A 122,674-nucleotide genomic window follows, 5' to 3' on the forward strand; every position below is an offset into this window, starting at 1 on the left:
TCCTCACAGTCAAGCAGTTGTTTTATTTAATCGCCAAACGCTTAGTCTCTAAAAGGCTAATTGATTTTCGTTACATAATTAAGTTTAGTTATTATACAAAATGTCAAAGTAATTTTCAAAGTATTTTTTAATGCTGACGGTTTTTAAGTTACGAGTTTCTGTGACCACAGACGAATAAAAAACGAAAGACTCCGCGCCATGATAATAAGAAGTGAAGCAACATTACGCTGTGTGTGTGCAGTTACGGGGGATACCAGATAACACAAATTCTTTCCCGTTATTAGTTATAGTATTATATATCCACGTTACTTGTAACTCCGATTTTTAATAGGTATCTTATGGTCAGATTGTTTTCTAATATAAAAATAATTATCGTCATATTATGAGTAAATAAATAAATAACAGTTACACCTTGAAAGTAAGGATTGCGGGTTTGATTCCTGGGCCCGTGTCTTGTTTGCAGTATCTTTGTTTTAATTGATATAAAAATGACGTACTAACGTTTCTTATTTTTAAGAATACCTACACAAAATTCATTCTTAAATTAGTTATTTTTCCCACTGACGTGGTATCAAATAACTAGGTTTTTAGAGAACATACAACTACTTGTTCTTTATAGTGATTTGGTTGCTAAGTAATTACACATCATATAGTAACACTTACATAAAGGGTAAAGGGTCTTAAGTTCTCTGTACAGCGTCATCTTCCTAAAAAGACAAAATTACAATTCATACTTTTATGTCCGTGACAAATGCGGTCTGCCCTCAGTCAGTCATTTTGTGTCTTCTAAGACACGTCTCTCCACAACGCCAAGTAATGGAAATTTTCACAGAGTAATTTCGCTAGCTACGGCGCCTTTCAGACCGAAACATAGTAATGTTTATACATTACTGCATCACGGCAGAAATAGGCGCCGCTGTGGTACCCATAATCTAGCCGGCTTCCTGTGCAAAGGAGCCTCCCACTGGTTCGTCATCATCATCATCAGCCGGAAGGCGTCCACTGCTGGAAAAAGGCCTCCCCCAAAGATTTCCACGACGATCGGTCCTGCGCTGTCCTGGTTAATAGACAAAAAATAAAAACACCATAAGCTTTGTATATTTTTTAATAAATTAACATAAACAAAAATCTATGACATAAAACTAAAAAACATTTCTAAAACATCACAAAAATAAGCAAATAAAAATGTGGGCATCAAAAACACTCATTGAAAATCACAAAAAACTTCATAAAATAAAGAAAGTAAAAATAAAAATTAAAACAGCACTCATTTGTTTTCGCATTTTAGACAAAAAATTAAAATTGATAAAACTCAAAGTTAGTACAAACATTGAGAAGTGTCACCCAATGGGCTCGAACATATTTTTGTGTCTTCTTGATTAACATGTACCTAATATGTAAGTACCTAACTAATATCATACTCAAAATCCAAATGGAGTTTATTTGTTCGCATTTAACTCCTTATCTAATAATTTTGTAATAAAAATACATTGGGTTCTAACTAACTATAGGTTAGCTATTTAACTACCATAAGATGCAGGGTGTTTCGGAGAATATATAGTTTATTATAATTTAATGTTGGTGATAACTTATCCGGAACCAAATTTTTTACTTAGAAATACATACCTATATATCCACAATACAAACATATCACAATTCATACAATGAGCGGGCGCGGGTTAATTAAATTATAAGTATGGCAATACAACGTTTATCGTGTCAGCCCTGGTATATATTATAATAACTAAAGCGTCATCGGCTGAGTAAACGAAAATCCGTTCGGTAATTAAATTATTGTAAGCGCAGCTTATTATCTAGTTTATTAATTATACTAGAATCTGATACATCATCTGAAAACACAAAAGGAATTTTAGGTGTAATTTTGAAATATTAAGACATTCTTCTTCATGAGACTTCATTAAATTTTAATGTCCTTGAAATGTTCAATTAATGTCACAAATTATACCTTACCTGGTAAATTTGTAAAATAATAAGATCTTTCTTATGTTTTCAAATACGATACTCGTAGTCGTATATATGGTTTATAGCTGAGACATACATAGAAACAGGTTAATATTTACAAACTAACTAGGAGGTTTTAATTAACACAAGATAATTAAAGAAGTTTTTATGATAACATATGTTTCTGAAAATGCCTAACAAAAGATGGTTTATGAGTAAATTATAGCGGACAAATGTCGCATGTATATGGTTTATCACCGGTATGTATTCTTCTATGTCTCTTCAAATGACCAGATTCACTGAAACTCTTACCACACTCATTGCACGGGTAAGGTTTATCACCGGTATGTACTCTACTATGTCTCTTCAAATGAAAGGATGAGCTGAAACTCTTACCACACAAATTGCACGGGTAAGGCTTGTCACCGGTATGTATTCTACTATGTCTCTTCAAACGACAAGATTTATTGAAACTCTTATCACACACATCGCATGTGTAAGGTTTATCACCGGTATGTATTCTACTATGTGTCTTCAAATTACCTGATTCACTGAAACTCTTACCACACACATTGCACGGGTAAGGTTTATCACCGGTATGTATTCTACTATGTCTCTTCAAATCACAAGAATGAATGAAACTCTTACCACATACATTGCACGGGTAAGATTTATCACCGGTATGTATTCTACTATGTGTTTTCAAATTACCAGAATCACTGAAACTCTTACCACACACATTGCACGGGTAAGGTTTATCACCGGTATGTACTCTACTATGTCTCTTCAAATGAAAGGATGACCTGAAACTCTTACCACACACATTGCACGGGTAAGGTTTATCACCGGTATGTATTCTACTATGTGTCTTCAAAACAACATATTGACTGAAACTCTTACCACACACATCGCATGCGTAAGGTTTGTCACCGGTATGTATTCTACTATGTCTCTTCAAACGACAAGATTTATTGAAACTCTTATCACACACATCGCATGTGTAAGGTTTATCACCGGTATGTATTCTACTATGTGTCTTCAAATTACCAGATTCACTGAAACTCTTACCACACACATTGCACGGGTAAGGTTTATCACCGGTATGTATTCTACTATGTCTCTTCAAATCACAAGAATGAATGAAACTCTTACCACATACATTGCACGGGTAAGATTTATCACCGGTATGTATTCTACTATGTGTTTTCAAATTACCAGAATCACTGAAACTCTTACCACACACATTGCACGGGTAAGGTTTATCACCGGTATGTATTCGACTATGTCTCTTCAAATCACTAGATTGAATGAAACTCTTGCCACATACATTGCACGGGTAAGACTTATCACCGGTATGTATTTTACTATGTGTTTTCAAATGACTAGATTGATTGAAACTCTTACCACATACATTACATGGATATGGTTTATCGCAGGGTTGTATTCTTTTGTGGTTCGTCAGATGACCAGATTCAGTGGTACTCTTACCACATTCATCATGAGAGTATGGTTTTTCACCAGTGTGTTGACCTGTACCTTGCTTTAAATAACTGCATTGATTTGACATTGTTCCGCCAACATTACTGGATTCAGTCATTTCACACGTATTATGTACCTTTGAAGCATCAGTTTCGTTGGGCGTTGTTTTGGTAATATTATCCGATTGAGACTTTTTATCTCTATATATTGAGTTATGTTCTTTCAATTCAACAGATTGATAGGTTTTTTCATTTACGATACTGACAGTAGACTTTGTATCTGAATGTATTTTATTAGTTCTCTTCGAAGCAATAGTTTGCTTGTACGTTGGCCTTTTAACATTGCTTGAATTCGACTTTTTAACTGGAATAATTTTCTTTTTTTTCGTAAATATAACAGATTGCTTCAACGAAGTTCCACTCTTATTACTTGGATTGGTCAATTCTGCGTACATTTTATCATAGTGTTCATAAGTAGCTGCTAGTCGTTTAACTGTAAAGTACAAAATTATATTGAATATATCTCGTCTATTGACACATATGGTACATATATTACTTTGAATGGGCTATTTAGTGAGTCATTTGCAAATTATAGTAGGATTAGGATCCAAGATATATTAAATAACTAATGTACGACGAGACAGATAATCATGATTCACATAAAGTACGTGGACGTACCAGTTCACTCGATAATAATTTTAAGTCAAGAAATTACTGTCGCCTTTATTATCTTGCTTCTTAGTTCAGTGGAATGCAAGTTATATTTCTTTTAAGAATGTGTAAATTCTATATTGAAGGTAACCATGTTGTGAAATACAGCGCTATCACTTTACAATGCAAACACAATGTGAAGTCTCCACACATTCATTCGCTTCACGACGATTCGGGCAGGGAATATGTGTTATAAATAGTAAAGGGGACTGACCATTTTTGGGCCCAGCTGTTACAGAAATAAAATTTAGCGTACACAATTCTTTATTTTATAATGAGCCAAAATCACTTAAAATATAAAATTCACAGTTGCTAAATAAAAAAAAAATTGAATTTTTGTGTATTTTGTTTGAATCGAGAGATTTATAACATAAAATGGCTGAAGAGGCAATTAGTCTATGGTAAGACTTTAATTCATGTCATTACATGCAATGTGGGCTTTTTTTTCATTTTTGTGTACCAAAGTTAATTCAAATTCTGTGAAATGGCGTGTGTACCTAAAGTCAATATTAATTGATAAAAAAAGAATTACTGACAGCTAATTGATAATAATTATGGGTTTTCTTGTAATCTTAGTTAAGTGAAAGTAGTATAAGTTCTCATAAAAAGCAAACTGATTATTGCTAAATATCATTAATATTTGTCTCAGCTTGAGTATCTTAATGTTATACTGAGTTACAATATATAATTCCTTTAGTTTTAATATTTTTTTTTTCTACTGAGTTACGTTTTGGCAATGCGACTCTCATATCTTTTACATTAAAATGTCATCACGCAAACGCAGTATAGAAATAGAACTAAAAATCAATGCAATGAGATCAGATTAATACTTGCTTTAAAAAAAAGTACAGTGCTCTCTAAGAACACATAACAATTTTATATAATTTTCTGAATGCCACTTGTCGTGAGACACCCGTTAAAATTAGGTATTTCCAATTAAACTATTTAAAACTGTTATTTAAATATATGTAACAGTTATTAAAGCAGTAAAACAATAAGCCGATTTCATGTTTATTCAAACAATCAAATAATTTCACGTAAACACGTGCAAAATAAAATAATTATAGGCGTTAAACAGCCATAGGACAGGACAAAAACTCAAGGTACAAAAAAATTAAAAGACGCCCATGTAAAGTGCAGTTTGCGGATCTTTATTTCGGTTTTTTCATCCAATACAGGCAAAAGGTTCGAGCCCTTACAGCGAGTTGGCGGTTCAATTTGTGATTCACTCTGGTTTTCTAGTTTATATTCAGGTGAATGTTTACTGTTGCGTATTTCGTATTTTCGGTGATTTTTTGTATGACTTGGATTGCATCACGGAAACCGACGATTCATGCTTTCACTTTTATTTATTTATAATTATTTTAAGGGTATATTATTTTCAATATTAAATATAAGTAGGTTGGTACCGAATAGTGACGTAGTCTTAACTTGGCTATGCTATGCTATGCATTCGCAATGAGTAACTAGCAGATCATGCATGGTTGTGGATTTATTGTTATTATTATTGGTCGTTAGGTCTTGTATAAATTGATAAATGCAAAATATCAGATCAAATAACACACACTCATTAACATAACCTAACTTTCGTTTAGTTTAGTGCCCATAGCTTTATTATGCACCTGTCAATAAGACTAACATTAATACAGCTTTAAACTGATATTTTTATCTAACTAGTGACATTAATTTGGAGAGTGGAAACATTCATCAAAATTTGAGCATAATGATGTATGTCAGAGATGGTCAGTCTACCTTTGGAGGATGCGTGGTTCAAAACTGCACCTCTGGTGATTTTGTCTTGCAACTTGAAAATGCCCTTAACTCAACGGCTGTTGATGCTTAGCTAATCTTCTGATAACGCACGTCGTATAAATCCTGATATATTTATTCAAGTCTTCTGTTTTGGTTTTGTATTTATTGAAAGCTGGTTATCCATTTGCAATCTCTCGGAAAGCAGAATACTTAATATTTTGTAATAACTATCGGACATTTACCGAGCAGGTGCCACAAAGAGAAGAGACTAATAGATCATCAATATCATCATCATATCAGCCGGCAGTCATCAAATTCTGGATAAAGGCCTTCCTCAAAGATCTTCACGACGATCGGTCCATCGCTACCCTCATCCAATGTATCACCTCATCCCTTGGAGTTAGGGACTAATAGATAATATCAAAGGAATATATTAAAAGTAATAGGTATTTACATATTATAGGAATAAGTATCTCATATATATATGTTTATAAATTTTTCATAAATGTATAATATTATAATACGTTTTCAAACATAGGGTAGTTTGATGAAGTAAAACCGAAAGTGCGCATATAATTGATTTAATTACCAAATTCGTCTACAGGTGAGTTATATCGACCGATATCGACGTGCAGGCGATGTGCGAACTCACTCCCATAGTACACCATCAGCTCCGTATTGCGAGGAATAGTTCTAATTGTGCTGAAATATTTAACAAACTTTAACAAACTCAGACGGCGAAAAGTCGAACAGCAAAAGCTATTTCGCCACCAAAGAGATAATTTATGAAATATTCATCTTTTAGGTCTTAACTCTTAGATTTGGAATTATTTTCTTATAAAAATTTAGGCTGGCAATTTTAATAATTAACATATTATGCCTTTTTACTCGTTTAAATTAAATGGCCACTTATTTTTCCAAAACAACATGTCAAAGAAAATACTATGCCGTACCAAAATACCCACTCTTTCTTTTCGCTGTATATACATCTCAGTAAGATAAACATAGCCCTTCAAAATATCCAATCATTGTATTGTAATTCTTTACAAAGTGGTTAAACAAAATAATATTATTGTGTCGGGAAAATATTAAGTTAAAAATCACTGACAATTATGTTAAGATAACAAAAATTTAAACGCAAAAACCAACCGACTTCAAAAACACCATTCCATTGTGTTTTATTGATTTTTAGTGATTTTCAAGTATACTTATTAACAATTTGTCTAAATATTTGTAGATATACTAAATTTTTCATTACAGACAGTTAGAAATTCTGCCACCGCACCCTTACTGTAATTCGTTAAGGAGTCGTTATTTATTGATCATCATATTTGACTACGACAATTACTTCACCATAACTATGTTATGGTAGATGACTTAAATAATCCGGATAGCATCAAAAAGATTCGGCCGAGTATCGTTAATTTGCTCCTATGAATTGAAGAGTTCCGATACTTTGTCATGGATACCGTAATCAGAACCTAACCAAACTCTCACCAAATTATATTTGAAATAGATCCTTTCAAATAAAAAAAGAATAAGCGTAAATTTATCATCCACATACGAACGGCAAAAATTCAGACTTTTATGGTTTTCTCATGAATACCACTGCCAGATCTGGACCAAATTACAATGGGATCAGGAGTGGTGCATCTCCTTTCGCTTTCAAATAAAAATAATTATCAAAATGGGTTCACCCAGTCGAAAGTTTTGAGGTAACAAACATACAAAAAGAAAACATTCAGACGACTTGAGAACCTCCTCCTTTTTTGAAGTCCGTTAATAATCGGTTGCATCAACCTATTTTGCCTATATTTCACTTGAAATTAATAAATAATTTATAAAAAATAAATAAAAATTAAAAAAATCATATCCATTTTAATTATTACTTGTCAATGGTTATAATGAAAATTTGACAGTTTTGATATGTTTGGGACATCGCGCGGCACCTCCTCCATATATTTCCATGTTCCTCTGTTTTTGCATAGATTCATCCAGTCGGTCCTAGCAATATCTGCTATATGGTCAGTCCACCGACTTTCTGTTCTGCAAACTTTTCTTTTCCTCTCTAATCCTTTTCTTCCACTATTCTTAGAGTCCACCAATCATCTGTTAGTCCAGCTATATGAAAGCCCATGATCACTTTTATTGCTTTTAAACCGCTCCGAATTTTCTGTATTTTACCGACACTTAAAATACTTCTTTCTTGTGCTCTTGATTCGAGTTTAACTTTTTTATACTATTTACCATATTTGTATTTTTTTCATAATATTTTATGAGTAACAGTCTATTCCATGTGGCGACAGGACTTATATTATCGAAGGCTTTGCTTTTATCGATAAAAGCTATGTACAAAGAATTGTTGAACTTAAACCTTAAACCTACCTGCGCTAACTGTTTGAATACAGTTGCCGTTAGACTTATCGCTCTGAATGTTTCTCACTGCAGATTTTAGTGTTTGGACTCAATTTTGAAATTTAAGACGACGTGTGATATTATAATATAAGCAAAATCTAAAAATGTTACCAGTAATACAATTCTCCCTTGTACTGGAACGCGACGAGGTTCTGTTCACTCCAATGTCTAGAGCAGTTAATAAACCGCATCCAATTGGAGTTGTTCCCGTCTGCGGCGTCCACCATGTGCGAGGGTTTGTGGTCTTTGTCGTAGATCTGAGTATATCACCGACAGTATAAAACACAATATAACATCAAAGTCTTAAATAATAAAATAGACGTGACATGATGAAAAAATTTTTTCAGCATTTTTCACTATAGAAGTTTTATAAACAGCTTCCATATAAAAAGTTATTGATATAATATTCCTTTTAATCACACTCGCCATATGGCATGTATGTTATGTTGGTAGTCGGTTTTGTTTAATTTTTTTTATCATTCAGTTTGTTGCTTGAACATAAAAACAAGAGTCCACTACGGTGGACTCACATTTATATTGGGTAAGTATAAGTTTACGTAATAATATAATAATAATACATAAAAATATAAAAAATAGAAGCATAATTTGTGGCGTGTCATAATATAATTCTGGATATTGGTTGCAGAAAGCAGTAAATACAATAAGGAGTAGTGTAACGTCAGCCAGCGTACCATTATCGTAGCGTGAAAATTAAGGTATCCCAAAAGGTAATTATTAACTTGTATTAGTAGACTTACCTGCCAGCAGTAGTTTGAAGCAGCGTCCTTACTACGTACTCCTCTGTACGGTCCAAACCGCACATTACGTGGTAGGGTTCTCGTAGCAAATACTCCCAAACCGGCGCCTTTTATTCCATGGTAATTAAAATTGGATCGTTTAAGGTAAACAACCAAAGAAATACAATAAAAAGTATCTTTATATATATATTTAAAAGAGATTTACACCTATGTAGTATATATTATACTTAATGAATTAAGTCATCACGCTATTTCCTGAACCATAAAGCGCACAGACTTTCAATTTGGTAGAAAAATTCCTTTCGTGGAGTGCGCATAAGAACGACCAATGCAATGCGTTTTAACGACTAGTGAAGTTATCTGTACATCAATGATTCAGATATATAATGTTTCTACTTCTTTTTCTTTACAATCTTCTTATTGAAAAGCGATGAACTTAACAAACTTACCTCTAATAGTGGATACATTTAAATGCAGAAATACTCTTGGTAAGGTCAGGGCTGCCCTCGGTACTATCGGGGGGAGGTTTGTTACGGCAGGGACCTGAACGTAATAAAGTTATCTTAATAAAGTTTTGTAATAACGATAACGATGTTTATGGAATAGGACAATTGAAAGTGATCACCGCCTTTAGGCTGTTGCAACATTAAAGCGATTGCCAGTCCATGCGTAGTGCTCAGTTTAGGGTGAGTCAACAACCCTGACAATTGCGTGTCTTCTACCGCATTTATCACGGGGAGTGTTCCGAAGAGCTGTTCAACCTGATTTCTGCCGCCGAATTTCACCTTCGCACGACACGCCACAAGTTACGATATCATCCCTACCATCTGGATGTGTGGCGGTCCTCCACAGTGCGGTTTTCAAGGAGCTTTCTTCCTCGTACCACGAAGCTGTGGAATGAGCTTCCTTGTGCGGTGTTTCCGGGACGATACGACATGGGTACCTTCAAGAAAAGCGCGTACAGCTTCCTTAAAGGCCGGCAACGCTCTTGTGATTCCTCTAGTGTTGCAGGAGAGTGTGGGCGGCGGTGATCACTTAACACCAGGTGGCTTGTCGTGCGAAGGTGGATTTCGGCGTCAGGAATTAGGTAAAATAGCTCTTCGGAACACTCCCCGTGATAAATGCGGTAGAAGACACACAATGAAGCGACGTCTCTACGCAACGCCAAGTGATCCAGCCGTTCACAGAGTACTCGGTCCCCGACAATTCGAGCTGCTCTGCGTTGCACTCGGTCAAATGGATCGAGCTGATACTGGGGTGCGCCAGACCAGAGATGACAGCAATACCCCATGTGTGGCCGGACCTGCGCTTTGTACAGCGCTAGAATGTGGGCCGGCTTAAAGTATTGCCGTGCTCTATTAATGACGCCCAGTTTCTTTGAAGCTAATTTGGCTTTGCCCTCCAGATGGCCACGGAATTGGCAATCGCTCGAGATTTCGAGACCCAGTATTCCGATACTAGGCGAGGCATTTAGGGAAGTGTTGTCGAAGAGCGGTGATGCGACAAATGGGGTTTTTTTAGTGGTAAACGCGCAAACTTGAGTCTTCTGGGGGTTAAATTGGACAAGGTTCAATTTTCCCCATTCCGCGACCTTCTCAAGAGAGGACTCGATAGAAGACACAAGTTTCTCCCGGCACTGGTTGACGATTTCCCGAGAGAGACGTGCATGGCCCGTGTATACGGCATCACCAGTGCTGTCATCTGCATAGCAATGAATGTTGGAGGTGTCCAACATATCATTAATATGCAGAAGAAACAGCGTAGGAGATAGCACACAGCCTTGGGGCACTCCAGCATTCACGGGCTTCGGGTTCGAGCAATGTCCGTCGACGACCACCTGTATGCTGCGCCCAGTGAGGAAGCTGGGGTCCACTTGCACAAGCTCTCGGGAAGCCCAAATGATGGAAGTTTAGAGAGGAGCGCCTTATGCCATACACGATCAAAGGCCTTCGCTATATCCAGGCCAGGCCTTCCCCCTTGCTTTATTTAGCCGCACCCCATCTATGTGTTAGGTATACCATAAGATCACCTGGCGACCGACCATGGCGAAACCCGTATTGTCGGTCGTTGAACAACTGGTGACCCTCTAGGTATACCAAGAGCTGACGGCTAATTATGCTCTCCATGATTTTGGAGAGCAGGGAGGTAATAGCAATAGGCCTGTAGTTTGCCGGATCCGAACTGTCTCCTTTTTTTTGGATCGGATGGACAAGGGCTCACTTCCATGAGTCAGGGACTACGCCTTTGGAATAAGAATGCCGGAATAAACGCGTTAGCACCGGCGTCAACTCAGGGGCACACGTTCTAAGCACGATCCAACGAAAACAGAGCTCGCCGAACAGTTTTCTGTCTGAACTGTACTTCAGGCATAGAGCTCTGACACCGCGGGATGGTCGGCGGTGTTTTTCCGTTGTCGTCAAGAGTCGAGTTGGAGGCGAAAAGAGCGCACAGGAGCTTGGCTTTCTCTTTTGCCGTATGGGCCAGGGTGTCATTCCTCATGTGCAACGGCGGCATGGACGGCTGGTTGAAGTTACCAAGAGCAGCTTTCGACAACGACCAGAACTTGCGTGTTCCGGTCGGGTAACTGGAAAGCTGCTCGCCGATTTTGACGACGTGTTTTGACTATGCACGGGTGATTTGCCGCTTAAAAAATCTGGAAGCACGGTTGTATTTCCTCTTAAGAACTATGCAGTTCGGATCCTTTGTGCCCAGCGCCGCAACCAAAGTTCGATACGCCTGTTTTTTGCAGTCAAATGCTGCTTTAACCGACGCATCGAACCAGGGCTGTGATCTGCCACCGATCGGTACTACAGAGCTTGGTATAAAAATATCCATGCCCTGTAGTATCACACATCCGGGAGCCGCGTTGGCGACTCAACCAATTGGGACAGATCGTACGCCAATGCAAAATTATGCACAGGTCGGCCTGCGTAGTCTGTGGTACGTGAACCAAGCCATTCGGCATTGTGCCCGTTGAAATCACCCAAGACTACGATTTCAGCGGAGGGGATCTGTGCAAGCACGTCGTCAATTGCCGCTTGAACGCAGCCCATGAGATGATCGGTTTCTGCGTTACCACTATGGGACCTGTAGACACACGCATAGATGCGGACGCGGTCCTCTAAATCTACGCGGAGCCAGAGAGTGGATAGGTCCCTACCCTCAAAATTGCCGAGACGGCGACAGCAGATATCCTCCCTAACGTACACACATACCCCGGCTTGAGGCATAAAATTGTGCTCAATTTTGAACCCGGGGTACGTTAAATATGACGTATCGCTAGGTCGAGATATCTGCGTCTCCGTAAGGAAACACAAGGCCGGCTGCGCCGTCTCAAGGTGGTGGTGGACGGCGTTTAAGTTGGAGTGAATTCCCCTGATTTTGCAAAAGTCCACGTTGAGTGTGGAGCGGGGTGCCGTGGTGTTACTGCCTCGTTTGTCCTTGGTCATGCGCGGTACTGTGCCCTCCCCAGAATACGAAGGGCAGCCCGAGCTAGAGTGCTCGGGGAGGGTTTCTCCGACTCTGGTAGAGCCAGTACCCTCTTGGGGTACTATCTCTTTAGGGACCGCTTTCATAATCTTTGTTGGGGAAGGGGGGGGGGGATTGGGAATGGCCTTCGGTCCTTGACACTAACCTGTGCGAAACATAGCGGCACTAGGCCGCTACATCACGCCGGTATTCTGTGCGAGTGCGGTAATTAACTCGGACGAGTCTGGCCCGATTGTGCTGACGTCAAAAGACGGCTGCGTGACTCTCCCACTTCTAAAAAGCCCTTAGTCACCTCTTACGACACCCATTGGCCTGGGACTCCCCTATTCTTTTTATGCCCCGGGGAAAGTACCGGACAGAATTTGGACATTAAAGAACCAAAATGGTGTCTAGTCAGCATTTACTTCTCAACACTGGTATTCTCTAGACACCGTAGAAGCAAGACTTTGAGAATTTAATTAATTAAAAGAGATATACAATCCCCAAGTTTACTGCTACCATAAGCATTGGCAATGAAAATTATAATACACAAATAAAATTTGAAAAACAACAAACTTTTATTAATGATGCGGGACTCGAACATACGACCTCCGGCGGATAGTAATAATGACATATAAAAGATTGACAATAAATTTCTCGCGACTTTTCATTCAAGCTCAACTTTTCCGAAGTGATGGTAAATGGTGAAACGCATAACTTTGATAATATCATAAGGTCATCTATTTTATCAAAATTTACAGACATGTTGCAACAAATGGGGCTTTTAGAGAGAAGAAACAAAGCAAGACACGTTCCCAGTTGATATGGTGTCAGTACGCCGCACATAGAGATAGTAACTGCAGTTACGTTATGAGTAGGTATAATAGCTTCCACTTACCTTATCATCCGGTATGATCAGTAACGGGCCATGTAGAGCGCAGTATTCGTACACATAATCTCGACACGAAGGACAAACTGTACACAATATTATATTGTATTATTGAGTCGTAATTCCAAAATACGTACTATTTTTACGAATTGACAAGCTTCAAACATATTAGTCTACCCCGTTATTTTAGTAGAATTATACCTGAACATACATAAATACATATAAGAGTATGAAATTGCCGTTTTATTGTAATTGCTACTTCAAATTGACATAGAACCTTCATGGTTTGAGATTTTTGAGTAAAACTTTTTCAGATGGTACCTATGTAGTTTTTCTTTTAAATAACATTTGACTATCAACATTAAGTTCATTTTTTTGTTCAGCTTAGACACTAAAGATGGATACTTCGAAAATTCGAGTGATTTTTGAATACGAGCCCCGACGCGTCACTATTGCGGCAGAAAAAGATCCCAATATCAGCGTTGTGTTTGGAGAGGGGACTGCTAATGAACGCACCATGCGATTTTGGTTTAATCGCTTTCGTGATGGAAACTTTTATTAAAAGAACGAACCACGTGGAAGACCGCCCACACAGCTGAATAACCAAGAATTGAAAGAGATGGTGGAAGGCGATCTGAGGCAAACTACCCAGGAATTAGCGGCATGTTTTAACGGTTCTTTACCAACAATATTGTCTCATTTGCGTCGAATCATTAAAATAAATACATATGAATAATGGGAGCCTCATGCTTGGACTGATCTGCAGAAAGAAACGCGAGTTGAAACTTGTGTTGCCTTGTTGAATCGATACAGAAATCAAGGAATATTGGATCGATATTTACAAAAACCATGAGCGAAAAATGCAATGGCTGACCCAAGGTCAAAGCCACAACAGTGTCCTAAAGCAAAGCATACTAATAAAAACTGTAACTGTTTGGCAGTCTGAGCATGGTGTTATTCACCATAGCTTTTTTCGACCTAGTCAAACAATAACGACAGATGTCTATTGTGCGGAACTCCGAACAATTATAGCAATACTAGCGATACAGCCCCGACTCATGATTCGATCTTCACCATTATTGCTTCATGATAACGCGAGCCCTGACACAGCACGAGAAATCGTTTTAACTCTACAGGAACTGCAATTACAAACCATTCGTCACCCTCCGTATTCGCCAGACCTTCCTCCAACGGTCTTCCATTTTCTTCGTGATTTGGATAGTTTTCTACGTAATAAAAAGTTTTCTTCTCCTGAGAAGAAACTGCCTCCTGAGGCAGTACAAAATTCTTTCCCACAGTTTGTTGAATCTAGATCACCATAGTTCTATCGTAAAGGCATATATTACCTTCCTATTACATGGTAGCAATGTATAGATAATAATGGTAATAATTTTGATTAAACATTTTTAAATATTGAATAAATATTGCAATTTTTTAGTAAAAATCGTCAATTTCATACTTTAACTCCTAATACTACGTAATCAGAGGCGGGGACTGCCTAAGTAAAAATTGAAATTAGATTTAGCAGTGTTGGTAGGCCCCCACAAGATGGACCTACAATCTGGTCAAGATGGCCGGAATACGTTGGATAAGGGCATCACAGGACCGATCGTCGTTGAAATCTTTGAGGGAGGTGTTTGTCCAGCAGTGGCCGTCTTCTTCCGGCTGATGATGATGATGGCGATCGTCGACGAAATATAATCCGTCTTAGTTTGAAAGCGAACAGTTGCTTAAGCGTAGTGGATTTCGGCTACCTCCGTTTTGTACACGATTATAGCCTTCTTCTCTCAATCCATCATTGACTGCAGGTTTCATTAAATCGAGTGAATCGCATTTTTCTTAGAGTTTCGCTAGGCTGTTCACTAACCCCCTGGGCTATTGAGTTGTCAAATTATGTAAGTACTAGTTACCCTGTCTTGTTCCTTTCATCAATGTACTCTGGCCTGCTGCCTGGGTTTGTGTCAGTACATCCTCGACCTGACCGTGCAATATTCCACTACTTTACACACATTCTCAACACTTTACACTTTCATCCATCAATCTTTACATGACCAAGCCAAGTGTCGTGTTTATTTTGAGAAAATATGACGAGACAAGCAAGACGTTAAAATAATAGCAGGCCCGTCTCACTCTCCGTGTTGGTATCGATAACATAAGAATACACGGTGGCTATGCCAGCGTGACTAACCAGTAGGGACTCACGAGTGTTCACGAGCGAGCTGTGACGCACGCTCGAGCTTTGTTCTTCACCTACTTCAACGAAAGGACCGATATTTCAAAATTGGAGAATATTTAATATAAAAAAAATATACTGTGCAGTGTTTATCGGTACGCAGGTTGCGAACTTTCATTAAGCTTCGTTAAGATGCTGAAAGATGAGGTCTACTTTAAAGTGGTTATTATTATTGTGCAATTATTATTCATCATATGTATCTATTATACTAAGTATGTAATGGTTAAAAACGAAACATCGTTATTCGGTTTTGGACCAAGAGCAGACTCTAAAAAAAAGTTATTGTAAATAATTATAATACCTACGATTGCTAATAGTAAGTGCTACTCCCTGCCCATTACAATGAAGTAACGCTCAGGATTCTTGAAAAACACAAAATTCCAATTGCACTCGTCACCTGGCGACATTATATATTAAGTATCATTAACGCAGTGATTTCACTAACTACGACGCCCTTCAAACGGAAACTAAATTATACTTGTACATTAATTAGATACTGCAACGGCCAACTAGCCTGCATGATGTGCTCAGAAACCTCCCACTGGTTGAAATAATAATAATAATTAATACTTACGAAATGTTTTCCAACGCGGCAACACATACTACTCCTAGATAATTTATATATCTAGCTAGAGCTTCTTGCTGCTAGACAACCGATGAAAACAGGCCGGGTTGTTACTTTATTGTGCGTGCATTAATCAAAATAGAGGTAAACTGTCAACCTTAATTTTTTTCGACGTTTTCACAGCTGTCACGGACTATCTAGACGTATAAATGATCTAAGATACTACATCTTCTAAGATGATGCATCAGTCGGATGTGGTGGCTGATGGGTGACCATATAGTGAGTCCCACGCTCGTCATTTGATGGCTGACATAGAAACTAAACAATCTTCAATGCGGTTTATAAAATATGTTCAGTGACTTACAAACATAGTCGTCGAAGGGCGGCTCGTCCGGTTCGTAGTAACTAATTCTTTGTTTCTTACGCAAGTTAAATCTGTTCATCTGAAAAATGCATGATAATAAGCGAAGTCAATTAGTGAATTTATGTATCAGTTGTTGTAGTAATATATATTAACTGTTGGTAAACATATTGCCATTTGCCGCCATTAGGTGTTGTAAGGCGAAAAGCTACACTCAATGACAGAGTAAGTAAGTGGAGCTGAGGACATTATGTGTCTATCATAATATTATAGTTATCATTTATTATGAACACAAAGAGAAGAGTCCGTATTAATTTGATACATCAAAGTACTTTTGGTCAAATACCATAATTATATAGGGATGTCGTTTCTTTCTTAATAAACTGTATGCTAATATTAAGTTTCATTAAAATATTATTACTTTACTATTAGCTCCATAATTATTGTAATAAGTAACTGAATACATACCTTGAAATTCTCCCTTGTTCTTCAAATTCAGACTTGTCAGAAGACTGAGAGTTGAGACTAGAATAATTAGAAATAACGCGGGAAAATAGCTTATGGTTTTTAATTTCCAAAGGAAAAATATAGATGCTAAGGCTTTGTTCTTAAACAGCCACAAAAAGGGCGCGAAAAAATTGTTAGGTTCTCAACATTCCCGTCAAAACATTTTTTTTTTTCATTCAAGAGCAACGGTGTATGTGCAACAGCCAACGTGTTACGAAAATTATAATATTTCTTCCAATAATGTGCAAATAATTTATTCTGCGCCAATAATATCATGACAAAGGATTTTTCCTAAAGATCTACTGAATAATAAAAATAAAAAAAGCCTTTTAAATAATAAAAAGTATATTTTTAATAGATACTCTTCTTTTTCGTAAGCCGAAATAACTTTTGTGATAATTAATTAAGTTTAGTTAGTATGAAAAAATTCAAATTAATTTTCAAAGTATTTTTAAAGCTATGATGATATATGAAGGTTTCATGTTATGATTTTCTTTGACATCAAGTTTCCATATAAAACAGTCGCTAGATAAGATTATTGTTGATTAGGTTCAATAACTTGCTAAAAACCTTTTGCCGGAGAAGTGATCTCCCCATTCCGTGAGCCTATTGTCCGATTGCTTATACAAAAAAAAAAATTTGAGTCGTGCGCTTTTTTTGTTAAGTTTGTTTTTTAGTTAAGTCGCACTGGTAAAAAACTTATTAATTGCTTTAAATTATAAATATCGAATAAAATATTTTTACCCACCATAAACATGAATTTTTTCCCAATGCCGTTTAGCACATACTAGGTCGTGGGCAAAGGTCGGTTAAGCTTCACATATTGTGGGTAAAAGTTAAGGTGATTCTGGTTATGTATACATTACCTAGGCAACTATATATAATACCTGAGTCGTCCAGGCACTGTATCAAATATTATGAAGATCATTGTCGATTACATAGCTTTAAAAAATATATCGTCATTGGAAAGCTTAAGCGCCAAAATACTTAAAATGCGTTTTTTATATCACTGAATTCGTTTTTTTCCCTCTTTACCTTGGTCTCATGGCAGTCTGAGCATTGTTTAAGAAGCTATTGGCGCATCAGCAGTGCTTTTAATTACGTAAAGAAAATTACATGTTTTTTTTTTATATTGTCTGTTAGTATTTTTAGCTAACTGCTGTGCCCATCGAACTATGATTTTCAACCTAAAGTTGGTCATTCAGTTAAGTGTTGTCGTATAAGTATAGTCTTAGTAGCCCAAATTATTGCGAAACTGAAGTGGCATTGGGCAGGGCACATAGCTCGGCGGACAGATGGCCATTGGGGCAGTAAGGTCCTCAAATGGCGACCACGTACCGGAAGGCGTGTTGGTAGGCCCCCCACAAGATGGACCGACGATGGGGTCAAGATCGCCGGAGTAGGTTGGATGAGGGCAGCGCAGGACCGATCGTCGCAGGAGATCTTTGGGGGAGGCCTTTGTCCAGCAGTGGACGTCTTCGAGCTGAAATCATGATGATGATGAAGTATAATCTACTTTCTGCAAATTCTAACGAAAAGGTCGCTTAGTAAATTTGCATAACGAAAACATTGATGGACGTAAACGCTAAGTACTTTTTTAGTAAAGGAGACGGATACCCTTTATTTTATACATTATTGGGCCAAGATGTAAAAGGATGAAATTAGTGTCAATAAATAGCTTATAAAATAAAAAAGCATCACTGAGAATTTGAGGATTTTTGGCAATCTGAAAGCTGAGTTATAGGAGGTTTTGTAAAATTGAGTTTATGCATTATATGGGCAACAATCTTTATTAAAATAGCTGATTTTGAAATGCGATTGTTCTTTTGTTGTACGATAACTATCGTACAAGTTTAGCAATATCATAAGTCAAATAAAAAGAAGAAAAATATCAATAAAACAACGAGAAATGACAAATCGCATAGGTACGCACAAACAATACTTTGAAACGAGTGATTGACAATTGACATTCTAGACAATTCTGTGTCTGTCACTGTCAGCACAGATTAAAAATACAGAACCAGATTCAGAATCGACTTTTTCTTCGATCGATTTCTATATAATAAAATGGTTATATTATTTTTCTTTAACTAATGACATTAGGTTTTGTTAATTACAATGTATTTTTTTTGGTACTTTTATTGAATCAATCATCTGTTGCAAGTGGTTTTAGGTTGAATTGTATAAACTCATTCACATTAATCGATATCTCATTTTAATCGTGAATTTTAAGATATGAAAACATAATTTTAAGATTTCTCGTTTTCTAGATTGTGAATTACTTAGGGTAATTTTCTATATTTTGAAATAGAAAAATATGACATTTTTTTAAAACCATATCTCAACTTATTACATTTTGGCCCAGAAATCCCCGTCTCCTTTGCTATAGAGATCTATTTTTTTATTTGAGCCTTAAGCGTATTTTAAGTTCTTTTTATTTTATAAAAAAAATTTAAGTGATAAATATTTTACTCCACAAAACTGTGGTGGTACTTTAAGTATTGATTATATAAGAATTGTGATAAATTGACAGCTAAATCTATTGTACAAAATTGAACATAATTTTTTGTCTCGGCAATTTTGGGGTTAACTCTCTGGCTGCGTGTAGATGTTGTGGTCCACGTCCACATGTTTGAGTCTACAGATCTCATAGTGGTTACGCAGAGACGGATCATCTCATGGGCTGCGTTCAAACGGCAATTGGCGACGTGCTTGCACAGATGGCGTATGGTCTATCCCAATTGGTTAAGTCGCCAACGCGGCTCCCAGACTTCGATAGCCACATACCGTCCTTATTGGATCTTCTGCTGACTACTTATCCAGATAGTTGCTAGGTCTCTGTCGACGCACCTCTTGGAGCGGTCGGACCATTGCCTGATGAGGAGTGTTGTGCCTATCCAACGGCCACGTCGTAGAACACCAGCGAACCGCCACGTTTAGCACTACAAGTCAGCCGAATGAGATAGGATGCGTTCTTTTTTTGAATCTAACATCTGGGACAAGGTTTGTTTCCCTTCGGATGATCCTTGTGCCTGTGCCGTTGCAGTGGCCGATGTGATATGATAGAGCATGGATATTTTCATACCAAGCTCTGTAGTCCCAATCGATGGCAGATTATAGCCCTGGTTCCATGCGTCAGTTACAGCAGCTGCTAACTGGGATCCAAACTGCAATGTTCTAAAGAGCAAATAGAACCGTGTGTCATGATTCGCGGCAAATTGCCTGTGCGCAATCTAAGAACGTCGCTAAAATCGGCGAGCAGCTTTCAAGTTACCCAAATAGAACACGCTATTTCTGGGCGTTGTAGGAAGCTGCTCTTGGTAACTTTAACCACCCGTCCCTGCTGCCACTACACATGAGTAATGACACTCTGGCCCATAGGACAAAAGAGAAAACCGATCTTCTTTGCACTCTTTCTCCCTCCAACTCGGCTTTGACGATGACGAAAAAAAACCGCCGATCATCCCGCGGGGTCCAGACCTCAGAGATGCCTGAAATATAATTAATCTGTTTTTGTTAGATGTAAAGAAGTTGACCGGGCAGGATGGCATTTCTCGAATCATGCTTAGAACGTGTGCTTCGACCGCCTATGCTTACACTTTTATTCTTTCACTCATATTCAAAAAGCGAAGTCCCGGACTGATGGAAGTCAGCCCTTGTCCATCCGATCCAATACAAAAGTAGACAGTTCGGATCCGGCAAACTATAGCCTATAGCTATTACCTTCCTGCTCTCCAAAATCAGGGAGCACATGGAGTTTATCAGCGACCGACAGTACCGCTTTCGCCACGGTGAGCAGGCGCTCTTCTCAAATACATAACACACAGATGGGCAGCGGCTATGAAAGTAAGGGAGAAGGCCTTGCAGTTGCTTTGACAAGGCGCTTCTCTCAAAACTTCCATCATTTCAGCTTCCGAAGAATTTATGTAAATGGAACACCAACTACCTGGACGCAGCATACAGGTCGTTATCGACGGTTATTGCTTGAACCCGTGAACGCTTGAATTATCCCAGGGTGTGTGCTACCCTGATTCTTCTGCATATCAATAAAATGTTGGACGCCTCCAACTTGGACTGCTGTGTAGACTACATTACTGGTGATGTCATGTGCCATACACGGACCATGCAGGTCTCCATCGAGAAATCTTCAATCACTGCCGGAAGAAACTTATGTATTTCATCGAGTCCTATCTTGAGGAGGTCCCGGAATAAACCTTGCCCAATTTAACCCGCAGAAGTCTCAAGTTTGCGCGTTTACCGCTAATACCCCACTTGTCATATCACCGCTCCTCGAGAACACTTCCCTTTAAACCTCCTCTAGTATTGGCATACTGAGTCTCGATATCAATAAATATCGAGCGATTGCCAATCTAACCGAGTCATCTGGGAGTGCTAGCGATCCTAGAGAATTATATGATAATGATAATAACAGTGTTAGCGATCCTAAAGAATTAAATGATAATGATAATAACAGTGCTAGCGATCCTAGAGAATTATATGATAATGATAATAACAGTGCTACCGATCCTAGAGAATTATATGATAATGATAATAACAGTGCTAGCGATCCTAGAGAATTATATGATAATGATAATAACAGTGCTAGCGATCCTAGAGAATTAAATGATAATGATAATAACAGTGCTAGCGATCCTAGAGAATTAAATGATAATGATAATAACAGTGCTAGCGATCCTAGATAATTATATGATAATAACAGTGTTAGCGATCCTAAAGAATTATATGATAATGATAATAACAGTGTTAGCGATCCTAAAGAATTAAATGATAATGATAATAACAGTGCTAGCGATCCTAGAGAATTATATGATAATGATAATAACAGTGCTACCGATCCTAGAGAATTATATGATAATGATAATAACAGTGCTACCGATCCTAGAGAATTAAATGATAATGATAATAACAGTGCTAGCGATCCTAGATAATTATATGATAATAACAGTGTTAGCGATCCTAAAGAATTATATGATAATGATAATAACAGTGTTAGCGATCCTAGAGAATTATATGATAATGATAATAACAGTGCTAGCGATCCTAGAGAATTAAATGATAATGATAATAACAGTGCTACCGATCCTAGAGAATTAAATGATAATGATAATAACAGTGCTAGCGATCCTAGATAATTATATGATAATAACAGTGTTAGCGATCCTAAAGAATTATATGATAATGATAATAACAGTGTTAGCGATCCTAGAGAATTAAATGATAATGATAATAACAGTGCTAGCGATCCTAGATAATTATATGATAATAACAGTGTTAGCGATCCTAAAGAATTATATGATAATGATAATAACAGTGCTAGCGATCCTAGAGAATTATATGATAATAACAGTGTTAGCGATCCTAAAGAATTAAATGATAATGATAATAACAGTGCTAGCGATCCTAGAGAATTATATGATAATGATAATAACAGTGCTACCGATCCTAGAGAATTATATGATAATGATAATAACAGTGCTAGCGATCCTAGATAATTATATGATAATAACAGTGTTAGCGATCCTAAAGAATTATATGATAATGATAATAACAGTGTTAGCGATCCTAGAGAATTAAATGATAATTATAATAACAGTGCTAGCGATCCTAGATAATTATATGATAATAACAGTGTTAGCGATCCTAAAGAATTATATGATAATGATAATAACAGTGCTAGCGATCCTAGAGAATTATATGATAATAACAGTGTTAGCGATCCTAAAGAATTAAATGATAATGATAATAACAGTGCTAGCGATCCTAGAGAATTATATGATAATGATAATAACAGTGCTACCGATCCTAGAGAATTATATGATAATGATAATAACAGTGCTAGCGATCCTAGAGAATTAAATGATAATGATAATAACAGTGCTAGCGATCCTAGAGAATTATATGATAATAACAGTGTTAGCGATCCTAAAGAATTAAATGATAATGATAATAACAGTGTTAGCGATCCTAAAGAATTATATGATAATGATAATAACAGTGTTAGCGATCCTGAAGAATTAAATGATAATGATAATAACAGTGCTACCGATCCTAGAGAAATATATGATAATGATAATAACAGTGCTAGCGATCCTAGAGAATTATATGATAATAACAGTGTTAGCGATCCTAAAGAATTAAATGATAATGATAATAACAGTGCTAGCGATCCTAGAGAATTATATGATAATAACAGTGTTAGCGATCCTAAAGAATTATATGATAATGATAATAACAGTGCTAGCGATCCTAGAGAATTATATGATAATAACAGTGTTAGCGATCCTAAAGAATTAAATGATAATGATAATAACAGTGCTACCGATCCTAGAGAATTATATGATAATGATAATAACAGTGCTAGCGATCCTAGAGAATTATATGATAATAACAGTGTTAGCGATCCTAAAGAATTAAATGATAATGAAAATAACAGTGCTAGCGATCCTAGAGAATTATATGATAATAACAGTGTTAGCGATCCTAAAGAATTATATGATAATGATAATAACAGTGCTAGCGATCCTAGAGAATTATATGATAATAACAGTGTTAGCGATCCTAAAGAATTAAATGATAATGATAATAACAGTGCTAGCGATCCTAGAGAATTATATGATAATAACAGTGTTAGCGATCCTAAAGAATTATATGATTATGATAATAACAGTGCTACCGATCCTAGAGAATTATATGATAATGATAATAACAGTGCTACCGATCCTAGAGAATTATATGATAATGATAATAACAGTGCTAGCGATCCTAGATAATTATATGATAATAACAGTGTTAGCGATCCTAAAGAATTATATGATAATGATAATAACAGTGTTAGCGATCCTAGAGAATTAAATGATAATTATAATAACAGTGCTAGCGATCCTAGATAATTATATGATAATAACAGTGTTAGCGATCCTAAAGAATTATATGATAATGATAATAACAGTGCTAGCGATCCTAGAGAATTATATGATAATAACAGTGTTAGCGATCCTAAAGAATTAAATGATAATGATAATAACAGTGCTAGCGATCCTAGAGAATTATATGATAATGATAATAACAGTGCTACCGATCCTAGAGAATTATATGATAATAACAGTGTTAGCGATCCTAAAGAATTAAATGATAATGATAATAACAGTGCTAGCGATCCTAGAGAATTATATGATAATAACAGTGTTAGCGATCCTAAAGAATTATATGATTATGATAATAACAGTGTTAGCGATCCTAAAGAATTATATGATAATGATAATAACAGTGCTAGCGATCCTAGAGAATTATATGATAGTAACAATGTTAGCGATCCTAAAGAATTATATGATAATGATAATAACAGTGCTACCGATCCTAGAGAATTATATGATAATGATAATAACAGTGCTAGCGATCCTAGAGAATTATATGATAATAACAGTGTTAGCGATCCTAAAGAATTATATGATAATGATAATAACAGTGCTAGCGATCCTAGAGAATTATATGATAGTAACAGTGTTAGCGATCCTAAAGAATTATATGATAATGATAATAACAGTGCTACCGATCCTAGAGAATTATATGATAATGATAATAACAGTGCTAGCGATCCTAGAGAATTATATGATAATAACAGTGTTAGCGATCCTAAAGAATTAAATGATAATGATAATAACAGTGCTAGCGATCCTAGAGAATTATATGATAGTAACAGTGTTAGCGATCCTAAAGAATTATATGATAATGATAATAACAGTGCTAGCGATCCTAGAGAATTATATGATAGTAACAATGTTAGCGATCCTAAAGAATTATATGATAATGATAATAACAGTGCTACCGATCCTAGAGAATTATATGATAATGATAATAACAGTGCTAGCGATCCTAGAGAATTATATGATAATAACAGTGTTAGCGATCCTAAAGAATTAAATGATAATGAAAATAACAGTGCTAGCGATCCTAGAGAATTATATGATAATAACAGTGTTAGCGATCCTAAAGAATTATATGATAATGATAATAACAGTGCTAGCGATCCTAGAGAATTATATGATAATAACAGTGTTAGCGATCCTAAAGAATTAAATGATAATGATAATAACAGTGCTAGCGATCCTAGAGAATTATATGATAATAAAAGTGTTAGCGATCCTAAAGAATTATATGATAATGATAATAACAGTGCTAGCGATCCTAGAGAATTATATGATAATAACAGTGCTAGCGATCCTAGAGAATTATATGATAATAACAGTGCTAGCGATCCTAGAGAATTATATGATAATAACAGTGTTAGCGATCCTAAAGAATTATATGATAATGATAATAACAGTGCTAGCGATCCTAGAGAATTATATGATAATAACAGTGTTAGCGATCCTAAAGAATTAAATGATAATGATAATAACAGTGCTAGCGATCCTAGAGAATTATATGATAATAACAGTGTTAGCGATCCTAAAGAATTATATGATAATGATAATAACAGTGCTAGCGATCCTAGAGAATTATATGATAATAACAGTGTTAGCGATCCTAGAAAATTGTATGATATAAACGAGGATGTATTTGTAATATTCCTAAAATAGATGAAGTTCAGACACAACATTTACTGTCGATGATCTAATGTATGTTATCATAATACATTGAATAGGCCAAATATTGACATCACCGCAATAGAATAAATAATAACAAAAATTTAATTATTCTATTATATAAACGAAGAGGATGCTTATTTCATTTTGAATTTTAGAGGATAAGAAGTGTCTGACGTATAGACGAATATAATATTATAATGGGCCCCGGATTGTAAGTATAATTAATTACTATTATTTTTTAATATAGATTTATTTAAACAATCAATTTTCTTTTTGTTTGGCTTGGTATTTGTTATTGGTTTTAATATTTTTTGTGATTTTATTTGATTTATTCGAAAATCGGTCACTTATAGTAAATAAATATTTTTATTGTTAAAAGAATGCTTATCATATAATTTCTCTCATATTCTCATTTTCTCACTTTCCTTTCGGTCACTTATAAGTAAATAAATATTTTTATTGTTAAAAGAGTGCCTATCATATGATTTCTCTAATTTTTTCATTTAAATTAATTAATCATTATTCGATATTAGTTCTTTCTTAATTATTATTAGGTGACCATTTGTAGACCAAGCAAAAATACCACATAACTTTTCAGTTTTAAACCAGTCTGGCTGGAGGCTTCACAAGCGAATGTGTCTTGCAAATTAATTTTGGATTTGTAAATACTTTAAAGCCTTCATAAAATAATTAATAAAATTTTGTTTGATCAATATTTGCGGTATGTCACAGTGATTCTTGTTTTAAAAAGTTTCATTATAACAATAACAAAAAAGAGTGTGTGTACTTATGTACACGCGTTAGAAGTTATACTTCTTTGGCGTATGGAAAAATAAATCAAATTTTAACAAATAGTTAAGTTATTAGTAAATACTATCACCGTCGTTTATGAAATTGATTTAATAAAAACACCAAAATAATATTTATTTCTTCACACTGTTTAATTGTACTGCTACGAAACATGTGTTCTAATTATAAAAATACTAGAATATACAACTTGAACATAGTTATCGATTTTCATGCCACCTAGAACTAACGTCGTGGTGTAGAATTCAGGTGTGGGTGTGCGCGCGCATCGTAAAAATTCACTCTCATAATTTTTCTCCATCGCGCCAAAAGAAGTATAACTTCAAAAATATAGTAAACCTTCTTAAAATTCTTTTAATAAATCACTACATTAGGTACCTGTAAAAGTACGGTGCACACTAATGAATGCAACCTCTACCGCCAGCCAGATAGCCCTCATAACCTCCGGGAGAGTGACAGAGAGAGATAGCATATCTAAAAACTAGCCTACCTTTCTTGTTTTGCCGACGTTGCTCTTAAACTATAATAACAACAATAATTGACATTTGCCTCTTTAATAAAGTACTACTTTCGCAAATAAAACTGAAAACACAATTTTTATGAACGATGCGGGATGGCTTCATCTACAGAAGCCATAACCTGACAGTTGAACGAAGCATACAAGATTTTATAAACGATAAGTCACTCGAACGGTTGTTTCATTTTAATAGAGCGCTCGCACGGAACGAGAGAGCTCGCGGATTCAATTCCCGCATAGTTAAAAAAAATTGTTTTCAGTTTTATTTATGTAATTAATCCCAGAAGTGAGGATTACCTTAAAAACATAACAAATTGTACTGCTTTCGTGTTAATTAAAATATGTTTAATATGACCTGAGTACACTTAAAGTTTTGCACCTCTAGCTAATCGGAAATATTTGAATTTCGAATGTTATACGTTTTGAAACGTTGCAACCTTCTTAGTAATAAAAAGAACAATTGGCGGGAAATCAGTTGTAAATTGTTTTTTTATCAACAACGTTTTTTATCAACATGAAAGTTCAAGTACGCAACGAAATTGGAATTAAGTCGAAAAGATTTTAGAGCGATGAATTTTTATGATTTCAAAAGATCTCTCTCTCCGCAAGACTGTGCCGCTCGTCTTCAAAATGCTTTTGGAGAGAAACACCTTGCTTGAGCACCGTGAGACGATAGTTTGCTGAATTTGAGGGAGATCGGATTTCTTTGCATGGCGAATTTCGTGAAGGGCCTTAAACTGCCGACAACGACAATAATGTGGCTACTGTTAAGCGGCTAACTTAAGAAATCCCGCGGATTACCTATGAGACAATTCGAGGACTATTATGGATTGGTATGAGCTAAATTAAGAAAATTTTACACGAAGACTTGAAAGTTCGGAAGCTTTGTTCCGTCGTTGATCCCTCATGAACTGACAGCGGAGCAGAAGCGGGCTCGCGTGGAATGGTGCTCACAGATGCTAATGAAGCAAAAAGCTGCGTTCTCCTACATCATGACAACGCTTCTTCACACCCGGCCAACAAAATTAAGTCATTTTTACCTTCCGAAAAATTACAACTCGTCACCCATCCTGCACATAGTCCCGACCTTAGCACCCTGTGATTTCTGTATTTTCCCCAAAATCAAAGATTTGATGAGAAGTTTCACTTTTAGCAATTCAGCAATGGCAGTGATAGCGTTCAATCAGCAACCTTAAATATTTTTGGTATTTTTGACTTGGCACTTTATCATATCCGACAATATACGAGAAAATTGTTAAAATTTCTGTTTGTATTCGGTTAGTTTTTACTAAAACAGTACAATATATTTGGTTTTGCAGAGCGATTACACTAGTATTTTTAGTGTTTACTACATTTTGGACTGCAAAGTTTGTAACAGATATAATTGAACGGACACAGCCCACAACTATTTCACCGAGCACAACAAGTGTCACTACATCAGATCCTATCAGAATCAATTATATTCATTATGTGGGATAGAATTTCTATACACACACCATAGTTCTCAAAGTAAGTTCTCAGCCATAAAAAAGAGAACTTCAGTTTTGTAAGTGACGTGTGTACCATGAGTTGAATATACATTACAATATTGTTAAAGATGTAAGCTCAAAATAATATCAACTTTTCCCAATATCAATTAATTGCCTTTTAACTTTTGTTGCCATTTTACCTTTTATGTTGTAATAACATGTTTGTAGAACTGATTCTATATCTATCAAAAGTACGATAAATAATCCTCCTACTTCTTCTTTCTCCTTTACTTGGCCCATGGCACAGAGTATGTACAAAGTACTATCTACTCGCCTCAATAGGGCTACTGGAAACCCAAGCAAGGCATCTATTTTAGTGGATCAGTAGCCTTGCTGTATTCTTAGTACACTTCCCTGTAGTGATGGTTTAATTTTATGTAATCATTTTATTGTAAATATAGTTATGAACATTGTTTTCTTTATCCTAAAACAGAGTACACATTTCAGAAAGTTTTGATGTTCACACGTCTACTATGGTAGGTGCGGCAAACTAAAGCAAAACGGGTGTAACTAACTGTAACTAACTATAGTATATGCACTGTAGTATAGTGTAGTAGTATATTTGGGTAGTACAACAATGTGTGTTAGCCACACCCACTACATCCATTTCTTATTTATTTATTATGAACGATCAATAGAATTACAAATGATACGTTAACATAAAACATACTACAGACAAGTCGAACAAAAAGTTAAAATAAATATAATAAATTAAAGGCTAATAAATAAACTAAATGTATGTGTTAAATTTATACGATGAATGGTATATGAAATGAAAAATTAAAATTATCTTTAATCTTAACATCTAACTGACATCTACATCTGCAGAATCGAGTGCTTTAATTAATTTATCTCGATATTTTGTTATTTTGTCGCTGTACAGATCAATAGACTTATCCCTAACGTTAAATTCATTGTTAAGTCTACTTAACCGGGGTTTTAGGGAATGAAGACCGAGATTAGTCCTATGGGTTGGGTGAGTAAGGAGTGAAATAGGATACCGCGGAGTATGGCAGGGAAAATTGATCGATATTTGACCCAAAAGATTCGTGTCATTAGTAATACCGTTTAGTTGTAATTCGTTTTATTTTCCGTCGTGAGTATATCTTGAACAATTGTAGCCCTATGCTATATGGTAGTTGTTTGTCTTTCTGCGGTAAAATACATCACTTAATAACTGTTGTAATCCAGTTTGGACACGAGTGTGATTGGAATATTATGTAACATTCCGTCGGGCCCATGTGATGTATGCGGGTTCGTATGGCAAGACATGGCTTGACCATAATAGGTATTTATAATACTTTTGTTACATACCCGACAAGGGACTGTTGCTCGTTATGTCATTATTCCTTTAAAAAAGTATCTATGAACTTATGTTCGCACGTTAGAAGTAATTCCTCTTTTGCGTGGCAAAGTTGCAGAATCGATCGACTTACACCACCTTAACGCAACATAAGTAATATAATTGAATAAGCGATATTGACTCTACCTTAAAGATTATTTATGCTTGAATTCGATCGTACTGAGCAACTAATAACTGCCAGGTATGCTATTCATTCCTAAAGGTTCATCTGTTTCATTGAGATTTATTTGTTGTTTTTATTCGTTTTGTCGCAGCGCTGATACGCGTGTCCTTAATCTCGTTGGGAATCGGTATTTTAGGTACCTGCTGTTTCTATATTAAGAAAAAATTCTACAAAAGAAAAGTATGTCATTGTTTCTTGATAATACAACTATTTTGTAGCGTTTTGTTATGTCATACAATTTTTACAACAATCATCCGCGATTGATGTTCTCAAAAAGAATGCTGCATTTTATTTATTTTTTATTTTAATATCTTTTAGAAACTTACAGCTAGCGACTTACTAAGATCTTATGGTACTGAAAGCATTTTATAAGCTACCGCTCTTATACAATCGAATAAGATATTTCATTTGCTAGTTTAAATAAAAATGTATTACAGGTACTTATGAGTTATCATAGTTATTATTCGAAAAATTTCTACTTTTTCTTTCATTCAGAATTGCTTACGTGGTTGATTAGATATCTCTTCATGAATCCATCCCCCATTCAAAGTTTAATACTACTTCAGACAAGTGCGACAAGCGTGGACTCTTTTTATACGCTTTATATTAGCTTCACCTGTATCTTTGTATGTTTGTAACCGACTTCTTTGGGCGCGATTTTGACCCACTTTAAACGGCTAGATTTTGTTTAAACTTTGTAGATTTATCAAGGACCGATGACATTACACTAATTTGATAAAATTATTCAATTTTTCAATTTGCAAAATATGATTTTTGTTTATTTATATAATTTTCATCTATAGTCGATAAGGCAGGAATTGATGTTTAAGTACTTAATAGTTTTAAAAATACGCTTTTATAGAAAATTCTAAAAAATGAAAAATAAATAATAGTTAAAAAAAAACTAAAAAGCACGCTTTATATAAAATTCAACTAAAAAATAGAAAATAAATTTAAATTGAAAATAGTGTAAAAAAAATATATTTTATTGTAAAAAAAGCGTGGGTTGCTTTTAAGATATTATTAAAATAATAATTCTTCTACACCCCACGCTATTTTTACAATAAAATATATTTTTTTTACACTATTTTCAATTAATATTTATTTTATATTTTTTAGTTGAATTTTATATAAAGCGTGCTTTTTAGTTTTTTTTTAACTATTATTTTTTAAATCCAGTTTTAGTGAGCCTTTTTTATTCTTAAGTGAGCCAAGTGTAATGTAATCCATTTAATCTATATATTATTATGTACGCTTTGTATATTAATTATGTTCAATGTATAATATTAATTGATTTCAGATTCCTTCTTTTGGGAACTATGCTTTTTGGATTATATTTAGCGATATACAAAGTGAAAGATAAACTTAATTTATTATCAGACGAAGACCACGAGCGATATGGGAAACTGATGGATCACAATGCGACAATGTTCAAATGATTTTATTATAAAAAATATTTTAATTATAATTTTTTTATTTTAATAGTAGGTACTATAATATAATATTTACATTTTAAGCAGTTTCTTATTTTTATATGATACCACTCACTTCTGGGTTACCCAAGTCAATTTGTATTAAAATTTATGAACGATGCAGAATTCGAAGCCGCGCTTCCTGGGATTACGTCCAAGCCCTTCTATCAACTAAGCCGCATGAGTACGCATGTGTCGTAAATCTTGGTATGTTTGTTCAACTCTCGGGTTGTGGCTGCATCTACAGGAGTAGATCCTGTATAGTTGATAACAAAATGTATATTAGGAAATTGACTTGAGATGTCGCCCTTTCAAATCTAAAGTAAAAATCTAAGTTACAATTTTTCGACGTCGACTACTTGAGAGATACAAAAACTAAGACTCAAAAGTTCAATTTACAATCTACATAGAAAAAGGCGTATTCATCATATTTATTTATGTATTGTAACAGAAGAACTAAAAGTCGATGTCCTTAAACCGTAAACGTTTTACATTAGGCGACATTTATCCTGCGAACTTGTCGCCCGATACGACTTCTACGTGTCGGACGAAGTCGCGTGGGACATCGCATGCGATATCGTCGACGCTCGGATACGGACCGTATGCAACTTTTTATCTCTTGACAGACACCCGACGGCATTTGGGTAATTAGGACTAAAGTATATATACAGTATAATATATATATATATATATATATATATATATATATATAACTATATTTATACCGTATATAGTTAATACCGAAGTTATTCATGGCTTTGGAACATCAAAAAGTATGACGCATGGGAATCCATCGTGACTACGTTCTCACGCTCCCCACCTCAGTAAGTTGATGACGATAGACTTGTGCACGAGGTACCCGGCACCACCCTGTGACAGTTTGTCGTCCTCCTAGAAGTAAAGCAAGTGTCCGGAACTTAGGATTATTGAGTCCTCACCCTGTCATCGGAACTCAGATAGCCCCACGAAATACTATCGTAGTCTGCTCAAATCTTCCTCCAGTTCCTCCAAATTCTCGTCAGTCCCCAGTCTTGACATAAATGAATTAAAAAACTAAATTCATGGAACTATTTTTATTTAGATTTGCCGCAATATCAATATTAATTAATCATAATTTCTGTCAATCTATTACAACTGTAAGGTAGGTAAAAGTTTTGGAGTGATATTTAATGACGAATAATACTATACATTCATTTCTAAATTTTAACTAAATGGAATAATATTTCCCCAGGTATTCCCATGACATGTTTCACCAGGCCAGATAAAATTTTAATTATAAAAAACTTAATATGTACAAACGAATAACAAATCAAAAAACACTTTTAGTAGAATTAACTCTTACACTGAACTTTCTCTTTGTTTTGTAATTGAAAGTTATAGTTTTTTATTATATTTTATACAGCTGATGGGGCACTAACTATATAGGAAAATACTTGGAACTTTATTCTGACTCTAAATACAGATTACGCGCGAGTTGAATGCAGAGTTCAAGAATGCGATAGTGCTGTGACCTTATTATAATTTATGACGATAGTGATGAGTGTGTCGATAAATTTAAACAATGCTTCAAATTCACCATTTAAAGCTAATAATTAACTCTTAAATTCTTGTCCTGCTTTTCTTCAACACACATGTCTAAATAATTTGCGCTTATGAATAAAAACTAGTTTCTTTTGGAACGAAATCTGATGGACTCGGATCAGTTAATAATCAAAAATAACAGGGGATCGCAACTTCAGTATTAACACAGTAAGCGTACGATAACAACGATAACTGACAAGAACGGCACAACACTACACTTCAGGCGCGCGAGGCGAGGCGTGCGGAGAGCGGGGGGAGATGCTCCCGCACGGTCCGCAGTCCCACTCAGGCCCCGACTGAAACCAACTCGCGCGATGTCTGTAGTCAATTAATATTTATTTTTAATGTTATTTCTCTATACATGATTGCCAAACTATCCACGAGTATCATTAATTTCTCACCAGTTAGGACATAACTCAACTTAAAATGATATAATCGTTGTAATTTTTTATATTTGTCAAATACACTCACGCGATACCATTATAAGGCACAACAGGTAATCGACGATAATCGTTATACACTACTAAGTTTTAATTTACACAAAAGGCGATTAGTGTAATTAGTTAAGAGATTGTAAAGAAGCATAATTTTTTTTTATACTGGATACTAATTATACTTAATAAACTTTTAACAGATCCTGCCTAACGCGTACATAATAATTATTCACATAATAGTCACTAGCAACCATGGAAGTGAACAAGAGGCAAGAACATTTTATTTTAGAGATTGAATTGCTTGTTTTCAGATAGTCTCTTACTTATCTGATTATATTGATTACTCATCAACAATTTTTTGGATAATTTTAAAGAAAAATTGTTATAAACGTATTATGACTATGATAATTAATAAAAAAGCATACAAAAATCACTGCTCAATCAATACTCAAAACAAATGAGAAAACGTTTCTTGTGTAAATAAAATCAATAAACGTTTAGACCAGTAATTTTTTAGATAAAATCATTGTGCAGGATCTTATTCAATTTCCATTTATCACCAAAACTGACAGATTGCAGACTTATTCAGCACAGAAGTCCAAACAAGTGCCTTTTTATACAAGAGCCAAAGCCAGAGCAACTATCCATAGGTCGCTGGTTCATATCCGGCTCGAAGGACCAAAAAGAGATGTATGGTCTGTTGATGACCATATGGGCTCTTTTGAATGTTGAAGATGAGTGAAACTACGATAGTCAGTAAGGAAAAAAGTATATTGTCCGGAATACTTATTCTAATGAGCTACTGACTGTGAATGTGAATGAAGGTAACGAACACACGCGGCCCTTGGAGGCAAAACTATAGGTTGATATTAATTAATTTATGGCCTGATTTATGGCTAATTGCGACTCCTTTGATGGAGAATTAAGGATTATGAGCACGAACGAGTCCCTTGGTGGATCGATGCATACTGAAGCAATTTTAATCTAATTATTAAAACGCGCGTGTCGCGTAAAAATGCTGACTTGAGAAATTTGCGGTTGCACCGTACAGCCTGAATTTGATTTACCGCTAAGCAATCTTGGGGAGACAAACCAATTGAGTGCCACGCCATACGCCGCTGAGACTGAGAAATTAGCTGCACCGTGCCGTCCGCGTCGTCAATCTATCTAGATGTAACAACCCTAGCGCTCGCGTCGGTATAAATTTCAATGAGAGTGCTGAGTTACGCTACTGTCCTATTGGCTACTTGTATTGTGGTACTTAAGTGTTCGAGCAGTTTAATTAATCGATAATTTAAACGAACTCAAAATACAATATTGAAAGACACATTTTAAGTAAAGCTTTGACCTTTAGATAATTTATATGTCTAGATAGAACTTCTTGCAACTAGGCAAGGCATGAAAACAGGCCAGGTTCATTGGTTAAGTGTGCATGACAGCAACGTCTTACACTCGCGTTTGCTGGAAATAGAGGCTAACCGTTCACCGCTATTTTTTTTAATGTATTCACAGCTGTTATAGTCTATCTAGATGTATAAATTATTTAAGTTTTGACCGTTGTTATTTCAAAAGATATGAATATCACTTTATTCACATGTATAACTAATTGCTTAAAACTAAATTAATTCTAATAACATGAAGATATTATAAGTAAATTTTTATTTGATCACAGATTTATATTATAACTAATTAAGTTTCTATAAAAATCAAAAATCGAACATCAATACACAATATACTAGACTTATAAATGTAGGCAAGGTAATTACGGAATTTTATTATATAACTACATAATTTTGGAGAGAAGTATTAGGGTGCGTACAAATTCCGCGTGGGAGTCGCGCGAGCCCATATTCGCACCTAGTTGACCTTCATTTGCCACACGAGCCAATATGTTGACACAAATTTAGTAGAACGTGATTGCCGCGCGAAGCCATTCCGGCTTGAACAGCCACCGGCAAGTGCCCCAATGCACTAGATTTTTCAGATACACCAAAATCGAAAGTGCCGTACGGCACACTACGCCCTGATCAAGTTTTGACCCTTATTTTGTTTACAATATGGTTTATTTTCAATAGCTTTCTGATACATTCAATCAAGTTATCCTAATGATAAGCAATATATTAATACACGTAAAATAATATGCATTGACAGGCTGCTGCGTGCGTGCCAAAATCACGCTGATCTAAGGCATACCGCGCCGCGGGGCCACTTGCCGATTTCAGGTGAATAGATAGACCAGTTCATTCTTGTAAACCAAATTAGCAATAACTTTAAAATTTCGGGCACCTGCAGACTCCTATAGTAGTAATAGTATTATAATAGTAGGAGAATATCAAAACAGGCAATTTAATTGTTAAATATCCATTTTTACATAATCGCCGCGCGAGCCTATACACCTACGGCCTTACAAAATAAACTTGGTATAAAGTTATAACTAAGCATAAACAAAGAATATGCAAAATGTTTACAAAATCGTTGACAATACTGTCAATACAATGATAATTCTGTAGTTTTTCGAATAAAAAGCTGCTTTGCAAATAAACGCGGGAAACGTTATACGTCCGAATAAACCAATCGTAAGCAAAATGTCTATTTGTAAACATTTTGCATATTCTTGGTTTATGATTAGTTATAACTTTATGCCAAGTAAGGCCGCTAAAATCTAAACTACAACTGTCTAAAACTGTTCGCGAATGAAAGACAGAAGTTCCTTTGATGCGCTTTCAAAAACCGATATCGAGGTTTTAATGGTTTGCCGTCCGTAATTTGTACGCACCGTTAAGAGCAAATATTATCTCTCCGTTTCGTTAAAGATAAAATAATTATTAGGCATGGTTGAAATATAAATGAGATTACAAATAATATTTCCTTAATCGTATAACTATTCTACATTCTAACCGAGCACCGTATTAGCTAGCTCATACTAATTAATTCAACAATAATCATCACGGACAGGATTTTTTTATAGATATTGCCTTAAAAAGTTCACAAAATAAAGTCTAAAGCAAAATAATGTTAATAATTTGTGCTGATGTAGTGTGATGTAATATTTTATGATATCTCAGACTATTTATAGTTTATTTTATATCAACTTTGTTTTTCGAGTTTTTCTTTTTATAATAAATTCCGTCTATTCCTTTTCCGAAAGGTGATGCTGCATTCGTCGTTAGATAATATGATCCTCGAGCGCTGAAAGTAATAACATACTATGTTACATAAAATATTAATAATAACTGATATATGTTGCAGGGAAGTTATGAAAATGGAGATTAGATCAAATCGTTATGTTAAAATAAGAACCAGGAGATTTCCCTAAAGAAAAGGTTGAGCAATCACCTCAATTCATGCTCAAAAATTGTCTGAAGCAAATCTCTGCCTTCGGGCTGCGCGACTATCAGGCAGAGTTTTTTTTCACAACTGTTTCGACCGCGCTTTGAATACAACGGCACGCAAAGTGACGAAATTTTATTAATTCTAATTAGCGTATACAATAGACTTTGAACATTACTGCCACAAAATTAGGTGTTAATTTTAAAATATATCTGTATAAGTTGATGTATACCTACACAACGCCACTCGGACATTTTTTGACGACCATTTAATAGGCGAATGGGAGTCTAGTTGTTTATTGTACGTCAATGCTGTCGTCTCATAATATAAGAAAAAAAAGACCCGCCTTAGGCCGATCCTACATTGGAAGTGGAAAATCTGGACGGTTTAGGCGGGTCTGGTCGGGAGAAATTCCTAACTGAACAAAACAAACATTGACGCGCCGTGTCCCCTCCTACACTGGAGCCAGTGCTCCCTCCGGGGAGGTGGAACAAGTCTGAACTGGTCTGACAACAACCAAACAGGTTTGTTTTTCGTCTAGTCCAGACTCCAGTTTTTCTGCTGGCTCTATACAAGTCCTGAAGTTGCTCCACTTAGCGTAGGTTTACTTCTATGTGATAGAACATAATGTAATCAGAAGTTTCGACAGTTATTCTATGATACTTTTGAATTTATCAGGGTGATTGAGCATAGGTAGGCAGGTTTTTTCTTTTTTTACGTGGATTTAATAATATTTTTCTGTCCAATAACAGGAAATCAATAAGTTCGTCGTCCATCTTTCAAGAGATCAAAGGTATCTATAGAAACTCACAAAATTTGCACTTTCCACCTTTGCGCGTCAGAGTTCACACAGTACTGACTCTGGATTCTGTCGAGTTCGTCCGCTCTTGTCTAGCTGCAGTGTAGGAACGCCGAGTCTGAACTGGTCTGGTCTGGCCGGGTCGGACCTGCTGGCCAGACTGACTCCGCTTCCAATGTAGGACCGGTCTTACAGTATTTCTTAGTCCCATTTCAGCTGGAAGACATCCACTGCTGAAAAAAAGGCCTTCCCCAAAGATCGCCATGACGATCGGTCCTGCGTTGCCCTCATCCAACCTACTCCGGCGATCTTGACCAGATCGTCGGTCGGCCTACCAACACTACGTCTTCCGGTACGTGGTCGCCATTCGAGGACCTTCTTGCCCCAACGGCCATCTGTCCGTCAAGCTTTGTCCGCCCACTGCCACTTCAGTTTCGCAATAATTTGGGCTATGTCGGCGACTAAGTTTTTTCTTAGTCCGGTGATAATTAATATTGATTTGAATTACCTGTGATCACAATTATCGCCCATATACACCATGCCGACTTCGGGCGTGGGGTTTTCTCTAAATTTATGATACGAGTCTGCAGGCGATGCTGGAAAAGCTTGAGGGTTTCTTATTGACTCTGCAAAGAACCACCAAGATCGCCAGTGACTGCAAAGATCTAAAAAACGAATTATATTCTGATTTGAGCTGCATTGTCACTGTTTATCGGTCGTCAACGAAAGAGCGCAATATATTTAATTAATATTTGAACGGCCTCACAAATAAACGAGGTATAAACTTATACCAGAGGATAAACCATGAATATGCAAAATGTTTACAAATAGACAATTTGATTACGATTGGTTTATTTGGACGTAAAACGTTTCATGCGTTTATTTGCAAGACTGCCTGATATTCAGAAAACTTCAGAATTATCATTATATTGACAACACTTGTCAGCGATACAGTCAACATTTTGCATATTCTTGGTTTATTCTGAGGTATAACTTTATACCAAGTTTATTTTTTGATTTGTCCATATGTGCGTTAGCTAGTGTAATATTCAATAAACTTAGGAGCTATTATACAGACAAACGCTGACTTTTAACGATGTGTCTATTAAAATCTGTTACAGTTACAATAGATACGTTCTCCTTTTCTATCCCGCTGTATCTCCATAAGATATGTGCTCGTACTTCTCTCTCGCACTAGAAATAAGGGATTGCTTGTAACATTTAATTCTAGAAGGCTTCATAAGATAAATAATAGCTTAAAGGGTAAATGTATACACTTCTATAATAAAGTCCCAGACACTGTTCAGGCATTATCTATAAATAAATTTAAATGTTTTATAAAAAAAATGGCTCTGTCGTAAATCCTATTACTCCACTACTGAATATCTAAATGATCAGACCGCCTGGGACTAGATTGTGATTATTTTATAGCGATAGAAATGACTGTACAATATTGTATACTTTTATTGAAAAGTGCGCAAAAAAGAATGCTGGGAGAGTTTCTTGCGCCGCTTTTTCTCTCTCAGAGCGCCATTTGTTTCCGAAGCGGTAGTAGTATCTAGTAGTTATTAGAAATGACATCAAAAAGAATTCTAAAGGAATTAATTTTGAGAAAATAAACGTTCTTCTATACGCTAATGTATTGTAAGTCTATGTATAATCCTATTTATGCCTGTTTATAAATCCGTTTTACATTAACAAAAATTAATAACCTATAGTCTTCCAAAAATATATATAAATGAAGAATTATTATGTTCGCGATGTGCGTGGTTTAAAACACAATATTAATGTGTTTACTTCTACTTGATTTCTGATTCGAAGGTTTGCTGGTGGATTAATAGGTAAATGACCAACATCATGTCAGTGGTCACTACGCCATAGGTCGCTTTGAGATGCGTTCCGACTCAGATCGTACTGTCACTGTGATGGGCAGATTATAGTATTTATTGAAAATTTATTGAATTAGGCGTTACTTTGCGGAAATCTATAACTATACAAATGATTTAAGCCAGTCTGGTGCCAGATTTTGGCGAGATAACACGTCCTGAGGATGCCTCGTGTAGAGGCGAAACACGTGTCGAATTGTTCTTTAAAAACAAAAAAAAATTATGTGGTGTCGTGGGACACCAAGTAGGAACGAAGTTCCTTCTGCTAATGTAGAATCGACACAAATTGCAAAAAAAATCGTGCTCAATTAGGTATTATACACTACTCGCTTGTGTATGCGACTGTCGCGCCTGCGCACGTCTCATTTAACGGTTTTATTCCACGCACTTTTTTCCACGGATTTTTTCTTACGGTTTTACTATCACATTTTTTTCAGTTCGATATTGGCGGAATTAACACTAAAGAAAGCGTAAATCATTTGTATATAGATGATAGTATTGTCGACATAATTGAATCCTGACTCACCTTAATTTGATTATCCTTTCAAAATAAACAAGTAGGTCGAAATTAGCTTGAACATATATTTCCTAAGTAACTGTTATTATTTTATTAGACAACGACAGTCCACTAATTGTCATACAATTTCGTGCAAATATAAAACTGTATTAAAGAATTGTCAGTAGAGTGGGCCATTAATAAATTTTGTCGATAGTACTTCATACTATCTTCTCATTAAACATACTATCATTTGTTTGAAATAATTTAATTTATGTCAAAAATATTTCTTATATTAGGTAATACAATTTAATTACGATTCAAATCTACAGTTTTCAATAGAAAAAAAACTAATAGTAAAATAAATTAAACTATTATCTTATTATACAATAAAAATATTTGTATTATTTAAAATAATTTATTTCGTTTCGCTACGTTTGCAGTAGGAATGGTTACAGGTACTATTTAAACGATTTGTTATTTTAAAGTGATATCCCTCATTTCTGGGCAGTGAACGCCCTTCTCGGGTTCCGTCCGAGCGTTCTACCAACTGAGCCAACCATTCGAGTCACGCATGGATCGTAAATCTTGGTACGTCTTGTTCAACTCTCAAATTTAATTTGTAAAATACTACTTACTATCATCGCTAAGAGGTATGGGAGCGAATCGCGGGCATCCTGGCTGTACACTTTTTCCACCGTTGGGCCAGAAGTCAGCCGTACCGGTCCTCACTGGAGCGCCGTATGCGCCGGCGTCGGTGTGAATGATATCAACAAACTCAGCGTCCTTCTCAGACACGTGCTCCATTAGGATACCGTCGGGATAAAACCCTGGAAAAGCTGGGTCTAACGCCGTCAACCTGGAAACAATGATCAATTACTAATGATGTTTTCCACTGAACACTTTGTCATTGCGTGGCATTGTATTCAAAGCGCGGTCGAAACACAACTCAACGAAAACACTGGAATATATAATAGACGCGGGATCCTTTACACGGGATGCCGGCTAGATTATGGGTACCACAATGGCGCCTTTTTCTTCCGCGTAGCATTTATGTGTAAGCATTATTGTGTTTCAGTCTGAAGGGCGCCGTAGCTAGTGAAATTACTGGGCAAAAGAGACTTAACATCTTACGACTCAAGGTGACGAGTGCATTGTAGTACTGCTCGGAATTTTTGGGTTTTTCAAGAATCCTGAGCGGCACTGCATTGTAATGGGCAGGGCGTAACAAATACCATCAGCTGAACGTCCTCGTCGTCTCGTCCCTTATTGTCATAAAAAAAGACAATTTTTGAGCGTGATTGCGAGACTAGTCGTTCATTGACTTCAATGCTTTTGGAGTGTAAACGTTACAGGAATGTTGTAGTAACCCCTACTAACCTGTAAGAATGTAATATCCTAATGTCCAACACTCGCTGTTCTTATTGGCATAAATAATCAATTCTCTATTGTTAAACAAACGGACTAGTAAAAAAAGAAGGACTCCGCGCCGTGATATTAGTATAAAGTGAAGTACCTTTATGCTAGTGTGTGTGCGGTTACGGGGTATACCAGACAATTTTTTTTTCTTATGGAATAGGAAGACAAACGACCGCCGCCCACAATCTCTTGCAACATCAGAGGAATCACAGGAGCGTTGCCGGCCTTTATAATATAATATTGTTTCCCGTAAGTAATTCTTTTATGAAACAGTAGGGCAAATAGTTGCACTCTCAAAACAAATTGAATTTCAGGAGCATAATCGTAATCGAGATCGTTCTGAAAACATCGCACTAGGACACTTATTCCATAGTTTGGTTATACGTGGAATATTTCCTTGAAAACCGCACTTTGAAGGAACGTCGCGCATAGCTCATGATGATTTTCTAGTTTCTGGCGTTTAGTGTTATATTGGAAATCGGCGGCAGGACTAAGATATGGTACATTAAGTTTATTCAAAGAAAACTTTGTAATGAACCTAAGTAACCACAAACAATAAATAGGTGGACAAGGGTTGAATAGAACTGAAATATATAGTTCTCTGCAAAGTTAGAATAACTTTTCGGAATCCCATAGTGTACGTACGACTTAACTTAAGTTTGTTGTTTTGAATTAAATAAAATATATAACCTGCTTGGGTTTCATACCTTTTAACAGTTTTTCCATATTTACTCTTAAGATCCCTCGCTAAGTAACCTGCAACATGACTTCCAAGTGAATGTCCTATTAGGTGCAGCTTGTCCAAAGACAGTCCCGACTCTATTAGCTGGTGCAGCTGTTCAGCTGCTGCTGAACCCACCTGGAAGTATATGGATACTGATGAGACTCAGAGCTATATGATAGTGGACTCGCTGAACCTGGCAGACGTTATCCTGCCAGGAAATACATTCTCCGTGTTCAAATATACTAAGGTCTATGGTCTTTGGTGGCAGATCAGTCGTATTGCTGAGTTGCCAGTGGTGGATTTCCACTGAACAATACCTAATATTTTATGTTCTATTATTCTAAGTATTATTCTGTTTATTTGTGTGTAAGTGTGTAGTTATCAAGTAGTTTATATGTATCATAGATAATAATAATTATTAAGTAGACTGTAATGAGGCCGTTCCCAATATTCAGTCTATCTCTTACTTTTGATAAAAATCGTAACTATCGTTGACTTTTCTGTCCCAATAAACTTAACGACGGTTACTCAACTTATCCGTACACGCTGTCTGTCAATGGGACGACGTATGGCTTAGCAGCGATAGAAGTTTGTATGGAAATTTCAATTCACGCGTCCCAATATAAGGCGATAAGAATGACTTATCAGGTATATTGGGACAGCTTCAGATTATTGACTGGTAATTACTGACAGCAGAAGGTAGTAATTTATTTCTATCTAAAGATAGTATATTGGGATCGGCCGTAAGTGTATGAGTAGGTATAGTCTATGTGTTAGTATACGTATAGCCCACAGGTCAATGAGACGAGAAAAATAATGTAAACAAACGAACCATTACTGAGTTATATTGTCATAAATACAAATAATATAAAAAAGTATACAGTTATATAAGGTCTTTTATTATGCAATCGAAAACTGCGTGTACCTACGATTCCAAGTCGTAGTTGACTGGTTTTTAATTGTATAAATGCCATGTCAAAGCGGTGTAATTATGACGTAGATAACATAGCAAGGTTGCGCTCATTACATGCAATTTATTCTCTGTGTGTCACAGCACGATGACTAAAACATGGTTTGTCTCGTTTTATGAGGTTGACTTATGGGTTATTTCTCGTTAACCGGATCTAGTTTTCTACTTTTTATTACATCAACGCGCGTATAATGCTTTTTATTTTCTTATTTACTTTCATATTGCAGTTTTATTGCTGGTTTTTCACGTTTTACAGTTATTAAACAGGAAACATTAAGTAATATTTTCCTATGTATATTATAACTTTCCTTGGAGATATTTAATGTTTATGTGTGTTGAGTATTCAAGATTTCTCTCAGCTCATACAGTCTTTATAATAAGTTGGAATGGTAAAAGTGTTTTCGGCAATTCAAGTGGTTTAAAATTAAAAGTCAAAAATATTTTATTGACATAAAATCAAAAGATTGCTCGTCAACTCTCCGGGACGATACGACATGGGTACCTTCAAGAAAAGCGCGTACACCTTCCTTAAAGGCCGGCAACGCTCTTGTGATTCCTCTGGTGTTGCATGAGAGTGTGGGTGGCGGTGATCACTTAACAACAGGTGACCCGTACGCTCGTTTGTCCTCCTAATCCATAAAATAAAAAAAATACTACAATCACCAAAATACAATTCAAATACATGATGATTACACAAAAGTTTAAACATATACATATTTTTTAAAAATGCAATTCAGTAAAACAATACAAGGCTGAACCATAAAATCCATAAAAAAAACTATAATACTATTCAATTCCACGTTTGTTTGCTTACGTAATCTTCAATACTCTAATTAGATTTCGACATAAGACTGTGTTTAACAAAAGATTTAATATTATTTTGATAATTCAGATACACATTTTGATAATTTATTGTAAAATTTAATATGATTGCATGCAAAAGAATTGTTTATTTTACAGAGCGTAGTAGGGGGCACTATAAGCTTGTACTTATTTCTAGTGTTTAAATTATGGTTGTCGCTTATTAAATATTAAATACCTTCTTGATTAAAGTGCTGATAATTGATACGCCCTGCCCCAAAAAATTCTGAGTGGCACTACAATTGCACTCGTCACCTTGTGACGTGACATAAGATGTTAAATCTCATTTGCCCAGTAATTTCACTAGCTACGGCGCCCTTCAGACCGAAACACAATAATGCTTACACAATTTGCTTCACGGAACAAAAAGGCGTTATATATATTAAATAATTTAGCCGGCATCCTGTGCAAAGGAGCCTCCCACTGGTAAATAGCCTTAGTCGCCCCTTACGACACCTTGGGGCTGGGACTTCCTTATTCTTTTAATGCCCCGGGACACAAGGCAAAAAATATGTCAAATTCTAGAAATAAAATTTCACGACAAACAATATTATGAATGTATACAACTCGATCGTAATGCCACCATAATAAAGTTCAACACCCATAAAATTTGCTTTTCCCAGGAGACAAATACCCGTACAGAAAGATTACATATGTCGCTAAAGATTACAACTCATTACCAGACGTGACTAACGGAAGAAAAAATAAAACAAATTCCGTACCTTTTTTGTGTTTCTAGCGGCATTGACTAAATAGGAACCATGGGCCATATTTGACCAATCTAATAGAATCACATTTACGTCCGGCCTTGCTTCTAGGTAAGCGTTGACAATGACCTGTAAGGAAAACAAACTTATATACCACCGCTTGCGTAAAGACACCTCATTTAAATTTATAATGAAAACGTCTTAAGGGCATACGCCGCTGTCTAAATCGTTTCTTTTTATATTGAATAAAATATATTCATTAGAAACGATTTAGACGTAGCATTAAAGCGATAGAGAGGTGAAGACGAGCACGCAAAAAGTGTCAAGAGGTAATTAGTAGGCGCCGCTTTATAAAGTTTTCACTTTTATAAAAGTGAAAACATCTTAGCGGCGTTGAGCACTTTTCTTGGGATGGATATAAAATGTTAAACTTCGTAAGACAGACGTTGAAATTATGGCAAATGAACTAGCGGTGAAAGATTTTAGGATTCAAATTTGTCGAAAAATTTTAAATTCATTTGATATACTAATATCAACATTGACTATAAACATACAGAGACGGAGCTCTAGACCAATACTCTGATTTTAGCAGTGTTAAGTGCTTTAATTTCAGCTTTTATAACTTTTTAAATCGTTATATCTCAGAAACGGTGGCTCGTAAGAAAAAAAGTATTGATACATTTTTTATAGATAATTTTATGATCTACAATTTTTGTTTGAGGTACTTTTATGATAAAACTTACCGTTTTGCTGAAAATCGCGAAAAGCTAATTTTTTGACCTTTGACCTTGAATAAAAAAATTCCATACACGGGAATGATGGGAAACTTTTAAGCATTGTTTATAATTATATTTTGAACAATTTTATTGATTTTTAGCTTGTTGGGACTTTATGTAACTTCACTCTCATTTTTTGGTCTAATGACCGGACTATAAAATGCCTTATAGCGCTAGGACTCCACGGACCAAGGGTCTCGACACCGAATGGGACAAGATCATATTCGGAGCCTAGACCCCTGTTATTGCATGCTTTAGCTTAAATAACTTAAGAGTAGTTATAATTTCATAATATTAATAGCCGTAAGAAAAAAAACGCAAAAAATGCTAGTAATCTTTTGGCGCGTTAAGCGACCATCTGGGCAGACCCTTATAAATAGAACCTTAGAAAATTTAAACGTCTAAATAGAGTCGCTCGCTACTAGACAACCGATGAAAATAGGCCGGTTTTATTACATTAGTATGCGTGACAAGCTACGTCTTACACTCGCGATTCGTATTGCACTTTGTGTTAGTGTTCAATGCTCAAAATAGAGGATAACGATTAGCCTCATATTTTTCCAAGTTTTCACAGCTGTCCCAGTATATCTAGACGTATAAATGATTTAAGTTTAGAACAAACAAAACCCTATTAATACTTATTGGTTTCAATTCGTCGCTCGAAAACAAGAACCTGTTCATATTAACTGTGCATTGCAAACAAGACAATTCCGACTAAATAGCGATTGTACCACAATACATTCTCAGAATATCTGCATATTGTTGATGTATTTGATAGGAATGAGAACTATATATACTACATTTAATACTTGTTTTGTGTTACGTATATAATAATTCAAATTCATATAGTTTTATTCATAATGTGATTAAAATCACTTATTGAACGTCTAAAACTACCATCCATTCAAATAGACTGCTTCAGACATAAGAAGAACGCGGGCGCAAGGAACTCAGCGGGATTTTTTTTTAATTCAAATTTTCGTTTCATTATTAACATGTTATATCGCACATAAAAATTTATTATTAAATTAGACGATCCATATAGCTTATTGGTTGTTTACCCAGCCCACTGATCTAGAGGTCCCGGGTTCGAGTCCCGGTAGGTGCAAACATTTATATGATGAATATGGAAGTTACTTTCCGAGTCATGGATGTTTGTATGTATTTATGTATGTTTAAGTAAGTATATTGTATTATATATATCATTGTCTTGTATCCATAGTACAGTTTGTGGTAATATTATTATTAAATACCCTGAGGGCGGTCGCTCCATTCCCAATCAGTGGTATCATTAAAAAAGTGATTTATGTTATAGCAACCTTAAAGATAAAGCTACACAACCGTTTTTTAATTTTTTTTTTAATTTCGTAAGACATTTGTTGGGTACTTTTTCATAGGACTTACATTGGGATCATTTTGTCAAAGCATATAGAAACAAAAGACTAACTAACTCGACTTAACCGACTAGTTGGCATAACAAGTCCATGTTTGTTCCTCGTGTTAACATTATGATTGTCACAGTTTCTAGCAAATTCGTAAATGTAGGTACTTATAAGTATTTTTTTTTATTATTTTTAATTAGGTATTTCTTTATGTTCCATATCCATAAGGGTATCAAGCAGGGAAAACATTAGAATGAACTGTTTGTCCGTCTGTCAGTCTGCGAGCAGGCTGTCTCTCATAAACAACAATAGTTAGATAGTTGAAATTTTGATAGGGTGTGTATTACAATACGTTATTATCCATCGTTATACGGTGGTATTTGCTGTCTGAATTAAAAAAAAATAAAAGATAAAAAAACTGAAAAATACGTCTTTAAAGAAATCAAACATAAACTGAGAATAGTGAGTCTGATAAGAGAGAAAGCATTGAGGTACAATTGATAGAGGAGTAAATGGCTTGTATCATCATTTCAGTCGTAAGACGTCCACTGCTGGACAAAAGCATGATGATTGGCCCTGCGCTGCCCTCATCCAACCTATTCCGGCGATCTTCCGTTACGTGGTCTTCAGTCATTCGAGGACTTTACTGCCCTGCCCATTACCACTTCAGTTTTCCATATAATATGGTTAAATAATGGTTTGTATATGGCACACAACAAAACTAAAACAGGTAAATAGAAATAGCTTAAAATCCACAAGGATTACCTGAATACTTTCCTGCTGCGCCGTTTCAATGAATCCATGCATATATAAGACGGTAGGGCCACTTTTATTGAAACCGTTGATAGTGAAAAGCCGTTCTGCTTGCGACAGCGAAATGTCCACGTATTCTTCACATGTGCTTCTGTGAATTAACAATTAAATATCAGATATATATGCAGAAGCCGTACATAATTTCTAGTAAGAAGTTGAAAATTTGATTTTGATGGTTTGAAACTTTGAACTCCGATAGCGTTTCGGTTTGGGAATAATTAACATGTACAATGCGATTTGAATGAGAATAAACATAAAAACTTGCACATTAACACATTTTGCAACCCTAAAATTCTTATGCCTACAGTCGGGTAAGCCGAGTTAGTAAGTATTTTATTGGGGCATGTAAATGCTTTTACCACATGATCCCAGAAAATGTACAAAAAAATGTGCTTGTGCGGTAAAGCCTTAAAGAGTACTATAACATAAATGATTCTCTTTATGATACCACAGACTATCAATGTAGAGAACACCCTCAGTCTATATAAATACAATCTTTATTGTACGATAACTACTACAAATTTTATTGTAACCGAATTAAGAAAAAAAGAAACATACGATATTTGTGTCAATTTTGTACATATATACGTAATTCATGATCTGATTAGAAATTTTAACGAAGACAATAAAATTACGATAATAGTAATTGACAATAATCGTTTATTACAATAAACTACAGAAACATACAAAGTGAGTGTTGCGGGTCTTCTGTGAATATTTAATACAATACATACAAGATGACGTCTGACTCCTAGAGGGGTTAACAGAAGTTATGGATAACCATTCCCCTTCATAGTCCTGACCACGGACTAGTAAAAAATAACATAACGGTGCTTCACTTGCTAATATCACGGCGTGGAGTCCTTTTTTCTACTCGTCCGTGGTCCTGACCAAAGAATTAGAATAGTCTAGCGTATATAGACGACCGGTCAGCTCAAAATTAAGTGACCAATTTTGAATAGTCAATGTCTGCATTATGTAGGTATGTGGTTTCTCTAAGCAACTAATTCCAAACTTCGTTGAATTCAAATTCAAATACTTTCATTCAAAATAGAATATAATATCACTTATTGAAATTCAAAAACTACCACCCATTCGAAAAACTGTGCCTTAGACCTGAGAAGAACGGGCGCAACAAACTCAGAGGGAATTTTTTTAAATAAAAATATGTTTAAAAGTACTATCGTACAATAAACATTTATAATGAAAGAGTCTGAGGGCGATCACTTAATGCAATCTGTGGTATTATTAAGAAAGAAACAGTTTTTTACCACACAAGAGTTTTTTAACAATTCTTTTGAATTTCGAAATACATTTGTTTTCAACATTTTCTGGGATCTTGTTTTAAAAGCATATACTTCAGCCCAAAAATGCTTACGATTTGTCAATTTAAATCAGTTACAGTAACAATATATTCGCTTTCCTTTTCTATCTTCTGTATTCTTCACTCTCGTTGCAATTTTTACTGATTGCCGCCTTCCGATTCTCCTTGTCGTTTGCTTTGTGTCGAATTTAATTAAAACATTTCAAATATGCCCTCTTTATTTCATATATGAAAGAAGATGATGTGACACGAATTGAGAAAGGAATGCTGAAATGGTTTGGACACATAGAGCGAATGAGTGAAGAAAGAATGACTTATCAAATATATAAGGCAAGTGTGTGTGGGCAAGTCGGTCGCGGGAGACATAGGACATTCGTCAACCAAATTGGGGACGTTTTAAAAAAAGCAAAGTGTAATCAATGTAGAGGAAGCGTGTGAGCCTTGTAAGGATTGAAGCAAATGGCGTTCCGTTGTATCTACCTACCCCGATGGGAAATGGGCGTGAGTGTGTGTGTTTATATGCTCTCATTTGGGTACAATAGTCAAGAAACTTAATCCCTTTTCCCTACTTGATGGTGGAATCAATGCCTAGGTTTACATTTTTCAAATTTTTGATCTCCATAAAGGACTGCCAATATTCCATACATCATCCAGGGTCATGATTTTGATTTTATACCAAAATTGTCATTTTCTTAACAATAATTACGAGTATTCCTATTTTTTGCTCTCTACTATTTGAATATTATATTAACAAAATTGTAACACAGATCAGAGTTGAATATTTAGTTTGCAAAATGTATGAAAAAATAGTTTTATTATAATTATAGTTCTTCCAAAAAAGCTTCCAACAGTTTTAAATGTAACCTTAGACTAAATCTGAGTACAAAAATTATATTAACGCTGTTTTTTAATAAACGCAATGCAAAGTTACTCCGAGATTAAAATAACTTCTCCCTGTCATGTAATTTTGTGATGAAAAAGGTAAGATAAAGACATACCACCTTACAAATAAAATTGGCATTAAGTTCTAACTAACAATAAACCAAGAATATGCAAAACGTTTCCAAATAGACATTTTACTACTTGGCTTATTCGGACGTATAATGTTATCCGCCTTGATTTGCAAATGCTGCTTGATATTCGGAAAACTTCAGAATTATCATTGTATTGATAGTGCTGTCAGCTATATGTGATTATTCTCAGGTATAACTTTATCTCAAGTTTATTTGTAAGGCCGAAAACGTTTTAAATTTGGAATTACTTTACTTCGCGTTTATTAATAACACAATAAATATTTTACTTACCCATTATAAAATCGAAGATATATGTCTTCAACTTGGTTTGATCTATCTGGCAATATACCTGTAAGTAAACATTAATGTATTAGTACCCATCCATACATAGATGCATACGATCACGGCTATAAATGGAGGAACATGCATGGTTTAAGAACTTTCATTATTTTAAAACCAGCCTGTTCATAGACCTAAGTGAGAAGGTACTAGAAGCGACACAGCATTTAAAGACTTCAAATGACGTGACAGAACACCAGAAATTATGTAGTGATTGAATGAAACAACGCGTTCATCATCATTTCAGTCGAAAGACCTATAATACTGGACAAAGGCCTTCCCCAAACAACACACTAATCTATACTAATATTATACAGAAGAAAAGTTTGTTGGTTTGTGATTTGGTGAGTTTGTAGAGGGTAATCTGCACTACTATCTCTGGGGATACTGAACCATGAATGAGTAGAAAGCCACATTATTTGAGAGTGTCAAAGGCTAAATATTAGCCCGACAAATGAAAAGACTTTGGTAGTCGGATTTGCAAAGTAATTCGGAGAAAAAGGGTCGAACACTAAACATAATTTATATATTTGACCTAACAACGTTGGACTAGTATGGTATTAACTACGAAAAAATCAAAACTTTCAAAATCTTGAACTATACCAATAAACATAATAAGTTTTAGACAAAATTATTGTTTTTTTTTTTTTTATAAAACATATGGTGATTATCAATTCACTATGAAACTAATAACTTATTCGTATTGCCGATAAAGACACCTAATAAAGTGTAATTATCTGCTTATCCGCTAGTTGCAGAAAGCATCACTCACTATCTTTGACTGTCAAAATGAATAAAAGAATGTGTCGGTATTATATTTAATGAAACATTAACTTTAAGCATGCTTTCTGCAACTAGCGATATGTCTCTCATTGAGCTATTGATCTCATTAAAGTAACAGCCTCCTCCAGTTTCTACCACAACATTCTGTTTTTGTTTTTATGCGTCCAATCTTTTTCTTCAATGTCTATTTGACTGATATTATTATAAAGTGAGCGGGAAAAATGTTCTGCCCATTGCCATTTGAGCTTCAGAGCTTGTCGGACACTTTAGTTATTATCGTTCGTAATTTTATATTTTTTGTTTATGTCAATATTATTATTTTATAGCAAGTATTATCTGTTTACTTTGTAAAGAAGTTAACTCGGAAGAAGAGAAGAATTAATTATAACTCTCTTTATCTTTAGATATCCAAAGAATACGAACTTATATGTGTGAGGCTCCTTTACATAGGATGCCAGCTAGATTATAGATACTCGTACCACAGCGGCTCCTATTTCTGCCGTGAAGCAGTAATTTGTAAGCATTACTGTGTTTCGGTCTGAAGGGTGCCGTAGCTAGTGAAATTACTGGGCAAATGAGACTTGACATCTTATGTCTCAAGGTGACGAGCGCAATTGTAGTGACGCTCAGAATTGTTGGGTTTTTCAAAAATACTGAGCGGCACTGCATTGTCATCAATTGATTGGCATCATTTACCATCAGCACGTCCTGCTCGACTCGTCCCTTATTTTCATTTAAAAAAAATGTTATCTTTTTTTATATGTCTGTTAATGTTAAAAGTTAAAACGTATATACAACGTCACTCGGACACTTTTGACGACCTTTTAATAATAGGCGATAGTTGTTTATAGTAACGTCAATGACTTTTATTTAGAATTCTTTTTGATGCTATTTCTGATAAACTAGATACTACTACCGCTTCGGAAACAAATGGCGTTCTGAGATAAAAGAAGCGGCGCAAGAAACTCTCCCAGCATTCTTTTTTTTGCGCTTTTTTTTAATGAAATATACAATATTGTATTGTCATTGCTATTGCTATAAAATAATCATAATCTAGTCCCAAGCTGTCGGATCACAAAGATACTCAGCTGTGGAGTAGTAGGATTTACGACAGAGCCGTTTTTTAATAAAATATTTAAATCAACAAATCTTATGAAGCCTACTAGAATTAGTTACAAGCAATCCCTTATATTTTCTAGTGTTATATTAATGAAAATCACTATTAAGAGCAAAATGGTTACGATTTTTATAAACGTATGTTAAAATTTATTTATGAAATTTAAATTGGACTGACAATAAACAGTCATAATATTTATTTCTTTAAATGTTTCTTTGAGAGTCTGTCTAGAACCAAGGATATGATATATATCACGAACAGCTCTCTGAATAGACTTTGTATACCGAAAATTCACTCCAGTTATAACCGTTTATCTCTAGAAGTAATATAACTGGCAGTTCTAAAAAAATATTTTATAGTATATGATATTATTTCGGTTGGATGTTATACTTTTCATTTTAACGAATCACATGTTGTAACTAAAAGAATATAAATAGACCTCGGTATATACGCTTAAACCTAAACGTTCGGTTAATATTACTCCAAATAATATATTTCCAAAAATTCAGATGAGAAAGTTAGGGTGGATGTATTATTTTTTTAGTCATCAATTACTATTAATTTATAATTATTTTAACCTTTAAATACAACTCATACGCACTGCTTCTTTAAAAAGTATAAAAATAATTGCGTATTTTTATATAATCTAATTGTAATAATATGTTGGTCTCAGTGAGTCATACATCTTTGTGCCGTTTGGTGTCGAGACACTTGGCCCGTGGGGCCCAGAGGCGCGGAGAATTTTCAAAATACTATCTTCGCGTCTCAATAAGGCTACTGGAAACCCAAGCGCTGGCAGCTATTTCGGTCAACGGATCAGCCTTGCTATGCGGTAATGCTGCCAGTATTCTTGGTACGCTTCCACGTAATGATAGTTTCAATTTTATGTAGCCGTAGTATTGTAAATATAGTTATAAGATTTGTTTTGATTAAATAAACAATTATCTAATTAATTAATCTAATTCTAGTTACGATTGTTGTAAGTTTTGGAGTCGGTGTAATCCAAGATAGTTTTGTTACTACATACATAGTTATAGGTGAGATGTGCTTGAGTCATGAGGAGGCGAGAGGCAAGAGCGGGTCGCGGCGGAAGGACACCGATTCCAAAAATAACAATAATTGTAACTAGAATTAGAATAATTAATTAGATTGTATAAAAATACGCAATTATTTTTATACTTTTTAGTGCACTTTATATCTTTTGTTTTGGAATAGTGTTTTTGAAGGCGCTTGATTTTTTCTTAAATTTTTTTTTTAAATTAAGTTTGCTTGTTATATGACACTATCTGACTTTCACAGGATTACAGAAAGGATTTGGATGTAAATACGAGGATTATATTTTGAATGATTTCATCGAGGCTAGTGTATTATTGAATATTAACATGAATTACCTTTTATCAGCATAACTTTTGTATCCACAGTAACAAGATATATGAATGAAGCTAGTATGATGCATAAGATTGTTTTACCAGCCATCGTATCGACGTCCACTTAAACTCAAAGATGAGAAGATAATGAGGTTTTCATGGTGCAAGCAGTTTATTTCTAATGGTGCTTTTACATGATAATAGTCCATTTATTAACATACATATCTAAGTTATATACTTTTATGACATTGAATTTGTAAACATTATACATAGGTACTAAATGAATTATTAAATTATTTACGTCTTATATTATAATATCTTTAAATTTTAATTCTAATTGATGGATACATATTTGTGCCCTTTGGGGTGGAGACGATGGGTCCTTGGGGTTCATCGGCACAAAAACTCGTAAAAGAGCTATCCAGGCGTCTAACCGATTTAACAGGTGACCCAAGATCTGGTACGTACCTCTGTCAAAGGATAAGTTTATATATCGATAGCCGATAGCGATCTTAATGATATTTTCTATTTGTAATTAATTAATTTTGTTAAATTAATTAAGTTTTATTTTATTATTATTTATATAAATAGCGTTATTAATTATTAAGTCACATGTAAATAATTTGAAATATAATAACCATTCTAAGTATTATATTAATGATAGCATTGTGAAATCCGACATGTTTCAGTATAACAGTATTGTGTTGGTATTTAGACAATTTTATAACATATTTTGCATGTCAATTGACGAAACATTCATTGGATTATCAATAATATTGTGTTAACATCTTAAGTACAATGTTTCTTGCAAATAAAATTTCGTTTCAATTTTTTCAAATTTCAAGTTAGAGAAAATTCCTTTAATATTAATAGTTTTTGAGTGATTAACAAAACTACATACCTTTTTTAAAGTAGATCCCTACTAATATTATAAATGTGAATGTAAGTTTGTTTGTTACGCCTATCACACCTAAACCACCTATACCGATGTTGATAAAATTTTGTACAGAGATAGACTAGAGCTTGAAAAAGGACATAGGCTGCCTTTTATTGCAAAATAATAATAAATGGAGGGGTTGAAATAGGGGATGGCAGTTTGTATGAAAATTCGTCATTATCGAAGATAAAATCATGAAACTCTGTATTTAGGCAATTGATAAGAAATAATTTATAAACATTTGTTCGAACATTTTTGAAACTTTGACCTACATGGGGATGAAATAGGAGATTAAATTTCACAGGGAAATACTATTAAAGAGACTGTCCACAATAACAAGGGATATGCGCTCATATCATAGAAGAGCGCTGCCAGCAGCGGAAAGAGCAGTTTTTATGTGTATTATTTGAAAAGTAGGTAGCCTAACAGATAAAAAATCTCCCCAAAGTTACTATTCAACGCGGACAAAGTCGCGGCTAAAAGCTAGTATATATATATGTAGTGGGACCAGTGGGAGGCTAGATTATGGGTACCACAACGACTCCTATTTATGCCGTGAACCAGAAATGTATAAGCATTACTGTGTTTCGGTTTGAAGTGCGCCGTAGCTAGTGAAATTACTGGGCAAATAAGACTTGACATCTTATGTCTCAAGGTAACGCGTACAGTTGTAGCGCCGCTCAAATTTTTTGGGTTTTTCAATAATCTTCAGCAGCACTGCATTGTAATGGGCAGAGCGTATCAATTGCCATCAGCTGTACGTCCTGCTCGTCTCATTCCTTATTTTGATAAAAAATAATAATATAGCAAACCTTATGAAAGGAATAATAAAGGTACAAATATTATGCTTAGACACGGCACATTAATTAAATATTATATGAATTAGTCGAATGTGCATACACCCCAATGTACAAATGCTTATTTTCTGCTGTATCATACACTCAGATAAACAACACTTATTGTGTATTACAACTTATACCAATTACTGAGAAGTACAATGATCAAGCAATTACGTGTAAAAAAACAATTCATTTCAATTTACCGGTGGTACGCACCTTTGCACAGGATGCCGGCTAGATTATGCGTACCACAACAACGCCTATTACTGCCGTGAAGCAGTAATGTGTAAGAATTACTGTGTTTCGGTCTGAAGGGTGCTGTAGCTAGTGAAATTACTAGGCAAATGAGACTTAACATCTTGTCTCAAGGTGACGAGTGCAGTTGTAGTGCCGCTCAGAATTTTTGGGGGTTTCAAGAATCCTGAGCGGCACTGCATTGTAATGGGCAGGGCGTATCAATTACCATCAGCTGAACGTCCTGCTCGTCTTGTCCCTTATTTCCATAAAAAAAAAAAAGTGAAACTACTGGGCAAATGAGACTTAACATCTTATATCTCAAGGTGACGAGCGCAATTGTGGCACCGATCAGAATTATTGGATTTTTCAGGAATCCTGAGCGGCACAGCATTGTAATCGGCAGAGCGTATCAATCACCATCAGATTAACATCCTGCTCTTCTCGTCCCTTATTATTATATAAAAAAAAAAGAAATTTCATTTTATAAAATTAACAAGGGACCTGGAACCCTTATTACCTTCCCGTCCACAAAGTGAGGCAGAATACATTCGCCCAATACAAGATAATATAAAAAAACACATGTATATTCTTTGTACATAAATTTACCAATTCACTCATTTGGCGTAACATTTAATTAATTATTTGGGCCGTATGTAAGCCAACAATATCAATTATCTACAAGGAAACCACAAAATAATATCTGTAAAATAGCAGTATAAATTACAATATAAATTAAAGCCAGAGAAACAAACCGCGTAATACAATAACAGGTTAAATTGTGTTGTTTTCGGTTTTGCGTTCGACAAAAAAAAAAAATAGATGAACCGACTTCAAAAAAAGTGTTCGTGTACTTATGTATGCACGCAAGAAGTTATACTTCTTTAGCTAAACGAAGCAAAAATCATTAAAATTATTTATTCGACGTTTGTGGAAAGAACAATATTGTATAAATCTTGCAACGATGGCTTTGACAATTGATTATCAAAAAACGAATACGGCTGTACGGACTTGAACCACTTAAATAAATAAAATAAAATAAAAATAAAAAAGCCTTTTATTTCTTACAGAAATGCTATTTACAAAGTCGATTAGTTTTGTTAGTATCAATAAGAAAAAATATTAAGTAGTTAGTTAATTTAATTATTATGTTAGTTTTATAAAAAGGAATTAATTTTTATGCATTTTATTCTGCAAGAACCCCTCTGCAGGTAAAGGGCTCCTCCAAATTGAGACAGTTTCCTCTGGATTGCGCTATTTGTATCCAGTTTGGACCCGCTGTGTGTTTAATTTCGTCCTCCCATCTGTTGCAAGGTCTCCCTTTCTTTCTTTTGCCCACTGGCCCCATCCATTCTGTCGCTCTTTTTGTCCACCTTTGATCTTGCAGGCGTGCTATGTGTCCTGCCCACTTCCATTTTAATGCACGAGCTTGTGCTAGACCATCTATTGCTTTTGTGGTGTTGCGTATTTTTGTATGCCTTATTTTGTTTATTCTTTTTATATTTAACATACTCCGCTCCATTCCCCGTTGGCACGTTGTAATTTTATTTATGACATTTTTGTTAAATTTCCATGTCTGACAAGCATAGGTCAGACAAGGAATAAGGCAAGAATTCATAACCTTAGTCTTTAGTTGGATTGGCATGTTGCTCTTAAATATTTCCTTTAAGCTCCAGTATTTGTTCCATGTTAACTGAGCTCTGCGCTCAATCTCCTGGTAGTTGTTTGATCTGTCGAAGCTTATTTGCTTGCCTAGGTAAATGTATTTCTCGGTATAATGGAGAGGCTCGTTATCGACGTATATTTGTACTTTGGCGCTGTTGGTCATTACCATAGTTTTAGAGAGGTTCATTTCTAGTCCGGCGAGTTTGCTAGCTTGGTTTAGTGACTCTACCATGTACTGTAGTTCTTTTCCTTTCTCTGATATCAGCACCAAGTCGTCGGCAAAACGGAGGTGGCTTAAATACTTAGTTTTTATTTTTATACCACGTTCATTCCAGTCAAGCTTACTTATTATCGATTCTAATGTGGCTATAAATAGTATAGGTGACAATGGATCCCCCTGTCTTACGCCTCTCTTTATAGGAAACCAAGGACCGGCTGTTTCTAATTTAATTCTGCTTTTGCTCTTCCTGTATATGCTTTTGATTACTCTTATAAATTCGTTTTCCACGTTCTGCGTTGCTAGAGTTTCCCAGATATAGTTGTGTGACACGGAATCGAATCCTTTTCTGTAATCAATAAATGCCAAGTACAATGGTCTACTTCTCTCTTGATATTTCTCGATGAGGAGTTCGAGTGTGTGAATATGGTCGATGGTAGAGAAGCTTTTCCTGAATCCTGCCTGCTCGGCGGGTTGTCTTGTTTCTAAGGTAGAGCTAATTTTTTTGGTCAGTATTGTAGAAAATAGCTTATATGCACTCGACAGCAGACTTATAGGTCTATAGTTCCCAATATCCTTCGGGTCGCCTTTTTTATATAATAAAATAATATTAGATTCAGACCATTGCGTGGGTGTCTCTCCAGATTCGAGGATAGAGTTGAATAAGTTTGTAAAGGGTATAGATAATATCGGGGCAGCTGACTTTAGAGTCTCGTTTGCTAGATTGTCCGATCCTGGGCTTTTGTCTAGTTTTAGTTTGTTCAGTGCCTCGATGACGTCACTTTCTTCGATTTGTGGTCTTTTTGGTATATTACCATCACTGTTGGTATTATGGTTTTCGTGGTTAGTTTCTTCTGGCTCGTTAGTGCTGTATAAATTCCTATAAAACTCTGTCGCTATGTTGATGATGTCACCGCGGTTGTGTATGGTTATCACGTCTCGTTTCAGCTCTTTGATCCAAGTTTTATTTGGTTTCAGCTCCTTATATGCCTTTTTTGTGCTTCCAGTTTTGTGGAGGTGTTTTTCAATAGTTTTATATCTGTGGTTGGCGTAGTCTTTTTTATGTATTTGTTGGTAAGTTTGTAAAGCGCCGAGATTTCGTTTCTTATTGCTCTGTTTTTGTTTGAACTTTTTTGCAGGTCTTGTCTTCTTCTAAAAAGTTTTAATGTGCGCTCTGAAAATATTTTGTGGCCTTTCTTTGCACTTTGCGCTACTCGGGCATTTTGCAAGCTTGTGGTGATGATTTTAATTAAGTTATCGTAGTATTTCTGGACTGGGATAATAGTCTCGGCGAACATTTTATCTTTTGATATGTAGGAGCTTAAGTATTCTTTAAACTTTGTGATTTCTTCTTCGCTTCTTATTGTGCTTTGTTGACAATTAGTAAACTTTGTTCTACTCTTTTTGAAATGTGTGTCATATGATATTGTGGCTCTTACAGGCCTGTGATCCGATGGGTAATTAATGTTCAGTACCTCTATGTTTTTAAACAGTCGTGGTCGATTCGACAGCACAAAGTCTATTTCATTTTTGGTATCTCCGTCTGGTGATCGCCAAGTCCATTTATTTTTTGGTTTTTTTTTTGAAGAAAGTGTTCATAATTAATAGTTTGTTTTCACTGGCATATTCGATTAATCTTTGTCCTCTCTCATTTCTGATTCCATATCCATGCGTTTTCATGATTGAATGTTCCTCATTTTTTGGTGTTCCAATTTTAGCGTTTAGGTCACCCATCAGTATGAAGTCTTTATGTGCTAGTTCTAAAGCCCTTTTTACTGTCGCATAAAAGTTATCGATTTCATTTTCGCTTGCTTGTGCAGTAGGGGCGTAGACTTGAATGATCGATAAGCTAGTATTCTCAAATTTCAGGTTCAATATGGCTACTCTTTTAGAAAGGCCGAGGTAGCTTTCTATATTATTTTTAATATGGTATTTAACTATAAAACCTATGCCATGTCTTCCAGGTGTGTGGCCTGTATAGCAGAAAATGAAGTTTTCATGCTCTTCAATTATGTCTCCAACGCGTCTTGTTTCAGATAATCCTAGTATGTCGTATTTAACTTCTTTGAGAGCTTCGTTTAGCTCCAACAGACGTTCATATAAAGAAAGTGTTTTAACGTTGTATGTCAGGATGTATAACGTTTTTTGTAGACATTTTTCGTTTTTTGGAGGGTTGTTTGGAGGGTTTCGGTCATAATCTTCCACGGTGACCAGCCGGCTTGGAAGACGAGTATGATGTTTTGATAGTGGTTGTTGTATATTGTCGTTGCGAGAGGGGGACGGTAATTGCTATATTTTAACATTATTTGTTAATCAAGTAGTTTAGCATGCCCGGTTTTAAAATATTTTCTGATAGGCTTGAAGATCTTCTTATTTGGGTTTGTGATCTATTTTTCTTGCTAGCCTGTGTATTTATTTCGACTCCTGTTTTAGTATTGTTTTCAGGTGAAGTTGACAGCATTCTTTTGTTCTTCGCAAATGTTTTGGTTTTTCCACCTATGACAAGCTTGTCGTATTTTATTTTTACAAGGTTACCCTTTTCCCTTTCGATTCTCGCTTGTTCTTGAAGCTCTTTTCGCTGTTCCGATACCGAATACCCAAAGCTCACAATTATCTTCACTTTTAGTTAATCTTTCGCTTTAAATGTATTAAGTATGATATATATCTGTATAGGGACGCAGCATGACTAGTTCACAATCGAATTATTTTCACTGATTATATAGTTTTCACTCATTCTTAGACGTTATCCACAATGTATGACGTAGATCACTTGTTTATTTTTTTCACTTTTGTCTTTCCACCAAGTAAATGCACTTATTTTTATTTTGAAATCAATTTTTCTACGGATCCGAAGTAAACATTGGCACAGTAGCACCCTCTCTCGAACTTGAACCATTTACCAATCCTAATAATGGACGATGAAACCAAAAAGAAATAACGAATGTCGCAAACGTCAGAAAGTTTTGGTGCTGTTACTTAGTGGACCACACGGGAAGCACTAGCATAAAAAAAACATCATCAAAATTGGTTGAACCAGTAACAAATATAAAAAATACCGTCGAATTAAGAACCTCCTCCTTTTTTGAAGTCGATTAAAAATAATACCACCACCTAACATATTTTGTTAGACGTTCATCTACAACTAAGTTTAATATATATAATATATAATTTAAATATTAATATTGTTTCTGTTTTTAATTAATTTTAATAAGAATAGTAATAATTATCATGAGATGTAATTTGAAACAAAATTGTAAGTAGAGGCATTTAGTACGTTTTGCATAATATGTAGATGAACTTGAATTGTTTTGTTATTCGGTAGATTTCTTGTGGCAGGTATCGTCATGCCCGCTTAAATGCCTCTGCTTGTGGCGACGACGTGGGGCATTTGTCGTTCAGGGAAGGGAAATATGGTCGAGGGAGGCGATGGCTGGTCCATGCGTCATGCTTGTGAACGGGTGCTACTAGTGGTGGCTGGATGGTCTTGTTACCGGGAGGTCTGCTTGATGTGTTTTTTATTATTATTATTTTCTTTAAAGTTAAAGTTATTATATATTTAATTTTATGAAATGCTCACATAATGCCTCTATTTATTTACGGTATGTGTGGATTGATGCATCTACTATAGGTACTCAATAACTCTTGTGTTTATGAGTATTAATTTACTTTTTTTTTCTTTTTTGACTTACTCGTGCAATCCTTTAAGTTTTTGACATTTGAGTATTTTTGTTGCGTCACTTTTCATATATTGTAATTGAAATGATTTGTAAAACAATTATAATGTAAATCTTGACTTAAAAGAGTGGCAATGAGTTTCTTGCTACTTCTTCTCATAAGCTCAACCCTTTACGAAATAGCGGTAAATTCAATAAGAAACAATATTTTTATTTATTTTTTGACATTCATAATTGTCATTTCCGTGACCTACATGAATAAAGTATTTTTGAATTTGAATTATCGGATAGTATCGCATACAAGAGAATTTGACAAGCTTGAATCAGGCTTACGATCCGAGAGTCCGTATAGATAAAATAACTACTTATATATATTTTTAACTAGCTGACCCGACAGACGTTGTTCTGTATACAAAATTAAGTTTATTTTTTACCTTCTGAGAAAGTTTAAATATTAAATTATATTTTATTTTTCACCTTTTAAACCTTCTCTGGACTTCCACAAATAATTCAAGACCAAAATTAGCGAAATCGGTCCAGCCGTTCTCGAGTTTTAGCGAGACTAACGAACAGCAATTCATTTTTATATATATAGATTAATGTATAACAAGTAAAATAAATGATAGCTGCTATGTATAAACTCTCTCTACTCTCCAGACACATGATGCTCGTATAATCTCCGCTTATATCATGAAGAGGAAAGATATAACTTTGTGCTTGTTAATTTGTTACAATTTAGTTTAATCACACAAACAGTGGGAGGCTCCTTTGCACAGGATGCCGGCTAGATTATGGGTACCGCAACGGCGCCTATTTCTACCGTTAAGCAGTAATGTGTAAGCAATACTGTGTTTCGGTCTGAAGGGCACCGTAGCTAGTGAAATGGGCAAATGAGACTTAGCATCTTATGTCTCAAAGTGAGTGCAGTTGTAGTGCCCCTCAGAATTTATGGGTTTTTCTAGAATCCTGAGCGGCACTGCATTATAATGGGCAGGGCGTATTAATTACCATCAGCTGAACGATCTGCTAGTCTTTTCCCTTATTTTCATTAAAAAAAAACTACTCGATCGATTTTAAAAACTATTACACCATTAGAAAGCTACAACTTTATCGAAAAACATAAACAAACTTCAGGATAGACAGTCCAATGTCCAAGTCTCCAACAAAGACTAGTTAGATTAAGACCGAAAGATGCTGTGGTCTTCGACTTTGACTAAGGCCTAAGGTTTGACTATCCAAACCTAGAAGTGACCGAGCTTCGAAATTTGACTATAATTACAATACAAAAAATAGTTCCCTATTTTAAGACCAGTTACAATCAATAACAGCTGTAGCTAATTAATACTTAAAAATACTTCGAATCAACAATAAAAATAAAACTTAAATGGTTGTTTTATTCACACAATAGGAAGTAATGTGTTATCTTATCTGTAAGCCACTTTGTCTAGTCTTTATCGTTGAAATAGGGTTCAGATAAGTCAGTTCATTTGTTGTGGAAATAATATATCGATAATTTTATTATGTCACTGAAGTGCCGTAGAGATACAATCATGCATTTGTTCCAAAGAGATTTGAATACATAGAGACGTCTTTGATAAATATTTTTTTTAAAAGTACAATAATTTTAATCTCAAATGATAATCACGCAACATGGATACCAATATCTTTAACAAGTGTTAAAACAATTTGAACGATATACTTAGATATACGCTATCATTTTATACGCAAGAGCGTATTTTGACGACCAATTTTGATTAGTCAATGGTTGCATTAGCTAATAGCTAGTGGTTAAACATTCAAAATATTAAGGAGCTAATCGTAAGCGTCTGACTTTTCAATCAAAATCCGTTACGGTTACAATAGATTGGTATAAAAAGGCATAAAAGGCATTTATTTTCTCAAAATTTATTCCTTTAGAATTCTTTTTTTTGTCATTTCTAATAACTACTAAATACTACTACCGCTTCGGAAACAAATGGGGCTCTGAGGGAGAAGAAGGGGCGCAACAAACTCTCCAAGCATTTTTTTTTGCGTTCTTTTCAATAAAAATATACAATATTGTACAGTCATTTCTATCGCTATAAAATAATCACAATCTAGTCCCAGGCCGTTCGATCATTTGGATATTCAGCAGTGGAGTAATAGGATTTACGACAGAGACATTTTTTTATTAAACATTTAAATTTACTTATAGATAATGCCTGAACAGTGGCATTTACCCTTAAAGCTATTATGTATCTTATGAAGCCTTCTAGAATTAGTTACAAGCAATCCCTTATTTCTATTGAGATGTGGTATTTACATATCATCTATACTTATAAAATCTGAATAGATCAAATTTCTGAACAAAGAAGAACATGAGCAAAACCAAGTCAGATGGATGTAAGAAGAGAAATAGAACAAGTGCAGATCCTTTTTTTTAATTTTTTGTTTCTCTGTCTGTTTGTACGGGCTAATCTCTGCACTATTGGACCGATTTAATTGAAATTTTGCATGATGATACCTTACATCCTCAGTCTACATCTTAGATACTTTTCATCCCGGAAAATGTAAGAGTTCCCGTGGGATGGTTTAAATCTTATAGTTACTTTTATAGCGTAGTACACAACAATCTATGCACATAATTTATTAAAATTTGGCATGTTGATACCTAGTGTTGCCGGTCAAATTTTTAGATTCCTTTCATCCCAAAAATTGTAGAGTTCCTGTGGGATAGTTACTAAACTAAACTTAAATAGCTTAGTGCACAATAACTTTTGCACATTATTTAATAATATCTGGCATATTGATATCTTATATTGCCGGTAAATATCTTGTATACTTTTCATCCTGGAAAATTAAGGAGTTCTCGTGGGAAAGTTAAAATAACTTGGTACACAACAACTTATGCACATAATTTAGTAAAATTTGTGAATAAATTTAGCGGCACAACAAAATATAAATTTGCTCACAGTTCGTATTAGCTTAAAGCAGAATATAAATGTTAAAATGCATTGTTTTTCAGCAACATAGGTATCAACATAAAATAAGTATTACATTTGGTTTTGTTAAGAGGTTGAGTTGACTGAATCGGCTGAGTAAATATCACGCATAGGTCGAAACAGACGCGAATAAACAATACTTAATGAATTATGTTAGCTGTCGAACATAAGCCTATCCTCTTACCACGGACGAGTAAAAAAAGAAGGACTCCACGCCGTGATATTTGCAAGTGAAGCACCGTTATGCTAGTGTGTGTGCCCCTAAATAATCATATATGGCCACAAATACTTATATAATATCGTTTTTAAACTTTTTGACAACGTACGACGGCATTTGTAAAATATTTTATTGAGACGCAAACCGATCTGTCACAGACGATGACAATTCTCATAATGGCCGTCTATTGGCCTGTAGTAGTGTAAGTGTGTGCGTGGGGCTATGTATTAACACGTTAATCGGCTTGTTTTGGTGCTACACTGTTATGTAAGGTGACACGGAGTCCTTATTTTTTCACTAGTCCGTGCCTCTTCCATGAAGATTTTAAGTTAGTTATAATTCTTAAGCTGTAATAGTTCATGTAGTTTTTGAATGAATGAATGAATGAATGAATGAAAACTTTATTAATAACAAACACAAACCACACAGAATAATACAACTAAGAAAGACTTAGAGGTAAAAAATAATAATTAAAAACTTATACTTAGCATAAAAATATACAAATGATAAAAAAAAAATGAAACAAATGTATGCATAATATTATAGTGATTATCTTAATTTAAAAGTACTGTGTAGCAGTCATTGTTATCAAAAGGAACTGACTCAGCGTCATGCTGCATTGGAATAATACCAACACAGCGCTGATTTTCAGCAGCCCCCAGGTGACCCATTGAGTAACTATTAATCTTAAAAAATAAATTTAGTTTTATTAAAGGTTCCATCATATTATTTTTAAAGATGATAATTTGAAATTAGCTTCTACTTGTTCAGAATATTACATAAATATACATACATACATAAATATTAAAATAACAGCAATTTTAGAAATATTTGCAGAAACAAAGTAAAACTTCGATCCCATTATGTATTATTAATAAGATAAATCTTATAATGTAGGACTTATGCACATAATTTGTAAGCAGATACTTAATAATTTAAATAGACGTAAGGATGAGATTTTTAACTTTTTTCTGGAAAGTTCCAACAGTCTTCAGATTGCGAAACGGTGGTGGTATATCATTCCAGCACTTGGTGGCACTGTACCTAAAACTTCCTCTAAAAGAGGCGGAATGATGGAGTGGGACTGACAGGACATTGAATGCGAACCTTGTTTCAAAATTTAACTGGCTGCGCTGACCTAGCCATTCCAATTTACTATATAAATATTTTGGCGTTTTTGTCTTAATAATACCAAAAAGAAGCGTGGCTAAATGAAGTCGTCTACGAGAATCCATATTTAAAATATTTGCTTCTTTGAGGTATGGAGAAATGTGTTGTCGGGCCGGTATATCCCAGCAAAAACGAGCACATGCATTTTGTACTCTTTGTATTGACTTTCTTGTTCTGCCAAGCAGCCTCGGACCATACACTGTATCGGTATAGTTAAACTTGGATAGAACAAGAGCCTCACAAAGACGTATGCGCAATTCTGTGGTTATAAATGGTCTAATTTGGTACAAAACTTTTAATCTATAAAAACTGTTGGAAATGACTTTATTTATATGCTTCTCAAATCTTAAGGATTCATCCATTATCAACCCAAGATTGCGAACTTCTTGTACGCGTTCGATATCCTTATCATTAATGAGTAGTCTTACATTGAATTCATTAATTAACTCTAAGCCGTTACAATTGCCGAAGATCATAAATTTTGTTTTATTCGGGTTTAAAATCAGTGAGTTTTTTTCAGACCACATGAATATTTCATGAAGATCAGCATTTATAATATCTATTGCCTGTTGGGCTTCGTGTGGCGAAAAAGAAAAGTATAGCTGTATATCATCAGCGTAGATTTGATAATTGCAGTGTTTAATTTTTTTAATTATGTCTGCAATATATATAATAGAAATAAGGGGCCCTAAAATAGAGCCCTGAGGAACTCCCCTCGTTATAGTCTCACGTTCTGAAAATTTTGTGTTACCCTGCTCATCTATCACTGAGACCGTCTGTGTTCTATTAGTGAGATAGCTTTCAAACCACTTAATACTATTTTCACTAAAACCATAGTACGCTAGCTTGGAAAGTAGGAGATTTATATTTAAAGTTTCAAAAGCACGTGAAAAATCAAGAAGTATTAAAATTGTTACTTTTTTCTCCTCTTGCGCTGCCAAAATATTATCTACCACGTCAATGAGGGCCGTAGTTGTGCTTCGCTGTTTTCTGAAACCGGATTGGTGATCCGGTAGTATATTTTGAGCTTCTAAGTAACTCATCAATTGCTTATGTACAATTTTTTCTATAATTTTTGAAGGACAGGGAAGTATACTAATTGGTCTTAGGTCGGAAAAATTGCGTGGTAGGTCATTTTTTGGCAGAGGACGAATCAAGGCATGTCGCCAAAGGTCGGGAAAAGTATTAGTTTTGAAAGAAGTGTTAATAATGTGTGTTAATATGGTTAAAGTCTGTGATAGCGTGAGGAGCAGCATGTCTAGGGAAATGTCATCAATACCAATAGCGTTCGACTTGAGCTCTTTTATAGCCATAAGAGTAGAATTTTCGTCAACAGTCATAAAGTCAAAAGTAGAGTTACCGAAACTCAAAATACGTAAGGGTTGATAATGTTACTAGATTAGTTCCAGGGATATTCAAAAAGTGAGAATTAATTTTATTTGGATCATTTAAGTGGGGCGGTAATGGGTTGTGTTCTTTTGATTTTATGCGAATATTGTGTTTCCACATTTTTTGAGGATTATTAATATTAGAGTTAATGTACGTATTGAAATACACTTGCTTTTCCCTATGCAAAGCCTGAGGAACATACCGTTTTAATTCCTTATAGAATTGTATATATGACTCAAGTTTTGTTTGTTTTGCTAATTTTTGTGCATCATCACGACGTTTCATTATTAATTTAATGTTATAAGTAATCCATGGATATTGGGCTTCTTTAATATGTATATTTTTTTTTGGCGCGTAAAAATCGAACAAATTTATAATATAATATGTCAGCAAAGATACAATTTCATTTACATTAGTTAATAATAATAATTTTTTCCAGATAATATTGTTCAGCGAATAAATGAAATTAATTGAATCAATGTCTTTAATAGGTCTGCATACAATATGTTTAGGTTGTGTTTTATTTTTTGGTACATTTAATGTACACGTTATAAATGCGTGACTACTAAGTGACTTTATGTAGTCTACCCCTATACTCTCTAAACTAAGCGTTTTATTTGTACAGACTAAATCTAGAAGGGATTCTGAATGTGACGTAAAATGTGTTGGTTGCGTTACATGTTGCACTAAACCAAACGCTGTTATAAAGTTTTCAAACTTTTTATAACTTAAACTGGTTTTGTTTAAGCCATCGATATTAAAATCGCCTAATATAATTAAATGATCACACCATACAAATGAGCCAACAGCTTCTGTGAGTGTATTTAGAAATAAATCGACATCCAACCATGGTGGCCGATATGCTGTACCTAGGACACATGTTTTTCCTCGCAATTTAAGTTTGACCCACATTTGTTCTACTATACATGTTTGAGGCGGTAACAAAACCTGTACTCCTATATTTTTTTTTATAAAAAACCCAACTCCTCCCCCGCGCGAGCGAACGGCAGGCGGGCGCGGAACATGAAGCAGTCTGTAGCCAGCTGGTGCTGGCGCGCGCCCCTCCTCCCCCGCGCGCAGCCAGGTCTCGTTTATGGCCAACAAATCCACACCGTGTCGCTGCACTGCTACGAGAAACTCGTCATGTTTCGTTCCTAACGAGCCAGGGTTAAGAAGTCCAATTTTTATTTTATCACTATATAACATTTTTCGAAAGGTTATTTTGCAAGTAGGATTGGAATATGAAGTCATATTTAAGTATGGTGATGTTGCAGTATAAAGAAATAATAATAATATATAAAATAATGCAATAATAATAATATGCACATTTTCTTTGTGCAACATAACAATATGTTCTAGTGCTATTTATAAAATAATAATAATGTAAAATATTATTTGCTGCGAATATTAGAAATACATTAAATCCAAATGTGATCTAAGCAGATGTACAACTATGATGGCGCCTACGTGATATATGCAAATAATTGTTGACACACAGAAATAATAAAAGAAATTAAAATGAGGCCGACAGTATATACGAAATAATAAACAAATAAAACAATAACTAAAAACAGCGATAAAATCAAAAAATAATACAATATCTCTATTTATCTTTTGCAATGAGCAGTATTTAGCAAAACTATCTAAAATTTTATAACACAATATATAGAAATATCTTAAAAAATGTCTTATTAAACTTACAAGGTTATTGAAGTAATGAGTAAGGATATATTTTTTACCAAAATAATATAGTACGTATAAATATGTTAGAAAGTTGTAGTTCTTTTTTTCTTTTTTAACTTAATGAACTTGATATATTTTGTTACTTCATTTGCATGTTTTGCATCTATATATTTTAAAATAAATAAATAACATTAATTTATTCTTTAGGAATAATAATCTCAATAATAAGTAAGTTCAGAATATCATACTAACATAAAATTTACGATGATTCGTTGCATGAATTAATTTTATAGTAACTCCCACGATCCTACCACCAAGATTATCATTATCATTATCAATTTTTGTGATTTTCAAGAATCCTGAGCGGCACTGCATTGTAATGGCCAGGGCGTATCAATTACCATCAGCTGAACGTCCTGCTCGTCTCGTCTCTTATATTCATAAAAAAGCAAGTAGTTTAATATTAAAAATACTAAGCAACTAATCCCAAGCGTGGTTGACTGTCTACGACTTAGTATCAAAATCGGTTACAGATATTCTTTTCTCTCACATACTTTGTTAGTCTATAGGTTAGGACGTAGTTACAATAAATACTCGAATCTTATATCTCTGACTGTTCCTTGAGGCCAATTTAGACAGAACTTTTATTATATACAGTCTGATCAAAATATAATTATCACAAGCACATCACAAAAGTACTAAAAGTGTGGCCTGATAAGATACAATGCCATTCGCGTCGCAATGCGCTGATCAGACTTAAACACGAAATATTTCCTGCACCTGGAAACCCGGATGAACACGACACATTCAGAGAATATGAAAAAAATACGGAAATATTAAAGCTTTTTCCTACAATGGTTTATATAAAAGTAATCTTAAATATAAATACGGGAAAAAAAGTGAAGAAAGAATGACGCATCAAATATTATATAAGTCAAGTGTGTGTGGACAAGTCGGTCGTGGGAGACTTCATGTAACATTCGACGACCAAATTGCGGGACGGTTTGAGAAAAGGAAAGCACTCGAAAACGATGACCATATACCATGTATGTGTGTGTGTGTATTAAATAAAATATATCTCAGTTTCAAGAGACTTGCTGAATAACAGGTGACTAAGGTATGATCCCAGTTTACAGGTCTTTTTCTTTTATGGAAACGGAGGGCAAACGAGTGTACGGGTCACTATCTGGTGTTAAGTGAACACTGCCGCCCACTCTCTCCCGCAACACCAGAGGAACCACAGGAGCGCTGACGGCCCTTAAGGAAGGTATACAAGCTTTTTTCGAAGATAACCTTCGGTCTTGGAAGGGTTATCCGATATAAAAAGCTGTTATATTGGTGCTGTTTATCTCTTTAGCGTCGCGTAGCTAACAGAGTTCTGCTGACCTAGATTTCTTGATTACAAATCACGAAGCCGTACGTCGTAAGATTGAATTTATATATCAATCTGACTTTTTACTAGACGTAACGTACTTTTAATAATACTATTATTATTAAGGTAATAAATAAAACTATATGTAATCATCGCTGTTAATATTTTCTTGTAACAACACAGGAATCCTCGGATATTTTCCGTACTTAAGGACGTGCTTTTCTGGTTCTGGAAACTCTGTGGAAGTTTGATACATTGCGGTAAAAACATCACTAATGGTATGTGATATTTGTGTATTTAATCTCAGAAGTGATAGATGTCACTTAAAAATAATTAACTTTTTAGATGTGTATGTTCAAACATTTTTATACACACCTTTTAAACCCTTCACGAATGTAATTTATTTTAATGATTGTACACATTTTATAGCTAATGAATTGTGGTCTAACCTCGCTTGTGTATATATTATGTATATAATTATACAATGTAACACGTACATACGCACAGAGATACAAAACTATCAAGGCCATTATCTACCATAGTAATTAGTTAGAGCATACGTCATACATCCATTACTGTATTTTTTCTAGTAATATTACAATGCAGCAATAAACTTAGATATTATAACGATAGCGTTTCATCATTATCATCATCATCATCAGCCGGAGAACTTCCACTGTTGGACAAAGGCCTCCCCCATCGAATTCCCGAAATCCCCATAGTCTAAATCTTCTACGACGATCGGTCCTGCCCTCATCCAACGTATTCCGGCGATCTTGACCAGATCGTCGGTATATCTTGTCTACCAACACTACGTCTTCCGGTACGTGGTCGCCATTTGAGGACTTTACTGCCCCAATGGCGTTCCGTACTGAACGCAAACTCTTAAAAAAGTAAAGACATTATAATCATATCATTCTATACACGGGTAGCAATAGTAACTACTGCGTAATATAGTTATAAAGACATGGAATAAATTTGAATATTAATACAAGATTCTATCGCCCATACAAACGTTCTCACGACTATGTTGTATATTTAAGAAGGTCCTATTAATTTAATTAATTAAGTAAAAACGTCTTTGAATAGGCTTCAATACTCGAAGGCAATACATAAAGTAATGATAGCATACGGGTACAGAGTTTGAACTTGTAGCTGCATATCTATGTTCATATCTAAAGTTTAAGGGCGTTCCCAGTATACTAACTACAGATAGAGATACATTACTACCGTCTACTGTGAGTACTACATTACTACTTACCTTCAGCTGTCAATAATCTGAAGCTGTCCCAATATACCCGATAAGTCATTCTTATCGCCAGTTCACTGTTTCAATTTCCATACAAACTTCCATCCCTGGTAAGCTATACGTCTTCCCAATTGACAGACAGCGTGTACGGATATGACGAGTTACCGTCGACAAGTTTATTGGGACAGAAAAGTCAACGATAGTTACGATTTTTTATCTCAAGTTGGTCACAACCGGAGAAAGACTGAATATTGGGAATGGCCGTTAATGTACTGCTAGGTAACTAAAGAATAAAAGATTATATACTGACAACCTTGAAATAATAAAGTCAATAACATCACTCGGGGATTCCAAATTACTTCAACAAGATCTCAATAGATTGTCTGATTGGTGCAAATTGAACACTATGTCATTAACAACATGGAAATACGCAAAGATATATCAAAAATTATTAAATTTAACATTCAAAATCAATTGAATATCACTGAATTTAAACCTCGAAAAATGTTTTGGAAAGGAATTTAAATTAATCAAGCATAAAGAGAAATGAATGACGTATTATTTGGAACTATAAATAATTTAGACTTCATTCAAATAAAATAAAATAGAATACTGCAGCGTTGTGTGGATTCTTGTAGCCTAAACAAATGGTCGGATTTGGTAAGGCTTGACCATTGGGATGGCACGGTGGGCGCCTCGCACCAATTTGTCCGGTGGCCTACTCGCTATAGTCCCGACGGTAATAAAAATTTTGTGCGATGGACAATATGACATACCATCGAATATAGTCCGCTACCAGGGGGCCTACTCCTAAAATCGATGTTCAATATATCGTGGCATAAGTCGTGGCGAATCCTATTCTTAGTTACATCGTATTCAATGTCGAAACGATGATTAAACGAACGAAACATTATTCGATATTATCAATCCTAACCCTACTCTTTGTTGAAGATGTCAGAGACTAATATTCAAATTCGACAAATAATCAAACGTCACTTTTACGATAATCTCAACGACACCTTCTAGCCTGTCGTTGCTATTATCGTTTCAAGTGGTTTACATATATTTGCCATACAATATGCATGCTTAATAAATATTATTAAAATAATTATATGTGATTTACTATTCAAAAGGATTTTTTTACTACCAAGTAATTTAAGTCATTTTGTGGATCGTTTAAGCGTAGAAAGTAATGCAAATGGCCGCCTGAGAAATAGGAAGTCTACGAGAAGGGTTGAGTTACTTTTTTTAACTGACTTCAAAAATGGAGGAGGTTCTCAATTCGTCGGTTTTTTTTATGTTTGTTACTTCAAAACTTTCAACTGGGTGAACCGATTTTGTTAATTCTTTTTTTATTTGAAAGCTGGTGCTTCCCGAGTGGTCCCGTTGTAATTTGGTCCAGATCTGACACTGGCATCCATGAGGAAAATCATAGAAGTCTTAAATTTGCTATACATACGTATAGCAAATTGGATGATAAATTTACGAATAACTCAATATCGCGCCTACCGATTTCGATGATTCTTTTTTTAATGGAAAGGATATAAATAAGTTCAAAGATAGTTTTTGAGTTTGGTTAGGTTCTGATTACGGAATCCATGGCAAAGTAACGGAACCCTTCAATTAAGCGCTTACGTTCATTGCTGCATTGAAAAATTTAGTATATCTTCACATATTTAGACAAGTTGTTAGTTAGAGTACTTCAAATTAACTAAAAATAAAAAAATAAAAAAAAAATAACAAAAACACAACTGACTTCAAAAACACTATTCCAAAACAATAGATATAACATGCACTAAAAAGTATAAAAATAATTGCGTATTTTTATACAATGTTATTCTAGTTACGATTATTGTAATTTCTGGAATCGGTGTCCTTCCGCCGTGAGTGTCAAACTTAACAGCGACATAGCATAGATAATATTTAGTTTTTCAAGGTTTGCGCATAATTCATTCACTCTAACATCGGAAAAAAAATAAAAATATTAGTCTATGGTTACGATAAACGATATTGAATACTTACGAACATTTGTTATTCAAATTCAAATGTTTTTTTTTCAAAACAGGATGTGACATCCCTAATTATTGAAGGTCAAAAACTACCACCCATTCCAAAATGAATGCCTCAGACTTAAGAAGAACGGGCGCAACAAACTCAGCGGGCTTTTTTTTCATTGAAAAAATATGTTTACAAAGTAATATTGTACAATTAAACTTATTATCTTAAAGCCTGAGGGCGTTCACTCCATTCCCAATCTGTGGTATCATTATGAAAGTCATTTATGTTATAGTAACCTTTACCACACAAACGTTTTTTAACAATTATTTTGATCAACGTAATAATACTATTGTTTTGAATATTTTCTGGGATCTTGTTGTAAAAGCATATACATCGCCCCACAAAATACTTACTAACTCGACTTAGCCGAGTAGAAGGCATCATAAGTTTATGCCTGTTCCTGGTGTTAACATTATAGTTATGACAGTTTCTGGCAAATTCACTTATGTACCTATGAACATAAATTACAATATCAACAATATATTGAGAAGCAACAGTCAAGATGTTAATTTCTTTGAATTTTGCTCTCAATGATTCTTTAGGAATTAGGTTATAAATAGCGCGAGTAGCCCTTTTTTGCAGCGCAAATATTGTATTAATATAGGCAGAGTTGCCCCATAGCAACATACCATAGTACATAATACTGTAATATGGAAATAACTAAAGTATACTACTCGCGCCGTATCTATGTCAGTTAATTGTCTAATCTTTTTAACCGCGTATGCTGCAGAACTAAGTCTGTTCGCCAATCCTTCAATATGGGGGACCCATTGTAATTTGTAATCTAGAGTTATACCAAGAAATATAGCAGATTCCAAAGGTTCTCTCACGTTTAACAAATCACTTGCATCTACATTTTTGACATTTGGTACGGTAAATTTGTTGTATTTAGTTTTCTTGCTATTTAACAATAGGTTATTAGCCCTAAACCAGTACACGATGTCAGATAGAATATCGTTCACTTCGTCATACATAGCTTGTTTTCTTTTCGCTTTTAAAATCAGTGAAGTATCGTCCGCAAACAATACTACCTTATATTTTTTCTCTATAAGGTTAGGAAGATCATTTATATAGATAAGGAAGAGGAAAGGTCCAAGAATGAACCCTTGTGGTACCCCAATACTGAGGGTTAGAGTTAGACATTTTCTAACATTTTCCAGTAGAAGTGACTCAGCACTCTCACTGGTGGTCCTCCACCAGTGTTGCTGTGATAGAGTGCTTGTGATAGAAACTGTAATCTCAGAAAAAAATCTCAAAAGCAGAAGCAACTTCCTGCTGAGATTGAATTATAGTATTGTTTATTGATAGATTGTATTGAATGTTGTGGTCTTTCACTCTTCCGGATTCCCAGTTAATCACATACGAAGTCATCTTTATCTTATACATCTTCTTTGCAATAGAACAAACACTTTTAAATAATTAAGAGTAGTTTTTAACATACTCGAGAAAAGATGCATCATGATTATATAATGATCTCTCACTATATAGTTCATATAGCCTTTGTCTGCTCCTATGAATGCCAGCTGTTGCCCAATCATTAAATGACAAGAGACCACCTGATTTGACTGTCTTAGAAGTAAATATAGAAGCAAACTCTGTTTTAATTATTTTAAATAACATATCATACATTTCATTGCGATATTATATTTCAATAAATCCAAATTTGAGAGTTTAACTGACAAATTACCTCTATATTTCTTTATTCGCCTTTAACGTAAACTTTTTAATTTTAGTACATTTATTGACCTCAATATTAAAAGAGGCTAACTTACCAAAGTGGTCTGAACTCAGTTTGTTTATTTTTGAGTTAAAGTTGCGATATATTCGGAGTATTATCGTATCGTTCCGAATATATCGTTGTCGATTTTGCGAGTAGACCTCCTGACCATGTCCGATGGTGGAAATCCGATCATGTGTTTAAGCTATTATAAAGGTTTTTAGCAAAACAGTTCTCAAGCTTTCAAAAAAGATGAAAACATTTCGGTGACGTCACTAGCGCGGGTATTCAATAACAGATTGTTGCTCGCTTCAACCATTTCAATTACGGCCTTGATTATAAGTTTGTGTTCGTTTATTAGTCGAAATAAGTAGTACTTGTATTCTTATCAATATATTAGTAGTTCTATAGTGCTATAGTGATATGCGATTCCTACTACTCGGTTAAGTCGAGTTAGTAAGTCTTTTGTTGGGAGATGTAACTGCTTATATAATATAGAGATATTCTACAAAACAAATGTGTTACGAAATTTAAAAAAATTGTTTAGAGACGCTTACGAATTAAAGCTTATTATAACATAAATGACTTTCTTTATGATACCACAGATTGGCAATGGAGCGACCGCCCTCAGGCTATTAAATAATAAGTTTTATTGTTACATTGTAACCATATTTTTATGAAAAATAAAGAAGTCCGCTGAGTTTCTTGTGAAGCCCATAGAAAGAAGTGTAAGATCTTTTTGTTTAACACATTTTTTTAAAATTAACGTTCTCGGATCTGTTATAAAAAATTCATAAGAGACCACCGTTAATTCTAGGCCAAAATGAAGACTACGTTTCCGAATATGTTTGAAGTAAGTCCAGTATTCAGAAAAATGGGTCAAAACGCTGTAGTTGTAGTTCAGATAACCAAATCAAGTCATTTAAGCTAGCCGTTTGCTCATTTTAATAAAGTTACTAATTTTACAAAAGTAATTACTTTGTTTACACAATTTTGACTTCTTACTTTACTTTATTCTTTTTTTTAAGATAATAAGGGACGAGACGAGCAGTACGTTCAGCTGATGGTAATCGATACGCCCTGCCCATTATAACGCAGTGCCGCTCAGGATTCTTGAAAAACTCAAAAATTCTGGGCTGAATCTCTTGTCTCATTTGCCCAGTAATTTCACTTGCTACGACGCCCTTGAGACCGACGCACATGCTTACACATTACTGCTTCACGACAGAAATAGGTGCCGTTGTGGTACCCATCATCTAGCCGGCATCCTGTGCAAAGGAGCTTCCCACTGGTACAAAGGAGCCTCCCACTGGTCTTAGCCACCATGGGCACTTTTGGTAGGGGAAAATCTTATGGTTAACCATATGGCTCATATCTGGCACATGCGATAGATAAATAATTAAAAAAATAATACAAACATATGAATTTTTATAGTTAGACACTTTTTGGATGGTTGAAATCTCGTGAGTATGCCTCACTGTAATGCTTACAGCAGTATATCTGTAGCTATACAGCTGACTTAACATAAGTATGTTGCACAATACGACACCTGTGTATATGTGCATCTTATAAGTGAAATTGAATGTATTTAGTGAAAAGTTCAGTGTGTATACTGACCATTGTTGAAATAGTGTTTTTGTTATTACGTGACACGTTTTTGTCCGCGATGGACTCCTAAACTAATGAACGGATTTTAATCGAGAATACTTCATGGAGTGTAGTTTAGTCCAAATTGAGAGACCTTATGACCATATTTGTTTTTTATGGAAATATTTTCTATGAGAGAATTTAGTGACGCACGGTTTGACAGTTCTGCTGTGAAACAATTTCATTATAACAACAGGGAGCATATTTTACGAAATAAATCTTGATGTTATGAAATATTATTGATAAATTCATAAAAAACAGTATTTTATTTATTATCTTCAGAACAACGTCTGTCGGGTCAGCTTGTTGACAATAAGTTTTGAAATATATTGAAATTAATATTTTAATTGTTCTTAAGCATTATGAAATTTCAAATAGTAATACTTAAATTTGTAAGTTTTCTCTTCTGTCGGCAATTTCTACAACTGACATTTTTTTTTACTTCTTACTGTAATCTTATAGGATATTATTTTTGTAGGTTTTTTAATATTAAAATTGTTCACAGAGTTGTACATACTAAGTTGTAAAATATTTAAGTAAGTAGTTGTAACTTACAATTGAATAACTCTTTTTATATTATTATATTTAAAACCTCTGATTCGATGCAGGATGAACTCACGTATCCACGTATATTAACATCGTCTTGCTAAAGTTTTCCCTTGTCTTGTGATCTTGAGCACACACTGTTTTAGTTACCATTCGAATCAAACTCATACAATCAATGTCAGTTACATATACTACTTAAAGTATGTTAGTTATATTTTGTTGTCATTGATTTATTTCGTTCAAAATCTCCTGGACTATTACCACACGTAGTTGCCAATAGAACAATGACTGAACTATTGACACGACCGAACACTTTTAGTCAGCTGCTTAGATGATCAACCAACTAAATATTTAATTTAACACAAAATAAATCAGGAGTAGCAAACATTTTCATTAATTTATGCGTTGTTGTGTCTATTCATATTCAAATGTATTCTTCTTACCAGTGGTCTCAGACTTCAGTTATGTGGGTACAAGATTATGATTCAATTGTATGCCGTGTCTGTACAGTAAATATTAACAAGAACAATTTATACACATTGCATTTATATTTAAAAAAAAACGGGAATGATTTTTTGAAGTTATACTTCTTTAGGCGCGTTATGAAAAAATTATGAGAGTGAAATTTTAAGATGCACGCGCATCACTATAACACAAAAGTAACAGGGTGAAGTTGGTTCCTTAAATTTTCAGACGTTTGTGAAATTTGTTTTTATATATTTGGTTTCTTCGTTCATAATTAGGATAGGCAAGGGATTCAATCCCGTACAGCCGTATTCGTTATTTAATAATTAATTGTCAAAGCCATCGTTGCAAGTTTTTTACAATATTGTTCTTTCTACAAACGTAGAACAGCACGAGAAATAAATAATATTAAGGATTTTTGCTTTGTTAGGCCAAAGAAGTATAACTTCTTGCGTGCATATAAGTACACACACACACTTTTTCATTATTCGTCATGAATTGCAAACTATACATTATAAAAATAATAAAAAATCTGTTTATGCTTGTGTGTGTGATGAAGCCTTTTCATGCGATATCCCGCATGATAGCGTCAAATTAAAAATTTGGACCGCGCGCCGCTCCTTGCAGTAAGACCCTATTTTTTATGATTCAATTACAAATTTATAATTTTCGGATATATTTTCCTATACTTGCAGTATAAGACAGTACCTATTATATGAATCTCATAGTTCTAGGTCAACGGTAAATATTCATATTATATTAATTCCCTTGACAGTGTCGAAATACACACATCAAAAAAGTCTAAGCAACATGCATGATATTACAAAGTTATATTATTATCATTTATATTAATTAATTTCTAAGTCTTTATTCACTCAAAGTGCATAGGTATGTAAACTTTTTTGTTATTGATGACATACTGGCTGGTTGTAAAGAAAAATTGATTGTTTTGTTTTTTTTTTCATAAAATTAAATGAAAGGGAATTTGTTTGAATTTAAGTGTTTGCGTTTTTATTGCTACATTTAATCTTGATTTTATAATTTTACCAACCATTTAAATAAAGTTAGCGACAAAATTGAATTGTTAGATATTCTTTACGTCATGGAGCGACGTCATTTGACGGAAAATGAAATGCAAAGAGCTGTAGGGATGTTGCAAGCGGGAAGTAATCAATCTCAGGTAACTCGGCATTTTGGCATTCATAGAAGTGTTATTTGTCGTCTTTGGCAGCGCTACAACAATACAAAGGAACCCGCTGAATAGCATTCAGGCCGTAAAAGGAGAACAACCACTCGACAAGATCGATACATACAACTGACTCCAAGACCCCAGCCGATGTTAACCGCTCGAGAGGTAAGTTTGAGGCTTCATGTAGTGTTGATGTAAGTCCCCAAACTGTGCGGAATCGACTGCATGAGTACGGCCTACGAGCTGTTGCCCAATTAGGTCGATACGTCACGGGAATCGCGCTCGTCGAAATGAATGGTGTATAGAGAACGCTGAACATGGCCCAGGAACAAAATTATGTTTTCCGATGAGTCGCGATTAGGGTTACGGCCTGATACGAGAAGGGTGCGAGTGTACCGTCGGCCCGGAAATACTGAAAGCGTCAGGTGCATTCAGGAAGTTCATCCATACAGCGGCTCAACAGTTATGGTATGGGCGGGTATTATGAATAACAGGCGAACTGAGCTCGTATTTGGAGGATATATTCAGACCTTATGTTCATCCATTTGCACAAACCTTTGGCTCCGATTTTACGTTAATGCATGACAATGCGCGTTCACATACAGCTTGGCGAACTGTATTGCCCTGGCCTGCACATTCGTCAGACCTCAACCCCATCGAGCATGCATGGGACATTCTCCAGAGACGTGTTTTGAAGGACTTGGACGGAGTGACAACAACCCAACAGCTGAAGGATTGGCTAAAATTCCATTGGGAGCGAATACCGCAAGATGACATAAACAGTTTCATTAATTCAATGAATAATCTTTGCCGACAAGTTCTGAATAGCAGAGTTGGACATATTTTGGAACTCTGCATCGATTTTCAAGCGCAAAATTAAAAATCATTTAATTAAATAATATCATTCGTTTTGTTTTCGTATTTAATAATAGTTGCTGTATTTTAAATTTAGTTTATATAAAATTTAGTTTTTTTTTTTTTTTGTTTAGAGTGATAAGTTTTTTATATTTTTGTTTAGGTAACCAATTTATTGAGTAAATAAGATAAGTAGTAAGTAAACGAAGAAATTGTCATATTATGTTAATAATGTTTTTAAGTACTTGTAATTTAATTAAGTAATTAATTGCATGTCGAGTTAGCCCGTAAATGGGGTATACGATGTTAAATAATATAAGTAATTAATGTGTAAATATACTATAAGGTAATACATTGTATGCAACGTGGGCTTCCTATTAAATATATAAAAAAAAAAACCTATACAGGGTGTCCCACGGATATGCAACATGGAAGAAAAGCACCGTAAATAGATATTGTAGATGTAATATATTAATCAAAGAAGACTTATTTTTATTTAAAAAACAATTGAAACTGCGTTCATGCAAGAAAAACAGTACCCTAATGGCCTCTGAGAACCTCACATATAACCCGGTTAGATATTTTTATGGGAAATTTATGAGATTACGTAAAATTTAGTTAATAAGAACCAGTGTGAAAGTTTCCACGACCTACAAACAGAACTTAGACGTATTATTTTAAACATGATCACCTCAACATGATCAAAAAAGCGATATGAAGTGAAATAATTAAAATAGTGCGACTTTGTATTCAGCAGAATGGGACTCACTTTGAGCATTTGATAATAATAATTAATAGATTTTAATTAAATTTGGAATTAAAGATATATATATTCATGGACTTCTCTTTATTTCTGATGCTATGTTACTTATGATGAAGCCGTTCGGTCGGTATGATTAAGCTGCAAACTATGTCGGTGACTTTGGTTCTCCTATGGATTTCCTCATTTCTGATTCAATCTCGTAGAAAGTCCGAGCACAGCCCTCTCCCATTGCCCTCCGAGTGACCATGAGCTTTCTCTTCGGGCCCATAGTTAGCGACCACGTCTGATTAAAAACCTTCATCTTCAGGCACTGTGGTATTTGGTAACCTATGTATATTTTTAATATAATAATAATTCTTTAATACCATAATGTGTATATAAAAGTTAACAAAATTACAATAAGAATCAACAGACTAGCCAAAAAGTATATCGTATATAAATAGCACCTGCGTATAGAAATATTTTATTACTTGTAACGTCGTAGATAATGTCATTGATATAAAAGAAAAATAAAATAGGCCCTAGGACTTTACCTTGAGGTACACCACACTGGATATACCACAATCGAATTCAGATTAGTATGATTCATTCTCATTAATCGTAATAATACATCTAGCATTCTGATATTTTTTAAATATGATCGCATTATAAAAATTATCTCAAAATTATTTAAAACTAAAAAAGAGTGTTACTCCTTTAATACAAGATATCCTAACCAAATAAAACCAGAAAAAGATGTAAGTTGCAGAAATTGTTATGATATGCCAGTTAGTATTTTAACCATTTACCGGAGTCACTAAAAAGATTAAAAATTAATCAATTAAACTAAAATGAAGGAGATGGCTTCCTTTCCATTCCACAGCCTAGATGAATAATTTAACTTTCACAATGTTAATTGTTGAGATAAGGTAATTGTTTTATAAAGTGTAAAGTTTTTCTTCTGTAGTTATTAGTATTCTTTATGTGGCATGCATAACAACAGCCGAAGGTGCGGACTCTATAATATTTATTTATTTCTTTATTCATAAAGGCTTACCAACTAAATACAATTTATTAACTTATGCACTAAGAATTAAACAAATATAATTAAATAGTTTAAATGTACTTAAATTATAGGTAGGCACAACATTACTATAAGAAATACATGTGATATTTTACAATCTAAAATCTATAAATTTTGGAGAGCAATATAAATTTGTTTTTTAAAATTAAGAAAGTTTGAAAAGAAGATATCAGTGTTTTCATCTATATAAAAAATACAATTATATAATTGTAACATTAGCTGTAGAGGAGAGTTAAAGCCATAATTACTGTGGTGGAATTTAATGTGCATTGGGGAAAAAGTACTAAGCCGACAATTGAAGGCAGGCACATGCAAACCGATTTGTGATAAAAGCGAAGGACAGTCCATATCATAGCTTAAAAGTTTATGTAAACACAGCAATTGTGAAGCATTTCTACGTATTCGCAGAGACCTCATTTGAAATGTATTTAATCTATTCTCATAGCTATCATTACGGATATATTTATTTGCAAAAAAACTTAGCTTTGAAAGAAACTTTTTTTGTACAGATTCTATTCGTGATACATATTTTTTGTGATATGGGCACCAAACAGCTGAGTTATATTCTAGATTAGATCTGACAACAGAGTTGAAAAGTATCTTGAGTGGTAAAATACTTCTAAAATCTTTCGTATTACGGAAAATAAAACCTAGCATTTTAAAACTCTTACGAACAATGTGATCTATATGTTTGTTAAATCTTAGTTAACTATCTAATATAATGCCTAAATCTTTAAAATAATTTTTTTCAGCAATGAACACGTCATTTACCTTGTAACTAGTTTTAAGTTTAATATGTTTACTGGAAAATTTTAAAAAGTTGCATTTGCCTTCGTTCAGTTCCATACTATTATTTTGACACCATAAGTAGATATAATCGATATCATCTTGAAGCATTTTTTGGTCCTCAAAACATTTTATCGTCCTGTATTTAACCATTTGACACCATTATAAGTACCATGTTTGATGTAATAAACAGATTTGAAAATAGGTTCTTCAAATATTTGGTATTTTTAAACGTTTGGTAATTTCATTTTATCATCTGTGAAACATATAGGCTTTTGACATTGTTAAAGAGAACTTAAATAATTCAATTCAATTGATGGAATTTATTGAAAAGAAAACATCTTTATCGACGTCTTTGAAATTATGGATGAAAGTTGATATTTCTGAGAGATAAACTTTTTAATGTAAAATAATTGTATTAGTTCTGAAGTGTTAATTTTTTTTGTAAAATAAATTCTCATTTTTGTGTACGATAGCGCAATATATGAATATTATATTTAACCGTTAATGCTACTTTTATACTGATAATTAAAGCAATTCGTGCGAGATTATTCCCTAACCATTTCAAAATATTGAAAAAAGCACAACGTGAATGTTCAAGTTGTTCAATTCTGCCGGCACCCCCGGAGTGCAATACTTTTTATTTTGTAATACGTATCACAATGTTTCTGCACTTTTTCTCTATCTCAACTTTCACTATAACAAATTCATACACAATTAATTTTATTCAAAATAGGATATGAAATCACTTACTTGAAAGTCAAAACTACCACCCATTCGACAACCTGAGAAGAACGGGCGCAAGAAACTCAACTTTAAGTTTACTGAAATAGACAGAGAGTGGTCACTCTGTTCCGTGGTAGTAAGAAATGATATGATAACATAAATTATATAAAGAGAAATTTTAAGAAAGAATAATTTGAAAGATAAATTTTTGTAACAATTTAATTTAATATTATCAAATATCACATACCTCCATGTGTGCAATGTTCTTTAAAAAATGGTTCAAAGCTAAGGTAGGCTATAATTTCGATGAAAATAACTTAAAATTTGACTAACCTAATGTGTGAATGAATCTCTATGAATATATTAATCTGTTATCAGTCTCGCTGATTGCACAAATCTTTGTCGCTTTGAGATAAGAAGCCCGTAGTACGTACTATCAATTTACATAAAATTAGCATGTGCTTTACCCAAACCTATTTAATTATTACAGTATTTATAACATAAAAATATTGAAGTCAATTCGTGCATTCATTGTACACTCGTGAAAGTTAAATATAAATGAACTCTACATTAAGAAATGCCCATTGACCGAAAAGTTTCATTGAAAAATGTAGAGCGAAATTATTTGGCGCGTAAAATTGAATCTAACCTGTTATTGTTATTACGAATTCACATGTTAATTAGTTTTGATAATTCATGCAGGTGATGTTGCAATTATTGTTTATTCCGTACCTGTTCCCCACCAATATTTTTTCCATCCAACCGACACAGCCCGAAACATGACGATACGTCCTTCGCCGGCGAGGCGCGGCGGCAAACTGGCATTCACTATTCTTGAATCTTGATACTTCATGTCTATAACACATGTATACAAAATACATCTTGTCGGCTTGTATTGTACAGTACAACTTACAACATACAACTGCAGTGAACAATTTGAACTCTGAATCACCGAAATATCCAAATAACAGCTTCCGCCTTTTAAAAATATTTGTAAAACACTTAACGATACTAGCAATACCAATGAAGTTAACGTTACAATTACAGGTAAATAACTCTTTTTGTAGCACAAATATTATAAATCTATCTCTACATGTACGAGAGTAGCTATACCCTGTCATAATATAGAATAATTGGAAATTGACATACGATGTCGGTCAATTAAATCACAATCTAGGTCACCGCTCCAGGTATTGGGAGTATTTTCCAATAATTATACAATACTTACTGTATATTTAAACTCGCTTCTGTAGCGCCTCATAATGCTAACGTAGCTGTTACACATGAATGCATTATTGCTGATAATATTATTTCACCACCCATAGAATTGTTGTGTGTTATAAACATTTATTTAAACATCTATAATTTAAAACTTATGCTATCTTAAACGTTACCAAATTCACTCAATTTTATAAGTTTCTAATACAATTTAATACTAGAGCGCGCTGACCACTTTAACTTGTGGGTATTGAATGAAACTTAGCTGACACACTTATATAAGTAACGTCCATCGAGAGTAGTCGGCTCCAGACGACTAGGGGTATAATAATAACAACATTCATAATATAATGTTTAAATTATGAAATGTTAAACATAATATGGCCGATCCATGGGACAGTCGCCTCGGATATTCAACATAATATTATGTAGTGTTTTTCAGACCTTATGAAGCGCATAGAAATAACCTCTTTTTTCAAATCAAATAGCACTTCAGACCTTTGAAATTTTAGACGTATATCTATTCTTCCGACAGTAAAGTGTTTGAAAAAATCCATCTAATTTATTTGCGGATCTTGTCAGTCGGATTGGATTGATTCGGACTTATTCAAGGCTTTTGAGAGCATCCAGCATTAGACATTACTGAGGAAACTCTATTTTTACGGAAACCATGGAATCGCTCTAAATTTTGTTTCATCCTAACTCTGTAATTGAATTAAGAAACTTGATATTATTGGGAAATTGTCACCTGGTTCACTTTTAATAATGGGGTTGCCACAGGACTCACACTTAAGGCCATTTCTGTTTCTTATCTAGATTGACGATATGATTATTTTCTTACAAGGTAAGTAGCCTTTTTATCCAATAACCTTGAAAATATAGTTCTATTTATAAATGAAAATTCTATGATACTTGAAATTAATAAATGTAGACAAGTTTTTGTTGACGATGTAGACCGTGCTGTTTCTATAGCTGTCCACTGGTTTAGTGCCAACAATTTTAAACTAAATGAAAAAAAAAACAAGATGTATAAGATTTCTTATCTCTAATGTGAAACAGGAAAAAATATTTTTAAAAATCAAAGTTGAAAAGCCCGAGTTTCAGTCTTTCTGGGTATAGGTATATATTCTAATATTATAAACCTCATTGGGCACCTCAAATAGGCAAGTTTTGGACAGACTAAGTTCTGTCGCATATTAACCACACTTCGTTCTTACTTTAGTTACTTTCACAGCATCAATTTTAAAATTATACACAGATCCTCAGCCTGAGATCTTTAGAGCGTACTCAGACTTTGCTCAGACTTTACTTACGTAAAACTCAGCTGAGTTCAAGCTTAGCACAATCTTTAATTTGGTATTTATAGTCATTTATCTAAGTTTAAGCTAAGCTCAATGGAAAGATCAAGCGCGCGATTTTTTATACATAGTACATTGTCGATTATTATTAAAGAAACTTTTACCATACAAAGTTATTAAATTATTAGTTATAAAATTAATTAGCAGTATCTTAACAGATTTAGGTACCACACTGTCAGTTTACCACGCTCATGTTGCATCTATCTTGAGATACGGTTTTATGAGAGAATGAAAGAGGATTTGGGGTAATGGCGTAAACATCCAAAAACATTTATTGCACAAAAAAAATGTATACGTGCGATTTGTAGGGTAGGTCCGTACGTATCGTGTAGGCCGCTGTTTATTTAACTAAAATTGTTAACCTTGCCGTGCCGATACATTTACGTAATTAGTATTTTGTAGAGACATAAATATCTTTTCACCACTGCCAAGGAAATTTATGGCCGCGACATCCAAATAGACTTGCTTACAAAAAAGCACCCACTTTGTATAATAAAACTTGTCATGCCATGTGCATTCAAATATGTAATAAACTTCCCGATGCTATTAAAATGTTGAATATCGGTCCTTTTAAAACTCAACTATATAAATGACTAATTAATTACAATTTCTATGCTGTATCTGACTTTTTAAATTTGTAATTTTCTTTTTATAATCTTGTATATAACTTTAACTACGTAATATTATGTATGTGACATGACGTATATTTTGTGTAGACGCTAATTTGATGTAACAATGAAAAAATATATATATTTATTTATTTATTTCACACACATAGCAACTATCATTACAGGTATTACCTAATGCGACAGTTACAAACAAACAAGAATAACACACACAGCAAACAACAATCAAATCAAACTAAAACTACTCATACAATCAAACTACATTACATTACAAATAATATATCACACCAGAAATAGAAAAAACTTAAACATACTACTATTTACCATAACATACTACATATAACAATACCCTTGTGAGTTCACTCCACGTACACTCAAAAATGTCCACTTTGTTGTGGAGTTAATTTATATGGCGAAGGGCTCTAGTTAAAGCGACTTTGCTAACACATTTGTTCCCGCCATCGGAATGGATAGTAGTGGTGGATGGAGGCGCCTCCACACGTCCGGCACACGAAGACTCAAGCAGCACAGAACTCCCGGGTATATAATGTGCAGTAATATTAAAATTTTATCATTATAATGACGTTGAGCTAATGTAATTTGCATGCCCTTATTGGCTAATGTGTTGATTCGTATAGTATTTTTTGTCAACTTTTATACACATAAAGAATTATTATTACTATCCAAAACTTATCTGATTATTACTTTTATTGAAATAAGTGGAGATCGATAATTTATTTATGCGAAACGCGGACTTGATCTCTTACTTGGTATGAGAAACGGAATGCTTTTTTATATACGTGACAGATGTGTGACAGCAGACAGACAATACGGGAATATTAAATGGTCCAACAAAAGCTGTTGTGATGACTCAAGGAATTGATCTCCATTTTATTCGGATTATAGTCTGAGGTTTTCCTAAGTGGTCGTTATGGTGGACTTAAGTGCGGACTTAAGTTTAAGTCAGAGCAAACTTTAAGTTCGCTCTATAGATCTCAGCCTTAGACTTGTCTCACACTTTACTTACGTAAAGATTTTTTTTTGACAATATGGGACGAGACGAGCAGGACGTTCAGCTGATGGTAATTGATACGCCCTGCCCATTACAATGCAGTGCCGCTCAGGATTCTTGAAAAGCCCAAAAATTCTGAGCGAACTGATGTTTAGTCTCATTTGCCCAGTAATTTCACTAGCTAGGGTGCACTTCAGACCGAAACTCAGTAATGCTTATACATTATTGCTTTACAGCAGAAATAGGCGCCGTCGTCGTACCCATAATCTAGCCGGCATCCTGTGCAAAATAACCTCCGACTGGTAATATATGAGACACATGACAATATTATATACAATACGCGGGGGCTTCTAGTAAATGTTCTTTCTTTATGAATTCATAACAAAAATTTTTTTATTTTTAATATCGCCTACATGAAGTTTTCACTTCGATCATGTGATCTAATCACAAACGGTTTTTTTTTTGTAAACTTCAATTCATTTTAATATTATTTATCATATTTATTATTGTGTACACCGTTGTTTTACAGTATAATAATGGTCTTGTGATTTATAATTCCTCTGGTGTTACGTACCATTAGGTGACCCGTATGCGAATGCGTTCTCCTCCTCGTTCATTAAAAAAAAAACAAACATTAAAGCCGCTTAAACCACAGTCATTCATTATTTAAACTTCTGTTTGAGAACTCAGTTCTTACCTTAGAATAAAGTTTGTTTATTTTACGGGTAATAGATATGATCTCTGTGATCTCTCTTTGTTCTTAACCTCTCAACTGTATACGCAAGTATCTTTCCCTACTCTTTTAAATAAAATACTTTTTACGGTATTAATACACGACGTGTAAATATTGTTACTTACTGTATTTATTTAAATAAGATATTTGGCATTTGCGTTAAAGTTACATTTTATATACCTAGTTTATTTATTTAAACCGACGTTTCGGGACCTTTGCAGGAGCAGATAATCAGGGGGACTAAAAAGGTCATGAATTGCTGCCAACTAACTAACTAATACCTTATGTAAAAGTACAGTTACGAACGTAAATTGTGTAACACATGCTACTCAAAGAAAATACTATATCCCTACTCTGTCTCAACTAAGCTGCAGCAAAGAGGTTGAACATTGCATGACACACACGCGTGAAAGACGTAGTAGTTTACGCAACAAAATATAGATGGCGGTGTTTCTGGAAAATATTAATGTTTTTTGTGAAAATGTGTTTTAATATATTGTTGATTCTACGCTACTCTACAAGATCAAAGTAAACATTTAGAAAATATTATTAGTGGTTTTATGGAGATTTGGTTTATGAGTATATGAAAATATTCGTAAGTAATTTTTGAACAAGACCACTAGTTCAATTGCACTTTTTAGTCTTACCGATCCCTACAGCTGCTAACAGTCCGAGCTTTTAAATACTTTTCATTTGAAGTTTTCATATTTACGTACCTAGTAAGCTAGTAACTTTTATACCTGGAAAAAAATTCGAACGGTGTGATGACCCAGCATTCAATCAGCCTTTAGTTGGTGAGGATCGAAACGGAAACAGCGTGGTAAGAGTAAGTGGTTCTATTACTCACGGAAGCTTTATTATTTTGCTATGTGGCACCAAGATCTGTAACAGTTGATGACCCCTTTATAAATATTGAAGTATTCTTTATATAGCATGAGTTTTCATATTGATTCTCTTTAAATAAGTGAATCAAAGTATTCTTCTACTTTAACAATAACTTAACACTTATCAACAAGCCTACATAATGTTGTATCGTACGTTTTATTGCGTATAAGTAGTTTACTCAAAACGTACAATAAACATTAAAAAGTGAAAATTTACTCTTCTTCATAATGTGATTTTGGCACCCTGAGTATTGAGAGTTCGTTAGCCAACTCAATCTTTCTTGTAGGCAATGTCCGCTCAGGATTCTTGAAAAACCCAAAAATTCTGAGCGGCACTACAATAATTGCGTTCGTCACCTCGAGACATAAGGTGTTAAGACTCATTTGCCCAGTGATTTCACTAGCTACGGCGCCCTTCAGACCGAAACACAGTTTTGCAATCAGACATACACATACACCATCTACTTGCTTAGTAGTTTTCACCAGTGGGAGGCTCCTTTGCACAGGATGCCGGCTAGATTATAGGTACAACAACTGCGTCTATTTCTGCCATGAAGCAGTAACGTGTAAACATTACTGTGTTTCGCTCTGAAGGGCGCCATAGCTAGTAAAATTACTGGGAAAATGAGACTTAACATCTTACGTCTCAAGGTGACGAGCGCAATTGTAGTGCCACTCAGAATTTTAGGGCTTTTCAAGAATCCTGATCTACACTACATTGTAATGGACAGGGCGTATCAATTACCATCAGCTGAACGTCCTGCTCGTCTCGGCCCATATTTTCATAAAAATAAACTAATTAATATTATTTTAAGATGATTAATTTACACTAAAATAACATTCCCTTAAAAAAAGGATTTGAATAAAATTGTGTCATAAATATCTTTCAATAGTTAGGACAAATTATAAAAAAATACTATAAGATTTTAGAGAGTATATATATATATATAACAACCTACCCTTGTTATTAAAAAAATGCTCAAACTTCGACTTCTTTAAAAGAAAGTCTTAAAAGTCAAACTCTAAAATAATAGCGACATATTTTAATAACCTGAGTGGGTTGTTTTATATCCATACTTAAACTAAAACCAAAATTGTATTATATTGTTAAGAAATCTTTTATATACTGTAAATATTTTAATATCTTAAAACTTCTAATTTCTATAAATAATTTGAATCGAACTTAAATATTTAAGTTGCTTCAATTTCCATCAATAAACAGGCACAAGTTGCCATCTGTATGACACTGATAATAGTTTAGCCCGTGATTTAGCATGCATAATATCTATAAATTTGCCGAGATATTTCTTGTAAATCGAACCCGTGCAGGTTCAAATAACAAATAGCTTTGTGATTTGTGGGTTCACAGACTAGCAAACAAGTTCTAAAATGTGTTAATTATTGAGTAAGTTACTAACCCCCTTATTCATAATGGTCCGCTAACTTTAAACAGCCGCTAAGGAGTGTTTTTTCTCATTCTTATTTAGGTCAATAGAAGAAGACAGAGTGAGAATTAGCAATGCTATAATTTAACAGACTATTATGAATAAGGGGGTAAAAAGTTAATGCGCATTCCCAAGAACACGTTTAGAAAAATATATTTCGAGGACTTAATTAGCACATGCAAAATCACAATTTGTATTTATAAATTAAGACAAGAAAAAAGATCACAAAATCAAAAACTATTAATATTTCGAAAATTTTGAGAAGCATCCTCAAAAAGGAGAAATTTTCCAATGCGAAAGACATAATAGGCTTAATTCAACGCCGTAAATAGGTATGTGCGTGGCCGTTATGGTATGGGATCACCACGTAAAATCTTTTTCTTTTTTTAGTAATAAATGTTTATTTAAATATTTGAATAAATTATCGCGTAATCTGGACATAGAAAAAACATTGAGGAAAATTTTTCAAAATGCTATAAGTATAATACTATAAACAAAAAAAAGTGGCCAAGTGCGAGAGGAACTCGCCCATGAAGGGTTCCGTAGCAGCAAGTAACATATAAAAGTTCTTGTAATTCGTTGTAACTTTGATCGATGTTTTAATAATAGTGTATTTTTTTTAATTAAGTTACTGATAAGTAAACCTTTTGTTATGATTTTAAAAAGATATCCCTCACTTCTAGGATTAATACAAAATATAAAATTTGAATACAAAATTATATGAACGATGCGGGACTCGAACCCAACTGAGGTAACCGTTGGTCCGTCATTGGTTGACCAAATACAAGATTTTATGACCATACGTCACTCGAAGGGTTAACTCAGTTGGGAGAGCACTCGCACGGAACGCGATATTATAAAGTTTAATCACAATCTATTTACTATTTTTGCGTGAAAGAGTAACAAACATACATTCTTACAGAATAATTAATATTATTAGTAGGATTCTTAATTTTTTTTTTCATTACTATTATTTATTATTTTAAGCTTATGGTATATATATAGTACATTGTACTATATATAGAATTAAATACTACTATTGGTTTCTTGGTTCTTCCGCTACATACTTCAACGCAGCCTGGATGTCTATTCGCTAAAAATACAGCACAGATTGTGTGTTTATTTGGCTACTGATACTGATAATTCTACCAGTGGGAGGCTCCTTTGCACAGTGAAACCGGCTAGATTATGGGGACCACAACGGCGCCTATTTCTGCCGTGAAGCAGTACTGTGTAAACATTACTGTGATTCGATCTGAAGGGCGCCGTAGCTAGTGAAATTACTGGGTAAATAAGACTTCACATCTTATGTCTCAAGGTGACGAGCGCAATTATAGTGCCGCTCAGAATTTTTGGGTTTTTCAGGAAACCTGAACGTGCTGCTCGTCTCGTCCCTTATTTTCATAAAACAAAACTGAGCACCAAAGATGTGCAACTAGTATCAAGTAGGTGACAAGCCTTATCACGAGTACCGGTATGCAAGCGAGCGAACCGGTACGTCGCGGGCAGGAGGGAGAAACCCATCTCCTTCATACTCACCCTAACTTTGCCCCTTCCAGTCACGGAGTTGGCTAAAGCTAAAACTATAATTGTAGCACTGTGATTGTACATTTGAATAAAATACATAGACACGTGCCGCCCGTGATCAATTGATTGTAAAGTTAACGAAACGTCAGGATAAATAAATAGTGTAAACATTTTTAAATAATTTTATTTTCATTATCACTTGTCACGCTCACTTATGATTACACGCAAAAACATCGCAGACTTTGTACAATTACAATCCAAAATACTTAACTTTTTATACAACGCATTCAGTGCACAAAAAATCAATAGTGTAATACGATAAGCCAACATATAAAACTCTATCTAATTGAATTAAAAAACCTTTTAATAACCTAATAAATTAATTAAATTCTTCAATAATAACCTGGTTAATTTTTTTAGCAATAATTTTTTTTTATGAAAAAACGGGACGAGACGAGCAGGATGTTCAGCTGATGGTAATTGATACGCCCTGCCCATTACAATGCAGTGCCGCTCCGGATTATTGAAAAGACCAAAAATTCTGGACTGCACTACAATTGCGCTCGTCACCTTGAGACATAAGATCTAAAGACTTATTTCCCCAGTAATTTCACTAGCTACACGCCTTTCAGACCGAAACACAGTAATGTTTACACATTACTGCTTTGCGGCAGAAATAGGCGCCTTAATTATTATTAATTGCTTGAAATTCATTAGTGTCCTTTGGGTTCCTTTTCTAATCCTTTATTCATAGGTATTGAAGTAATTCTTGATCTCCATACTAAATCAATTATGATCCATTGTATTGTGTAGTAGAACATGTGCCCAACGTAGGCATAGACAGCAAACAGCACCAACTTATACCAAGGCAAAATCTCAAGTAATGGATAGAGATAGATCCCTTGAAACATATTCTCGATCAGCCTGAAATTATAAAACTATTATTATTTACTGGTAAGATAAAAAATAAGTTATAATTAAAAGAGTTTTTTTTTTCTTGAAAATTATTCTTAATGACATAAAAAACGGCATAATCTCTCTCAATATAGTTTTTTGTACTCATTAATTATGTAACTATATATGCAAATTGAAATTTTTAATTCGAAAATATTTTAGTAACAAAACTAACAGTAGACTCTTTAGCTATATAGTATGCACAGACCGTAATTTAGATAACAAAGTGATTGGTTGGTTGCAGTATCCTGAATGCTCATTGGTCAGGTAACGATCACAATTTGTTGGTTGGTCAAGTACATACATACATAAACTCACGCCTTGTTCCCGTTGGGGTAGGCAGACACAATAGAATGCCATTTGCTTCTATCCTTACAAACCACACGCGCTTCCTCTACATTCATTACTCTTTTCATACATGCTCGCCGGTTGTGGGTGCTTCGAACCTCTCCTTTTCTCAAAACGTCCCCAATTTGGTCGACGAATGTTCTGCAAGGTCTCCCGCGACCGACTTGCCCACACACACTTGCCTTATATATTTGATGCGTCATTCTTTCTTCACTCATTCGCTCCACGTGTCCAAACCATTTCAGAATTCCTTTTTCAGTCCTTCTCACAACATCCTCTTTCAAACCACAGCGCGCTCGTATTACCGCATTCGGAATTCTATCAGTCAGTCTTACCCCACACCAGGTCAAGTAACGATCGCAAAATTTCGGTATTAACGTGATTGGTAAAATAGAATAGAATACGTTAATATCACTTGGCGTTGCGTAGAGACGTCGCTACATTGTGTGTCTTCTACCGCATTTATCACGGGGAGTGTTCCGAAGAGCTGTTCAACCTGATTCCTGCCGCCGAATTCCACCTTCGCACGACACGCCACAAATTAGGATATCATCCCCACCATCTGGAGGTCCTCCACAGTGCGGTTTTCAAGGAGCTTTCTTCCACGTACTACAAAGCTGTGGAATGAGCTCCCTTGTGCGGTGTTTCCGGGACGATACGACATGGGTACCTTCAAAAAAAGCGCGTACACCTTCCTTAAAGGCCGGAACCGCTCTCGTGATTCCTCTAGTGTTGCAAGAGAATGTGGGCGGCGGTGATCACTTAACACCAGGTGACCCTTACGCTGGTTTGTCCTCCTATTCCATAAAAAAAAAAGAATAATCTATTGGGGTACCATATTAGTTATATTTGGTCAAGTAATAATTTAAAATATCGTAATTGGTCAGGTAATAACACAACATATTGTAACTGGTCAAGTAATAATATTAGAATGATAATATTATGTTGTCATAATTGCTATATGAAAGAAATAGTCTCTTAGATAGATTCTGAGCTCCCTATTAATTATTAATAACACTTAAAATAGTTTAAGGAAATAGCAAGAAGATTTTGTGTAAGCTTACTCTGCATAATTTGCTAGTAAATATTAAGGTAAACATTTTTTTTTTAATTATGTGTCATAGAATCTACAGCAAATTACATTATTAGCTAGGTAATTATAATAATATATACGAAACATTGGCTAACAGAGATTTTATATTATACTGGCAAATACATAACATTCTTGGTACGAAAACATATAAATTTACTATCTGCCCAGACAGACGTTGTTCTGTAGATAATAAAAAAATACTGTTTTATAGGAATTTGCCAATAATATTTCATTACATCCAGAATTATTTCGTAAAAAATGCTCAGTATTGTTATAATGAAATTATTTCGCAGCGAAACTGTCAAACCGAGCGTCATTAACTTCCCTCATAGAAAATATGTCCATACAAAACAAATATTGAAAATAAAAATTATTATGGGTCCCAAATCGAAATAAAAACTATCCTTTCCCTCAAGTTGGACCAAACTGCACTCCATGAAGTAATCCCCATTAAATCCGTTCATTAGTTAAGGAGTCCATCGCGGACAAACAACGTGTCACGTAATTTATATATATTAAGATTAACAACTGTAATGTCATTAATATCATGTTAATGCGAGTAAAAATATTGTATTTGCATTTGTTTGGCAATAACTCACGGTATCAAACTAAATTCTTGTCTTTTATGCATGGTTTCATGTTTTGTTAAGGCTGTTTAAAGCTTACCCAACACTAGGTGAATCCAGTTTGAGCTACCATTGAGGAGTGTCTTTTTAAGAGTAAACGTAAAATCAAAAGACGTTATTGATGACTATTTGAGAAATCATATAAATATACTTACACAGCAGTATATAGGACCAAGAATGCTATTGTTAGATAAAATCCATTTTTTACACTTTTCGGTCGTTCCCGGGGCTTTGTTAGTAAATCGAATGCAACGATTACAAAAGAGACTGTATGCATACTGTGCTGAGCCCAGGTTGGTACATATTTTGGTGCCATTAAAGGCATCATCATCACGGGATTATTCACAAATAAACTCCAAAAAAACATGTCTGAAAACTGAAAAGAATATATAATTATATATATTAATAAATCACAGTAATATATAGCTCGTTGGCTACGCTAACGCTAGTATTCCCCAAGGATTTTTGCTATCTCCAACACTTCTACTTGGATGTCAATAATAGGTTCAACATCTCTACATGATTGGCTACCTTACAATCTTCTAGTAAGGCGAAGAGTAAGCAGAAAACACGCAAACAAGGTGTTTTTAGACAAGTTTTGTGGTGAAAATATAACATTTGGAGCTATAAACACTACTTAATCCTGTTACACATACCCTTAAGTCTTACTTGTAGGTTGCTTATGCTTGCTGTTAGTTAAACTTAACACTTCAGAGCTATTATGAACTAACAGTTTTGTTTGCAGTTAAAAAAGGTTTTTTCTCGGCATGATGCATTTGTTTAGTATACTGCTCTCATAAAAGTTGTTCTTATAACTTTTACTTTTTTGTGTTGGTACATTTATTAAGATTCGTAATCAATAATGTGGATTGTAAGCAATTAAACTGTTTGCACCTGTTAAAATGTTAAATTTTCGACGCAAGAATTTGAAAATATTGGCTTTGTTACATAGGAGCCATGAACTTATATCGCTCAAGGTCGCCGGCATTTTGTGTCGCCTTAAGTCCACTTTTAACAAGGTAATGAAATAGGTTAAGATAAACATTGTTCAATTAAAGCTACAATAGACTCAATCTATAGGTTAGGTTGTAAGGTTAACCGCAATAACCCCATTTATAAGACCCCCTTCTATAAGACTTCCCAATTTTCAGTTCCTAAATCTCGAATGGTAGTGCCGCGTTAATCTGGAAGGCCAACCTTGAATATATTACTCTTATATATTGATGTGAAGTCTGGCACTCCCGTAGTCTATTCGAGCCGCTTTATTCATTTGGCATACGTAGTTGTCTTAGCTGTCATCTGACTCGTTTAATATTCAAAAATGGCTGCAGGAGATTACCCAAAATGAAGCGCCCGTGCGAGTGCTCTGACCCCGAGAGGAGCGGGTCCGAATCCCGCATTGTCCATAAATATTTAATCCCAGACGTGATATATATATCACTTAAATATAACAAACTGTTTAGATTTGAAAGAGCGTCACCTCAAGCCAATTTCCTAATATGCAAATATTGGTGTTGAGCAGGTTATCAAGTTGGTAATAGCGCTCGGACGAAACCCGAGAGGTGCGGGGTCGAGTCCCGCATCATTCATTAATTTTGTTATAAATTAAATTTGTATATTTATTTCTAGAAGTGAGAGATATCACTTAAAAATAACTAACTGTACAGACATTTTTCATTCCTTTCTCGACAAGATTATGAAGTCTGCACAGAAAAAATTAAAGCTAGCATTAAATAAGTAAATAACTTACCGATACAATTGGCCAGAGCAAACTTGTAAAAATCACATCCCTAATATTGGTTAGTGTTTTGCTTGGTTGATCATTTTTAAGTTCCTTCCAGTCACAATAGATAGCAAGTTGCAGGTAGGGACCTAATAACAACTGATAAAAATTTATTACAGTTATTAAATAGTATAACAAAAATAATTGTGAAAATGAAATGGTAGTGGGCAGGGTACATAATTAGACGGACAGATGGCCGCTGGGGCAGTAAGGTAGGTCCTCGAATGGCGACCACGTACGGGAAGACTAAGTGTTGGCAGGACCTAAACAAGGACAAGCTGGACCGACGAGCTGGTCAAGATCGCCGGAATAGATTGGATGAGGGCAGCGCAGTATACCGGTTCAGACCCACATAAAATATTTGGGCCTGATTCTCGACTTCCGCCAGCTTACAACGCAGCATGAACCAGCCCCCTAGGGTGGTTAACTTGGCTTGACTTTAGCTTGGGTGACTTCTGTCCAATTTGGGCGGACCCAGCATCGCTACGAGACGGGTGTACATGCGGGTTGTTAGGTCAATGGTGTAGGCGCCGGCTTAGACCACCCAAAATAGCGCGCACCTCTGGCATCCTCAGAGGATTATGGCGGTTAGAGTCATATGCGATTACTGCACCGTGTCGACGGAGGCAGCGTGAGCGTTGGCCGGAACGCCCCCGTGGGTTTCAGAAGCGGAAGTGCTCGCCTAAGTTTTTCGGTGGACGGCTGAGCTTCGTGCGGGTAGTGGGAGTAGGCCCGCCCTAAGACGTAGCCGAAAGCCGCCCGCTGAGCCATCCTAGTACGATGGTCGTACCGGCTGGCAGCGAAAGGCATTTTATCGCGGTCGCCACCTTCTGCAAGGACTTTATCTCGCAGAAGGAGGTGGCGGAGCGGGACTGGGAGGACGTTGTTTACTCGGATCTCATGCCGCCCTCAGTGTGGCCGCAGATGGACGGGATTGTTTTACCATCCACCCGCCTAATGGGTCAGCCGCGAAGGGGCGACGTCCACGTGTACCTGGACGTTGTATAGTAGAAGGTGGTGCCCGCGTTCTTGCAGGTTTGGTTTGGTTTACCAGCAAGGTAAGAGCACTGTAGATCTAACTACTCGTAGTTGAGTTTAGTTTCTGTAGATTGCTTACGGTAATTATTTAGTATCCAGCGTAATGAAAATTTTTAAGTGTGGTCAATAGAAGTTTGGGTATTAAATAACGTAACCAAATTAAAGTAAATTAATTAAACAATATATTTCTTAAGGTTCGTAACGAGGTAGGCAATGCCTAATTGCCTATATGATTTGCACGCCCCTGTTGCCTATGTTCCTTAAATCACACAACTCGATAATTCAAATTCAAATTCAAATATTTTTATTCAAAATAGGATGTAACATCACTTATTGAAAGTCAAAAACAACTACCACCCATTCCAAAATGAATGCCTCAGACCTGAGAAGAATGGGCGCAACAAACTCAGCGGGCTTTTATTTTTCATGGAATAAATATGTTAACAAAGTAATATTGTACAATTAAACTTATTATTTAATAGCCTGAGGGCGGTCACTCCATTCCCAATCTGTGGTATCATTAAGAAAGTCATTTATGTTATAGTAATCTTTACCACACAAACGTTTTTTAAACATTTTCTGGGATCTTGTTGTAATAGCATATACGAGTACATCGCCCCACAAAAGACTTACTAACTCGACTTAGCCGAGTAGTAGGCATCATAAGTTTATATCTGTTCCTGGTGTTAACATTATGGTTATGTCAGTTTCCGGCAAAATTCACTTATGTACCTATGTACATACATTACATTATCAAGAATATATTGAGAAGCAACATGCAAAGCAGCATGCAAATATAATCTAATATATTATATATAATGACCGCTTGAAGTTTTGTGACGATCTTTTGTGTTTATAAATGCTAAAAACAACCATAACCAACCTTCATAATGTTGTAGTAGTTCTGCAAAAACTGTTATTCCTAAAAAAATCGCAGCAATGTATTATGAGTTATGGTGAGACGTTTGTAATTTACTAAAATAACTAATATTAACCACAATAACTTATAATGGAGAAAATCTGCCTTTTTTGTTTATTATCCAGAAATTTCTGAAGAAAATGGGATGGACTTTTTTTCCGATTTTTCTGATGTTGTTTACCGTTTCGGCTTAACGTTAAATTTTAGGACAGGTGTATGAAAGGCATAAAAGGCATTTATTTTCTCAAAATTGATTCCTTTAGAATTCTTTTTGATGTCATTTCTTATACTACTAGATACTACTACCGCTTCGGAAACAAATGGCGCTCTGAGAGAGTAGAAGCGGCGCAAGAAACTCTCCCAGCATTCTTTTTTTGCGCTCTTTTCAATAAAAATATACAATATTGTACAGTCATTTGTATATGTAAAAGTAGTGTGATCATAAAAATTGATACAACATAAAAACTACAAATTTTCTTTATTTTTGACTATATATCTGTAACGCGTTTATTAACTTAGAAACTCAGATAAATTATACGTCTAGATGGACTCAGAATCCGTAAATGCGTCGAATCAAAGAGCGGCAAACTGGTCGCTCAGTGTCCGTCACGCATCACTAAAATCAGCCGTTAAATATAACCTTTCTATCCTTTGTTTAACTTACTAGAGGTAGAAAGATCTATCGTTGTACGCTTACTTACATTTCAATAACCTATTGTCATATAGCATTGGACTATATTGGACATAATTATGGATAGATTAGATAAGATCTTGTCATTGAACGGTGACAGAAATGTATCCGTAAGTTAAACTAAGGATAGATGGGTTATTGAAAACGGCCGATGACAACGTCCTACACCGCTAAATACTAGGTATGTTACTTTTGAAAACTTATGTTAATATTGTTTACTTTAAATAAAACTATAAAGTAGATTAAAAAAAATTAGAAACTGTTAATAATGTAGACGATGTAACTAATGTAAAGGATGAAACTCTTCAAAACTTATTTCTACAATTAAGAAATGACTCCTTGTTTCTGAATAAAATATTTGAAAATACATTGCCTTGAAAAAAGTGTGTGTGTCAGCTCCGACGTACGATTGGAGTTTACTCCTCAAGAACGATTGTCTTTGAACAGGTACTAAACAAAATCAAATCCAATGGAGTCGGTTACAAACAGACATATAGCAGAAGCTAATAATAGCGTATTAATTGAAAAAATATTTACATATATATAGATATTTAAAAAAAAGTAACTTCATAGTTAATAGTGATTTTTCTTATGGTCAGGTACCTAATTATTAAAATCTGTGATCAGCGCCATCTATCAAAAACTGTTATGTTGTCGTATTACTCGATAGATTCAGTGTTCGATTTGGAAGTACGAAATAGTTTATGAAAGTGACACTAGATGACGTTTAGTCTAGTGTTATATGTTTTTATTTTGAACTTAGATGGGGTGTCTGTGGTTCAGCGCCATCTAATAAACTTTAGGAAACTAACTTCTTATTGCAAAATAAAATAATTTTCAAAAGTAACTCTAGGTGGCCGACAGGAAAATACAATGCTAATTGTTGCCTTGTTTGTAAGCAGACAAAGTCTGTTTTTATTTAAATGAAAAACCGTTACATCCCATTTGATGAGTAGATTTTACTCTTCATATTTTTCTCATACCGGGCTCCTTATATGAAAATCGATTCTTAAGGAGTAAACTCCAAAAATAACAATGTACAGTTCAATCAAAGTGTGCACAAACTATGAAGGCCATTTAAAATTAACGAAAACAGTCACATATAACGATCTTTTGCCCTACGCTTCCACGAAAACAATGTATTTAATGAGAAACAAAAATTAAAAAAAAAACATTCTTTAAACTCAGCCTTCATTCGAAACGCAAATTGTTCATTCAAGGTTATTTTGTGCTAATTAACAAGTTTTTCACACTTGACATCACGTCACGCTATATATATTTATGTATATGTGATTTTATTTTAATAAATAGAAACGTACAGACATTATTTATTATAGCTTTACGTTTACTTTTCCGCGTGTATAATATCATTTCATTTAAGTTCCTGTATCCCCTAGCTGGGGCAGAGGGCATCCACAGTGCATATCCATCGTAAACGGTCCTAAGCATCTCTCTTAATTATTTCACTCTAGGTCTTTCCGATGTCTTTCGCTCTGTCAATGACAATCCGCCGCCAGTTTTGCTTTGGGTGGCCACTGGGGCAGAGAGCATCCACAGAGCATCTCCTTCGCGTTCGGTCCTGAGCATCTCTCTTAATTTCACTCCAGGTCTTTCCGATGTATTTCGCTCTGTCAATGACAGAACGCCGCCAGGTTTGCTTTGGGCGGCCACTGGGGCAGAGAGCATCGACAGTGCATCTCCATCGTAATCGGTCCTAAGCATCTTTCTTAATTTCACTCCAGGTCTTTCCGATGTCTTTCGCTCTGTCAATGACAGACCGCCGCCAGGTTTGCTTTGGGCGGCCACTGGTGCAGAGAGCATCCACAGTGCATCTCCTTCGCGTTTGGTCCTGAGCATCTCTCTTAATTTCAATCCAGGTCTTTCCGATGTCTTTCGCTCTGTTAATGACAGACCGCCGCCAGGTTTGCTTTGGGCGGCCACTGGGGCAGAGAGCATCGACAGTGCATCTCCATCGTAATCGGTCCTAAGCATCTCTCTTAATTTCACTCCAGGTCTTTCCGATGTCTTTCGCTCTGTCAATGACAGACCGCCGCCAGGTTTGCTTTGGGCGGCCACTGGGGCCGAGAGCATCCACAGTGCATCTCCTTCGCGTTCGTTCCTGAGCATCTCTCTTAATTTCACTCCAGGTCTTTCCGATGTCTTTCGCTCCGTCAATGACAGTCCACCCGCCAGTTTTGCTTTGGGCGGCCACTGGAGCGGAGAGCATCCTCAGTGCATCTTCATTGAAATCGGTCCTGAGCATCTCTCTTAATTTCACTCCAGGTCTTTCCGATGTCTTTCGCTCCGTCAATGACAGTCCACCCGCCAGTTTTGCTTTGGGCGGCCACTGGAGCGGAGAGCATCCTCAGTGCATCTTCATTGAAATCGGTCCTGAGCATCTCTCTTAATTTCACTCCAGGTCTTTCCGATGTCTTTCGCTCCGTCAATGACAGTCCACCCGCCAGTTTTGCTTTGGGCGGCCACTGGAGCGGAGAGCATCCTCAGTGCATCTTCATTGAAATCGGTCCTGAGCATCTCTCTTAATTTCACTCCAGGTCTTTCCGATGTCTTTCGCTCCGTCAATGACAGTACACCCGCCAGTTTTGCTTTGGGCGGCCACTGGAGCGGAGAGCATCCTCAGTGCATCTTCATTGAAATCGGTCCTGAGCATCTCTCTTAATATCACTCCAGGTCTTTCCGATGTCTTTCGCTCCGTCAATGACAGTCTGCCGCCAGGTTTGCTTTGAGCGGCCACTGGTGCAGAGAGCATCCACAGTGCATCTCCATCGTGATCGGTCCTGAGCATCCTAATTTCACTCACGAGCGTGCAGGTCACCTGGTGTTAAGTGATCACCGCCGCCCACATTCTCTTGCAACACCAGAGGAATCACAGGAGCGTTGCCAGCCTTTAATAAAAGGTGTCTGCAATTTTTTTGAAGGTACCCATGTTGTATCGTCCCGGAAACACCGTACAAGGTAGCTCATTCCACAGCTTTGAAGTAAGTGGAAGAAAGCTCCTTGAAACCCGCATTGTGGAGGACCGCCATGCATCCAGATGGTGGGGATGATATCCTAATTTATGGCGTATTGTGCAAAGGTGGAACAGCTCTTCGAAACACTTCCCGTGATAAATGCGGTAGACGACACACAATGAAGCGACGTCTTTACGCAACGCCAAGTGATCCAGCCGTTCACAGAGCATTGGGTTGTTCTGCGTTCGGTTACTGCGAAATTCGGTTACTGAAACCCTGAAGTTAATGAGAGATGGACTTGGTGATCCCCCACATCTCACACCCATACAGCCAGTTCATATGCCGCTGTTATCTGGTTAAATTATTCGTTAATTAGATGGCTAGTCTCGTCGCAGCCATGTTGATAAATCAGTCATTTATTTGTATGGCTAAGCCACTCGTTAATGTAATAAAATGAAATGCTTAGCCGAGCCCAGTTGTTTTAATCAATGGTTAACTTGATGGTTGAAGACCGTATAGATATTTCGTTAATGTGAATGCATTTATAATGTTTTTTTCGTGTCATGGCTTGGTAGGGTTTAGTAGGTTATTTTAATAAGATGCATACAATGTTAGTTAATTTGTCAACACAGAATTTTTATTAATTGAATGGCAGCATTTAGTTTAAGGCCTAGCCATGAAATTGGCTTACTGGTTATAAATATATAGATAATTAAATTATTTATTTCATACTTAATTTTATTAATTTCAAACTTATTTTCAATCATAATATATTAATCAAACAAAAATACAATTTCAAAAATGCACAGTATATACCTATGCATATTTAAATTTTCACTAACTCCATTCAATTTCACTTATAAGATATACACAGCACTAATGTTGCACAATACATCAACTGTATAGCTACATATTACATACAACACGTTAGATTGATGTTACATATATTTTCTTTGAATTATTTATATATCGCTTGCGCCAGTCTTGAGGATGTCGGTGACGCGAACCCATAACATAACGCGGCTAAAGAAGTTTTCACCTCAAAAAATGTATATATATACGAAATATCTCTACATTATAATATAATATAAACTTACCATGCTTACATTTTTACACAGACAGTTAACAAAATTATTTGAAAGTTTAAAACCTCTCGAGTAATTCATAATATAAATATATTATATTGCTCAACTTAGTTTTAAACTTATTGGGAGACATTTCGAGTAAGTTTTCATCTTTTAATTTGTTCTATCATCATTTGAGTGTATTTATAAAACAGCTGGTATATGAATAACGAGAAATAAGCCTGTGTCGAGGAGAGACAATATGGTGACGCAAATGGCGGACATACAAGTGAGTTTAATTATTAATCTGGGCCGTATGCAATGGCACGTGTTCGCTATTGTGTGTTCCCGCTACCCACTAATTTGATATGTCTCTGATTGCATTTCTACTCTAACAAGATTTATACTTTATTTTATGTTGAGCTTCAGTGTTGACTATAATATTTAGTGGCGTTCAAGTAAATTGTGACTTATGTACCATCGACAAAATTGATTAATGACCCACTATGTCGATGATTAATTTAAAATCATAAAAATAGTTAGGTTTATATTATTTCTACAAAATATATTTTATGACAATAATTGGTGGAGTATTGGCACATGAGTAAATGAAACGGTACAGAGAGTAAGCTTCATACAACCACACAAAATGGTTGAATAGTACTGCTGCAATGACTTGGGGCAAGTGTCAGTGTCCACTGCCCGCTTGTACATAATATTTCTACTGTGGTTGTTGTGTACGCGGCGAGAAGTGGCAAGATCCGGAAATAACCGGTTGACTGTCTCACAGACAGTTGACAATCTCAGGGTAAGCGCGTGCCACGTATTGTTTACTTGCAAGCTTTAAATACATTTTTAATTAGACTAACAAACGCGCAGACAATATACACGCCTCATCAGATTCCTTTCTAATTCAAAATGGGTAAAAATAAAAATATATCATATTTTACCTATCCCAAGGACTACAATAGCTAATTAAATAAATGATAATATATATATTTTAACTTTTATTTATGGGAAGAGAGTATATCACGCTTGTTTTATTATTTTTGCAAGGTTTTACTTAACATTTAATTTTGTTTGTGGGTTTGTTGGTATATGACTATCTAGATGCTTGTTTTAGTTTAAATATTGCAAGTAACGTTTATAACACTTCCCGATATCTGATTGAGCTAAAATTTTGTACACCTTCATAATTTCGGTTGTCATGTAATAATATGATATTATACATAATCTGACGCTGCAGACAGGACTATCTCTTCAATAGGGAACTCTTCAACGATATATATATATATATATTATGAGTGATTGCTACTTTCAGCTTATCAAATCAATAAATGAAATGCTCATAATTAATCTAATAAAATACTCACAAAATACATATATTTATCAACGGTGTGTTGATGCATCTGCCGTACTCAATAACTCGTGTTTTCACGTATTAATTTATATTTACTTTTTTGTTAACTTACTAGTGTAAGGCGTTGAGTATTTGACGTTTGAGTATTTTTGTTACGTCACGTTACGTTGCGTTAAATTGTTGATTTAAAAGAGTGGCATACAGTTTCTTGCCACTTCTTCTCATTAAAGCTCAACCCTATCCGAAGTGCCGGTAGATATAAAAAAAAGAAATCTTTTGAAAATTGATAAATTTCATTTCCTTGACATTCATGCATAAAGTGATTTTGATTTGATTTGATTTGATTATTAGTATTGAGTAGTCGAGTGGAATTGAACAATATTCGAGTCTATTGTTGTATCACCACGCAAATAACATTTAGAGGGACAAATTCGCACATAGTAGTAATTTTTTAATAAATTTAGAAACATATAGAATTATATAGTACTATATATATATAATTCTAGATAAATATATAGAATTATATATACTTACAGAATTTGATTCAATTTACAATCGTGAGAGTTCGCCTTGAGTAAAATTTTAAGTTTTATAAACTTTTTTTGTTATTCAATTACGCATAAACAGCTATCAAATTAAAAGTAGTTTTTATATTACTATAACATATGCTAAACCATCAAATTCAAATAATTTTATTCAAAATTGGATGTGACATCACTTAATGAAAGTCAAGTCAAAACTACCACCCATTCCAAAATGAATGCCTCAGACCTGAGAAGATTGGGCGCATCAAACTCAGCGGGCTTTTTTTCATCGAATAATATCTTTACAAAGTAATATTGTACAATTGAACTTATTATTTAATAGCCTGAGGGCGGTCACTCCATTCCCAATCTATGGTATCATTAAGAAAGTCATTTATGTTATAGAAACCTTTACCACACAAACACTTTTTAACAATTCTTTTGAATAACGTAATACTTTTGTTTTGAACATTTTCTGGGATCTTGTTGTAAAAGCATATACATCGCCCCACAAAAGACTTACTAACTCGACTTAGCCGAGTAGTAGACATCATCAGTTTATGTCTGTTCCCGGTGTTAACATTATGGTTATGACAGTTTCTGGCAAATTCACTTAAGTGCCTATGAACATACATTCCATTATCAAGAATATATTGAGAAGCAACAGTCAAGATGTTAATTTCTTTGAATTTTGCTCTCAATGATTCTCTAGGACCTAGGTTATAAATAGCACGAATAGCCCTCTTCTGCAGCACAAATATTGTATTAATATCGGCAGCGTTGCCCCATAGCAATATACCATAGGACATAATACTATGGAAATAACTAAAGTATACTAGTCCATCATGCTTAGCACTATAAAAAATCATATTACAAATGTGAAAATAAACTGTTTGACCACCTGTCAGTTTACTTACATTAAACCACGACGTTAAAAGTCCCCACCGTTTATACTGGTACGATCTCATTTCAAGGTCGGGTGCATTAGTAAAATCAATCGAAAGCATATACAGCGTAATGAATACTAAATGAAGAAAACTCACACTGAACACAATAATCCTCATCTTTAATAACATATTATTATATTTATAAAACAATCTTTAAATTTAACGTTGAACACCTTTAAAAATTAAAACAGTCAACTTCTTCACAGATCACACTATAACCAATGTAAACATCTCACGGTCAGTTATATACTCACATAATGCTGGTGAGAAAATGTAAACAAAAAAACCTTGTAGAACCAGTCAAAATGACAATGTATTCTATAAAAGTCACCTTGTGTTCGATTATCTTAATCTTTCTTAATATATACTTAATTATATGTAATTTAACACTAATTTTTTTATGACAAGTTTTGGCGAGACGAGGAAAATATTCATGTAATGCATGTGATATTTTATTATTTTCACTAAAAATGTTTATGGTAGCAGTACACTTGGGGGATGATATCTATTTTTAACCCACTTCAAAAAAGGAGGAGGTTCTCAATTCGTCGGTATGTTTTTTTATGTTTGTTACCTCAAAACTATCGACTGGGTGAACCGAATTTTATAATTCTTTTTTTTATTTGAAAGCTGGTGCTTCCCGTGTGGTCCCATTGTAATTTGGTCCAGATCTGACAATGGCATCCATTAGAAAAATCATAAAAGGCTTAAATTTGCTATACATACGTATAGCAAATTGGATGATAAATTTACGAATAACTCTATCGCGCCAACCGATTTCGATGATTCTTTTATTATTGGAAAGGATATACTTCAAAGATAGTTTGGTGAGAGTTTGGTTAGGTTCTGATTACGGAATCCGTGGCAAAGTAACGGAACTCTACAATTAAGCGCTTCCGTTTATTGCTGCATTGAAAAATTTAGTATATCTGCCCATATTTATACAAGTTGTTAGTGTACTTTAATATCACTAAAAATCAAAAATTAAAAAATAAATTAACAAAAAAACAACCGACTTCATAAACACTATTCCAAAACAATAGATATAATGTGCACTAAAAAGTATAAAAATAATTGCGTATTTTTATACAATCAAATTAATTAATCTAATTCTAGTTACGATTATTGTAATTTTAGGAGTCGGTGTCATCCAAGATAGGTTTGTAACTACAAATATAGTTATAGGTGAGATGTGCTTGAGTTGTGAGGAGGCGAGAGGCGAGAGGCGAGAAGCGAGAGCGAGTCGCGGCGGAAGGACACCGATTCCAAAAAGACAATAATCGTAACAAGAATTAGATAAATTAATTAGATTGTATAAAAATACGCACTTATTTTATACTTTTTAGTGCATATTATATCTATTGTTTTGAAATAGTGTTTTTGAAGTCGGTTGTTTTTTTATTAAATTTTTTTTAGTCAATAAATATTTAGTTCTAAGTCTCTAATGTTTCGGTGTCTCTCTATGTCTAAACATACCAGAGCGGGTACTTAATTAAAGAACCAAAATGGTTCTTTAATGTCCAAATTGTTATTAGTTATAAAATGTCTGTAAACTTTTTGAACTAAAAAAACCGTTTAATTATTATTATTATATGATACTTATGTTTGGCCGTCACAGATAAGTATACTTGCAAGCCCAAAATTCTGAGCATTACCTTTAGAAAGAAAGAAAGAAAAATGTTTTTTTCAAACGTATAGTACTAGTAAGAGTAAAACTTAAACTTTTTGAAGTAAAACTTCTTTAGAATCGTTTTGATTTAGGACTCGATGAACCGAAAAAGCGAGACGATAGAGACACAAACTAGTAAATTTATAGAATTCAGCTGGCCAGAGAATGAGATCGGAAGTATTATACACTGTTTTGGTACCAGGCGATCATAGTTGATGAAGAGATTGTCTTATGTATTACGCGAGTATACATTTATATGTTCTGACGTCATGAGCACGACATACATTACATTATGGTACATTACTACTACTGGTTGGTACTGCATATGAAGTCCTAGTGGACTTAATATGCATTGATGTAGTTTTTGGATAAAATTTTTTGCATATTTAAGGATTTCCGCAAAATAACTCTTAATTCAATAGAATTCACTCATGTTTATTAATATTATTGAATCACTTGTCATTGATTTTTTTGTCACAAAAGCAAATAAAAGATTTGATTTATTTTAAATGTTTTACTAAAATATATACTGAATGCAAAAGGTAATATAACGTTATTTCAGAAGGGTCGTTGCAGATGATTCTTGAAGGTCTCACAACTAATAAAATGACTGTATATAATAAAAATAAGTCGTACTTAAAAGCACTTGAATTGTATTTAACATGAAAATGTTCAATGAAATGCACTTCAAAAAGGGGAAATCGTACAACGACTGCGCCATAAAAGAAAAATAAATCCTCTTAACTTGAAGAAGCGTTTGCTTGCTTCATCCTCGGTAGCGGTTGCTTTTCAAAGTCCTTAATACCATTTTATAAATGTAATTTATTGACGACATATGATGAAAACTCTCATTGAAATAGTATTTAATTAGGTAAAAGAAAGTAGTGCCATGTAAATATATAAATAGTTTATTTACAAAATGTTTTAAATTTTACAATAATATAAGAGGATAATCCTTATCAAACTTATTAAATTAATATGATTTCGTATACAAATAAAATTTGAAAAACAAAATTTTATGAACGATGCGGGATAATTCCTAATATCCAAATATTAGGGTTGAGCAGGTTATCAACTGTAAAGTAGATCCTGTAGATGAAGCCACAACCTGAGAGTTGAACAAAGCATACAAGATTTTATGACGATACGTCACTCGAACGGTTAGCTCAGTTGGTTAGAGCACCGGCACGGAACGCCAGAGGTCGTGGGTTCGAATCCCGCATCGTTCATAAAATTTTGTTTTTCAAATTTTATTTGTGTTTTAATCCTAGAAGTGAGGGTTATCACTTTAAAAACATAATATATTCCTTATGATTTCGTATACCAATTTTCAGATGTATATGTGAAAACAAAACAGAAAATCATGTACAGCACTGCAATTAACAATTTAATACGGGTATGTTCTTCCTGTGTTGACGCGGTAGATACCGCTCCTGGAAAGCAGAAAAATAAATTACATATCTGGGTTTTATGGACTAACGACTTCTATATTTATTAAGAAAATAGTTTTTATTTTAAGAAGAAATATGTACGTAGTAAAAAATGCTTAAGTCATGATGAAAGAATAATATTTAGTCAAAAATTTAGTAAGTAAAGTTCTTAATGAAAGTAAGTATAAGAATCTCTTACCCAAGCTTCGATAAAGTATTTTTTCCCATTGGCATTGTGAATCCTCTACATTTGTTCCACCACATTTCATTTAAAGATGTACATTGATTGGCCAGTAGGTGGTCAAATTGTAGAGTTGCAGCGAAGAGTTCCCAGGCACGGTTATGACTGCAATCACTTGATAGCAGACACCCAGGCTGACTCTGCCCACCATTGGGGAAGAAATCTACATGTCCCAGAGGAGTTCCGATACCATTGGCGAACAGACCACTTCCATCAGTATGAATTACTTCAACATACTTTGCATCAGATGATCTTAAGCGTTGAGAGTTCGTTCCCCATTGATTGCCAGATGGGTCTAGTCCTGAAAGAGAAATGGCAATTTAAATGACAACGGAAAAACTGAATACCTCGAATGAAAACAATTGGTAATAATAAAAGCCAATATATTTTCGCACATGTGGAAAAACATATGTCGAAGCGCAACATGCCGAATGGAACTATTTTAACCAACACGATGGAGTTATGTAAAACATAGAAATGACCTCAGAATTTGATTACAATTCTTTACTGAAAAAGAGACAACTGCATGTTTTTCATACATCTTTATACATCTATTAAACTATTCCTCAGGTGTCTGGTATCACGAAACCATGTTAGCATTTCTTGAAAATACTAAAAAAGAGAAGAAGGTAGTGGGAGGTCCACTAGACTTTTTTAGAGCAACCGCGGTCTCTCGCCGCCGCAGCACTTGGGGAATTCACCGTTGCCCATACGGCAAAGGAGAAGACTAACGCACCAAGATAGTGGAAAGACCCTGTCAACTACCGCACAATGCCAGAGCTCTAAGCCAGAAGTAACAGTTGAGATCTGTAAGGCAAGCTTTGTTTTCGTTGGACATTATTCCCACTTGGCACTTCGTAGAGCCTTTGTTCTGTTTCTTTTTCTTCCTCATTTATAACGAGGAGTGTTCCAAAGAGCTAAATGATCTGATTCCTGCCGCCCAATTCCACCACACGCCACAAAATTATCATTATTTTTTTATGGTAAAGGAGGACAAATGAGTGTATGGGTCAGGTCACCTGGTGTTAAGTGATCACGGAGGAATCACAAGAGCATTGCCGGCCTTTAAGGAAGGTGTAGGCACAATTTTTTGCAGGTACCCATATGGTATCGTCCCGAAAACACCCCACAAGACAGCTCATTCCACAGCTTTGTAGGACGCCAGACATCCAGATAGTGGGGATTATATCCTAATTTGTCGCGTGTTTGCGAAGGTGGAATTCGGCATAAATCAGGTCAAACACGGCTTAAGACACACAACTAAACACAAGCGTCTCAACGAAACGCCAAGTGATCTAGATGTTCACAGAGCACAAGCTGATCCTGGGGTGCGCCAGACCAGAGATGACAGCAATACTCCATATGTGGTTGGACCTGAGCTTTTTAGAGCGCTGGAATATAGACTAGCTTTGAGTATTGGCGTGCTATTATGACGCCTTCTACAAAGCCAATTTTTCTCTGCCTTAAAGATGACCGCGCAATTGGCAATCGCTCGAGATATCGATACGCAGACCCAGACATGCGATTAGCTTCAAATGACTCGTAGTTTGCCTCTTCCTAAAAAAATCTTATCTTCTTTATACTATATCCTCCGTACAGTATGCGTAGAAATGCTCACTTTAAAAGGCATAAAAGGCATTTATTTTCTCAAAATTGATTCCTTTAGAATTCTTTTTGATGTCTATTCTTATACTACTAGATACTACTACCGCTTCGGAAACAAATGGCGCTCTGAGAGAGAAGAAGCGGTGCAAGAAACTCTCCCAGCATTCTTTTTTTGCGCTCTTTTCAATAAAAATATACAATATTGTACAGTCATTTCTATCGCTATAAAATAATCACAATCTAGTCCCAGGCTGTCCGATCATTTAGATATTCAACAGTGGAGTAATAGGATTTACGACAGAACCATTTTTTTTATAAAACATTTAAATTTATTTATAGATAATGCCTGAACAGTGGCTGGGACTTTATTATAGAAGTGTATACATTTACCCTTAAAGCTATTATGTATCTTATGAAGCAACTTTGGAAACCAAAATAGTGACGGTAGGTTTAAGGAAGCAGTTTCTCCTTCTATGATAGCAGACTTGATTATTCTTACCAGTGATTCTCGCCACTTCTCCGTTAAGAGTCCTTCCAGCGTACCCTGCTACATGAGCTCCCAAATTAAATCCAACTATATGAACAGAGTCCAATGTAGCGACGCCAGCTATAACAAGTTGTTCAATGAGAGCTGCCAAGTATGTGCCAACACTGGGTACAGCTGATACAGCGTTTGTGTAGCTCTGTAGAGAGTACTGCGACCAGTCGACGATGATTACATTTGCTTCTTCGGATATGAGTAATGCTGGAAATTTATAAGAAATTAATTGTTGTATGTATTTTAAATTATCTTCATAATGAATGGTTTTTGGAATATTTCGCACTTCTTATAATTTTTTTATCAAACATGCTTTACATATTTTATACGACTAGATTTTTTTTATGAAAATAAGGGACGAGTCGAGCAGGACGTTCAGCTGATGGTAATTGATATGCCGTGCCCATTACAATGCAGTGGCGCTCAGGATTCTTGGAAAACCCCAATAATTCTGAGCGGCACTACAACTGCGCTCATCAAATTGAGACATAAGATGTTTAGTCTCATTTGCCCAGTAATTGCACTAGCTACGGCGCCCTTCAGACCAAAACACATTACTGTTTGACGGCAGAAATAGGCGTCGTTGTGATAGAACCCCTTGCTGTTAGGTTTGTGGAATTGTATATCTTATATAGGTCTACAGAAAAAGTCTACGTTGGCATATGTCTATCACTTAAGGATAGCATACTATAATATTACTTTAAAAAATTGGCAATTATAAATTTTTTTCGCAATTTTTTTTTATGAAAATAAGGGACGAGACGAGCATGACGTTCAGCTGATGGTAATTGATACGCCCTGCCCATTACAATGCAATGCCGCTCAGGATTCTTGAAAGACCTAAAAATTCTGAGCGGTTGCACTCCAACTGCGCTCGTCACCTTAAGACATAAGTTGTTAAGTTTCATTTGTAATTACACTAGCTACGGCGCCCTTCAGACCGAAACACAGTATTGCTTACACATTACTGCTTCACGGCAGAAATAGGCGCCGTTGTGCAAAGGAGCCTCCCACTGGGAGAGATAGCATCCTTTTGGTCGCGTATACTCCTCTAGCTACGCTCTTCTAACAACAAAATTATTGCTACTTTGTCTGATTATTTGAACAATCCCATGGTTAAATATTGGTTAAATGTGCATCATACTAACAACCATAAATAGCTGTAGATATGAAATTATTTTTTTTATTCCAATTCATATTAATATCTTAATATTCATAAATAATTGTAATTCTTAAGTAATTTTGACTGATTGTAATTGTGATTTTGTAAAATTATGCAAAATGGTTGTGTGTCTGAAATAAACATGGATTATTATTATTATTATTATAAAGCGGTAACACGTTACTGCTGTTTACACAAATACGATGTTAATCCTTATTATTTTAAATAAGTTAGATATTATACTATTTTACACCATATAGTTGTTTAATGCGATAATATGCCCTTTTGACGTTTTTCAGTTTATAGAATTCTTTACGTTTTTAAATATGATTACACTTTTCCGATGCCTTTTGACCACCCGAACCTAACCCACTTTTTTAGCCGTTGTCAACCTCTAAGGTATAGGCCTCCTTCAGTTTATGCCATCTTTTCCGGTCTTGAGCAGTTTCCAACCACTTTGTTCCCACCAGTCTTTTGATATCGTCGTACAAACACATCTGCGGTATTTCTGTCGGGCGTTTCTCACCCCACGGTCTCCATTGTATCACTGCCTTGCACCACGAGCCATGCTTGCGGGCGACATGGCCAGCCCACTCCTATTTCAATTTCGCAACACGTTTGGTTTCATCGCTCACTTTGCTCTGCTTTTGACCCATTTAACGGTCTCTCAGTGTAACTCCTACCAGTTTTCTCTCAATTGCCCTTTGAGCCACCTGAAGTTTGTGGAGTATCTCCTTAGTAAAAACCCAAGTCTCAGCTCCATACTTAAGCACGGGCAAGATGCACTGGTCGTGAATACGATCTTTTTGGTCGGCACTGATTTTCATGTTGAACACGAACTTGAGTTTGGAGTAAGCTGCCCACGCCAGTCTTATGCGCGTCTTATTCCCGAATACTTATATCATTTTTTTTCTATTGACAGAGCAGCGTCTGGTCAGCTAGTGTAGTATAATACAGTAAAGGCAGTACTTACAATCTTTAACAGTAGGGTTAAGCGAAGTGTATGCTGTTCCTTGATGACCGTGAACAATGATAGTTGTCGTTAAAGTTGAATTAAAACCCACTGTTTCAATTGAGTCCACGGTACTGTCGAAAATGATTCCGTCGCGGCTCTCCTCCCTGAAAAGTAAATACTGAGTTAAATATTTTTTATTTTTTATATTTAAGAAACACAAACAAGAATATTATGTCTTATTAATTGAACTCATTACAAATAAATGATTTTTTGACACAATACTTGAATTGTGCCAAACTTTGACTAAATACATGTCTACATTTTTATTTTTCGATTAGATAATTCATTATAATTATACACATGGGTACGTACAAGGGAATTATAATCCGAGGTATTATTTTTGTACACAAACAGAGAAAAAGTCCTTTTTGATCTGGAATTGTGAAAAGTGTTAAAATTAAGCGATTGAACGAGATAGGGCGAGTCAATATTGGAATTTATTATTTTGTAAATAGTCAATGAGTATTGTATGATAGACTTACAATTTTTAACGTATAGACAAACAAAGGGTGCTGGAGAGAAGAATATGTATCAATTGGATACAGCAACATAAAAAACCGAAGCAAATTTATTAACATAATTCTGTTGTCTTATGATTTTTGATGTGTTTGCTTGGATCTGATATAAATTCACAGGACAGTTCACCCATAAGTAGGTAATTAAATTTTTATCTAAAAGCTTAAACTTATATTAGTTATTACCTTGTAAAGCCTATGTAAAAATTGAGACTCCCTTGTTTGGCTGCTGCTGGGTCCACTTCAATCTCTCCGTTACAAACTGAAATTTATTTTACCATTCAGTTTAAGGTTGTTGTTTGTACAGTAACGGACTCATAAACCGCACCTAAGTTCAGGATAACTTTCGAATTGATATTTTACGGTTTTTAAATGGTTTCAAAAATATTTCGAAATGCACAGTACTATTTATCTCGAAGTGTATAACTATTTGTTTATTTATTACTACCAAAGATGATGTAAATACTACATAATAATTACTACTTTTGTAATAAAAAATAAATAAAAGTTTTCAGAAATTTTCTGACATTTCCGACATTCGTTAATTTGTTTTTGGTTTCTTCGTCCATTATTAGGATAGCCCATAAAGCCATATTCGTTAATATTCAATTTATTTTATAATGAATAAATCAATGTAACACTATCATTCTTCGTAAATTAAATAAAATCTCACTTGTTAGATTAATGTAATTATCAATTTTACTATGTTAACAGTATGTATACTTTCAAATTTATTTATTACGTTTTTATTATTATTATAATCATTTTCATATTTTTGTAATTAATGGCAAATTATGCAGTGAATATTTTTCACACAAAATATATTTATATTTGGTTTACGTTAATCATAAAAATAATGCACATGTAAAATTGTCATAAGTATACAATTAATACTAATAATAGAAAAGATTTAACAAAATTATTGATTTAAGATATTTTTAAAATATTATCTGAGTCGTATTATTTAAATGATTTATTAGTTTAATAACATTTTGAAAACTTGAACATTAACTCACCCGCGAAGGCAGCGGATACCAATAAAACTTTAAGTAACATCTTGCGATCTAAGCTGCTCCTATCAGAATCGTAATAGAAAGAAAATTCAACCATCATTTATGTAGATTTTCATACGATAAATTTTAATCGATATCATAGATAATAAAAATTGGACTTCAAAGGAAAATTATTGATATGTCAAAGCGTCTGTTTGATTTGATTAATAAAATTGATTAGATTAAATCATAAAAATATATCTAATGTCTTTGTGGTTGGGAAATGAATCAGATTTATTAATGTTCATTGTAATATATAACAGTTTATTATATTATAAAATTGAAGGTTGTATCTATCTTAAGTATCATAATGGTAGAAAATTTATTGAAGTAGGCGTTATTTTGCGGAAATCCATAATCATCCAAATGTTTCGAGTTTTCTTGAATGTTATTTCCGCCAATATTCATCTTCAAACAATTATTCGACACGTGTTTCGCCTCTACATCCTCAGGACATGTTGACTCGCCAAACTCTGGCACGAGACTCTAGTAGACTCTATTAATAATCTCGGAATTAACACTCAAGAAAACTCGAAAAATTTTCGGTGATCATAATAGTGATATATGTAGGTAGGCTATTTACTAATAAAAAAAGGTAATAAAATATGAGAATTTGTATTGATAACGTCTTATGGGTTGGTAAACTGTTTCGTAACGTAACGCGTTACGGCGCCAGTGCTTCCCTTTCTCTCACGAATACGGCAGCTGTAGGCAGGCTCTTCCTCTCTGACTCTAACCAATTGTTACTTTTATAGGATCAAATAATGATGCTAATAATGTACACATTCAAGAATTGTAACTACGAATGAAATATATTTTATAATCAATAAAAGATTTTATTAATTTTAACCTTTTCTTATGCATAAAATTTGAGTAATAATCTAAGCTTTTCTCAATTTGTCAAATTGTTTCAATATTTGATAGTTCAACTTAGATTAGTTTAAGTTATCACTTATGTAGGGCGTCCCGAGACACACACGTTTTCTTTTGAAGTTTTTCTTAAGATGAGAAGGGAGCTTGATTTGTTTATACAAGAGGGGGGCAAACTGGCAGCGCTCTGATTTACGCACTAATAGCTTTATATATGTTACTCTATTATAAAAGCCGACTCCAAATATGGAGGTAACTTTTTTTAATATAAGGGCAATATTTCACTGGGCTACCAAAATAGACACCATACAGACACCAGAATCATGACGCGCCCGAGCTGGTCGCGCCACCAAATTAGTTGCGCAACCAAATGGACACCAGCTGAGTAACTCTCTACAGGGCTGTATACATTTTGTTGGTAGAGACGAGTGGTTACGCCACCGTGGTGTCCCAAATGTTAAGTAATCACCGCCGCCTACATTCTCTTAAACGTCAGAAGAATCATAGGAGCGTTGCCGGCCTTTTAGAAAAGTGTACGCGCCTTTTTTGAAGGTACCCATGTCGTATCGTCCTGAAAACACCACACAAGGAAGTTTAATCCACAGCTTAGTTGTTCGTGGAAGAAAGTTCCTTTAAAACAGCAATGTAGAGTAGCATTACAATCAAACACATCCTGGTTAGGATGATATCCTAATTAGTGGCGGTAGCAGAAATATTGAACACCGAATGCGACGTCTCCACGTATCGTCAAGTGATCTAGCCGTTTACAGAGCACTGGGTCCCCGACAATCCAAGCAGCTCTGCGTTGCATGTGATCAAATGGATCGAGCTGATACTAGGGTGCGCCAGACCAGACATGATTGTAATACTCCATACATGGTGCCGCTTTGTAGAGCGCTAAAATGTGGGCCAGCTTGAAGTATTGAAGAAGCTGGGCTTCATAAATAGAGCACTTCTTTCAGTTTCTTCCACACCAATTCGGCTTTGGTTTCCAGATGACCGCGGAATTGGAAATACTTGAGAATAAGTTAACTAAAAGTAAAAAATAATTTTCTCTGCAACAAATGGATACTTCTATATTGTTGGTAATGTAATAAGCTGTTGGTTTGGATAGAAAATTCCTCGAATACCGACCACGTACCTGAAGAATCAGTGTTGGTAGGCCCGCCACAAGATGAACCGATGATTTGTTATTATATATATAAGATCTGTGAATACGTTGGATAAGGGCAGCGAAACACCGATCGCATTAAAGATCTTTGTCCAGCAATGGCTTCCAGTATTCGTAGACATCTTTGATGATTGCAATCTCAAAGCCAAATATTATACTGGTCTCAGTCATTGAAATACAATTAACAACTAGACTCACAATCACGCTTAAAAATTGTCTGAAGCAAAACTCTGCCTGCGTATCTATTAGGCAGAGTTTTCATTCAGTTGTGTTTACGCAATGTCAAAGTGTTTAGTGAAAAACTATCCAAATAACAGCATATCATACTTAAAATAATAAGGATAAAGTGTCGTATTTCAGGTTTAAATTAACAAATTGTGTAACTAACTTGACGTTTTTAATTATTTTGCTAAATAATTAATGTTCAATTTTATTGCTAAACCAAAATGTTCTTGCCTCGTTTTGCGTCCGAGCTCCTAATGAACGTATACATTAGACTTTGAAGTAATGTTCAATAACTTATTTCGTGTCAGTAAACTCCGCTCGGACATTTTTGACGACTTTTTAATAGGCTATTAGGATTAGTCTTGTAACTAATTGTTTATTGTACGTCAATGAGACGACATTAAAATTTTAGCTCTTTTGCTCTTAATAGTGATTTTCATTTTTATAACACTAGAAATAAGGGATTGCTTGAAACTAATTCTAGTAGGCTTCATAACATACATAATAGCTTAATTAATGGTAAATGTATACACTTTTATAATAAAAATAGCAATGACAGTACAATGTAGTATGATTGATTAAAAATAACGCAAAAAGAAATGCTGGGAGAGTTTCCTGCGCCGCTTTTCTCTCAGAGCGCCATCTTTTTTCCGGAGCGGTAGTAGTATCTAGTATATTAGAAATTACATCAAAAAGAATTCAAAAGGAATCAATTTTGAGAAAATAAATGCCTTTTAGCTATGGTCCTATTGGAATAATTTTTCGTTTAGTTAAGCCTAACAAGTCTCATATATTTATGTCAAATGTGAACGGATGTTCTTGGAGTACAAATGGTTTGTGAATATCAAGGGAATTCATTTCATCACAAGTCGTCGTTGTAACCATTGTATCATCATCATCATACATTTTTGTATGAAAATAAGGGACGAGACGATCAGGACGTTCGGTTGATAGTAATTGATTCGCCCTGTCCGGCACTACATTTGCGCTCGTCACCTTGAGACATTAGATGTTAAGTCTCATTTGCCGAGTAATTCCACTAGATTCGGTGCCCTTCAGACCAAAACACAATAATGTTTACACATTACTGCTTCACGGCAGAAATAGGCGCCGCTGTGGTACCCATAATCTAGACGGCTTCCTGTGCAAAGGAGCCTTCCACATGTAGATTGAGTTTTATTATATATTTTTATGCGCTTTTTGAATACGCCAATCGCTTTTTAACGGCCTGTTTAAATATATTATACTACATAATATTCGGTTCGGTACATTCTGACCGTGGACGGAAGTGTAGGGTTGATTCACTAACATTTGTATCCAATATAGAACTTTTAGTCTTTATTACTTTTTATGAAATAAATGATATTTAAAACACTTAAATTAAATTTGAATTCACATATTGGATGCAGCACCTTACAAACTAATTAATTATTTATAAAAAAAAAAACCCGCACCTTTACCTTACTTTTCTTGCACCCGTTCTTCTTATGTCTGAAGCATACTATTTTGAATGGGTTTTTGATGTTCAGTAAGTAATTTTAAATAATTTTTGAATAAAATGATTAATGATCCTATTTTTTTAGTAATTCAATATAAATATTTATAGTGATGATTGAAATGCGCTTAGTTTGAGCCTGATCGAGTTTTTTTTATGGAATAGGAAGACAAACGAGCGTACGGGTCACCTGGTGTTAAGTGATCACCGCCGCCCACAATCTCTTGCAACACCAGAGGAATCACAGGAGCGTTTCCGGCCTTTAAGGAAGGTGTACGCGCTTTTTTTGAAGGTACCCATGTCGTATCGTCCCGGAAACACCGCACAAGGAAGCTCATTCCATTTTGTAGTACGTGGAAGAAAGCTCCTTGAAAAACGCACTGTGGAGGACCGCCACACGTCCAGATGGTGAGGATGATATTCTAACTTGTGGCGTGTCGTGCGAAGGTGGAATTCGGCGGCAGGAATCAGGTAAAACAGCTCTTCGGAACACTCCCCGTGATAAATGCGGTAGAAGACACACAATGAAGCGACGTCTCTACGCAACGCCAAGTTATCCAGCCGTTCACAGAGCACTGGGTCCCCGACGATTCGAGCAGCTCTGCGTTGCACGCGGTCAAATGGATCGAGCTGATACTGGGGTGCGCCAGACCAGAGATGACAGGAATACTCCATGTGTGGCCGGACCTGCGCTTTGTAGAGCGCTATAGTTTTAGAGAATAGTTTATTTGACTTTGCTTAACAAAAACCGAATGTTCAATTCCCGATTCAGGCAGTTCATTGCTCTGTAAGAAGTCATATCTTTCAGTTATTTACAAAAAAGGAGCGTTAGACGATGAACTCAAAGATATAAGATCTTTCTTGATAATTCAATTCATTACGTACTATTGTACGATAAAGTATAACAATGCATGTTATTATTACTGTTTTATCTTATTTGAAGATTATTAATTAATTGTTTTTTAAGTTGAACTTTAAATATATACAACTTAGAGACCGCCGATTTGTTGATAGTAATTGAAAATGCAACTTTTAATGGGAACTGCAGGCGTTTAAAATTAATAACTCCTCCGGAGCCGTCCGATCGCCAACAAGCCCGTCCTATTCACTCTCCACCGGACCGCCCCATAATATTGCGCACTTGGTTGTTTATCGTCATAACTATACGACTATTCGTACATCAACTATATATCATATAACTATTTAAATATTTGTTCCAATAATGTAGTACAAAAGACAAAAATTATCTACTTATACGTTATTTATAGAACGTCATTAACTTTAAATATCAAAATGTGATAAATGTATATATTTTAATATAACGATAATTTTGTAACTACAAAAATATGTGCATTAGAAATAAATAATATTTTTTTATTGTATTCATGAGAATGATTTAAGATAAATATTTTTGTTATACATTATAAGTATTTTTGTGACTCCGACGGGCTTTGCAGCGCAAACATGAAAACACCTCGCAGATAGCAGATTAGTTTCTACTTCTTGACACTTATCGTTATATTTTGGATAATTCACACTATATCTTTTTAAATAATAGCCTATGTGTTATTCTCGTGTGCAATCTATATTACTGTACAATTTCATTACAATCTATTAAGTAGTTTTTGCGTGAAGAAGTAACAAACACTAAGTACACAAACTCACAAACTTTCACACTTGTAATAATATTCTTTGTTTGTTTCTTTCTGCTAATAACGTTAATTCTATTATTTTCTTATACATGTTGTATTTGCTCTTATGTGTGCGGTTCTTGTCTTAAATAAAGATATACTTTATCTTAAAAAACAAGTGTATGATTCTTTCTGAATGCTTATCTCAGTTCTCTAGCTGCTAGACCGATTTCAATGCAGTTTTCAAGGTTGTGTTCGGGCAAGCTTCCCGAAACATTCTGTATTTATTTATTCTAATCACTATACGAAATTACGTTAGTTGAAATATTTCGCCGAAACCCAAAACATTTCCTTAATGCCGCTGTAAAACCAAAATTGTTTGTTTTACTCATGCGGGAAAAGTAGAATCTTGAAAAAGAAACGTTATCCATTTTTAAGTAACGCGTGAGTTTTTTCGTAAATGAAACTGTCGTTTGAGTGAGAAAGTTTACTTGTCGCACGCAAATTATACTTGGCACACGCAAACTTCGATAAAATTGCTAAAATAAGTAAAATAATAACAAAAAAAAAACACAATCGAAATATCAAAACTGAATTGAGGGTCGCGACTGACAGTTTAATTTAATAAATGAAATTATAATTTAAGTTACATTTTATATACTATGGTCTTTGCTATCACATCTTGTTCTAGTTCATTGACCAGCTTAAGTTATTAAGAAGAAGCCTTGTTGAAGTCTTGGTATAAGATTACCGGAGTAGAGCACGGCCTTATCCATATAAGACATAGTTTATTTGTTTACTTTTCCGTATTACCTTACGGATTCTTTATTTGAATGCGTGCATTGAGATAATTTGTATTTTCATCTTGAATTATTTTAAGTAATCACATTAAAAAACAAACAGCAAAAGATATGATAGGGATTCTACGTTATAACTGGGGTATAATTGAAAAAAAAAATACAAAAATTACGTCTAACTTTCATCGAATTTATTTTGTACATTTATAATTTTTTTTATATCTTAAGGCATAATGGCATTTATTTTCACAAAATTATTTTTGATGCCTTTTCTAATATACTAGACGCTACTACCGCTTCGGAAACAAATGGCGCTCTGAGAGAGAAAAAGCGAGAAACTCTCCCAGCACTCTTTTTAATAAAATATGTAAATATATATATAGATAAGCATATACGGTGTTATTACAAAAAAAAATTTGAGCATGGCTAAGACAAGTGTTTTGTTAGGCAGTGACCTAACTATAACAACGTCAATGACCTAACAATAACGATGTCTAAATAGAGCTTATCTTTTTCTACCACAACACTGTTTAGCTTGTGTTTAACTAAAACGTCGTTAAGCACAACTTAAACTTAAGTGTACAGGAACAAATAAAGGAACGGAAGGCAATTTTTGTCAACTGTTATCTATCTGTCATCATATAATCTAAATCATCCTTCAATAATTATAATCTATCCGTTTGACATGCGTTAGACACACCTTAGACAAGTTTCGACTCGTGTTTAAATATAAGCAATGTCTAAAGATTGTTGAACGCTAAATTTTTGTGGTCGATTCCTGAGATCTTCAGTTTGTTTACGACTACTGATGTATCTTGGACATCAAACTTCCTGCATTGAAAACGCACTACTCTTAATAATACTGCAAAGGGTTCATAAACGTCCTAGTTTGCGGGTTGCGTTGTATGTTTCCCTTTTTTTTATATAATTGTTATTTCTTCATTGGATTTACATTGGATTACTTATTTGGACCTTTGGATTACTTATTTGTATTTACATTGGAGAGTTCTAGCA

At 34.8% G+C, this 122,674-nt stretch overlaps 5 protein-coding genes and 1 long non-coding RNA gene across 6 annotated transcripts; 2 read left to right on the forward strand and 4 right to left on the reverse strand.

Moving 5' to 3' along the window:
* Nucleotides 1-2,182: 2,182 nt before the first annotated feature.
* On the reverse strand, nt 2,183-19,970 carry LOC126965484 (zinc finger protein ZFP2-like). Its single transcript, XM_050809118.1, has 6 exons — nt 19,950-19,970; nt 16,596-16,674; nt 13,443-13,519; nt 8,430-8,575; nt 6,493-6,605; nt 2,183-3,933 (listed from the first exon to the last, which is right to left on the reverse strand). Exons 1-6 carry the CDS (start codon nt 19,968-19,970, stop codon nt 2,183-2,185), a joined length of 2,187 nt encoding a protein of 728 aa, XP_050665075.1.
* Nucleotides 19,971-21,150: 1,180 nt separating this feature from the next.
* On the forward strand, nt 21,151-22,252 carry LOC126965485 (putative uncharacterized protein DDB_G0286901). Its single transcript, XM_050809119.1, has 4 exons — nt 21,151-21,299; nt 21,532-21,782; nt 21,837-22,028; nt 22,083-22,252. Exons 1-4 carry the CDS (start codon nt 21,151-21,153, stop codon nt 22,250-22,252), a joined length of 762 nt encoding a protein of 253 aa, XP_050665076.1.
* Nucleotides 22,253-22,496: 244 nt separating this feature from the next.
* Nucleotides 22,497-34,316, forward strand: LOC126965486 (putative uncharacterized protein DDB_G0282133). Its single transcript, XM_050809120.1, has 6 exons — nt 22,497-22,630; nt 22,750-23,870; nt 24,045-25,250; nt 25,311-25,656; nt 32,057-32,203; nt 34,109-34,316. The coding sequence occupies exons 1-6, from the start codon at nt 22,497-22,499 to the stop codon at nt 34,314-34,316; spliced, it is 3,162 nt and encodes a 1,053-aa protein (XP_050665077.1).
* Nucleotides 32,618-83,929, reverse strand: LOC126965424 (pancreatic lipase-related protein 2-like). The gene is made up of 8 exons (XM_050809033.1): nt 83,855-83,929; nt 50,366-50,423; nt 47,690-47,828; nt 44,782-44,895; nt 42,212-42,363; nt 40,724-40,944; nt 38,212-38,368; nt 32,618-36,763 (listed from the first exon to the last, which is right to left on the reverse strand). The coding sequence occupies exons 1-8, from the start codon at nt 83,901-83,903 to the stop codon at nt 36,652-36,654; spliced, it is 1,002 nt and encodes a 333-aa protein (XP_050664990.1). The 5' UTR covers nt 83,904-83,929; the 3' UTR covers nt 32,618-36,651.
* An 8,164-nt stretch (nt 83,930-92,093) lies between these two features.
* On the reverse strand, nt 92,094-106,440 carry LOC126965430 (uncharacterized). Its single transcript, XR_007729535.1, has 4 exons — nt 106,215-106,440; nt 96,697-96,828; nt 95,102-95,322; nt 92,094-92,849 (listed from the first exon to the last, which is right to left on the reverse strand). It is a non-coding gene; the product is annotated as an uncharacterized LOC126965430 (long non-coding RNA).
* A 2,365-nt stretch (nt 106,441-108,805) lies between these two features.
* On the reverse strand, nt 108,806-115,498 carry LOC126965427 (phospholipase A1 member A-like). Its single transcript, XM_050809036.1, has 6 exons — nt 115,436-115,498; nt 114,606-114,681; nt 113,863-114,008; nt 111,689-111,934; nt 109,543-109,885; nt 108,806-109,346 (listed from the first exon to the last, which is right to left on the reverse strand). The coding sequence occupies exons 1-6, from the start codon at nt 115,473-115,475 to the stop codon at nt 109,301-109,303; spliced, it is 897 nt and encodes a 298-aa protein (XP_050664993.1). The 5' UTR covers nt 115,476-115,498; the 3' UTR covers nt 108,806-109,300.
* Nucleotides 115,499-122,674: the final 7,176 nt, after the last annotated feature.

This window comes from Leptidea sinapis, chromosome 7, assembly GCF_905404315.1.
Source record: "Leptidea sinapis chromosome 7, ilLepSina1.1, whole genome shotgun sequence".
Taxonomy (NCBI): Eukaryota; Metazoa; Arthropoda; class Insecta; order Lepidoptera; family Pieridae; genus Leptidea; species Leptidea sinapis.

Bases quoted from the DNA above. Each gene is read 5' to 3' on its own strand.
- LOC126965484 (XM_050809118.1), bottom strand. From the start codon at position 19,970: ATGGTCCGACCGCTCCAAGAG. The intron at 6,606-8,429 runs GTAACATTTTTA...TAAATATTTCAG, and splicing joins AAGGGAGAATTGTATTACTG to CACAATTAGAACTATTCCTC. The intron at 3,934-6,492 runs GTAATTAAATCA...TGTACTTTACAG, and splicing joins CTCACCTGTAGACGAATTTG to TTAAACGACTAGCAGCTACT.
- LOC126965485 (XM_050809119.1), top strand. From the start codon at position 21,151: ATGTTGGACGCCTCCAACTTGGACTGCTGTGTAGACTACATTACTGGT. The intron at 21,300-21,531 runs GTCCCGGAATAA...TGATAATAACAG, and splicing joins TCGAGTCCTATCTTGAGGAG to TGTTAGCGATCCTAAAGAAT. The intron at 22,029-22,082 runs GTGCTAGCGATC...GCGATCCTAAAG, and splicing joins AAATGATAATGATAATAACA to AATTATATGATAATGATAAT.
- LOC126965486 (XM_050809120.1), top strand. From the start codon at position 22,497: ATGATAATAACAGTGCTAGCGATCCTAGAGAATTATATGATAATGATA. The intron at 22,631-22,749 runs GTTAGCGATCCT...TGATAATAACAG, and splicing joins AATTATATGATAATAACAGT to TGTTAGCGATCCTAAAGAAT. The intron at 25,657-32,056 runs GTATGATATAAA...GTTTTACATTAG, and splicing joins GTTAGCGATCCTAGAAAATT to GCGACATTTATCCTGCGAAC.
- LOC126965424 (XM_050809033.1), bottom strand. From the start codon at position 83,903: ATGTTTCGGGCTGTGTCGGTTGGATGGAAAAAATATTGGTGGGGAACA. The intron at 38,369-40,723 runs GTAAGTAGTATT...TTCGTTTTTTAG, and splicing joins CATACCTCTTAGCGATGATA to ATCTTTGCAGTCACTGGCGA. The intron at 36,764-38,211 runs GTAATTCAAATC...TATTACTTTCAG, and splicing joins GGCGATAATTGTGATCACAG to CGCTCGAGGATCATATTATC.
- LOC126965427 (XM_050809036.1), bottom strand. From the start codon at position 115,475: ATGTTACTTAAAGTTTTATTGGTATCCGCTGCCTTCGCGG. The intron at 114,682-115,435 runs GTGAGTTAATGT...AATAAATTTCAG, and splicing joins GGTATCCGCTGCCTTCGCGG to TTTGTAACGGAGAGATTGAA. The intron at 111,935-113,862 runs GTAAGTACTGCC...ATAAATTTCCAG, and splicing joins TAACCCTACTGTTAAAGATT to CATTACTCATATCCGAAGAA.